The sequence below is a fragment of the Phyllobates terribilis genome, unplaced genomic scaffold, assembly GCF_046119375.1.
Source record: "Phyllobates terribilis strain yellow unplaced genomic scaffold, ASM4611937v1 Scaffold_12__6_contigs__length_324123572, whole genome shotgun sequence".
Lineage (NCBI taxonomy): Eukaryota > Metazoa > Chordata > Amphibia > Anura > Dendrobatidae > Phyllobates > Phyllobates terribilis.
The window spans coordinates 158226544-158370722 of record NW_027362772.1 but is presented as its reverse complement, the minus strand read 5'-3'; the positions used below and the strand labels follow the sequence as shown (position 1 = coordinate 158370722).

At 47.0% G+C, this 144179-nt stretch overlaps 3 protein-coding genes and 1 long non-coding RNA gene across 5 annotated transcripts; 3 read left to right on the top strand and 1 right to left on the bottom strand.

Moving 5' to 3' along the window:
- The first annotated feature begins 13588 nt into the window (after positions 1-13588).
- Positions 13589-15206, top strand: LOC141173157 (uncharacterized). The gene is made up of 3 exons (XR_012252598.1): positions 13589-13709; positions 14088-14270; positions 15187-15206. It is a non-coding gene; the product is annotated as an uncharacterized lncRNA (long non-coding RNA).
- A 45600-nt stretch (positions 15207-60806) lies between these two features.
- On the top strand, positions 60807-89700 carry LOC141171739 (uncharacterized). Its single transcript, XM_073655383.1, has 5 exons — positions 60807-61319; positions 79638-79708; positions 80020-80089; positions 83203-83448; positions 89299-89700. The coding sequence occupies exons 1-5, from the start codon at positions 60807-60809 to the stop codon at positions 89419-89421; spliced, it is 1023 nt and encodes a 340-aa protein (XP_073511484.1). The 3' UTR covers positions 89422-89700.
- A 2450-nt stretch (positions 89701-92150) lies between these two features.
- On the bottom strand, positions 92151-98874 carry LOC141172344 (NADH dehydrogenase [ubiquinone] 1 alpha subcomplex subunit 3-like). The gene is made up of 4 exons (XM_073656453.1): positions 98793-98874; positions 94473-94547; positions 93190-93267; positions 92151-92448 (listed from the first exon to the last, which is right to left on the bottom strand). Exons 1-4 carry the CDS (start codon positions 98806-98808, stop codon positions 92357-92359), a joined length of 261 nt encoding a protein of 86 aa, XP_073512554.1. The 5' UTR covers positions 98809-98874; the 3' UTR covers positions 92151-92356.
- Positions 98852-141701, top strand: LOC141172343 (carnitine O-palmitoyltransferase 1, liver isoform-like). 2 transcript variants are annotated; one of them, XM_073656452.1, is made up of 5 exons: positions 98852-99146; positions 115104-115172; positions 119448-119553; positions 123914-124006; positions 139127-141695. In XM_073656452.1, exons 1-5 carry the CDS (start codon positions 99080-99082, stop codon positions 139206-139208), a joined length of 417 nt encoding a protein of 138 aa, XP_073512553.1. In that variant the 5' UTR covers positions 98852-99079; the 3' UTR covers positions 139209-141695. The 2 variants fall into 2 exon arrangements, with proteins under 2 accessions (XP_073512553.1, XP_073512552.1); XM_073656451.1 differs by lacking the exons at positions 98852-99146; positions 115104-115172; positions 119448-119553 and adding exons at positions 119560-121898; positions 123247-123399; positions 123483-123596 and having other exon boundaries at positions 139127-141701.
- The last annotated feature ends 2478 nt before the right edge of the window (positions 141702-144179 follow it).

Genomic DNA, 144179 nt, shown 5'->3' with positions numbered 1-144179 from the left:
CAAAAGTACTTCATGCGGACACACCCTTTACTCCCACTACTTGTATACAATCTATAGGGGGGTACAAGTATCTGAATACATAACACGTCTGTCCCTTTCCCTGCCCTAGGTCAGTGCTGGACAATAAAGTCAGGAAGGGCTGCAGGAAATGGCTGCCAAGATGGACGCCGATATGTTCTGTCGTCGAGGAGAAGAGAAGTGGCTGGTTGTAGACGTCCATGTGCAATGAGCTGAATTTCAGAATAAAGGGCCCCTCATTGTTGAATTTGCGCCATGACAGGCATGGGTTTGTAGAAGACCCCCATGCCTGTCATTTTGAATCTCCTATGAACGCCGGCCTGTGGCTGACGTTCATAGGAGATCATGAATGCTGCTACACATCGCAGGTGCTATGTGTAGCTCAGGCGATCAGATGATCACAGCCTCTAGTCTCCTAAGAAGATTATTGAAGCAAGTAAATAGCTAAAAATAAATTAAAAAATTATATAAAAAAATAAAAAACACACAAAAATTCAAATCACCCCCTTGTGTTCCATTGAAAATATAACAATTAAAAAAAAATACACATATTTGGTATTGTTGCGTTCAGAATCGCTCGATCTATCGAAATATAAATTAAATTAATCCGATCGGTAAACGGTGTAACCAGAAAAAAATGGGAAAGCCAGATTAACTTTTTTTTTTGCCGCAATGAAATGCAATAACGGGTGATCAAAACATCGGATCTACCCCAAAATGGTATCAATAAAAACATCAGCTCGTCACGCAATAAATAAGCCCTCACCCGGCCCCAGATCACGAAAAATGGAGACGCTACAGGTCTCGGAAAATGACAATATAAGCTAATTCTTTTTTTTTTTTTTTTTACAAATGTCGGATTTTTTTTCACCACTTAAATAAAAAAGAACCAATACATGTTTGGTGTCTACGAACTCATAATGACCTGGAAAATCATAATGGCAGATTAATTTTAGCATTTAGTGAACATGGTAAAAAATAAAAAATAAAACAATTGTGGAATTGCACTTTTTTTGCAATTTCTCCGCACTTGGAATTTTTTTCCCATTTTCTAGTACACGATATGGTAAAATCAATGGTGTCGTTCAAAAGTACAACTCGTCCCACAAAAAATAAGAGCTCTCACGGCCATATTGACAGAAAATTAAAAAAGTTATGGCTCTTGGAAGAAGAGGAGCGCGACACGCTCATAGCCGTTGAGATCAAGGCAGTTGTGGAGAATCAGTGATGAACCTGGGGAGGGTGAGCAAAGCACGTGTTGTTGTTTTTTTGTTAACTAGTAATAGAGCTTATATGTATAGTATGAAAAATGTATTATTACATAATATCATTATTGCGCATTATCTGTCTCATTTTCTCACCATTTTCAAGATTTCCTCTTGCTCAGAAATGAAGAAATGTATTGTTTCCCTCACATTTCAGTTTGTTTCAATGTCTCAGTGCGGACCACCCCTGCGACCCCCTTTGATAGCTGTCCTGAATCCGTCACTGACTGACATTCTCACCCTCCTTGGGTCCACATTGAGTCTTCTCTGAACTCACTGATGGCACAAGCTCTCAAAGCCACTAAGTTCACTGATTGGCTGTCGTGACATCTGTGCTGCAGATAATAGGCGCAAGGAGCAGCGGCAGAGACTCTACACTGGACCTGGGGAGGATGAGTAAAGCGCTTTTTAATAAACTGCATGGGTTTTTCTGAAATGGGGTCTCATAGGTCCCAAGAAACACCCCATAAAAACGCAGCAGTGCTTTAACACCACCGCATCATTCATTCTCTATGGGACAGTCGGTGGGATAGGGGTGTACTTAGTTATCTCCCATACTGAATGAAGGTAGTGACCCACTTCCCAAGAGGCACTTTAGAGCCCCGTTCTTGGGACCACTCGGACCCCCACCGATCGGAAAGTTAATACTTAGCCAAGTGGGTGGGTGATAACTTTCAATGTTGGGAATAAATACATATAAGTAGCTGCAATATTCTGCAACGTCCTAAATAAAAAAAATAAACTCCACACTGGTTTCTTCTGGGGAAATCCTGCTGAATCACAGAAAAGTTTCCTAGGAACTCACAACTTCCCCAAGTCAGCAGATTCCAGCGGTGGTGGAGGGTGGAGGAGATGTAGACACAAATCTGTACAATACAGAAAATTATCATCAGGCTGTGTGCACACATCGTGTTTTTGACGCATTTTTTCTACAACACTCCCCAACACATTCCCTTAAATTCATCATCTTGGCAATCCTTAAGTGATTTTGCACCAAGAAAGGTACGTTTTCTTGTCTTTAAAGGAAATCCATCAGCATATTTTTGCTATATAATCTGAGAGCAGCATGATGTACGGGCAGAGACCCTGATTCCGGCGACGTATAACTTACTGGGCTGCTTGCTGTAGTTTTGATAAAATTCCTGTTTTATATGTAGCAGGGGTCAGTATTCTCAGTTGTGTATAACCCCGCCCACAGCACTGATTGGTAGCTTTCTGTGTACACTGTCAGCAAACTGCCAATCAGAAGAGGGGGCGTGGTTACACAGACTAGCTGGACTACTCTGCACCTGACACCTAGTCCTGCAGTGATAATCTCCTGCTGATAAAACACTGATTGTTTTGAAAAGAAAGCACACAGTCTAGTAAGTGACACATCGCTGGAATCAGGCTCTCTTGCTCTACATTATGCTGTTATCAGACCTTCCCTTTAAGAGTACTGTCATTTGCTAAATCCCTTTAACTATGTCACCTGGGCAGCAGCCTCCATACAGGGAGCTGAGCCCACTCTGGGCAGTGCAGGTGTCAAGTCTGTGCACCTATGAAGCCCTTCCCCCGTGGGGAAGTAATTTTGCAATACACAAGTGATCGCAGGTTCAAATCCTCACAGGGTGATCAATCAACTAAAAACATTCTGTACATAAGAAGACACCACTGGCTGCAAGTTAAGGGGGTTGTCCACCTCTGGGGACATTTTTTTTAACTTAAATACATGTATTTTTAGGTGAAACTAATTTTTGCAATTGGGCTTCATTAAAAATATTGCACCGTTTGCCTTTTATAGCCTCTGCATTGCACTGTTTATTTCTGGCTGCAGAATGGGCTACCTGAGATTCCATCAGTGAGCTCTGATGGGTGATTTATAACCACAGATGAATGTGCAGGGATAAAAAGACCAAATGGTGAAACATGTTTTAATGAAAGCCAGTTGTAAATATGCTATTTAGCCACAAATACATGTATTCAAGTAAGAAAAAAAAATCCCAAAAGTGGACAACCCCTTTAAGTAGAAAGGCGCATACTACATAGGGCGTGGCCTTATAAAAGCCCCTCCCTCCAGATGACGTGTCCTCCTATAAGAGCCAGCCAGTCAGACTGAATTAACCAATAGGATAGGAGCATGAGGCGCGTACGCTAATGAGCTAAGTTAGAAAAGTGACGTCATTACCCACTGACACACCCTTCTTCCCCTCCCTCTGCTGCTTCGCTGACTGACATTGGTTTCTTCCAATCAGCGAGAGGCTCCGTCAGTCACCGGCCAATGGGAGGTGGAGGAGGTCGGGACGAGCCCCTGCGGCGGATTTCCTGCTGTTCCCTGCTTCTCCCTCAGCCTGTAGCTCTCAGTGCAGATGCTTTCTGACGATGAGTCTGGTAACATCCCTCTTACTGAAGTGGATTCTAATGGAGCCCCTGACATGCGCAATAAGCGTAGTGTGAACCCAGACCTAAGGCCTAATAGCGGCGCAGTGGTAACTCGCTCCTCTGCCGCCAAGAGAGAGGGACCGTCTAGTCTGTGGCGCTGCAGCCAACCTAAAGCAATGAGCTGGAGTTGGTATACATGCAGCGTGTAGGCGCACGTTCACACTGGTCATAAGGCAAAACCTAACAGAAACAAAATGAGCCTATAACCTGCTGTAAGTAAAAGCAATAGTTCACACCATTTTTGATAAAAAAAAAAAGCATAAAAGCCATCCCACCACGACAAGGTGGGCGCCCATAAAAGTACCCAATCAGAACAGTTCTAATCTCTGGTATTAAAAAAAATTACCTCAATGTGAATGAGGGCCGAGCAGGAGCGGGGCCAACTATGCACACAGGGATAGGAAGCTGCATAAACCTAATACCCAGCTCACAGGAAGGAAGGCCGGGCCCTTGTGTGCACTGAGTGCTAGAAACAAATGCAATAAATATATTTGGAGGACTATGTGGGCCCATTATACTGTATGGAGGAGTATGTGGGCTCATTATACCGTATGGAGGACTATGTGGGGCCCATTATACTGTATGGAGGACTATGTGGGGCCCATTATACTGTATGGAGGACTATGTGGGGCCCATTATACTGTATGGAGGACTATGTGGGCCCATCATACTGTATGGAGGAGTATGTGGGACCCATCATACTGTATGGAGGACTATGTGGGGCCCATTATACTGTATGGAGGACTATGTGGGGCCCATTATACTGTATGGAGCACTATGTGGGGCCCATTATACTGTATGGAGGACTATGTGGGGCCCATTATACTGTATGGAGGAGTATGTAGGGCCCATTATTCTGTATGGAGCACTATGTGGGGCCCATTATACTGTATGGAGGACTATGTGGGGCCCATTATTCTGTATGGAGGACTATGTGGGGCCCATTATACTGTATGGAGGACTATGTGGGGCCCATTATACTGTATGGAGGACTATGTGGGCCCATTATACTGTATGGAGGACTATGTGGGGCCCATCATACTGTATGGAGGACTATGTGGGATCCATCATACTGTATGGAGGACTATGTGGGCCCATTATACTGTATGGAGGACTATGTGGGGCCCATTATACTGTATGGAGGACTATGTGGGGCCCATTATACTGTATGGAGGACTATGTGGGGCCCATTATACTGTATGGAGGACTATGTGGGGCCCATTATACTGTATGGAGGACTATGTGGGGCCCATTATACTGTATGGAGGACTATGTGGGCCCATTATACTGTATGGAGGACTATGTGGGCCCATTATACTGTATGGAGGGCTATGTGGGGCTCATTATACTGTATGGAGGGCTATGTGGGGCTCATTATACTGTATGGAGGGCTATGTGGGGCTCATTATACTGTATGGAGGACTATGTGGGGCCCATTATACTGTATGGAGGACTATGTGGGGCCATTATACTGTATGGAGGACTATATGGGGCCATTATACTGTATAGAGGACTATATGGGGCCATTATACTGTATGGAGGACTATATGGGGCCATTATACTGTATGAAGGACTATGTGGGCCCATTTTACTGTATGGAGGACTATGTGGGCCCATTATACTGTATGGAGGACTATGTGGGGCTCATTATACTGTATGGAGGACTATGTGGTGCCCATTATACTGTATGGAGGACTATGTGGTGCCCATTATACTGTATGGAGGACTATGTGGTGCCCATTATACTGTATGGAGGACTATGTGGTGCCCATTATACTGTATGGAGGACTATGTGGGGCTCATTATACTGTATGGAGGACTATGTGGGGCCCATTATACTGTATGGAGGACTATGTGGGCCCATTATACTGTATGGCAGACTATGTGGGGCCCATCATACTGTATGGAGGACTATGTGGGGCCCATTATACTGTATGGAGGACTATGTGGGGCCCATCATACAGTATGGAGGACTATGTGGGCCCATTATACTGTATGGAGGACTATGTGGGGACCATCATACTGTATGGAGGACTATGTGGGGACCATCATACTGTATGGAGGACTATGTGGGGACCATCATACTGTATGGAGGACTATGTGGGACCCATCATACTGTATGGAGGACTATGTGGGCCCATTATACTGTATGGAGGACTATGTGGGGCCCATTATACTGTATGGAGGACTATGTGGGGCCCATTATACTGTATGGAGGACTATGTGGGGCCCATTATACTGTATGGAGGACTATGTGGGCCCATTATACTGTATGGAGGACTATGTGGGGCTCATTATACTGTATGGAGGACTATGTGGGCCCCATCATACTGTATGGAGGACTATGTGGGCCCATTATACTGTATGGAGGACTATGTGGGGCCCATTATACTGTATGGAGGGCTATGTGGGGCTCATTATACTGCATGGAGGGCTATGTGGGGCTCATTATACTGTATGGAGGACTATGTGGGGCCCATTATACTGTATGGAGGACTATGTGGGCCCATTATACTGTATGGAGGGCTATGTGGGCCCATTATACTGTATGGAGGGCTATGTGGGGCTCATTATACTGTATGGAGGGCTATGTGGGGCTCATTATACTGTATGGAGGACTATGAGGGGCCTATTATACTGTATGGAGGACTATGTGGGGCCATTATACTGTATGGAGGACTATATGGGGCCATTATACTGTATGGAGGACTATATGGGGCCATTACACTGTATGAAGGACTATGTGGGCCCATTTTACTGTATGGAGGACTATGTGGGCACATTATACTGTATGGAGGACTATGTGGGGCTCATTATACTGTATGGAGGACTATGTGGTGCCCATTATACTGTATGGAGGACTATGTGGTGCCCATTATACTGTATGGAGGACTATGTGGTGCCCATTATACTGTATGGAGGACTATGTGGGGCTCATTATACTGTATGGAGGACTATGTGGGGCCCATTATACTGTATGGAGGACTATGTGGGCCCATTATACTGTACGGCGGACTATGTGGGGCCCATCATACTGTACGGAGGACTATGTGGGGCCCATTATACTGTACGGAGGACTATGTGGGGCCCATTATACTGTATGGAGGACTAAGTGGGGCCCATTATACTGTATGGAGGACTATGTGGGGCCCATCATACAGTATGGAGGACTATGTGGGGCCATTATACTGTATGGAGGACTATGTGGGGACCATCATACTGTATGGAGGACTATGTGGGGACCATCATACTGTATGGAGGACTATGTGGGGCCCATCATACTGTATGTAGGACTATGTGGGGCCCATCATACTGTATGGAGGACTATGTGGGGCCATTATACTGTATGGAGGACTATGTGGGGCCCATTATACTGTATGGATGATTATGTGGGCCCATTATACTGTATGGAGGACTATGTGGGGCTCATTATACTGTATGGAGGACTATGTGGGGCTCATTATACTGTATGGAGGACTATGTGGGGCTCATTATACTGTATGGAGGACTATGTGGGGCCCATTGTACTGAATGGAGGACTATGTGGGTCCCATTATGCTGTATAAAGTGTAGCATACCTTGCGGCATCCTTGCATAGTGGTCCATCTCCCACTGTGCAAGAGAGCGCACTTGATTTCCAGTCCAGACTGCCACTTTGGCTTCTTACCATACTGTCTGCTTTGCTCTGCTCTGGCTGCTTAAGGCGACGCCCGCCGAATTTCCTGTTTCTTGTAGCTGCCGCAGACACATCCTAATGCGTCCTCAGCCTATTGCTGTCTGTCACCTGGTATTTAAACCAGCTCCTCCTTGGAATCCATGCCTGAGCATCTTGTTCTGTCAGTTGGCTTCTAGTCACTGATGTGCCAGGTCCTGTCTATGTTTCGTGCCTTGCAGTATCAGTTCCCGTGTCTGAACTGTGTCCTGTCTGTGTACTCTAGCCAGCTGTCTTTCTGCCTTTCCTGGAGGCTGTATTTCCAGGTCCGTGTGAACACTCTCTTAGCCTGTTCCTTCTGCCCTCTAGGGGCCGCATACCTAGATCTGTTGTCTGTGTCTTTTCCCAGTGTCTGTTCCTGCCCTAACTATCTTCCAGCCTGTTTCCCGTCTCTCTCTACGCCCATATCTTTCCTTTTTCTGCAGAGTCTGAACTTGTACCTAACTCCTGCTCGTTGTCACTGTACTTCCTTTTGTGAGTTTGTGGTCCACTCGCTACTTCACTGCAAGTACCCTGTGGGTATCTGGTTCTGCCTTTCTCTTCCTGTCTGTTCCGTGTGAACAGAGCCCTGTCCCCTCTGCCCTGCCTTGCTCGCCGCTCCGGCAGTCTCGATCTGCTCTGACCCTTTGCTCGCCGCTCTGACCCTTTGCTCGCCGCTCCGGCAGTCTCGCTCTGCTCTGACCCTTTGCTCGCCGCTCCGGCAGTCTCGCTCTGCTCTGACCCTTTGCTCGCCGCTCCGGCAGTCTCGCTCTGCTCTGACCCTTTGCTCGCCGCTCCGGCAGTCTCGCTCTGCTCTGACCCTTTGCTCGCCGCTCCGGCAGTCTCGCTCTGCTCTGACCCTTTGCTCGCCGCTCCGGCAGTCTCGCTCTGCTCTGACCCTTTGCTCGCCGCTCCGGCAGTCTCGCTCTGCTCTGACCCTTTGCTCGCCGCTCCGGCAGTCTCGCTCTGCTCTGACCCTTTGCTCGCCGCTCCGGCAGTCTCGCTCTGCTCTGACACTTTGCTCGCCGCTCCGGCAGTCTCGCTCTGCTCTGACTGTCCACCGCATCTGCGGTTCTGTTCCTGAGTCCCAGTCTGTACTGGGACCTATCCACTCTGTGCTCCAACCTGTCGTACCTGCCAGTACCTCCCTGACTGCATACCAGTCGTACTTACCAGCATCCACCTGCCTGCATTCCGGCCGTACCTGTCAGTACCTCCCTGTTTGCATACCAGTCGTGCTTGCCAGCAGCCACCAGTCTGCGTACCAGCCTAACCTGCCTGTTCCTGTATTCCCCGGTGTGGGTCAACAGCCGTGTCCGGGGTCTGACCTGGAGTAGCCCCTGGTCCCTCTGCTCGGTTCCTCCTTGGTGCACTGGCATCGTATGCCGTCGTGCGACCTTGGTCGGATCGGGTGGATACTTAGTTACGCCCCTCCAGGCATTCACTCTCCGGTACGGTCCAGTGGAATCACTACATATACACGCACACGCCAGTCAGTCCGGGCATGTGCATTACATAAAGGACTATGTGGGGCCCATTATACTGTATGGGGGACTATGTGGGGCCCATTATTCTGTATGGGGGACTATGTGGGGCCCATTATACTGTATGGGGGACTATGTGGGGCCCATTATACTGTATGGAGGACTATATGGGGCCCATTATTCTGTATGGAGGACTATGTGGGGCCCATTATTCTGTATGGAGGGCTATGTGGGGCCCATTATTCTGTATGGAGGGCTATGTGGGGCCCATTATTCTGTATGGCGGGCTATGTGGGGCCCATTATTCTGTATGGCGGGCTATGTGGGGCCCATTATTCTGTATGGAGGGCTATGTGGGGCCCATTATTCTGTATGGAGGGCTATGTGGGGCCCATTATTCTGTATGGAGGGCTATGTGGGGCCCATTATTCTGTATGGAGGGCTATGTGGGGCCCATTATTCTGTATGGAGGGCTATGTGGGGCCCATTATTCTGTATGGAGGGCTATGTGGGCCCATTATTCTGTATGGAGGGCTATGTGGGGCCCATTATTCTGTATGGAGGGCTATGCGAGGCCCATTATTCTGTGTGGAGGGCTATGCGGGGCCATTATTCTGTATGGAGGGCTATGTGGGGCCCATTATTCTGTATGGAGGGCTATGTGGGGCCCATTATTCTGTATGGAGGGCTATGTGGGGCCCATTATTCTGTATGGAGGGCTATGTGGGGCCCATTATTCTGTATGGAGGGCAATGTGGGGCCCATTATTCTGTATGGAGGGCTATGTGGGGCCCATTATTCTGTATGGAGGGCTATGTGGGGCCCATTATTCTGTATGGAGGGCTATGTGGGGCCCATTATTCTGTATGGAGGGCTATGTGGGGCCCATTATTCTGTGTGGAGGGCTATGTGGGGCCCATTATTCTGTGTGGAGGACTCTGTGGGCCCAATATTCTGTGTGGAGGACTCTGTGGGCCCATTATTCTGTGTGGAGAACTGTGTGGGGCCCATTATTCTGTGTGGAGGACTGTGTGGGGCCCATTATTCTGTGTGGAGGACTGTGTGGGGCCCATTATTCTGTGTGGAGGACTGTGTGGGGCCCATTATTCTGTGTGGAGGACTGTGTGGGGCCCATTATTCTGTGTGGAGGACTGTGTGGGGCCCATTATTCTGTGTGGAGGACTGTGTGGGGCCCATTATTCTTTGTGGAGGACTGTGTGGGGCCCATTATTCTGTGTGGAGGACTGTGTGGAGCCCATTATTCTGTGTGGAGGACTGTGTGGGGCCCATTATTCTGTGTGGAGGACTGTGTGGGGCCCATTATTCTGTGTGGAGGACTGTGTGGGGCCCATTATTCTGTGCGGAGGACTGTGTGGGGCCCATTATTCTGTGTGGAGGACTGTGTGGGGCCCATTATTCTGTGTGGAGGACTGTGTGGGGCCCATTGTTCTGTGTGGAGGACTGTGTGGGGCCCATTATTCTGTGTGGAGGACTGTGTGGGGCCCATTATTCTGTGTGGAGGACTGTGTGGGGCCCATTATTCTGTGTGGAGGACTGTGTGGGGCCCATTATTCTGTGTGGAGGACTGTGTGGGGCCCATTATTCTGTGTGGAGGACTGTGTGGGGCCCATTATTCTGTGTGGAGGACTGTGTGGGGCCCATTATTCTGTGTGGAGGACTGTGTGGGGCCCATTATTCTGTGTGGAGGACTGTGTGGGGCCCATTATTCTGTGTGGAGGACTGTTTGGGGTCCATTATTCTGTGTGGAGGACTGTGTGGGGCCCATTATTCTGTGTGGAGGACTGTTTGGGGCCCATTATTCTGTGTGGAGGACTGTTTGGGGCCCATTATTCTGTGTGGAGGACTGTTCGGGGCCCATTATTCTGTGTGGAGGACTGTGTGGGGCCCATTATTCTGTGTGGAGGACTGTGTGGGGCCCATTATTCTGTGTGGAAGACTGTGTGGGGCCCATTATTCTGTGTGGAGGACTGTGTGGGGCCCATTATTCTGTGTGGGCCCCACACAGTCCTCCACACAGAATAATGGGCCCCACACAGTCCTCCTTTCTGCTGTGTGTGGCCCATTCTGTTGTGTGGGGCCCATTCTGCTGTGTGGGGCCCATTCTGCTGTGTGGGGCCCTTATGCCATTGGACACACTCCACAAGGTCCCAGAGTTCCAATTTTCATTTGGAAATCAAGGTCCCAGAGTCTGGAGGAAGAGTGGAGAGGCCACAATCCAAGCTGCTTGAAGTCTAGTGTGAAGTTTCCTCAATCAGTGATGGTTTGGGGGGCCATGTCATCTACTGGTGTAGGTCCACTGTGTTTTATCAACACCAAAGTCAGCGCAGCCGTCTACCAGGAAATTTTAGAGCACTTCATGCTTCCCTCTGCCGACAAGCTTTTTGGAGATGGAAATGTCATTCTCCAGCAGGACTTGGCACCTGTCCACACTGCCAAAAGTACCAATACCTGGTTTACACACAACAGTATCACTGTTCTTGATTGGCCAGAAAACTCGCCTGACCTTAACCCCATAGAGAATCTATGGGATATTGTCGAGAGGAAGATGAGAGACACCAGACCCAACAATGCAGACGAGCTGAAGGCTGCTATCAAAGCAACCTGGGCTTCCATAACACCTCAGCAGTGCCACAGGCTGATCGCCTCCATGCCACGCCGCATTGATGCAGTAATTGATGCAAAAGGAGCCTCGACCAAGTATTGAGGGCATTTACTGAACATACATTTCAGTAGGTCAACATTTCGGATTTTAAAATAATTTTTAAAGCTGTTATAAAGTATTCTAATTTACTGAGATAATAATTTTTGTGTTTTCATTGACTGTAAGCCATAATCATCAACATTAACCCCTTTACCCCCCAAAGTGGTTTGCACGTTAATGACCAGGCCAATTTTTACAATTCTGACCACTGTCACTTTATGAGGTATTTACTCTGAAGCGCTTCAACGGATTCCCCTGATTCGGAGATTATTTTTTCGTGACATATTGTACTTCATGATTATGGTAAAATTTATTCGATATCACTTGCGTTTGTGAAAAAAAACGGAAATTTGGCGAAAATTTTGAAAATTTTGCAATTTTCAAAATTTGAATTTTTATGCCCTTAAATCAGAGAGATATGTCACACAAAATAGTTAATAAATAACATTTCAAACATGTCTACTTTACATCAGCAAAATGTTTATTTTTTTTTTTAATTTTTATTAGGGAGCAATAAGGCTTAAAAGTTGACCAACGATTTCTAATTTTTCCAACAAAATTTACAAAACTATTTTTTTTTTTTTTTTAGGGACCACATCACATTTGAAGTGACTTTGAGGGGTCTTTATGACAGAAAATACCTAAAAGTGACACCATTCTAAAAACTGCTACCCTCAAGGTGCTCAAAACCACATTCAAGAACTTTATTAACCCTTCAGGTGCTTCACAGGAATTTTTGGAATGTGGAAAGCAAAAAATGAACATTTAACTTTTTTCACAAAAATGTTACTTTAGACCCAATTTTTTTAATTTTGCAGGGGTAACAGGAAAAAATGGACCCCAACATTTGATGTGCAATTTCTCCTGAGCATGCTGATACTCCATACGTGGGGAAAAAACACTGTTTGGGCGCACGGCAGGGCTCGGAAGGGAAGGAGCGCCATTGACTTTTTGATTGTAAAATTTGCTTGAATAATTAGCGGACGCCATGTTGCGTTTGGAGAGCCCCTGATGTGCCTAAACAGTGGAAACCCCCCACAAGTGATGCCGTTTTGAAAACTAGACCCCTCAGGGAACTTATCTAGATGTGTGGCGAGCACCCTGAACCCCCAAGTGCTTTACAGAAGTTAATAACATGAAGCCGTGAAAAAAAAATAAAAAATCAAACTTTTTCCACAAAAGGATGTTTTAACCCCAATTTTTGTTTCATTTTCACAAGGGTAAGAGGAGAAAATGGACCCCAAAAACTTTTGTGCAATTTCTCCTGAGTACGCCAATACCCCATATGTGGGGAAAATAGTGTTTGGGCGTACGGCAGAGTTCAGAAGGGAAGGAAGGAGCACTGTGTGACTTTTTGAACGCAAAATTGGCTGGAATCGAGAGCGGACGTTTGGAGAGCCCCTGATGTGCCTAAATAGTGGAAACCCCCCCACAAGTGACCCCATTTTGGAAACTACACCCCTCAAGGATTATATCAAGGCGTATAGTGAATATTTTGAACTCAGAGGTACAACACAGAATTTGATAACATTTTTACCTGTACAGATCAATGCGGAGAATCGTTATCATATACATCCTGTACGGATCTACCCTTACTCTCCAATTGCTACAATCCAAAAATACATATTTATGGGCTCACACATGCTGCACCAGTGTCAGATCTGTCTGCTTTTACACCGGGGAGAGCACTACTGCACAACCTGACACAAGTCCCTGCGATATAGACGAGCAGCCTCATAGGTAGAATCCACCTCCACACATTACCCTGACATCACAGGACAAGACCATGTCCTCCTCCTCCGCACCTACCTGTTCACATGGTCTGTCCTTCTTCCCAAGCGCAGCGTGATATAAACACTACGACTGGTGTATACAAATAAAGTTACACTATACAAAAAGGATAAAAAAACATCAGCTGATCGACCAATGAAATCATGCTTAGCGTTCGTGTGAGTACGAATGCGCATTTGCGGACCAATCGGAAAACCAGATAGCATTCCGGAAGCTGTCGCTGCAGTGACGTTGTATTTTCGCTCCACAACTTCCGGTTATAGTTGAAGAGAAGTGCGACAGCTTTCTGACACCTTTTTTCAGGCTTCTTGCACTTGGTAAATGCTGCGCTGATGTCTGCGGGTGGGATATGTGCCCGGAGTGTTAGCATGGCAGAATGTGGGGCGTACTTGGCTGGTGGTGTGCGGTGGTGCCGCGCTGGTTATAGGATGTGTGCGAGGGTGCCGCGCTGGTTATAGGACGTCTGCGGCGGTGCCGCGCTGGTTATAGGACGTGTGCGGCGGTGCCGCGCTGGTTATAGGACATGTGCGGCGGTGCCGCCGCCGTGCTGGTTATAGGGTTTCTATGTAACATAAAGCTGTATTATCTGGTGACTGATGTATTACTACATTTATGTTAATGAGGATATAGCGTTTTCTATGAGTGAATTACTTCTATAAAGCACAATCCTGCTATGAATTTGCCTTTTCCCGCAGGGATAAGACATGTCTCTGGCAGACGAGTTGCTGCCTGACCTGGAGGAGGCCGCAGAGGAAGAAGAGGACAGCTTAATAGACGAGGATGACTTGGAGACCATTGAGGAAGTGCAGGAGGAGATGCAGGTGGATGTTAACGCTGAGTCAGTGAAAAGTATAGCAAAGTTATGGGACAGCAGACAGGTGAGTGTCAGAAAACCCGAAAAACTCTTGTCACATCTCCCGGCACTCCACATCCTAATTTTTCTCCATTTTGCCCTTGGTCACCATCACAAACAATATTCAGACACTAAGTAGCCTCAGAACAATGGTCGGCGATTCTCTCGCTGGTGTTGGTCAGGGGGCGAGTGGGAACAGACGCTCCTGATTAATAGGCACACGCAATGGATCAGGCAAGGCGCGTTGTGGTCTGCACCTCTATGTGCTTGTGCTGGAATTAGATTTGTGGAGTAGACAAGAATTTGACCAGCTCCATCTTGCACCAGCTCTGCTCACTTTGTCCGATCTGGGGCATGAAAAATAGATGTCACCATGAATTACAGACTGCCTCGTCCCTCCAGTGGACATAACTGGGAAGTGGTAGATGAGATGCTGCTCTACGTTATGTTAAAGCACCACTCCAGCGTGTTTTTGTTGTTTTTATCACTGGAGTGGTGCTTCTGGTCTAAGGTCCCTGCCTTAGTCTTATATTTACCTGCTGACATCTCACCTATTTTCGCCTCTTCGGTCCGTCTCCTGCAGTTTGTGACTTGCCGGATCGCTCCAGTGTTTGCTGGGCGAGCCACGGGCCACTTTTCAAGTAAGTCTGAGAGCCTTCTTCTGGCTTTCATATTCTTACATTGACCCTTTGTTATCGTTACCTCTGACTTTTGGTTGGTCAGAAGTTGCAGTCACAATATCCACACCACGAGGCTGGAGCTGCACCGATAAAAGGTGAAGATGGCAGCTGGTAAGTATAAGACTAAGGTTGGGGATCTTAGACAGTTCATCTGTTCAACTGAGCATTGTGCAGAAAACCTATTTATTGAGCGCCAACTTCTACATCCGTTCACTGCATAACAAAAAAAAGAGTAATTTTATTAATATATATATTTTTTAGTTTTCAGACATTCTTGACAAGATCGATAGTATGTCAAAAAACAACCAAAAGCATCTGAAGGTATAGTTCAGCATCATCATAAGTGGCTACCATTGCAAAGCTCTTGTAAAAGCGAGCAAGTTTGCAACTTGCTTATTAAAGATGCTCTTAATTCTCAAGGACAGAGGAATTATTTTGGTTACTGGCCACTGCTGCAATGTCATTGGTGGCCGGTCTCAGACATGGTGTGCAGTACTTTCAAACTCTGTTCTATAGAGCCTGTAATCGCTCCTCTGAAGCTGGCCTGATTACTATACTCTGCCACCTTCAGTGACTACGCTTTCCTGAAGCTGCAGAGGTAAAGCTGCTTCTCCTTGCAGCATCTTGGCGCACACAGTTCGTGCATGCAGTGCGATGATATTGGCTCAAACTGTCATCAAGCAGGAGGCCGGGGAGCGGCCGTGATCCTGCAGAAGAAGCCGACAAAACTCGTTTATTCTTAGCCTGTGTTGTATTAGGAGGGGGATATAAGATTATACCGAAGTTTATTCCTCTCCAGATGTGATGGCATATTAAGACTTGCTGTCGCTTCCTGTTCAGATTGAATTACATTCTGATATAACGATTGTTTTATATCTTTGCATTATTGTGATTTATTTTCTGACTCCTAGTTATGGGACCTGTGGAAGCAGCACCCGAGTATAATGTGATTGTCGATGCAAACAATTTGACTGTGGAAATAGAAAATGAATTAAGTAAGTTTGTCAAGGTGGACTAAAATGGATTTAAGATATGAAGCCACAAATTTAAATACTAATTTATTTCCTCATAAATTAACAGTACTAGTGAAGATTAAAAAAGAAAAAACTTGGTAATATATACACTGATTTACTTGGAGTTATATTCTGTTGTTTAAGTGTTCCCTTTATTTTTTTTGAGCAAACTTCTGTGAAATCAAACTGTCCACTTAGGAAGCAACACTGATTGACAATCAATTCACATGCTGTTGTGCAAATGGAATAGACAATAGATGGAAATTATTGGCAATTATCAAGACACCCTCAATAAAGGAGTGGTTCTGCAGGTGGGGACCACAGACCACATCTCAGTACCAATGCTTTCTGGCTGATGTTTTGGTCACTTTTGAATGTTGGTTGTGCCTTCACACTCGTGGTAGCATAAGACGGACTCTATAACTAACAGAAGTTGCTCAGTTAGTGCGGCTCATCCAGGATGGCACATCAATGCGAGCTGTGGCAAGAAGGTTTGCTGTGTCTGTCAGCGTAGTGTCCAGAGGCTGGAGGCGCTACCAGGAGACAGGCCAGTACACCAGGACATGTGGAGGGGGCCGTAGGAGGGCAACAACCCAGCAGCAGGACCGCTACCTCCACCTTTGTGCAAGGAGGAACAGGAGGAACACTGCCAGAGCCCTGCAAAATGACCTCCAGCAGGCCACAGATGTACATGTGTCTGCACAAACTGTTAGAAACCGACTCCATGAGGGTGGTATGAGGGCCTGACGTCCACAGATGGGGGGTTGTGCTCACAGCCCAACACCGTGCAGGACGCTTGGCATTTGCCACAGAACACCAGGATTGGCAAAGTCGCCACTGGCGCCCTGTGCTCTTCACAGATGAAAGCAGGTTCACACTGAGCACGTGTGACAGACGTGACAGAGTCTGGAGACGCCGTGGAGAGCGATCTGCTGCCTGCAACATCCTTCAGCATAACCGGTTTGGCAGTGGGTCAGTAATGGTGTGGGGTGGCATTTCTTTGGAGGGCCGCACAGCCCTCCTTGTGCTCGCCAGAGGTAGACTGACCGCCATTAGGTACCGAGATGACATCCTCAGACCCCTTGTGAGACCATATGCTGGTTCGGTTGGCCCTGTGTTCCTCCAAATGTAGGACAATGCCAGACCTCATGTGGCTGGAGTGTGTCAGCAGTTCCTGCAAGATGAAGGCATTGAAGCTATGGACTGGCCCGCCCGTTCCCCAGACCTGAATCCGATTGAGCACATCTGGGACATCATGTCTCGCTCCATCCACCAACGTCACGTTGCACCACAGACTGTCCAGGAGTTGGCGGATGCTTTAGTCCAGGTCTGGGAGGAGATCCCACAGGAGACCATCCACAACCTCATCAGGAGCATGCCCAGGCGTTGTAGGGAGGTCATACATGCACGTGGAAGCCACACACAATACTGAGCCTCATTTTGACTTGTTTTAAGAACATTACATCAAAGTTGGATCAGCCTGTAGTGTTTTTCCACTTTAATTTTGGGGGTGACTCCAAATCCAGGCCTCCATTGGTTAATAAATTTGATTTCCATTGATGATTTTTGTGTGATTTTGTTGTCAGCACAATCAACTTTGTAAGAGCAAAGTATTCAATGAGAATATTTCATTCATTCAGATCTAGGATGTTATTTGTGTTCCCTTTATTTTTTTGAGCAGTGTATTATTACAGTGATATGCTTCTTTCACCCACTTAATAGTGACTTTCTGCCTGCTGCTTTGAGCATTCATTCTCAAAGTGCTCAAATACAGGTGCATCTCACTAAACTAGAATATCATCAAAAAGTTAATTTATTTCCGCTCTTCAATACAAAAAGTGGAACTCATATTTTATATAGAGTCATTACAAACAGTGATCTATTTCAGGTGTTTTATTTCTGTTAACCCATTTAAAGCTGGGTCACCAGACAGCAGAAAGATACTTTGGTCATGCGCAGTGCATGACCAAAGTATCTTCTGTCTCTGCAGTGCTGACTGCCTGTATAGCACAGGGATGGTGCTCCATCCCTATACTACACACGCGATCAGAATAAAAAAAGTGAAAGTTCCATAGTGGGACAAAGAATGGAAGTAAAAAAAGTGTTACAAAATGAAAAAAATGAAAAAAATGAAAAAAAAAATAAAAAAAATGTAAAAATAAAAATATAATGTACCCATCAATAAATATTCTGAAAAAAACAAAACAATAAAAGTACACATATTTGGTATCGCCACGTCCGTAACGACCTGACCTATAACTGTCCCACTAGTTAACCCCTTTATTGTAAAAAAATAAATAAAAAACGAAGCAAAAAAACAATGCTTTATCATCATACCGCCAAACAAAAAATGGTATAACACTCGATCAAAAAGACGAATATAAATAAAAATGGTACCGCTGAAAACATCATGTCCCGCAAAAAACAAGCCGCCATACAGCTGAAAAATTAAAAAGTTATAGCTCTCAGAATAAAGTGATGGAAAAAAATATTTTTTTGCATAAAATAGCTTTTATTGTGTAAAAACGCCAAAACATAGCAGAACGATATAAATGTGGTACCGCTGTAAACGTACTGACCCGAAGAATAACCTTATTAATTTTACCACACGTGGAGCACAATAAAAAAAAATAAATCCTGAATTGTTGGTTGTTTATTCTGCCTCCCAAAAATCGGAATAGAAAGCGATCAAAAAATGTCACGTGCCCGAAAATGGTACCAATAAAAACGTCAACTTGTCCCGCAAAAAAACAAGCCATCACATGATTGTCGGCCAAAATATGGAAAAATTATAGCTCTCAAAATATGGCGATGCAAAAACTAGATTTTACAAAAAAATGCGTCTTTTAGTGTGCGACAGCTGTCAATCATAAAAACCGATATGATTCTGGTTTCTCTGTAATCGCACTGACCTGAATAATAAAGTCGTCTAATCACTTGTACCGCACTAGGAACGGCGTAAAAACTAAACTCTAGGATTAGGGTTGGGTTTGGGATTTTTTTCAAAAGTAAAAAAAAGATGACGATATGGCGACTAGTGTTGAGCGCAAGTGCTCGCTATTTGAGTTTGCATCGGGTGCTTGGGTATGCATTGAGTATCGTGGGTGCTCGAGTCTCCGCCCCATATGCCTCGCCGCCAAAAAAACTTTGCAGGGATTGCCTGCCATGCACGAGCCATCCCCCGCATGTTTTTTTTTTGGGTGTCTAATAACCTTGAAACATGCAGGCGGGCACTCGAGCATGTCACTCGAGCACCTGCGATACATGGTGCATACCTGAGTACCCGATGCAAACTCAAGTAGCGAGCACTTGCACTCAAGACTAATGACAACTTATTCAATATGATGACCTAATGTTATCAAATTCTGTGTCGTACCTCTGGGTTCAAAATGTTCACTATACCCCTTGTCATAATCCTTGAGGGGTGTAGTTTCCAAAATGGGGTCACTTGTGGGGGGGTTTCCAATATTTAGGCACATCAGGGGCTCTCCAAACGTCCGCTCTCGATTCCAGACAATTTTGCATTCAAAAAGTCACACAGTGCTCCTTCCTTCCCTTCTGAACTCTGCCGTGCGCCCAAACATTATTTTCCCCACATATGGGGTATTGGCATACTCAGGAGAAATTGCACAAAAGTTTTTGGGGTCCATTTTCTCCTCTTACTCTCGTGAAAAAAAAAAATTGGGGTTAAAACATCTTTTAGTGGAAAAAGTTTGATTTTTTTTTTATTTTCACGGCTTCATGTTATAAACTTCTGTAAAACACTTGGGGGTTCAGGGTGCTCACCACACATCTAGATAAGTTCCCTGAGGGGTCTAGTTTTCAAAATGGCATCACTTGTGAGGGGTTTCCACTGTTTAGGCACATCAGGGGCTCTCCAAACGCAGCATGGCGTCCGCTAATTATTCAAGCAAATTTTACAATCAAAAAGTCAATGGCGCTCCTTCCCTTCCTAACCCTGCCGTGCGCCCAAACAGTGTTTTTTCCCCACTTATGGAGTATCAGCGTGCTCAGGAGAAATTGCACATCAAATTGTGGGGTCCATTTTTTCCTGTTACCCCTGCAAAATTAAAAAAATTGGGTTTAAATTAACATTTTTGTGAAAAAAGTTAAATGTTCATTTTTTGCTTCCACAGTCCAAAAATTCCTGCAAAGCACCTGAAGGGTTAATAAAGTTCTTGAATGTGGTTTTGAGCGCTTTGAGGGGAGCAGTTTTTAGAATGGTGTCACTTTTAGGTATTTTCTGTCATAAAGACCCCTCAAAGTCACTTCAAATGTGATGTGGTCCCTAAAAAAAAAAAATTGTTTTGTAAATTTTGTTGGAAAAATGAGAAATCGTTGGTCAACTTTTAACCCTTATAGCTCCCTAGTAAAAATTAAAAAAAAATAAAAATTTTGGTTCCAAAATTATGCTGATGTAAAGTAGACATGTTGGAAATGTTATTTATTAACTATTTTGTGTGACATATCGCTCTGATTTAAGGGCATAAAAATTCAAATTTTGAAAATTGCAAAATTTTCAAAATTTTCGCCAAATTTCCGTTTTTTTTTCACAAACGCAAGTGATATCGAAGAAATTTTACCACAATCATGAAGTACAATATGTCAAGAAAAAATAATCTCCGAATCACAGGGATCCGCTGAAGGGCTTCAGAGTAATTACCTCATAAAGTGACAGTAGTCAGAATTGTAAAAATTGGCCTGGTCATTAACGTGCAAACCACTTTGGGGGATAAAGGGGTTAATGTTGATGATTATGGCTTACAGTCAATGAAAACACAAAAATTATTATCTCAGTAAATTAGAATACTTTATAACAGCTTTAAAAATGATTTTAAAATCCAAAATGTTGACCTACTGAAATGTATGTTCAGTAAATGCCCTCAATACTTGGTCGAGGCTCCTTTTGCATCAATTACTGCATCAATGCGGCGTGGCATGGAGGCGATCAGCCTGTGGCACTGCTGAGGTGTTATGGAAGCCCAGGTTGCTATGATAGCAGCCTTCAGCTCGTCTGCATTGTTGGGTCTGGTGTCTCTCATCTTCCTCTCGACAATATCCCATAGATTCTCTATGGGGTTAAGGTCAGGCGAGTTTTCTGGCCAATCAAGCACAGTGATACTGTTGTGTGTAAACCAGGTATTGGTACTTTTGGCAGTGTGGACAGGTGCCAAGTCCTGCTGGAGAATGACATTTCCATCTCCAAAAAGCTTGTCGGCAGAGGGAAGCATGAAGTGCTCTAAAATTTCCTGGTAGATGGCTGCGCTGACTTTGGTGTTGATAAAACACAGTGAACCTACACCAGTAGATGACATGGCCCCCCAAACCATCACTGATTGAGGAAACTTCACACTAGACTTCAAGCAGCTTGGATTGTGGCCTCTCCACTCTTCCTCCAGACTCTGGGACCTTGATTTCCAAATGAAAATTGGAACTCTGGGACCTTGTGGAGTGTGTCCAATGGCATAAGGGCCCCACACAGTCCTCCACACAGTAGAATGGGCCCCACACAGTAGAATGGGCCCCACACAGTAGAATGGGCCCCACACAGTCCTCCATACAGTAGAATGGGCCCCACACAGTCCTCCACACAGTAGAATGGGCCCCACACAGTCCTCCACACAGTAGAATGGGCCCCACACAGTCCTCCACACAGTAGAATGGGTCCCACACAGTCCTCCACACAGTAGAATGGGCCCCACACAGTCCTCCACACAGTAGAATGGGCCCCACACAGTCCTCCACACAGTAGAATGGGCCCCACACAGTCCTCCACACAGTAGAATGCGCCCCACACAGTCCCCCACACAGTCCTCCACACAGTAGAATGGGCCCCACACAGTCATCCATACAGTAGAATGGGCCCCAAATAGTCCTCCATACAGTAGAATGGGCCCCAAATAGTCCTCCATACAGTAGAATGGGCCCCAAATAGTCCTCCATACAGTAGAATGGGCCCCAAATAGTCCTCCATACAGTAGAATGGGCCCCACATAGTCCTCCATACAGTTGAATGGGCCCACATAATCCTCCATACAGTATAATGGGCCCCACAAGGTCCTCCATATAGAATAATGGTCCCACATAGTCCTCCATACAGAATAATGGCCCCACATAGTTCTCCATACAGAATAATGGACTCCACATAGTCCTCCATACAGAATAATGAGCCCCACATAATATAATGGGCCCACAGAGTCCTCCCTACAGTATAATGGGCCAAACATAGACCTCCATACAGAATAATGGGCCCCACAGTCCTCCATACAGAATAATGGGCCCCACATAGTCCTCCATACAGAACAATGGGCCCCACATAGTCCTCCATACAGAACAATGGGTCCCATATAGTCCTCCATACAAAATAATGGGTCCGACCTATTCCTCCATACAGTATAATGGTCCCCACATACTACTCCAAACAGAGTCATGGGCCCCACATAGTCCTCCATACCGAATAATGGGCCCCACATAGTCCTCCATACAGAATGGATCCCACATAGTCCTCCATACAGTATAATGGGCGCCAAATAGTCCTCCATACAGTATAATTGTCCCCACATACTACTCCATACAGAGTAATGGGCCCCACATAGTCCTCCATACAGAATAATGGGCCCACATAGTCCTCTATACAGAATAATAGGCCCCACATAGTCCTCCATACAGTATAATTGTCCCCACATACTACTCCATACAGAATAATGGGCCCCACATAGACCTCGATACAGTATAATAGGGCCTACATAGTCCCCTATACAGAATAATGAGCCCCACATAGTCCCCTATACAGTATAATGGGCCCCACATTGTCCTCCATTCAGAATAGGCTATACATAGTCCTCCATACAGAATAATGAGCCCCACATAGTCCTCCATACAGAATAATGGGCCCCACATAGTCCTCCATACAGTATAATGGGCCCCACATAGCCCTCCATACAGAAAATTGGGTCCCACATAGTCCTCCATACAGTATAATAATAATAATTTTTATTTATATAGCGCCAATGTAGCACCCTGAGGATTCGGCTGCTACAGGGGTATTGCACCTCAACCCAGAGGTGTGATATTCCACTCCCGGGTAAGGATGGAGTGTGGAACTGAGCTCGGTAGGCTGCATGCACTACACACATCCCATTTCCGAGGAGCAGACCAACGGTACTCCCACTTAGAAATGTGCAGGTACGACCGAGTCTGTTCCTGGCTGGAGTGGGAGGGGGGTGGTACATCCCAAGTAGTGTAGGGGCAGATAGGGGGAGCAGCCTGGGTAAAGATAGGAGCTCATTGGGTGCTGGTCACCTGAGCTCACACATAGAGGGAGTATATAAGGTGGGCACCATCAAAGATCAGGGTCAGTCAGTCAGTCCTTGCAGAGGAGTCAGTCTGTCAGAGTCGGTAAGGAGAGCAGAGGAGCAGAGCGGCCTGAGCCAGAGTGAGAGAGGAGAAGAAAGAGAGACCCAGAGGGGGTGAAAAGAAAGGACTCTGAGAACCCAAATTCAATCCCCGGGTGAAGAGTCGGCAGTAGGGTACCGGATCCCAAACTGGTGGGGGCAAAAGCACACCCTAGCCAGAGACCGGAGGCCGTGGGCAGCGTCTGCCACGGCCACCCACCACATCCACCCCGAAGGCAGACCACGTGGAGGGTCAGGGAACCCAAGGCCAAGGGTCTCCCAACAAAAGGCCCGAGGGAGCTGGACCTAGGTGGATCACTAGTGGGGACGGCCAGAGGAAAGGACGGAAGGAGAGCTCAGGGTCACGCTCCGGACTTGTTTGGGGGTTTGCTGAATCCAGGACCTGGTGGACGCAGCACGGCTCGGGTGGTCACTTGAAGCTAGAGTGACCGGAACATCAGCAGTGAGTAAATACCCTAAACTGCACAACCCGACTCTGTCTTCATTTAACATCTATGCTGTACCACCACAACCCCCATCCTCTGCACCTGACCCCCTGAGGCTATACCCCACCCGTTGGGGGTTATACCATCTAAAGCTGCACCAACACCATCAGCCTCAGCGGACCCTGCTGCAGCGGCGGCCCTAGTGACCGCAATACAACGGGTGGCGTAGTCGACATTAAGAACTTTATAACATCTGTAGGACTGCCACATACTCTGAGCTTGACACCCTGGGCACGGACCGGGTCACAGCCACTCGGAAGACTACAACCCCCATCTGATCCGGCTCCGGGTATTCCCCTAAAGAATATGGCCCAGGGGGCGCGTCACCAACATATTCCGCAGCACTTTACAATTAAGTGGGGACATGTACAAACAATAAATTCAATACAAGATGAGACAGTTTAAACAGTTACATTAGGAGTGAGGTCCCTGCTTGCAAGCTTACATTCTACAAGGAAATGGGGGGACACAATAGGTGGAAAGTGCTTGTTATTTCAGGTCTGGCAATTATAATAAGTCGGGTTTATCATATAAAGCTGTATGATCCGGTCATCAGCCTGTATGTTCAAGTGCAATACTCAATTACCGAGCGCAGTTATCGTGTTCATGGAGGGTGTAGAGACAGATGAACAGTAGGGAGCAGATTCTGAATAGTATTTAGGACGGAACAGGAAAAAGTTAGTTTACTGGGTATTTGAGATGGTAGGCTTGTTTAAAAAGATGGGTTTTTAAAGCGCGCTTGAAGACATAGGGGCTAGGCATCAATCGGATCGTCTGGGGTAGAGCATTCCAGAGAACTGGCAGAGCACGAGAGAAGTCTTGGAGACGGAGGTGCGAGGTTCGGATTATGGGGGATGTTAGTCTTAGGTCATTTGTGGAACGGAGGGCACGTGTAGGACGATAGACTGAGATGAGAGAGGAGATATAAGGTGGTGCAGAACTGTGGAGAGCTTTGTGGGTGAGAGCAATGAGTTTATATTGGACCCTATAGCGAATGGGTAACCAGTGTAATGACTGGCACAAGGTGGAGGCATCGGTGAAGCGGCTGGACAGAAATACGACCCTGGCTGCCGCATTCAGGACAGATTGGAGAGGGGAAATTTTGGTAAGAGGGAGACCGATCAGAAGAGAATTGCAGTAGTCCAGACGAGAGTGAATAAGAGCGACAGTAAGAGTTTTAGCAGTTTCAATAGTGAGAAAAGATCGGATTCCGGAGATGTTTTAAGATGCAGGTGACAAGAGCGAGTGAGTGATCGGATATAGGTAGTAAAGGAAAGGTTAGTGTCGAATATGACCCCAAGGCAGCGGGCGTGCTGCTTGGGAGTTATGGTTGAACCTTCCAAGGTAATTTCGATGTTAGGTAGAGTTAGGTTAGTAGAGGGGGGAAACACAAGAAGTTCAGTTTTGGAGAGATTCAGTTTAAGATAGAGGGAGGACATGATGTTAGACACAGCAGACAAACAATCCTTGGTATTTTGTATTAGGGTAGGGGTGATGTCAGGGGAAGAAGTGTATAATTGGGTGTCGTCAGCATAGAGATGATACTGGAACCCAAATCTGCTGATTGCTTGCCCCACATAGCCTCCATACCGAAAATTGGGCCCCACATAGACCTCCATACAGCAAAATGGGCCCCCCATAGTCCTCCATACAGCAAAATGGGCCCCACATAGTCCTCCATACAGCAGAATGGGCCCCACATAGTCCTCCATACAGCAGAATGGGCCCCACATAGTCCTCCATACAGCAGAATGGGCCCCACATAGTCCTCCATACAGCAGAATGGGCCCCACATAGTCCTCCATACAGCAGAATGGGCCCCACATAGTCCTCCATACAGCAGAATGGGCCCCACATAGTCCTCCATACAGCAGAATGGGCCCCACATAGTCCTCCATACAGCAGAATGGGCCCCACATAGTCCTCCATACAGCAGAATGGGCCCCACATAGTCCTCCATACAGCAGAATGGGCCCCACATAGTCCTCCATACAGCAGAATGGGCCCCACATAGTCCTCCATACAGCAGAATGGGCCCCACATAGTCCTCCATACAGCAGAATGGGCCCCACATAGTCCTCCATACAGCAGAATGGGCCCCACATAGTCCTCCATACAGCAGAATGGGCCCCACATAGTCCTCCATACAGCAGAATGGGCCCCACATAGTCCTCCATACAGCAGAATGGGCCCCACATAGTCCTCCATACAGCAGAATGGGCCCCACATAGTCCTCCATACAGCAGAATGGGCCCCACATAGTCCTCCATACAGCAGAATGGGCCCCACATAGTCCTCCATACAGCAGAATGGGCCCCACATAGTCCTCCATACAGCAGAATGGGCCCCACATAGTCCTCCATACAGCAGAATGGGCCCCACATAGTCCTCCATACAGCAGAATGGGCCCCACATAGTCCTCCATACAGCAGAATGGGCCCCACATAGTCCTCCATACAGCAGAATGGGCCCCACATAGTCCTCCATACAGCAGAATGGGCCCCACATAGTCCTCCATACAGCAGAATGGGCCCCACATAGTCCTCCATACAGCAGAATGGGCCCCACATAGTCCTCCATACAGCAGAATGGGCCCCACATAGTCCTCCATACAGCAGAATGGGCCCCACATAGTCCTCCATACAGCAGAATGGGCCCCACATAGTCCTCCATACAGCAGAATGGGCCCCACATAGTCCTCCATACAGCAGAATGGGCCCCACATAGTCCTCCATACAGCAGAATGGGCCCCACATAGTCCTCCATACAGCAGAATGGGCCCCACATAGTCCTCCATACAGCAGAATGGGCCCCACATAGTCCTCCATACAGCAGAATGGGCCCCACATAGTCCTCCATACAGCAGAATGGGCCCCACATAGTCCTCCATACAGCAGAATGGGCCCCACATAGTCCTCCATACAGCAGAATGGGCCCCACATAGTCCTCCATACAGCAGAATGGGCCCCACATAGTCCTCCATACAGCAGAATGGGCCCCACATAGTCCTCCATACAGCAGAATGGGCCCCACATAGTCCTCCATACAGCAGAATGGGCCCCACATAGTCCTCCATACAGCAGAATGGGCCCCACATAGTCCTCCATACAGCAGAATGGGCCCCACATAGTCCTCCATACAGTAGAATGGGCCCCACATAGTCCTCCATACAGTAGAATGGGCCCCACATAGTCCTCCATACAGTAGAATGGGCCCCACTTAGTCCTCCATACAGTAGAATGGGCCCCACTTAGTCCTCCATACAGTAGAATGGGCCCCACTTAGTCCTCCATACAGTAGAATGGGCCCCACTTAGTCCTCCATACAGTAGAATGGGCCCCACTTAGTCCTCCATACAGTAGAATGGGCCCCACTTAGTCCTCCATACAGTAGAATGGGCCCCACTTAGTCCTCCATACAGTAGAATGGGCCCCACTTAGTCCTCCATACAGTAGAATGGGCCCCACTTAGTCCTCCATACAGTAGAATGGGCCCCACTTAGTCCTCCATACAGTAGAATGGGCCCCACTTAGTCCTCCATACAGTAGAATGGGCCCCACTTAGTCCTCCATACAGTAGAATGGGCCCCACTTAGTCCTCCATACAGTAGAATGGGCCCCACTTAGTCCTCCATACAGTAGAATGGGCCCCACTTAGTCCTCCATACAGTAGAATGGGCCCCACATAGTCCTCCATACAGTAGAATGGGCCCCACATAGTCCTCCATACAGAATAATAGGCCCCACATAGCCCTCCATACGTAATAATAGGCCCCAATATTTTCCACGTTCAGTTTAAATTTCTGGATTTTTATCGCTGAAACATGGAACAGATCTGGCTTTATTCTGCAGTGAGAACAAGCAAATGGAGCAGAAAAATGGTGTACTGTGGATTACTTTTTAAGCAAATAACGAGAATTAAGATAACATTTTTTTCCCTGCCCCTGATACTTTGGGCTATGTCTTCAAATATCTGTAAGAACAGCAGCAACAGGAACATTCAATGGACCCTCTTGCATTATATGCACTGCAGTCTGCCACATACACTGCCTGCCTGCCTAACTCCTGCTATCACCACTGAATATATGCAGCTGGATTAGTCCTCAGAAGGACTGTTAGTCCAGATGGATATATATATCTGTTGTGGAATACCTATACTAACTATAAACAAGCAAATCTCTCCCTAGCTCAGCAGCACCTCTTCCTACTCTGCCTGATTCCAGAGTGACTGGGATGAGCATGGCGGTGCCAGGTCTTATATACACCTGATGACGCTGAGCAGCCAGCCAAACACTGTAATGCCACAACCAACATGGCTACGGCATCACAGTGCGTGGCAGGCAATCCCTGCATGTTTATTGGCTCTCTAAATAGCGCCAAACATGCAGGGAGAGGACCCGAGCTCCCACCAAGCAACCCCGGAAATACTCGCCAAGCGCTGAGCTTGTCGAGCACAGTGATGCTCGGGCGAGCACAGAGCAGTGGCGAGCACGTTCGCTCATCAATAATTGTCAATGCTCATGAAAAGGGACAAAACTGGTTTCATCTTCTGAGCCACATTGTCTAACTGTTCAGCTAATCATGCTATTATTATATGTAGATCTAAATGTGGGAAACAGAGCGCACAATAGGGTGATACCCTATGGGGGGAGAGTAGGAGAGTCCTGGTTACACTCACCTGATGGAGTTGTGACAGGCACAACTCCTATGAAGGCATGAAGAAAACCAGCTGCTGCTGCCCCGTGGCTGGAAGATGAATCCTCCAGGAGATATTGGATCCAGTTGGATAAACACGTAGGTGGGCTGCGCTGCTGAAGTGAATCAATTCTTCAGAGATGATGATGATGATGATGATGATGATGAGGCTTTTTATTAACAACGCGTTTCAACGCCGTACCGGCGTCTTTTTCAAGTAAAAAAAAACAAATGTGTACAGCATGAGAATGGATGGGTTTTTAAAGGCCCAAAATGGATGACAGTTACATAGGGAACACCCACAGGAACACTTAAACCAATAGGAAAATTAGGAAGGGGAGGGATGTTCAACTTGTAATTTTGAATAAATTAAAGTTGGGGGAACAAAAAAAAAAAAGGACCATCCTTAATACTGATAAAATGTAAACAGTTAAATAATTACAATGTGGGAGAAGTGGGATAAGAACCCAGGATGGGGCAGTGAATAGACGCCAGTGAGTGAATATTTAACAGGTGAACCACCCAGGCAAATGTGGGAAAGGGGGCAAAGGAAAGAGGGGAAATGCACATATAAATGGCACCACATACATAAAAGACAAATTGTGGAGGAGAAGCGATTGGAGTGTAGGAGAAATGTGATCAGATCCTGGGATTTGGCAGTGTATGGACATCAGAAGGGCAACATTTAACAGAGGAGCCATCTGGTGGATGAGGTGAAGGTGATACAGAAAAGGGAACTATACTTATAAATGAATAAAAAGGACAAAAATGTTGTAAAGGCTACGGTTTGGAGTGCAGGAGAGTTAAAAAAGGGGGATGAAAAATGAAACGGGGATAATAATTTTCATAAATACAAGGAGGGAATAACTAAAAAAAAAAAATCAAAATGAATTTTCAAGAATGGATAAATTGAATCCAAGATCATGTGTATATTGATTATTTAGGATAAAACACATTGTGATATAGAATTAAAAATGGGGATATTAATAGAAATTATATTAAAATAACAATCAGAAAAAGTACCAAAGAAAATACATAAAAAAAGGATCTGTGGCCCTATGCAACCACTGTGCAGAGATAAAAATAGAATAAAATAAATAATGAAATAAAAATCTCAGTAATTTCATTGAGTCCATAGGGTTTAAGGGTGCTGATCCCGTATATCCAATATATTTCTTTCCTCTTCAAGGTTTCCATAGGGTTTGGGAGATCAAGGGAAATGGATTCAATTGGTGTGATAGAAATGCCTGTGGCATTCTTACCGTGCACCAATGCGCAATGCCGGGATAAACCATGCTTCATGAAACCTTTTACAATATTGGACCGATGAGAGTTAAGCCTTCGGTGTAGTGTCTGGGCGGTCCTGCCCACGTACTGCAGGCCACATTGGCATTCTATGAGGTATATAATGAAACGAGATTGACAGCTCATATTTGACTTGATAGTAAAAACTTCACCTGTATGGTTAGATTTAAAAGTTTGGGTATTATGTTTAATGCTGTTGCAACAAAAGCATTGTCTCGAAAAGCATTTGAAACTCCCATTTCTTTGTGAACGCTTATTGATGCATGTACCACTGGGGGTAGTGTGTTTCAGGCAGTTGGGGGCTAGGATGTTTCTCAGCATAGGGGCTTGCCTGAAGGTAACCTTAGGCTGTTTAGGAATGAGAGAACACAGAATCGGATCTTTTAGAAGAATGTGCCAATGTTTGTGCAGTGAGTTCCGAATGGACTCATGTGCTGAATTAAAAGTTGTGATAAAATTACAATTAAAATCATCACATGCACTAGCCTGTGGGACAGTTTTGGGCTGGATGCACTGTTTTTGTGATACGTTCCTAGTTTTCTGATAAGCGCGCTTGATAAGCCCTTTGGGGTAACTTTGCCTATGAAAACGCTCACGCAGGATATTGGCTTGTGATTCAAAATCAACCTCATTACTGCAGTTACGTTTTATCCGTTGAAACTGGTTAAAAGGGACATTTTCAAGCAACTTTTTATAGTGACCGCTGGAAAAATGGATATAACTATTGGCATCCACATCTTTAAAAAAAGTTTTAGTAATTACATGTTGTCCCTGATGAGAGATGGTGATATCTAAAAAGTTAATAAAATCTTTCCCTATTGTAGGAGTAAAAGTAATCTCCCAATCATTAGAATTAATATAAGATATTCTAATGATTGGGGGATTACTTTTACGTCCTGGTTGGATATAGTCAGAGGTGAGACTATAGGGGTGTAGTCCCATTAAGGGTCTGATATTGATAACTTTTAAAACAATACCACCTCGGATTGACAAGTGAATATTGTATGAATCTTCCTTAACTTCTGACAAAGATCCTTAGGAGACTGAACACTGTTAGGTTCAGTTGCGGCAGGTGATCGAAGATTGGGTAGGACACACACACAGATATAACTATATCTAGTGTCCGGAGAACAGTGGACGAGAGCTCTCCTCCTTTCATCTGGGCCGTATGTGACTCCCACAACGGGAGGGATGAAGTCAGTGAAACAGCAGCTGAGGCCGGCCGAACTCGTACTGTGCACAAATCAAGGATCTTTTGTCAGTTGAAAGGCAGCAATGCAATGATTAATCAATGTTTCCGTGGAGCAGAAAGAGAGTGTCTCTCCCGCAGGAGGGAGAGGATGTGATGACCATCATGGTCGGACGAGAGGGGAAAAGGTCATTTAAGAATGCACCAAAAGTTTTTAAGGTGTTAAACTTTCCCGTGGAAGGGAAACTTCATCCTACATTGTGGGATGAAGGCATCTGGCAGAAAAGGGGTAGATTAGTTGACTGTGGATTATTGGAAGATGCTGAAAAGTTTAAGAAAGTTGCACATGAGATTTGTGATGAAGGATATGTTGAAATAGAGGAGGAGATGAAGCCTGGTTATTTCAATTATCTTTATGTAAAGAAGGGAAAATTATCTAGCACTGTAACGATGACTGGCTGTTTTGTGCTACAAAATGAAGCTGATGGGGACAAGATAGAGGAGGAAATAGGTTCCCCTTCCCGACTTATGTGTCCACAAACCGAATCTGAAGCCCCTAAAGAAGCATCCCATACCCCCACAAATGTAGCCGTCTCCCAGCCCCTCAATCCGGAAACTGAGCAATTTTTAACTAAGGAGATTAAATACCCTGCACTTCCCACTGGTGACCAGCCACCATCATATAACCCAGATGGCTGGCTTTGTAATGTGTGTTGGGCCACTAATCCAGGATGGCGCGAGACGTGCTATAATTGTGGAGCACGCAGACCCGATGCTGCAGCACCAGCCTTCCCATTACTTAACGCTGACGGTGGGTATTATAAACCATTGCCCCCACCTGCCCCCGCCATGGTCCACACTTCATTCTGGGAGACCCAGGGTCCTCCGAATTCTACCCTATTCACCCTCTCCCAAACTGGGGAAATAGAACATGGACACAAGTACCAGGAGTTGGCGTCTGTTTTACTGAATGGTCCTTCGGAATTCTCCACTATACTGAGAATAGGCATAGGGAGCATACCACAACAGCAAGTTGGGATCATTGTAAATGCAGCAAATATGAGACTACAGCGTGGGGGGGGGCTAGCTGCAGAAATATGTCGTCTTGGGGGACCTGCAATACAGATTGCATCCAATGATCACATCCGTGACAGCGGTCCGTTAAGAGAAGGAAAGGTGATGGCTACAAGAGCCGGACAGCTATCATGTCAGTATGTTATACATGCGGTGGGACCAAGATATGATCCCCTAGATGTACCCAGGTCACTACATCTGCTTACAGAAACAGTTCAGAACACCATAGCATACGCATCACAGCTTCATGCGGTCCAAACCCTAGCCCTGCCATTTATTTCCACCGGTATCTTTGGATATCCAAAACAGGATGCGGCCAAAATAATAGTCGAGACTATAAAGCAATACATTGCCACGCATCCAACTAAATTGAGAGAGATAAGACTCTTGGCCATCGACAGGGATCTAGTCGATTATGCCGCTCAACTAATCAAACCCACGACCAGATCAGATATCTGGTCTCCCCCAGCGCTTCCCTACCTCCGAGATCTCCCATCAATCAGTACTCATGCTGATCTCCCCCCTCCCCCTGATTTCCCTCCACCTCCACCCCCTCTCACAAAGTTGGAGGAAATGGAGGAAGCGGACCAGAATACCAGCCCACCCAAATATACCCCGTTTACCCCAGCACAGACGGATACTCTGTGTAATCGTCTCCCGGATCCCGAACATTCCCCCGTGGCTTTTTACTGGGGCATGGCCACAAATAGAGAGATATATTCAACAACAAGGCAAGATCTTTTACACCTGCTTCGTGTAAAAGCCGGTGAAGGATATTATCCGATGATAGAGACTGCTATCCCATATAACAGAGCATTAGACTCCAATACGTATGAGAGTGGGATTGACTTCTGTCGAGCCCTTAAAATATGGGCTCAGGATAAGCTGGCTGATCAATCCACCACCCTCATAGATGTCACTCAAGAGAAGGGAGAGTCGGTTGAGAAGTTTTATGAGCGTCTTTTGCAGGTCTATAAGGACCTTGGGTTCTCCTTACATACTAAAACTCATTGCCAGCTGTTAGTGTCCGCCTTTATCCAGGGTTTACGTACTGAAATCAAGGACGCGATATTGGCTCTACGGCCAGATGTTGAGTCAGCCACCCCAGGAGATGCCCTAAAAGTAGCAAAAAGCTTCCAGAAGAGTGTCGCCCGGACCACTTCTGCGGTTAAGCCTAAATCCAAACCCGCTGCAGTGGCTATTGCGGCACCCACAGTGCCCGTAGCACAGTATCCCCCCTTGTCCCCCCAGTATCCTCCCTTACAGCCCCACTATTACCCCATGACAGTACCTGATCAGCGAGTAATGTATCCCGGGAGAAGACCAGTAACGAATTCCCGTCTTCTGTGTTGGAGGTGTGACCGGGCAGGACACTTCCAAAGGGACTGTCACACCCCTGCCAGCCAGTGCACCACCCAAGCCCCCCTATCTAGAAATAGGACGCCCGGCCCATGAGACTCACGAGAAAATGTCCCCCAGGACCGTCCATTCTGAAATGGAGGGCAACCAGAGTCTGCCATCGTGATGCCCGTAACCACCCCCGGGCTCTGTTCATCTGTAGTTCTCCCAGTAGGAGGGAATCCGGTGAAGTTCATGGTAGACACTGGGGGGGGGCAACTCCATTTTAAAATCCACTGAACTGCCACAAGGTCTCCCAGTCCAATTTTCTAATGACAATCTAATATTGATCGGTGTAGATGGCAGACCTAACAAACACACTCTTACCAAACCTATTCCGATTGGCCCATTTCCAGAAGTAATGGCACAATTTGTCATATCCCCGACCTGCCCGGTAAATCTTTTAGGGGCAGACCTCTTGTCTAAATTCCGATCCCGAATCCAATACCAGGACAATGGTCAGATGATCCTTACTTTAAAGGATCCAAACTCTGATGCACACATAGAGGAGGTCTGCATCTTATGGGCACTACCCACGGTTATGATTAACAGATACGAGTGGAATTCTCCCAAAAGATCCCAGGTTAGCTCCATACATAGAGGAAATCCCTTCTCATCTGTGGTCACAAGGCCCAGATGACATTGGGAGATTGCCGGTAGAACCAATACAGGTGTACCTCAAGCCTGAAGCGCCCTTTCCCAAGGTTCGCCAGTACCCGCTCACACATGCACAAGAACAAGGTCTACACCAGCAAATTCAGACCTTGTTAGAGAAAAGGGCACTAGTCCCCTGCGTCTCCCCGTACAATACGCCAGAACTGCTGCAACAAGCCTTTGAGCAACTTAAATCAAGGATGACAGCTCCTGCCCTTGGAAATCCGGACTATACTCAACCTTTCCATTTGTATGTCTCTGAGACGGGAGGGCATGCAGCCGGGGTGCTCACGCAGAGACACTGTACAAACCAGTGCCCGGTCTGTTATTACTCAGCACATCTGGACCTGGTAGCCAGGGCCTCCCTCAGCTGTTTACCAGCGGTTCACGGCACACAGCAGTTACTTGAGAAGACGGCGGACATCATCCTTGGACATGAGACTCACATTTATGCTCCACATGATATTGCGGCTGTTTTGGCTTTACAGCAACCTAAACATCTGTCCACACAGAGACACCTGCGGCTGCAGTGTTCGTTGATTTTGCCAGAAAATGTGAAGTTACACCGGTGCACCACCATCAACCCGGCCACCCTGCTACCAGCACCTGAAGGAGAGGGTAAAGAGTCAACTCCACTTGTTTTAGTGGAGGAAGTACCCTTGGATGATCCAGAACTTACGTTATATACGGATGGATCCAGATATGTTGACACCTCTGGCAGGCTTCATACTGGATATGCTGTCACAACTGAAGATACATTGGTAGAGGCTGCAGCCTTACCACCGCCAAGAAGCTGGTCTCTGAAGTTGTTTGCCGGTATGGAGTCCCAGAAGTTATCGAAAGTGATCAGGGACCAGCCTTTTCCTCATGCGTATATCAAGAAATACTTACCATGATCGGATCAACAGTGGCGTTACATACTCCTTACCATCCACAGTCAAGTGGCAAGGTGGAGAGATTGAATGGCACACTGAAAAGGCAATTGACCAAAATGATGCAGGAGACTACGGCCCAGTGGCCTGAGCTCCTTCCCATTGCACTATATCACATACGCACCACCCCCATAGGGGGAGATACTATTTAGGTCGCAACCAGCTATAGCTCGATTTACTCCACAACAATTATCAGAAGAAACAGATCATGTTGTGCAATATGTGATTCAGCTTGCCAAAGCCTTAACTAACACCCATGTGTTAGTATCATCTTCTATTCCAGATCCAGCTAATGCAGAAGGTTGTCATACCCTCAAACCCGGAGATTACGTGTATGTGAAGAAGCATGTTCGGAAACACGGACTAGAACCATTGTATGATGGATCATGCCAAATGCTCCTTACAACCCCAACAGCAGTAAAACTTGAAGGGAAGTCAGCATGGATCCATGCTTCACACTGCAAACGCCAACCATCCTGAGATGTTTTATGATAATATGTATGGTTAGATTAGTCAATACCTGGAATAGCCTACAACAGAATACTGACCCTTTTAATAATAAGTTCATTACTCACCACCAGATTTTCGTACAAGAATTGAGTCAATTAGAGAACAACCACATCAGTGACTGTTGGATATGTACTCACTCACCAGTTTCAGCCACTAGTATGCCTTTTCTGGCGGTCCCAGTCACTCTGGAGGAATTACTAAACTGGCCCAATTGTAGCGATGCCCTTGCTAATAACGCTACTAAGTTTAGTAGATTATGGAACACCACTGTAGGTATACCAGTAGTTGGGTGGGTGGATCTCCCTTGGTGGCAAGGAATTCTTACTGCCACTAGTAAACACCTACAATTTCTTGCCCTTAACGGAAACAAGTGGGTGCCCAGAAACAAGTCTTCCTTGACTAATTTAGGCTTCATACCAACTGAAGGTCTACAAATCAGTTTTAATGCTACCTCTAGTACGGCAGATGCTTTTAAACCGTCATTGTTGGAAAGATACATTCATAATCATCATGGGTACATGCAAATCTGTTTATAAAAGATACCAATGACACATGTTATAAAATATCTGGTAAAATCCCTTGCAATGAATTTTCTGAATACAAGCCTAGTGATCCAACATGTAGCAATCTGGATGTTGAATATTGTAGCCCCCTGGGACAAATGCCTTCATGGTGTATGTGTAGCATCGGCGTCTCTGCCCCCTGCCAGGCAGAGACGCCGTCCCTCTCACCTCCCTGCTCCCCGCGCGGTTTCCTCCTGCGCTCCTCTTCCTGCTGCTGCAGGTGCACGCAGCTTCCCGGGCACTGTGCTTAGGGCGCACGTGCGCTCCCTCTCTCTTAAAGGGGCCGTGCGCGCTGTCCTAAGGAGTCCCCGGCCAATAGCCGGAGGACCTCCAATATATAAGGCACCTCCTCCAAAATGGAGGTGCCCGAGCAATAGTTGATGCACAGCATACTTACCTCTGCTTCAGCCCTCAGGTCCAGTTGCCAGCCTGACTACTGTTCCAGTCCGCCAGTCAGACTACTCTCCAGCCCGACAGTCTGTCTTCCGTTCATCCGCCAGTCTGTCTTTGGGCAAGTCCGCCTGCTTACCAGGAAGCACCTGCCAGTTACCTGCCTGCTACCTGCCGTGCCCGCTAGTCCACTCACCTGGGAGCACTCGCCTGTTACCTGCCTGTTACCTGCTAGCCTACCTGGAGGCTCCTGCAGTCACTTGCCGTGATCACCTGCCTGCTAACCTAGAGACTTCAGCCTGCTTGGCCGTCACTTGCCGTGACCACTTGATAGCCTACCTGGAGGCTCCTGCTGTTACCTGCCGTGATTACCTGTCTGCTAACCTAGAGACTTCAGCCTGCTCTGCCGTCACCTGCCGTGACCACCCGTCAACTAACCCAGAGACTTCTGCCTGCTTGTTGTGCCCATCCGCTATACCGGTCAGTCCCAGTCTTCTGACCCGTGGGAGCCACCTGCTCTCTTACAAGGTCGTCCCCAGAGTAGCACCTGGTCCCTCTGCTCGGTCCCTCCCTGGTCACGGGGTCGTTAGCCGCCGTACGACCAGGGTCGGTCTGAGTTGATACTTAGTTACGCCCCTCTGGGTCCCTCCTTGCACCGCGGCACAGAGGTTCCACCACCCGGATCCGTAACAGTTTGCTCGGGCCATGGAATCCAGTGGCTCCCAGGCCCCTTCGCTTGCTGACCTGTACCAGGAGGTTTCTCGTCAGAGATCCCAACAGGAAACCATCCTGACCTACCTGTGGTCTGTCAACACTCGCCTAGACACGCTGTCCGTACCACCTGTGTCCGCCCCAAGTCGAGCAACACCCGCTTCGGCAGCGCCGCTACCCACCAATACCACGGCATCCAACCCAGGCCCCCGGCTTTCTGCACCTCCTCGTTTTGGAGGCGACCCCGCTCTAGCTGGGGGTTTCATAAACCAGTGCACTCTGCACTTTGAACTCTAGGCACATCAGTTCATCTCCGACCGGGCCAAGGTGGCATTCATCATGTCCCATCTCACTGGGGAAGCACTGGCATGGCTAAATCCCCTGTGGGAGAGAGGGGATCCCCTGGTGTCCGACCTATCGTCTTTCCTCGCTGCTTTCCGGAAAGTCTTCGATGAGCCAGGACGAAAATCCTCTTCAGCCTCCTCTCTGCTACGTCTCCGCCAGGAGAACCTCACCGTGGGCCAATATGCCATACGGTTCTGTACCCTCGCTTCTGAGCTTGCCTGGGATAACGAGGCTCTGGTGTCCGTCTTCTGGGAGGGCCTTTCCGGCCGGATTAAGGACGAGTTAGCCGGTCGGGACATTCCTACCACCCTGGATGACCTGGTGTCACTGGCTACCTGGATTGACATCCGGTTCCAAGAACGTACCAAAGAGACTACCCGGGAGAGAAAGTTTCCTCGCCTTGCCCCTATTTTCCAGAGACCTGCCTCTCAACCAGTCACTCCCTGGGCGCACTCGCCCTAACCTATGCAGATCGACCAGACCAAGATGGTCAAATCTCGCCAAGAGTCACGTCGAGCCGAGGGGAGCTGTTTCTATTGTGGCAGTAAAGAGCACCTGATCCGTTCCTGCCCGGAGAGGCCGGGAAACTTCAGTGTCTAGGACCGCTCGGAGAGGTCGCCCTAGGCAAAAGTAAGCCCTCTCCATCCCTGACTTTGTCTGTCTCTATCTCCTGGGGAGAGAACCGTCTCTTTGAAATTGCTCATCTGGATTCTGGAGCTGCTGGAAACCTCATTTCCCAGTCCCTGGTAGAGAGATACCGAATCCCCACCAAAACTCTGGCTGAACCATTGTCCGTCGCCTCCGTGGATGGAAGACTCCTTCCGGTGACCATCCTGCTCGTCACTGAGCCCCTAACCCTGCAGGTGGGAATGTTGCACTCGGACAAAATCTCCTTCCATGTGCTGTCCGGGCTCTCTCACTCCCTATTGCTAGGTCTACCCTGGCTCCAGACACATGAACCCGTGCTGAACTGGCAATCCGGTGAAGTACTCCGCTGGGGGCAGGACTGCCATAGGGCCTGCCTGGTTCCGGTTCGCCGACTTGTCCACCACCTACCCCAGCTAATTTACCTGGTCTACCGGCTCCTTACTGGTCCTACGCGGATGTCTTCGGTAAAAAGGAAGCAGAGACACTGCCACCTCATAGGCCATATGATTGCCCGATCGACCTGGTACCTGGCGCCACTCCACCCCGTGGGCGTATTTACCTGTTGTTGGCGGCCAAAACCCAGGCCATGTCTGAGTACATTGAGGAGAATCTGGCTAGGGGATTCAGCCGGATTCTTCTTTGTCAAGAAGAAGGATGGCTCGCTACGCTCCTGTATTGATTATAAAGGACTCAATCAGATCACGGTAAAAAACAAATATCCCCTGCCGCTTATCTCCGAGTTGTTTGATCGCCTTAAGGGCGCCAAGATCTTTTCCAAGCCGGATCTACGTGGAGCGTATAACCTGGTTCGAATCCGTCAAGGAGATGAGTGGAAGACGGCATTCAATACCAGGGACGGTCACTATGAATACCGTGTGATGCCCTTCGGTCTCTGCAATGCTCCCGCTGTCTTCCAAGAATTGGTCAACGACATCTTCCGTGATCTTCTTTACTCCTGCGTGGTGGTATACCTGGACGATATCTTGGTCTTCTCTCCGGATCTTCACACACACACCGGAGGGATGTTCGTCAGGTCCTGCTTAGGCTCAGGCAGAACCACCTCTATGCAAAATATGAGAAGTGCCTCTTCGAGCAGACCTCTCTTCCATTCCTGGGCTACGTTATCTCCCAGACAGGCCTACGAATGGATCCCGAGAAACTCTCCGCTGTCCTAAAGTGGCCCCGTCCGGAGGGGTTGAAGGCGATTCAGCGATTCCTGGGCTTCGCCAACTACTATCGTCTCTTCATTCCGCACTTCTCTTCCCGGACTGCTCCCATATCTGCGCTCACCCGTAAGGGAGAAAATCCTAAGGTATGGTTGCCCGAAGCGGAGGAGGCCTTCCTCTCCTTAAAGCAAGCCTTCTACTCTGCCCCAGTGCTGCACCGTCCGTATAGCAATAAACAGTTCTACCTGGAGGTTGATGCTTCCTCCTCCAGAGCCGGAGCGGTGCTCACCCAAAAGTCTTCATCCGGGAGAATGGTAACCTGCGGCTTCTTCTCCAAACTCTTCTCCTCGTCTGAGCACAACTACTCCATTGGAGACCAAGAATTTTTAGCCGTTAAATTGGCGCTGGAGGAGTGGCGCTACCTGCTTGAGGGGGCTCTATACCCGGTGATCATCTATACGGTTCACAAAAATCTGGCATATCTCCAAAATGCCCAAAGACTCAATCCGTGTCAGGCCCGATGGTCTTTGTTCTTCGCCCGCTTCGACTTCGTCCTTCATTTCCGCCCGGCGGACAAGAATGTCAAAGCCGACGCCTTGTCCCGATCCTTCCTGTCCTCCGATCAAGAGGAGGAGCCTATGCACATCATCAACCCCTCCAAGGTGATGATGGTGGCCCCCTTGGATCTGACTCGTCTTCCACCCGGACAGGCACAGCGGTCTTCTGCTGACTCCATGCTATCATGACAACACATCAGCACCCCACGAGCACGTGACAGGGGAGCCGATAGGTGGGATTTATGATGCCCTTCCAGCCTGCGCGTGTTGAATCCCTTGTTAGAGATTAACAGTAGGATTTAACTGGTTAACAACCGCGGGTGGAGCTCCATTCCATTTGCGGCTGTTAAAGGCACAGGATGACTGATTAAATCAGCCATCATGTGCAGCGAAAGATGCAGGATCAGCGTGTGAGCCCGCATCAAAGGCAAAGTAAATATAAGTCATGGGTCGGGAAGGGGTTAAAATCTACATGCAATACAAAGACCTGATGAAACAATTAGGTGATTTTCTGACACATTCCCTTTAAGGGAAACACCTATATTCTGCATTGCTTTACCTGCGCTAAAAGTGGCTGTGATGGCAGAAGTGATGGACTTATTTTTTTTCCATGGTCTTTCTCCTCTTTGAACTTTCTCCTTCTTTTAGCTGGTGGTCCTTCTACAAGAGATGGGCTTTCTAGACTGGTAGCCTCTAAGCCAAGGGGAGGTCCGCCGCTTAGACACTTGGATAAGTCCTCATTATCTGGGAGTTCGTTTTCAGAGTTTATCGGGGTGGGTGTATTGCAAGCTTGGGTGCCTTCATCCTGTAAAAAAAAAATCAAGAGAACTTAGAAAATGTATAGAAATCGATTACAAATTAGTTCATAATTGAAAACGCGCCTGTCGTTTCAGGTAACTTTTCAGAATAATCTGTCGTCTGTACATGAAGAGAAACAGTTTCTGGCCGTGAGGTCACTTGCACCCTCTCTGCGGGCTCTAGCTCTAATTTTCTCTCTGAGCTATTGGATGGACTAGCTGTTATGATATTTCATATGTACAGCACACACAGAGATGATGGATTCCTGCTTCTTTCTCTGTAGTACAGACCGAAAGGAGCAGCAGCATTTAGGACATTTTACAGCAGTACTAAGCAGTGTAGCTGTGAATCCAGCATTGGAGTGAAGTAGTCTCCTATGCACAGCACAAGCAGAGAGAGGGATTCCTGCTTTTGTAGTACAGACCAAGAGGAACAGCAGCATTTAGGTAGGGCAGTATTAAGCAGTGTAGCTGTGAATCCAGCATTGGAGTGAATTAGTCTCCTATACAGAGCACACAGAGAGAGGGATTCCTACTTTTGTAGTACAGATTGAGAGGAACAGCAGCATTGAGGTAGGGCATTGTACAGCTGTGAATCCAGCATTGGAGTGAAGTAGTCTCCTATGCACAGCACACGCAGAGGGATTCCTGCTTCTGTAGTACAGACCAAAAGGAGCAGCAGCATTTAAGACATTATACAGGACTACTGAGCAGTGTAGCTGTGAATCCAGCATTGGGGTGAGAAAAACCAGTCTCACCGTGTGCAGAGATGACAGGGAGGAGGAGCAGGTATACATTAGGACAGGCGGCAGCCTGATGAAAGGCTACTCAAAACGGGTGTCTTACTTGTCAGGCTGAGGAGCAGCATTGTGACCAAACATAACTGATCTGCTCGCTCCACCTGACAGGTTTACAATGGGGACACGGACAGAAGCGGGGAAAAATAAGCCATTCTGCTCAGTGAGCCTCCAGGCTTTCTTCCTCCTGGTCTATGTCCTATTCAGGTGGGGTGAGCAGATCAGCTTGCAATGCTGCTCCTCGGCCTGGCATGTTGAGACTAGTGTTGAGCGAACATGCTCGACACTGATCGGTACTCGCCCGAGCATCACGCTACTCGGGATGTTCGTCGAGCACCGAGCATTTCTGGGTTACTCGGGCGGGAGCTCGGGTCTCCACCCTGCATGTTTGGCGCTCTTTACAGAGCCAATGAACATGCAGGGATTGCCAGCCAGTCACTGTAATGCCGCAGCCATGTTGGTTGTGGGCATTACAGTGATTGGCTGGCCGCACAGCGTCACCTCGAGTATTTAAAACCAGGCGCCGCCATCTTGGACACAGTCGCTCCGGATCAGACAGTGTAGGGACAGCGCTGCTGATTTAGGAAGAGATATAAACTGCGAAATAGTTAGTGTAGGGTCTGTAAAGGCTGCCAGATCAAACAAACAGTCCTTCTCAGGACTAATATCCATCCCAGATATCAGGCAGGCAGGCTGTAGAGGAGACGCAGTGGTTATACCAGCAAACGCTGCATTATAGTCCTGTGTGCTGCTCCTGTTGCTGAAATTGCTGGACTTAGCTCCAGGTCTCAGGGGACAGGAAAAATCCTTTTTTTTTCATCTAAATCCTCTTTTTTTTCCCTCCTTCACACTGTACAAATACCCGTCTTATTAACCTTTTGGTGCCCCCCCCCCCCCCCCAAAAAAAAAGCGTGTCTCTGATTTTTCAGACACAAATATATCTGTTGAAAATAGTCAGGTGCAGGCTAGAGAAACAGAAGTGTTGTTTTGCACTTCTACGGTTCAAACCTCTGTATTATCCACTTTTGGGCCATTTGTATCTAAAAAAAAACAGTTTGAGTGTGTCGCTCACTGTTCAGCCGCAAATCTATATATTTAAAAAAGTCTGGAATACCCCAGTAAACAATAACTGTGGTTTTGCCATCCCACGGTAAAAAATCTCTATTATTCAGGTTTTGGTATATTTTCCGTAAAGAAAAACCGTAGTGTCTCCTGACTGTTGTGACACAAAAATATATCTGTTGAAAATAGTCTGGTGTAGGCCCGACAAATCCCAGTGTGGTTCTGCAGTTCCACGGGTCAAATCTCTGTACTATCCAGTTTTGGGCCTTTGGTAACTAAAAAAACACAGTTTGAGTGTGTCGCTCACTCTTCAGCCGCAAATCTATATATTTAAAAAAGTCTGGTATACCCCAGTAAACAATAACTGTGGTTTTGCCATCCCTCGGTAAAAAATCTCTATTATTCAGGTTTTGGTATTTTTTATGTAAAGAAAAACAGTAATAGTTTCTCCCTGATTGTTCAGATTGTTTAAAAGAGTCGGGTGTAGGCCAGAGAAATAGAACTGTGGTTTTCCTCTTCCACGGTTCTAATCTACTTTTTATTACCCTTTTTCCATTGATAGTGCAAGTGTAAGCTATTTTACTTCCTTTACAATGGGCAAGGCGTGTGGCAAGGGACGTGGAACTGGACGTTCTGGTGATGGTTCGTGCAGAGGACGGGGCCGTGGCCAAGGTGAAAATGTGCCACAACCAACAGACACATCTTCTCGCTCCCACTTCTTGACCGAATTACTAGGGAAGCACAGAACAACACCAGTATTGAGAACTGATCAGTGTGAACAGGTTATTAATTGGATAGCAGATAATACTTCCAGTTACCTGGGCACCACCACCTCCTGTCTGTCTTCCACACGGTCAACTCTTAGTAGCCGTGAGTCTCGACCGCATACTCCTCCTCACCCTGATGCTCCTTCCTCCCACCATGCTGAGTGTCGTGAGACAGCAATTGATCCCACACTTGGACACTCTGAAGAGATGTTTACTGGTCCATTTCCATATTTGTGCCCCTCGCCTGATACGCTTGAAGTGGTGGAAGAGGAGATCCCATGTAGCGATGCCCAAATATTTGAACAGCCAAAGTCGACTTCCACAGGAAGTCGACGCTGGCAATTTGTCACAAGAGGTGGACGATGACGAGACACAATTGCCAGGAAGTGAGGAGGAGCATCGTGGTGCGCAAGTGGAAGAGGAGGAGGTGGTGGATGATCTAGTAACTGACCCAACGTGGCAAGAGGACATGCAGGGTGAGGCCAGCAGCACACAGGGGGAGGGAGGCAGAGTACCCCAACAGGCAGGAAGAAGCAGTGTGGTGGCCGCAGACAGAAGGCGGGCAACCGTTCCCCGTAACACCAACACGAGGGACGTTGCCAGTACAAGCGGTAGGTTTTCCAGAGTCTGGAATTTTTTTAAAGACTCTGCTGATAACCCCAAAAAGGCCATATGTTCCACCTGCCATGCCAGCATCAGCAGGGGTGACAAAACTACCAGCCTGACCACCACTAGCATGATCAGGCACATGGCAGCAAAGCACCCGACTTTGTGGGGCGAAACCCAGGGTCCACGACCAGTGTCAGCGGGTGTCACGACTGCTTCTTCCACTGTTGTGCGTGCAATAGAGCCCCCTGTTGTGTGTGCAAGGCAATCCCCTGTCCATACTGCATGTAAAGATGCCCCCTCCTCTCAGTCTTCACTTGTTATGGCAGTTTCTCAAGAAACAGCATCAACGTCCACGTCCACGTCCCACCGCAGCGTTCAATTGTCCATATCCCAGACCTTTGAACGAAAGCGGAAATTCGCAGCTAACGCCCCACAGGCCACAGTCCGAAATTCGCACATTTCACGACTGCTTGCATTGGAAATGCTGCCTTTTAGGCTGGTGGAGACGGAATCCTTCCGCAATCTTATGGCGGTGGCCGTCCCTCGGTACTCGGTCCCCAGCCAACACTATTTTGCCCGGTGTGCCATCCCCGCACTACACAAGCACGTGTCCCAAAGCATCTGCCGTGCCCTCAACAACGCAGTTACTGGGAGAGTCCACCTGACAACGGACACGTGGACAAGTGCTTGTGGCCAGGGACGGTACATCTCTCTGACGGCACACTGGGTAAACATAGTGGAAGCCGGGACCAAGTCGGAACACGTCCTCCCCACACCGAGGATTGCGGGCCCTATGTCAGTCATAGTTGTCCCCACAGTGTATAGCTCCTGCGCATCATCCTCCTCCTCCTCATGTTCAGCCTCCATCTCAGATATCACCACATCAGTTACAAGCTGGAAGCATTGCAGTACTGCCTCCGCCAAGCGGCAACAGGCTGTGCTGAAACTCATAAGCTTAGGTGATAAACCTCACACTGCTTGTGAGTTGTGGACAGCTGTGAAAGAGCAGGCAGATCTGTGGCTGAGACCGCTGAACCTACATCCAGGCATGGTCGTGTGTGACAATGGCCGTAACCTGGTGGCGGCTCTGAGGCGAGGTGAGATCACACACGTACCATGCCTGGCTCATGTGCTTAACCTCGTGGTTCAGCGGTTTCTTAAATCGTACCCCGAGTTGCCAGATCTGCTCGTGAAAGTACGCCGCCTGTCAGCTCATTTTCGCAAGTCGGCTACAGCTTCCGCAGCCCTTGCTGTGTTGCAGCAGCGTTTGCAGCTTCCGGCACACCGACTGGTGTGTGATGTCCCCACACGTTGGAACTCTACCCTCCACATGTTGCAAAGGATTTGTGAGCAGAAGAGAGCAGTTGTGGAGTACCAGATGCAACAAGGCCGTCGATATTCAGGTCAGACTCCACACATAAGACCTCAGGAGTGGACCTGGATGTCTGACATATGTACCATCCTGACAAACTTTGAGGAGGCCACCAAGATGGTGAGTGGCGATGACGCCATCATTAGTGTCAGCATCCCACTTGTCTGTCTTTTGCAACGCTCTCTGCAGAGAATTAAAGAGGAGGCATTGCAGCCAGAGTATGATGAGATGGATCAAGAAGCCGTAGTGGGTGATTACACACAGCCCAGCCTCATCTCATCCCAACGTGCATTGGGGGACAAAGAGGGAGAGGAGGAGGAGGAGGAAGAACAGGAACTGCTATCATGCGCTGTAGACGGTAGTACCTGTACAAGTGTCATACCGTCGGTTCAGCGTGGGTGGCCTGAGGACAGGGAGGAGGAGGAGGAGGAGAGCATGGTCAGTCGTCATCTTGGTGAGGACACGGAAATCTTGCCCGTTACCAGTCTGGCACGCATGGCTGACTTTATGTTACGCTGCCTTAACCGTGACCCTCGCGTTGTCAAAATGTTGGGTGACAGTCATTACTGGTTGGTGACACTTTTAGATCCCCGCTACAAGGAGAACTTTCACTCTCTTATTCCTGAGGTGGAGAGGTCTACAAAAATGGGGCAGTACCAGAAGGCCCTTGCTGCAGAACTCTTAAAAAAATTCCCATCTGAACACGCTAGCGGCAGAGGTCACAGTTCGTTGCCCAACCAAGGCGTACAGGCGAGAGAGATGCAACTCCAATCCAGCAGAGGCAGGGGACCACTGTCAACATTCTGGGACAGATTTCTGACACCCGCCCAGCTTACAGGCCCTGAGACGCGGGGTACTCTCACAAGGAGTGGAAAGTTTCAAAAGATGGTGAGGGAGTACCTTGCCGACCGTACCAGCGTCCTCCGTGACTCCTCTGTGCCTTTTAATTATTGGGTATCCAAGCTGGACACTTGGAATGAACTCGCTCTGTATGCCTTGGAGGTCCTGGCCTGCCCTGCCGCTAGCGTGTTATTGGAGCGTGTTTTTAGTGCCACTGGGGGAATTATAACTGATAAGCGCACTCGCCTGTCAACTGACAATGCTGACAAGCTGACCCTTATCAAAATGAACAAGGGCTGGATTGGGCCAGACTTCTCATCACCACCAAATGACAGCAGAGTAACATAAAGTCAAATCCACTGTGTCATTTCGGGAGGTGTATTCACATGCACCACTTCACACCCACACATGGGTATACGCTTCCTCATTTCGGCTGTTTAATCTTCTTCTCCTTATCCTCAGCCTCCACCACCACTATACCACCAGGGTGCCAGCATTGCAAGTTCCTCCGTCCTTATTTTTTTGTCAGCTTTTGCTTGGAAGGCATAAGCAAAGACTGTGGGAGACCCACTCCCCAATAATGGGACTTATGTTTGTAATATGCTGTACTGCATGGCTCTTGTAAGGGGCATTGCAAGTTGCTCCGTCCTAATTTTTGGAAGCTTTTGCTTGGAAGGCATAAGCAAATCCTATGGGAGACCCACTCCTCAATAATGGGACTTATGTTTGTAATATGCTGTACTGCATGGTTCTTGTAAGGGGCATTGCAAGTTGCTCTGTCCTAATTTTTGGAAGCTTTTGCTTGGAAGGCATAAGCAAATCCTATGGGAGACCCACTCCCCAATAATGGGACTTATGTTTGTAATATGCTGTACTGCATGGCTCTTGTAAGGGGCATTGCAAGTTGCTCCGTCAAAATTTTTGGAAGCTTTTGCTTGGAAGGCATAAGCAAATCCTATGGGAGACCCACTCCCCAATAATGGGACTTATGTTTGTAATATGCTGTACTGCATGGTTCTTGTAAGGGGCATTGCAAGTTGCTCCGTCCTAATTTTTGGAAGTTTTTGCTTGGAAGGCATAAGCAAATCCTATGGGAGACCTACTCCCCAATAATGGGACTTATATTTGTAATATGCTGTACTGCATGGCTCTTGTAAGGGGCATTGCAGTTCCTCATAATTTTTGGAAAGCCTTCCATTCACTGCTTAGGCCAACAGTGCACAGGAGACCCAGTTGCTATAAATGGAAAAAAAGGTTTAGTTAAGGCCCTCTGACCTCCATGTCATTTCAAAGGGGCATTGGAGTGCCTCGAAATTTTTGGTAGGCATTGCACTCACTGTATGCCCTATAACTGTGTAGCCGAACCGCTCCTTTTGTTACAGAAACATATCCTACAAGACATATCTGGTTGACTGGCCTGATATTGATGTGAATGGTCCCTGTTCCTCCTGCTCTTTCTCCTTTGCCACTACCTCATCCATCATTTATCACCTGAAGCTTTGTTTTAACGGGAGTCATAGAACTTGGATAGTAGCAGGAAAACATCCAGCAATCCTCGGAGGAGGTAGGATATGCGCCAAAACGCTGACCACCTCAGGCCTAGCCGCTACTACATACATGCGCTTGCATTCCAACAAAACAAAGCAGATGCTAACTTCTATCATCCTCATCATGCTCCTCACCTTGGCACTCTCAACTCCCCTGATGGAGAAGCCAGGGCCCACCGGAGGAGTCTGGTTGTCTGGTGGGCTCGGCCAATGCTGCCCAAAAGCAGGCCAGGCTAAGAAAAGTGTGGGAAAGGTTACCGGGACGAATTGGGGTGGCTGGGGACCGAGTATGGACACCCGGCCGCCCCCTGGAGGCTGGGGAGCAAGCGGGGACATCCGGCCACCGGGCGGCTGGGGACTGAGTATGGATACCAGGCCGCCGACGCAGCCATGGCGTGGTGGCCAGATTCCGCCTCCACATGCCTAAAAGGCCCAATTTAAAGTGCAAGCAAGCAAGCAGTATGGTATTGCAGCTTGGGGGTGGGTGGGTGGCAGGCTGCATACTTGCGCTTGCATTGCAAGGAATGGGAGAGGTACAATTGAACACTGCCCTGGGACAAGGACTTGAATGGGGATAGTTGCAAGTCTGCAACGACAGGTACAGAGTGGGAGGCATCTTCGCATGTACCATGAACAGGGGTTTGGCATGCACACACTACAGCGGATTAGGCTCTCCTTCCCACTAAATGCACTGGGGAGGGCACAGGTAATGTTTTGGTATACGCGCTTAATCTTATGTATAAGGCGCACTGGGACAAATAGGGGCGGCTGGGGACTGAGTATGGATACCTCGCTGCCGAAGCAGCCATGAGGTAGTGGCCAGCTTCGGCCTCCTCCAAACTAAAAGGCCCGATTTCAAGTGCAAGCTAGCAGTATGGCATTGCAGTCTGGGGGTGGGTGGGTGGCAGGCTGCACACTTACACTTGCATTAAAAGAAAACATAGGAGATGCTAACTTCTGTCATTATCATCATGCTCCTCACCTTGGCACTCTCAACTCCCCTGATGGAGAAGCCAGGGCCCACCGGAGGAGTCTGGTTCTCTGGTGGGCTCGTCCAATGCTGCCTAAAGCAGGCCGGGCTAAGAAAAGTGTGTGGGGGGATGTTCCAAGGAGAAATAGGGGCGGCTGGGGACCGTTTATGGACACCCGGCTGCCCCCAGGCAGCTGGGAACCGTGTGTGGACACCCGGCCGCGGGGCGGCTGGGGACCGAGCATTGACACCCGGCCGCCGGGCGGCTGGGGACTGAGTATGGATTCCAGGCCGCCAACGCAGCCATGACGTGGTGGGCAGATTCCACCTCCACATGCCTAAAAGGCCCAATTTAAAGTGCAAGCAAGCAAGCAGTATGGTATTGCAGCTTGGGGGTGGGTGGGTGGCAGGCTGCATACTTGCGCTTGCATTGCAAGGAATGGGAGAGGTACAATTGAACACTGCCCTGGGACAAGGACTTGAATGGGGATAGTTGCAAGTCTGCAACGACAGGTAGAGAGTGGGAGGCATCTTCGCATGTACCATGAACAGGGGTTTGGCATGCACACACTACAGCGGATTAGGCTCTCCTTCCCACTAAATGCACTGGGGAGGGCACAGGTAATGTTTTGGTATACGCGCTTAATCTTATGTATAAGGCGCACTGGGACAAATAGGGGCGGCTGGGGACTGAGTATGGATACCTCGCTGCCGAAGCAGCCATGAGGTAGTGGCCAGCTTCGGCCTCCTCCAAACTAAAAGGCCCGATTTCAAGTGCAAGCTAGCAGTATGGCATTGCAGTCTGGGGGTGGGTGGGTGGCAGGCTGCACACTTACACTTGCATTAAAAGAAAACATAGGAGATGCTAACTTCTGTCATTATCATCATGCTCCTCACCTTGGCACTCTCAACTCCCCTGATGGAGAAGCTAGGGCCCACCGGAGGAGTCTGGTTCTCTGGTGGGCTCGTCCAATGCTGCCTAAAGCAGGCCGGGCTAAGAAAAGTGTGTGGGGGGATGTTCCAAGGAGAAATAGGGGCGGCTGGGGACCGTTTATGGACACCCGGCTGCCCCCAGGCAGCTGGGAACCGTGTGTGGACACCCGGCCGCGGGGCGGCTGGGGACCGAGCATTGACACCCGGCCGCCGGGCGGCTGGGGACTGAGTATGGATTCCAGGCCGCCAACGCAGCCATGACGTGGTGGGCAGATTCCACCTCCACATGCCTAAAAGGCCCAATTTAAAGTGCAAGCAAGCAAGCAGTATAGTATTGCAGCCTGGGGGTGGGTGGGTGGCAGGCCGCATACTTGCACTTGTATTGCAAGGAATGGGGGAGGTACAATTGAACACTGCCCTGGGACTAGAACTTGCACGGGGATAGTAGCAAGTCTGCATCTTCTGATGCGGCAAGGATCACTTCTGATGGGCACACTTTTAGGCAGTGACCTGGGTGTCAGAGATGCTTCCAGGGGTCTTCCCCATGCTGTTCCCATGTCTTTTCAGCACTGTATGCATGTGTCACACAGCACATGTCCAGATAAGGTTGTAAAATGTTAAAATGACATTTCCTGGTGAAAGCATTTGTCACAGTTGAAAGCAATACAAAAGTGCAAAAACGCATAAAAAATGCTTCTTGTGAACATAGCCCAAGGTGTGGAGGAGTATTTTTGTTTTTGGTTATTTATTTTACCTTATACACAATTCTTTACCCTGGAAAAGAAATTCCTTAACATATTTCACAGGAAAAAAGTTTCAGTTTCGTTTTCGAACGTTTTATTGTGAGCCCGTAAAAGTGGCTTAATACCTCTGACCACGTTGTTGACAGCAGCGACCTGGGGGTCAGAAATGCTTCCTGGGGCGATCCCCATGCTGTCCCCATGTCATTTGAGCACTGTCACTATCGTTTTGGGCACTTGTTAGGCTTTTAAAAGACTGCCGGGGGTGCCACCGCAAAAATGCTCGGGTCTCCCATAGACTAACATTGGGCTTGTTGCTCGGGTCGAGCACCCGAGTATCACGGCGAGCTCGGCCCGAGCTTCGAGCACCCAAGCATTTTAGTGCTCGATCAACACTAGTTGGGACACATCAGGAGCAGCGTTTCTTCAGGCTGCAGCCAGTCTTTTATCAACAGAAAGCTTACCAGGTGACAGGTTTCGCCCGATAAAACTAGAAGAGACTCGAGGTGAAAATATCAAAACATATGTTTTATTGACAAAATAATAAAAACATTTTTAAAAGACAGGATAACGGTGTTAATAATCACAACAAAATCGTAGAGCTCACTGCTAACAGTGGCTGTACTCGTGGTATCGTATACACAGTTATGCTTTCCTATTTTGGAACAGCTCCAACGAATAATAAATACAGTGCTTTTCCCAACAACGGGACACAACGTCCTAATCAATTTTGTCAAATGCTGACAGTGCAAATCAGCCAGATCGTTGGCACACACAAAATTAGGCTCCAAGTAAATGTAAGTATTTGATCTAAGAATGTACACATAATGTCACGCCAGGTGAGTGAAGGAACAAGTGTACAATGACGGGAAGGGGGGAAAAGGGAGCCCAACAACTAGGGAAAGGGGAAGTGGAGAACCCTTGGCAGATCTAATATCACCTGGCCTACCCTATCATCCCTATATAGGTTCCGCACCTGTTGCCAAGCAGGACTCTAAACCCTGAATGTCCCTAGAGATAGGCACTAGATATGGAGGGGATGGGGTGCACACTAGTCAGTCCCCACTATAAACTAAAGACAACAGGGTAAGACAAACAAAGGGGATACACTTAGCTTGAGCAGACACCAGAGAGATAACGCCAACTGTCCTACAAGCGCACCAAAGCAGAAACTAGCCGACTGCTAGTACTCCAAGCCTGCACAGAGGTACATAGAAGTATCACCAGCGACTCTCTGGAGACAGTTTTCAACTACCAAGCAAGGGTGTGTCAATTAGCAGAAGAAGGTGGATGTCGCTGCTGGGTCCTAAAGGGAGAAGGATATCCCTACACTACAGAAATGAGAGGATCAAAAAGGCGTCTGCAATGCCAAGCGCAGCAACCTTCTACAGCCGGATCCCGAGCGACTGTCTGACACACCCAGCCAAATAAGGTAGGTTGGTATTAAGACTGGATTAACCGTAGTAATAAAGTGCTTTAGTGCATATAATGCTGAGACAATACGTTTACGGTATGTGTCAAAATCATCTAACTGAAATATGAGTATTTTTGAAAGCCTGGCCCTTTAAGGGAAGGGAATGGTAGAAAAAATATCCAAACAGTGCTCAATAATGCTTTTCACTTCCCATGGAATGTACAAGTGACTAAATCACATATGCCGTGAAACAAGCATAGTTGTTTGCTAGACCCAGGGCTTCAATACCGCTCACCACAAGTATATACAATTAGAATGAACTGGCCCTTTGTGAGGATATCACTTCCTGAGGAGGTGCTCACATATTCAATCAATAGGAACCATGTGGGGCAAGGGATAGACCCCAAGGTGTCATAGGCAATGTTAGATAGAGCGGCACATGTAAACAGCAGAAACAGATTGGAGCTATAACATCTTGTAAATCATGAGAGTTTTTACCTGTAAGACTGAGAGTTGTAAGTTACCGTTACAATTGAAAAAAGCCTTGGACAGGCTGAAACGTCTTGTGAGTTGTGGAATAAACAAATTAATCATCAACACGTGAGTGCCGGGATTTGCTTTTCCTAGTAAGTTACTGTGGGGCTGGCTGGCTTGACATCTGTCAAGTCAGCAGTCTTCCCCATGATTGTGGAGCCTACTGAAACAAACTAAGGGACCTTTTTAAACGGTTCGAAGCCTTTGCAGGTGTTACTTGTTAATTAGTCTAATTTACTGAGATAATGACTTTTGTGTTTTCATTGGCTGTAAGACATAATCATCAACACTAACAGAAATAAACACTTGAAATAGATCACTCTGCTTGTAATGACTCTATATAATATATGAGTTTCACTTTTTGTATTGAACTGAAATAAATTGACTTTTTGATGATATTCTAATTTAGTGAGATGCACCTGTATGCTTTTATATTTTATATTTTACTATTTTATAGTTTTAATCGGGCGAAACCTGTCACCTTGAAAGCTTTCTGTTGATATACAGTACAGACCAAAAGTTTGGACACACCTTCTCATTTAAAGATTTTTCTGTTTTTTCTTGACTATGAAAATTATACCTTCACACTGAAGGCATCAAAACTATGAATTAACACATGTGGAATTATATATGTAACAAAAAAGTGTGAAACTACTGAAAATACGTCTTATATTCTAGGTTCTTCAAAGTAGCCACCTTTTGCTTTGATGACTGCTTTGCACACTCTTGGCATTCTCTTGATGAGCTTCAAGAGGTAGTCACCGTAAATGGTCTTCCAACAATCTTGAAGGAGTTCCCAGAGATGCTTAGCACTTGTTGGCCCTTTTGCCTTCACTCTGCGGTCCAGCTCACCCCAAACCATCTCGATTGGGTTCAGGTCTGGTGACTGTGGAGGCCAGGTCATCTGGCGTAGCACCCCATCACTCTTCCTCTTGGTCAAATAGCCCTTACACAGCCTGGTGGTGTGTTTGGGGTCATTGTCCTGTTGAAAAATAAATGATGGTCCAACTATACGCAAACCGGATGGAATAGCATGCCGCTGCAAGATGCTGTGATAGCCATCCTTTTTCATTATGTCTTCAATTTTGAATAAATCCCCAACAGTATCACCAGCAAAGCACCCCCACACCATCACACCTCCTCCTCCATGCTTCACGGTGGGAACAAGGCATGTAGAGTCCATCCGTTCACCTTTTCTGCGTCGCAAAAAGACACGGTGGTTGGAACCAAAGATCTCAAATTGGGACTCATCAGACCAAAGCACAGATTTCCACTGGTCTAATGTCCATTCCTTGTGTTCTTTAGCCCAAACAAGTCTCTTCGGCTTGTTGCCTGTCCTTAGCAGTGGTTTCCTAGCAGCTATTTTACCATGAAGGCCGGCTGCACAAAGTCTCCTCTTAACAGTGGTTGAAGAGATGTGTCTGCTGCTAGAACTCTGTGTGGCATTGACCTGGTCTCTAATCTGAACTGCTGTTAACCTGCGATTTCTGAGGCTGGTGACTCGGATAAACTTATCCTCAGAAGCAGAGGTGACTCTTGGTCTTCCTTTCCTGGGGCGGTCCTCATGTGAGCCAGTTTCTTTGTAGCACTTGATGGTTTTTGCAACTGCACTTGGGGACACTTTCAAAGTTTTCCCAATTTTTCGCACTGACTGACCTTCATTTCTTAAAGTAATGATGGCCACTCGTTTTTCTTTACTTAGCTGCTTTTTTCTTGCCATAATACAAATTCTAACAGTCTATTCAGTAGGACTATCAGCTGTGTATCCACCTGACTTCTGCACAACACAACTGATGGTCCCAACCCCCTTTATAAGGCAAGAAATCCCACTTATTAAACCTGACAGGGCACACGTGTGAAGTGAAAACCATTTCCGGTGACTACCTCTTGAAGCTCATCAAGAGAATGCCAAGAGTGTGCAAAGCAGTCATTAAAGCAAAAAGTGGCTACTTTGAAGAACCTATAATATAAGACATAGTTTCAGTTGTTTCACACTTTTTTGTTAAGTATATAATTCCACATGTGTTAATTCATAGTTTTGATGCCTTCAGTGTGAATGTACAATTTTCATAGTTATGAAAATACAAAAAATCTTTAAATGAGAAGGTGTGTCCAAACTTTTGGTCTGTACTGTATGTTCATCTGGAAAAGTCAATTATATAAGATTTCTAAGGACGATTTTTGATACTATATGCAGCCAGTCTTCGTTTATGCCTAGGGAGGGTTGCAGGTAAGGGTGGCCGTCTTGGATGACTTCAGATAACCCCTTTAACAGATGGTGTTATGTTTGCCTCAAGAATTTGTTGAAATTTCATTGAATTCATTCTTCCCTCTACCTGTGAAATGTTCCCCGTGCCATTGGTTGCAACACAACCCCAAAGCATGATTGATCCACCCCCATGCTTAATGGTTGGCAAGATGTTCTTTTCCTGAAATTCTGTGCCCTTTTTTCGCCACACATACCTTTGATTATTGTGGCCAAAGAGTTCTATTTTAATCTCTTCGGTCCACAGGACTTGTTTCCAAAATGCATCACACTTGTTTAGATGTTCTTTTGCATACTTTTGCATACTGACTTTTATTGTGAGGACACAGAAGAGGTTTTCTTCTGATGACTCTTCCATGAAGGCCATATTTGTGCAGGTGTCTCTAAACAAAAGAACAATGTACCACAACTCCAGAGTCTGCTAAATCTTTCTGAAGGTCTTTTGCAGTCAAGCGGGGGTTCTGATTTGCCTCTCTAGCAATCCTACGAGCAACTCTCACTGAAATTTTGCTTGGTCTTCCAGACCTTATCTTGACCTCCACTGTTCCTGGTAATTGCCATTTCTTAATTACATTTCGAACTGAGGAAAGGGCAACTTGAAAATGTTTTGCTATCTTCTTATAGCCTTCTACTGCTTTGTGGGCCTCCACTATTTTCATTTTTAGAGTGCTAGGCAGCAGCTTAGAAGAACCCACGGCTGCTGTTTTTTGGCACAAGGTTAGAGGAGGCTGGGTTTTATAAAGCTGGGAAATTTGCATCACCTGACCTTTCCTAATGATGATAGTGAACAAGCCATAACCCTAACAGGCCAATTAAGGTCTGAAACCTTTGTCAAAGTTATCTGAGCACACAGATCTCCAAGGGTGCCCAAACTTTTGCATCAACACATTTCCCTTTTTGTAATTTTTAAAATGAAAAAAATTACAATATATATATATATATATATATATATATATATATATACAGTGCCTACAAGTAGTATTCAACCCCCTGCAGATTTAGCTGGTTTGATAAGATGCAAATAAGTTAGAGCCTTCAAACTGCAAACGAGAGTAGGTTTTATGAACAGAAGCATAAATCTTACAAACCTAAAAGTTATTTTGCTCAGTTGAATTTTATTAAATTTTAAACATAAAAGTGTGGGTCAATTATTATTCAACCCCTATGTTTAATATTTTGTGGAATAACCCTTGTTTGCAATTACAGCTAATAATCGTCTTTTATAAGACCTGATCAGGCCGGCACAGGTCTGTGGAGTTATCTTGGCCCACTCCTCCATGCACATCTTCTCCAAGTTATCTAGGTTCTTTGGGTGTCTCATGTGGACTTTATTCTTGAGCTCCTTCCACAAGTTTTCAATTGGGTTAAGGTCAGGAGACTGACTAGGCCACTCCAACACCTTGACTTTTTCCCTCTTGAACCAGGCCTTGGTTTTCTTGGCTGTGTGCTTTGGGTCGTTGTCTTGTTGGAAGATGAAATTACGACCCATCTTAAGATCCTTGATGGAGGAGCGGAGGTTCTTGGCCAAAATCTCCAGGTAGGCCGTGCTATCCATCTTCCCATGGATGCGGACCAGATGGCCAGGCCCCTTGGCTGAGAAACAGCCCCACAGCATGATGCTGCCACCACCATGCTTGACTGTAGGGATGGTATTCTTGGGGTCGTATGCAGTGCCATCCAGTCTCCAAACGTCACGTGTGTGGTTGGCACCAAAGGTCTCGATCTTGGTCTCATCAAACCATAGAACCTTGAACCAGTCTGTCTCAGAGTCCTCCAAGTGATCATGAGCGAACTGTAGACGAGCCTTGACATGACGCTTTGAAAGTAAAGGTACCATACAGGCTCGTCTGGAACGGAGACCATTGCGGTGGAGTACGTTACTTATGGTATTAACTGAAACCAATGTCCCCACTGCCATGAGATCTTCCCGGAGCTCCTTCCTTGTTGTTCTTGGGTTAGCCTTGACTCTTCGGACAAGCCTGGCCTCGGCACGGGAGGACACTTTCAAAGGCTGTCCAGGCCGTGGAAGGCTAACAGTAGTTCCATAAGCCTTCCACTTACGGATGATGCTCCCAACAGTGGAGACAGGTAGGCCCAACTCTTTGGAAAGGGTTTTGTACCCCTTGCCAGCCTTGTGACCCTCCACGATCTTGTCTCTGATGGCCTTGGAATGCTCCTTTGTCTTTCCCATGTTGACCATGTCTGAGTGCTGTTCACAAGTTTGGGGAGGGTCTTAAATAGTCAGAAAAGGCTGGCAAAAGAGATCTTTAATCCACACATGTGAAGCTCATTATTCTTGGTGCCTGAACTACTTCTTAATACTTTAGGGGGACCAAACAGAATTCTTGTGGTTTGAGGGGTTGAATAATAAATGACACTCTGAATTACCTTTTAACGTTTTTAAAAAAAAAAAAAAAAAGCAAAAACAAAATTTGCTGCAGTGCATTTCCCACTTCCAGGCTGATCTACAGTGCAAATGTCACAATGCCAAGTTAATTCCGCATGTGTCAACCAGCTAAATCTGCAGGGGGTTGAATACTACTTGTAGGCACTGTATATATATATATATATATATATATATATATATATATATATATATATATATATATATAGCCAAAAATGCAAAGGAAATGTGTCATCTTTAACTTTTGTTTTTTTTTTTAGACCATTTCATCTTCAACTTACTTAACTATTAGACAATTTGTATTTTTGATGATTAATTTAATTCAACAACTGCAGGGCTGTTGGTCAGTGCAAAAGGTTACTAAACCTAAAACCTGAATATTTAAGAATGTAAAAGTGAGGGTTTTGTCTTAGGAGAATAACAATGTGTGCAGAATTATTGGGCAACTAAATAAAAATATATATTTTCCATCTTATTTTTTTTTCATCTGTTAAAGTAAGAATAATAACCAAACAACTCAAAATGTACAACATATATTTGACATTTCAAAAATGATATCAGTAGCCTATATAGTAATATAGCTGTAATTTTTAGCAATAAGAGCCATAAGATCCGTCCTTGGAGTCAGTCAGTTTCTTAATCTGTTGCCGATCAACTTCATGGGCGGTACCAACCTCCCAGACGCTTATAAGACAGGGGAGAGTTTTTCCTTCCTGTACATCTCCCAGACGGGCCCACAAGTTCTTAATAGGGTTTAGGTCAGGTGAAGAAGGGGCCGTGTCATTATTCTTTAAGGCATTTAGTGGCACCAAGCAAAGGAGACTTCAGTGCTGTGATGGAGCATTGTCCTGTAGAAGAATTATGATTTTCTTGAAAGATGCAGACTTTTTCCTGTACCACTGCTTGAAGAAAGTGTCTTCTAAAAACTGAGAGATTATTTTGAGTCTATCTTCTACCTGGAAAGGTTTAACTAGCTCCTCTTTAATAATACCAGCCCAGATCAGTGCCCACCTCCTCCTCGCTGGCACCTGAGTTAAAGTGGAGGTCTGTGTCCATTATTAATCCAGCCATGGGTTCATCCATCTGGTCCATCAAGAGTCCCTCTCATCTCATTAGTCCATAAAACCTTTGAACAATCCGTCTTCAGATATTTCTCGGCCCAGTCTTGATGTTTCCCTTTCTGTGTCTTGTTCAGTGGTGGTCGGGTTTCAGCTTCCTTACCTCGGCCATGTCTCTAAACACCGAGCACTTTGTACTTCTTGGCCTTCAGGAGACTGCAGATCTGGAATACGACAGCACTGGAGGATAATGGGGCCCTGGACGATTCACGTTTGATTATTCTCAAATCTTTAACAGTTAATGTGAGTCTTTTTTTCTCAACATCTTTTTTGTGATCCCGTCGACTATTTGCACCAAAACTTTTGCTGGTTCTGTGATCGCGCCCCAATATCTTAGCAATTTCAGGAGTGCTGCATCCTCTGTAAGTCTCTTTTTTGGCCATTTTGTCTGAGGAAAACAAGCGCCTAATAATTCTTCACATCTTGGTAAAGAGCCTCACATCCTTAGTCCGCACCCCCCTCATTACACAAATACACATCACCTGAGCAATGGTTCTTCTTATTTTGATGCAGGGTAAACCTGTATTTATTACCATTTTTTGGATGTTTTTTCTAAATATTCCAATACTTGCAAATGTTCCTATCGGAGAGAGGCTTCCTGATCATTCCTTGCAAATGGCATCATGAGATGTTGCTACAAGAGCTTGGTATGTAATTTGTGAATTAATAGTTCACATCTATCAATCTTTGTATGGTCACCTTCATCCCTCCTAGGAAACAGATATAACAGCGAGTGAATGGCCAAACACCATTGATCCTTTCCCACCATTGGATGTAGTGGTGCCATATGTTGGGAGCGGGCTCAGGAGCTGCAGGTGTCGTCTGTGTTATACAGTCAGCGCCTGTGCGAAGAGCAGCAATCAGAGCTAGCTTAGATTGCTGCTGATTTAACCATCTAAATGCCGCTGGCACTCTCACACAGCTAAAATATAACTTTCATGGCACAATCACTTTTGCACCCCAGCCCAAATGATCACAGGTTCAGGTACTGAGGGGGCAACGAAAATAACGTAAATTTAATAAAAAGTGTAAGAAAAATCCCAAAGAACAATTTTTTTATCATTTTTTTTTATTATCATGTCCCAAAAAGAAGCAAAATCAAAATCTAAGGCTACTCGACCCATACATTCAATTTTAGAATTGATGTTTTTTGTCTCCACCCCAAAAGAAAGTGATCAAGAGAGTGTGAAACTACAGGAGTGCACAAGAAAATAAGCGGTCACATGGCTCTGACGGAAAAAAAAAAATTGCAACACAAACCAATTAATTTTTACAAAGTTCTAATTTTTTCTTATTTTTCCAGTAAAATCCTTACAGTATTGGTGTAATCGTACTGACCTGGAGAAACATATTGTCGGGTCATTATTACACACAATAAACGCCGCAAAAACTAAACTCGAAATGCAGTCATGAATTTGCTTAATGACCATCAATACGCATTGTAATGGCAGCCGTAAAGGGGCCCTATTCCAAACCGCCGTTTTAAAACAGCAATGAGGACAATCCGGCTGACAGCTGTATATGACAGCTGTATATGACCCTGCGGCATCGGCCACGACCGGTTTTGGAACTAACCGGGGCCGATTGAAGCAGAGTCTAACGGGCTGAGTCAGTGAGACACTGACAGGTCTCAGGGCCTGCAGTACACAAGTATCACAATGTATGAGACCAGTGATCAAAGTACAAAATATACATGTCCCACAGTGGGACGAAGTGAAAAAGTAAAAAAAAAGTTAAATAAAATGCAGAAAAAATAAAAAAACCATACAAAAGAGATCACACAAATTACAAAATTCATTTTCACTACTAGAAACGCAGCCTTTGTGTTAAAACGAAACTAAACAATTGGCGTACACATAATTGGTATCACCGCGTCCGGAACGACCCGAATTATAAAACTGTCACATTATTTATTCTATACGGAGAATACTATAACAAAAGAATAATAAAAAACACGCCAAAAATGTCACGTTTTTATCATACTGACAAAAAATTGAATAAAAAGTGATAAAAAAGTTATATGTAAAATAAGGGTATAAATGAAAACGCCAAATAGTCCTGCAAAAAACAAGCAAATAAATAAAAAAAGTTACACAAGCTGCACAAGCCTCATTACTCCATTCATTGACTCCATTCATTGCCCTATTCATTTATTGGTACTGCTGGAGATATAGGGCCCGATTCATCAAATTTTTTGACAGTTTTCTAGTGTTAAACACTTTGAAAAGTTACAAAATTTTGGCGCAATTCGAAGTAGCACAAAAATGTTGTGACTTTTAGCATTTTTACTCCACTCCTGACTAGATCCACCAAAAGCTGCAAAGCTAAGGCACTACTGGGCTTGTGGAAGCTTGTGGAAGCCCGGGGGGGAAAATTCATAAAGGATTATGCCACTTTAGGCGCATAGATAATCTATGCATAGAAATGACTAAGACAATTATTTTAATCATTTTGTGAGCGCTTTCTCAGTCACCAGTCTTAATGAAAAGCATGCATGAATAAGATTCGCTGATTTCTTTAAGAGGCGCACAGCACCTAATGATGTATCTGATCAGTGGTGTGCGTCTCCATCTGCCTCTTCAGAAATGTTACTCCAGTCAGGGACTACAGGAACTGGAGTCATATTTCTGGAGAAGAAATTGTTCCTATTTTGAAGAATTTGATGACGGGCACAGCATCGCCCCGTCCTACAGCACTGCCCCGTCCTACAGCACCGCTCCGTCCTACAGCACCGCTCCATTCTACAGCACCGCCCGGTCCTACAGCACCGCTCCGTCCTACAGCACAGCTCCGTCCTAGAGCACTACCCAATCCTACAGCACCGCCCCGTCCTACAGCACCGCTCCGTCCTACAGCATCGCCCCGTCCCACAGCACCGCTCCGTCCTAAAGCACTGCCCAATCCTACAGCACCGCCCCGTCCTACAGCACCGTGCCGTCCTACAGCACCGTTCCGTCCTACAGCACCGCCCAGTCCTACAGCACCGCCCAGTCCTACAGCACCGACCCGTTCTACAGCACCGCCCCGTCCTACACTGGCTCTTTCCCAACTCCTCCTATTTTGGCGGAGCTACCTGAAAGTGTTGTGGAAACGCAAAAAAATCCCAATTGTTTGGCGCATCTTTGCCTTGAGCAATAATTTGAAACTTTTGAAAGTGTTTTATGCCAGTTTTCTGGTAATGACACTTTCATAAATTGGGATCTAAAAGTTTTTGAGATTCAAGAAATAAAGGGCAAACTTTGGAGATGCTGTAAAGATGCATGAGACATGAGCGTGAGACTGATAGGCTATAAAGAATGAAATATATTGATTGTGCTAAAATAATTCAGCTCAAAATGTTGAAACAAATGACAAAATTACGCTAAAATGTGGACATTTACAACATGATACTGAATATTACCCCAGTACTAAAAAAACAACATTTTCAATATCAGAAATCTAAAAATAGTCATAAAAGTTGCCAAAACATAAAGAAATCAAGAATCACTATTAACCCTTTCGCAACCTTGGGTTTTGTCGTTTTTGCTTTTTCGTTTTTTGCTCCCCTTGTTCCCAGAGCCATAGCGTTTTTATTGTTTGGTCAACATGGCCATGTGAGGGCTTATTTTTTGCGGGACGAGTTGTACTTTTCAACGCCATTACTAGTTTTACCATATCATGTACGGGAAAACGGGAAAAAAATTCCAAGTGCGGTAAAATTGCAAAAAAAAGTGCAATACCACAGTTGTTTTTTATTTGTTTTTTTTACCACGTTCACTGAATTCTAAAACTGACCTGCCATTCTTATTCTCCAGGTCATTACAAGTTCATAGACACCAAACATGTATGGGTTCTTTTATATTTAAGTGGTGAAAAAAAAATCCAAAATTTGGTAAAAAAATATATAAAAAATAGCGCCATTTTCCGAGACCTGTAGCGTCTCCATTTTTCGTGATCCGGGGCTGGGTGAGGGCTTATTTTTTGCGCGCCGGGCTGATGTTTTTATTGATAACATTTTGGGGGAGATACGATGTTTTGATCCCCCTTTATTGCATTTTATTGCAATTTTGCGGCGACCAAAAAACGTAATTCTGGCGTTTAGAATTTTTTTATCGTTATGCCGTTTACTGATCGGATTAATTCTTTTTTTATATTGATAGATCGGGCGATTCTGAACGCGGCGATACCAAATATGTGTATGTGGGGTTTATTTTTTAGTATTTTATTTTGAATGGGGCAAAAGGGGGGTGATTTAAACTTTTATATATATATATTTTTTTTATTCTTTTAATAACTTTTTTTTTTCACTTACTGCATGCTTCAATAGTCTCCATAGGAGACTAGAAGCAGCAGTTGTCTGATCGGCTCTGCTACATACAGGGGACCAGCAGGTCCCCTGTATGCAGCAGAAATGGTCCTGTGCTATGAGCGCCGACCACAAGGTGGCGCTCATAGCGACCAGATCATGACAACCACAGGCGACTGCTGCAGACCCTGGGTTGTCATGCACGCCCATCGGCGACCCGCGATCACGTGACGGGGTCGCCGGTGGGCGGGGCTTAGGACGCGCTTCCAGGAAGCGCGCGTTAAATGCCGCTGTCGGAGATTGACAGCGGCATTTAACAGGTTAACAGCCGCGGGTGGATCGCGATTCCACCCGCGGCTGTTGCGGGCACATGTCAGCTGTAAGAATCAGCTGACATGTGCTCGGTTCAGTGAGGGCTCAGCGCAGCAGCCCTCACTGAACGGGCAGTATGCAAATGAACCTACTAAGACGTCATGGGCTCTAAAGTGGTTAAACAGCTGAGACAAAGAGGGCTGTATGGTGGAGACATAGAGGGCTGTACGGTGGAGACAGAGGGCTGTATGGCGGAGACATAGACGTCTGTACGACGGAGACAGAGTACTGTACGGAGGAGACATAGAGGGCTGTACGGAGGAGACATAGAGGGCAGTATGGTGGAGACAGAGGGCTGTATGGCGGAGACATAGAGGGCTGTACGGAGGAGACATAGAGGGCTGTACGGAGGAGACATAGAGGGCTGTACGGAGGAGACATAGGGCTGTACGGAGGAGACATAGAGGGCTGTACGGAGGAGACATAGAGGGCTGTACGGAGGAGACATAGACGGCTGTATGGTGGAGACATAGACGGCTGTACGGTGGAGACATAGACGGCTGTACGATGGAGACATAGAGGGCTGTACGGTGGAGACATAGAGGGCTGTATGGCGGAGACATAGAGGGTGGTATGGAGGAGACATAGAGGGCTGTACGGTGGAGACATAGAAGACTATACGGAGGAGACATAGAGGGCTGTACGGTGGAGACATAGAGGGCTGTACGGCGGAGACATAGAGGGCGGTATGGAGGAGACATAGAGGGCGGTATGGAGGAGACATAGAGGGCTGTACAGCGGAGACATAGAGGGCTGTACGGAGGAGACAAAGAGGGCTGTATGGCGAAGACATAGAGGGCGGTATGGAGGAGACATAGAGGACTGTACAGTGGAGACATAGAGGGCTGTATGGCGGAGACATAGAGGGCTGTATGGAGGAGACAGAGGGCTGTACGGAGGAGACATAGAGGGCTGTACGGTGGAGATGTGAAGCCCAGCTGTGCTTGGTATCACAAATCCCAGAAGGGTGTAGTGAAGGATTCCTCCACAAGAGGCCCCCATAACCATTCACACATCTCCACCTTCCACCTCAGACCACCAGAGGGAGCTCCTTAGGGAGATATAAAAGGGAAGGTGGAGCCATGCAGCAGTTAGTCTGTTGATGAGTTCCTGCAGAGCGAGACACAGAAACAGGTCAGTCTGCAGTGGAGCTCAGTGACTCAGCAATTCCTCTGAGAGTTCAGTTGGTGCAAGCCTGAATACAGAGTGGAGTCCAGACTCCGTGTAGCTCAGAGAGGTGAGCTTTGGGTGTGCCGGCGCGATAAGATCGGTGAAAAGCGGCACGCTGCCGTTAGTTTGAGTAGCCTATTGAGGGTCCGAGTAGGCTGAAGGCGAAGGAGTAGAGAGTTAGTTCATAGGGGGCAGAGGAGCTTAACTAGCTCACCCCGAAGAAGTAGTTACCGGACACCGGGTTCGAAGCTTGCCGGGATCTCCACGACCCAGTAAGATAAACCGGAATCCCTGGAGAACTACAAGTCCCAGGATCGCTAAAGTGCTGATACGTACCAGAGCCAGGAGACACATAGGCCCCGTAGGTCGGGAGCGTGCACTCCAAGAGAAGGCCCTACCACAAGGTCAGCCAGCGCAGGACAGAGACAAAGTTAGGCCTAGCTCCAGGCAGGTCAGAAACTTATTAAGCAGCAGCAAGAACCAGGAGGCCCAAAACCTGCTCATTGGGGAAGATCCGGACATACACCCTTCACCCTACAGTGCTCCGGGGAGTGCCTGAATTTCCATCAGTAAAAGGTACTGAAGTGACTATTGTGTCCGTCCCTGTTCTTGCTCCGACTCGGCTGAGTCTCCTTGTCCTGTATCCCCGTTCTTATACTGCCCTGAGGCCCAGCTCCACCTGTGGGGAGCTATACCATCTAGCTGCCTTATCACCGGCCTCAGTAGACTGCGCAGCACTGGTGAATATCATCAGAAACCATAGGTGGCGTCACGAACTTTTATAAACTTAATAAATCACCAACCCCTTTTTAAAGGAGAGGCCCAGGGTACGGGCCCGGGAGCCGACCACCGCGACATCCGTAAAGGCCAGGCTAAAGGCCCGGGTAACGAGTCATCCCCATCTCCCCCTGGGCTAGTCAGAGACATAGAGGGCTGTACGGCGGAGACATAGAGGGCTGTGCGGAGGAGACATAGAGGACTGTGCGGAGGAGACATAGAGGACTGTACGGAGGAGACATAGAGGACTGTACGGCGGAGACATAGAGGACTGTAAGGAGGAGACATAGAGGGCTGTATGGCGAAGACATAGAGGGTGGTATGGAGGAGACATAGAGGACTGTACAGCGGAGACATAGAGGGCGGTATGAAGGAGACATAGAGGGCTGTACGGAGGAGACATAGAGGGCTGTACGGCGGAGACATAGAGGGCCGTGCGGAGGAGACATAGAGGGCTGAACAGTGGAGACATAGAGGGCTGTACGGTGGAGACAGAGGGCTGTACGGCGGAGACATAGAGGGCTGTGCGGAGGAGACAGAGGGCTGTACAGTGGAGACATAGAGGGCTGTACGGTGGAGACGTAGAGGGCTGTACGGCGGAGGCATAGAGTGCGGTATGGATGAGACATTGAGGGCTGTACGGAGGAGACATAGAGGGCTGTACAGTGGAAACATAGAGGACTGTACGGAGGAGACATAGAGGGCTGTACGGAGGAGACATAGAGGGCTGTACAGCGGAGACATAGAGGACTGTACGGAGGAGACATAGAGGGCTGTATGGCGGAGACATAGAGGGTGGTATGGAGGAGACATAGAGGACTGTACAGCGGAGATATAGAGGGCGGTATGGCGGAGACATAGAGGGCTGTACAGCGGAGACATAGAGGACTGTACGGAGGAGACATAGAGGGCTGTATGGCGGAGACATAGAGGGCGGTATGGAGGAGACATAGAGGGCTGTACGGTGGAGACATAGAGGGCGGTATGGAGGAGACATAGAGTGCTGTATGGCGGAGACATAGAGGGCTGTACGGTGGAGACATAGAGGGCGGTATGGAGGAGACATAGAGGGCGGTATGGAGGAGACATAGAGGAGTGTGCGAAGGAGACATAGAGGGCTGTACGGAGGAGACAGAGGGCTGTACAGCAGAGACATAGAGGACTGTACGGAGGAGACATAGAGGGCTGTATGGCGGAGACATAGAGGGTGGTATGGAGGAGACATAGAGGGCTGTACGGAGGAGACATAGAGGACTGTACGGTGGAGACATAGAGGGCTGTGCGGAGGAGACAGAGGGCTGTGCGGAGGAGACATAGAGGGCTGTGTGGAGGAGACATAGAGGACTGTGCGGAGGAGACAAAGAGGGCTGTACGGTGGAGACATAGAGGGCTGTACGGTGGAGACATAGAGGGCTGTACGATGGAGACATAGAGGGCTGTACGGAGGAGACATAGAGGGTGGTATGGAGGAGACATAGAGGGCTGTACGGAGGAGACATAGAGGGCTGAACGGCGGAGACATAGAGGGCTGTGCGGAGGAGACATAGAGGGCTGTACGGTGGAGACAGAGGGCGGTATGGAGGAGACATAGAGGGCTGTATGGTGGAGACATAGAGGACTGTACAGAGGAGACATAGAGGGCTGTACGGAGGAGACAGAGGACTGTACGGTGGAGACATAGAGGACTGTACGGAAGAGACATAGAGGGCTGTACAGCGGAGACATAGAGGACTGTACGGAGGAGACATAGAGGGCTGTATGGCGGAGACATAGAGGGTGGTATGGAGGAGATATAGAGGACTGTACAGCGGAGACATAGAGGGCAGTATGAAGGAGACATAGAGGGCTGTACGGAGGAGACATAGAGGGCTGTACGGTGGAGACAGGGGGCGGTATGGAGGAGACATAGAGGGCTGTACGGCGGAGACATAGAGGGCTGTACGGAGGAGACATGGAGGGCTGTACGGAGGAGACATAGAGGGCTGTACGGAGGAGACATAGAGGGCTGTACAGAGGAGACATAGAGGGCTGTACGGTGGAGACATAGAGGGCTGTACAGAGGAGACATAGAGGGCTGTACGGAGGAGACATAGAGGGCTGTACAGCGGAGACATAGAGGGCTGTACGGCGGAGACATAGAGGGCTGTACTGCAGAGTCTTTTCATCACACTTGATTTATGAATAATGATGTAATAAAGAACTTTCGATGTCACTTTAGCCAGACGTCCCAAGACTGAAAATCAAAAGATAATTGATTATAATATTATAATTTTCTTCATCAAGTTCATCAACCATTTGTAGGTTGTTTTAGTTACATATGTGAACAAATGATCAATAAATGATTCCTAAAAAAACAAGTAATATTGTTGCCCAACAGGTATGAAAGAGTGAGGAAAGTATATTGTGGATATAGGCGTTCTGCATTTTGTGAAAAATGTGACAAAAATATTTAAATGCCCTTTGAAGTGTCCATCTCACATGTCACTTCAGAGAGTTTCTCCTCCATCATCTACCAGGATCCTTGTATCATTCAGGTTGGTCCTGTAAATTACTATTCTGCAGTTTTACCACTGATTGTGTCGGGCACTTCTCCCCAATCTACGGCTCTTTATGCCATTCTGGGAGTTGTAGTTCTGACACCAGCATAGAGCTGCCGGCTGGGAACATTGGTATAAGGCAATGTAACAGCGTTGTATCAGTAAGGACTTACCTGGGGAACATCTGCTTCTTCTTGCAAAACTTTCTCTTTATAAAGCGACGCCAGAAAGAAGCCAATCGGGTTTGAAGAACTTAAAAAAAATAATAATTAACATTTCTATTAGATTTGTTTTAACAATTACTTCTTTTGCTGTTTATCTTCCCATTTTCTGCCTATGATATCTTTTGTTTGTGCATTTTGATATTTATAGGACTTTTTCAGAATGGATTTTGAAGTAGAGAATAATAACAAATGATGTTATAGAAATGTTTACTGTGGCACCCCAGGGGTCTGGTTTTCCACAGTAATGTAATGTTATGTCTGAGAGCAGGTGGGAGGTCCTTTGGTCAGGGATCCTGTGCATGCCACACCTCCTGCCCAGTCTTGGGAGGGGAAGAACTTCCCCTGTATAAACCCGGGGCTGAGGCAGGGTGAGTCAGACAAGGAGAGTGGAGACAAGAAGCAGCATAGGAAACAGCAGAGTTACAAGGAGTCAGGGGCTGGCAGCTGCAGAGCTCGCCCTGACTAAGAAGATTCTTTACCGGATCCGGAGTCCGAGGCTGTGGGGACTAACTCCTTCCCAGCAGCAGAATCCGTCAGGCAGGGGATTTCAGGTCCTCTGGCCCAGAAGCCCGAAGGCACGGTCACACGCGTGGGACCAGCACCGCCATCGTGGAGCGGAAGCCATTAGAAGGCCCCGAGTCACCGGCCATACGGGTGAGCACCACACGGTACACTCAGGGACGTGGGCTACTTACAACAGCTTCTAGCAAGGTAGCCAGAAGAGTACAGTCAGTTTGGGAGGCCTACAACTACGCCTGGCCAGGGGAGATCCCATCTGCTCAAAGACTGACCAGGCCCCGTTTGCTAGCAAGTACTCCGGGAGGGTCTGTCGTTGTTACCAGTAAAGACCCTGAACTACACCGTACCGTCTCTGAGTGGTTCCTGCTACCCCCATCATCCACGTCGGCTGCCCTGAGGCCATACCCCTCCCGTTGGGGGTTATACTATCACGCTGCACAATCCTACCACCGGCCTCAGCGGTCTGCCCTGCAGCAGCAGCTTCCTGGCTGCACTCAACGGGTGGCGTAGTCATCAACTATTTACTACTAATAGACTGCCGTCTAGTTTGACTCCCTGGGCACGGACCGGGTCACCGCCACGAGACTACAACCCTCCACTGATCCGGCTCCGGGTAGGCTCCCGCGTGCGCAACGCAGCGCGACACAGGCCCAGGGGCGCGTCAACTTTGGCGTAGTCGGCAGGATTTCGTGCCCGCAACCACCGGGTACTGCGTGCCTGAAAAGCAAAGACTGTTCAAACTTACCAGTGGTGAAGGTTTCCCGCCATCCGGCGCCATTTTCTACCTTCTTCCCGCCATCCGTGGAGTTTTCCCGCCATTGGACGCCATCTTGAGGACGCCGCGCGGGAAGAAGAGGGGCGTGGACTCCGAAAGCGCGCGAGAACTGAAGCCCCGCCTCACGTCCGGACGTTGCGTAAGGTCCTGGAAGGAGCCCAGCAGACGCCGACGTCACAGGAGCGCGACGGAAGGTCCTCAACCCTGACGATCCACTGCGGAGCCGCGGCCTACGGAAGAGGATCATCGCAAGGTAGGCCACGGTCCACTAGGGGGGAGGAAGATGTCGGATACGGAGGAGAGCTTCACTGCCTCAACCCCCGCCAGCGCTACCGCTGCTGCAGTTATGCCCTTCACCATGCCCTATATCCCGGGAGCAGCTTGGCTACCCCAGTACTCAGGGGAGTCACATACCCTGCATGACTTTAGAGAAAAGCTGGATAGCCTCTTCCAGGTGTACCCCCTCACAGAAGAGCAAAAAGTGAGCATCCTGGTGGCCCAACTAACCGGGGCAGCCAAAAGGGAAGTAAAATCCTGGCCACCTGGGAGGAAGACTGTCGCAGGGATACTAACCCGGCTGAAGGACACCTTTGATACCCGCACCTCAGCCGAGATTAAGCTTAGATTCTACGGGTGCAAGCAGCGAGCGCATGAGAGTATAAGGGACTATGCACTAAACCTACAAGAGGCCCTGAGGGCCATAAAGCAGATCGACCCTGATGGGGTGGGAAACGAGGACAGGCTATTGACTGAACAATTTATAGAGGGTTTATATTGCAATGCCCACCGAACCCAGTTGCGGGCAATGGCCTTACAGGATCCCCATCTGGACTTTGCACAGTTCAAGGATAGAGCTATCCGGGTGCTCCGAGAACCAGCACCGGGTGGCGTTGTTACCCACAGGCGCCCAGCTATCACTTACCACCAGGAGGCGGCGCCCTTGTTGGCAGGGCCTGTGGGAGCTGATGCGCAGGCTTTGGACAATGACCCGGCTCCAGACCTACACCATCAGGTCCAAGAGCTAGCTAAGAGCGTTGCTGCGCTAACCCGAACTGTGCAGTCTTTACAGGTTTCCACCCCAGGGAAGATCCAGCTGGCATCCGGACCGGAGGACATCCCGTGGCGTCGACCAAGGAGGACCCCACCGGCCAGAGGAAGACCCAGTGACCGATACAGCGAGGACGGACGACCCATCTGCCGCCGCTGCAATCAACCCGGACATATGGAAAGGTACTGTTCTTTAAACGGGCACAACCTGGGGTAGAGGGCCAACCCCCAGGAAAAAGATCACCAGGCCCATCGAACTGGCGCGACAGATATGTGGGAGGACGTCCAGTCTTGCCTGTGGTACTGGATGGCATTCCCATGAGTGCCCTACTGGATACCGGGTCACAGGTCACCACCATCCCGTACGTGCTCTTCAAGCAGTACTGGAATGACTCGGATATTACCCGCTACCCCGACGACGACTTGAGTATCATCGCCAGCAATGGTCAGCCCGTGCCACAGATCGGATTTAAAGAGGTGACCATCAAAATTGGTAGAGTCGAACTGGCCGCACAGGGACTGATCATTGTAGATATTGATAAACATGAGAGTCACCCAAAAATAACTCTAGGAACTAATGTAATTGAAAATTGTCTTGCAGAGGTGATTTTCCTTTTACAGCAGGTTGCCAAGAATGCCAGCTCCGGCGAGTAGCGGGTGCTCCAGAAAGAGATCCGGGCACTGATGCAACGGCAACAAGTGGAACTCTCCGGCGGTGAGATTGGTAGCGTAAGAATGTGTGAACCTTTTCCTATTGCCATGCCCCCAAAAAGTGAAATGATGATTTGGTGCCGGGCAGCTATTGGTCTGAGAGGTAGAGATTACCAGGCAATGGTAGAACCAGTTTACTCAGACAGTAGGCCCACCATTTTGACAGCACGGGGGGTCGTCAATGTACGCCATGGGAGGGTGCCCGTTCGCATAATAAATATCGGGGAGAGGGAAGTGTACCTGCCCCGGTATGCCACGCTAGCCAAATTATATATCACTAATCAAAATTCTATACAATCTGTGGAACCCTTGCCTCCATCTCACCCGGAGGAAGGTAACGGCTCTAAGAAAGACATGGAGGACTGGTGTCAGCAACTACATCTGGGTACTGACTCCACTCCCTCACATCAGAAACAAGGAGTCTATCGGGTGGTTCAAGAGTATGAGAGAGTGTTTAGTAAACACCCGTTAGACTTCGGGCGAGTCAAGGGGGTAGAACATCGCATCCCCACGGGAGATCATCCTCCCATAAAAGAGAGGTATCGACCCGTACCCCCTGCACATTACCAACACGCCAAGGGGATGCTTAGAGACATGAAGGAGGCTGGGGTAATCCGGGATAGTTGTAGCCCCTGGGCAGCCCCATTAGTTTTAGTCAAAAAGAAAGACAACACCATGAGGATGTGTGTAGATTACCGGAAAATCAACCGTATCACACACAAGGATGCGTACCCCTTACCAAGGATAGAGGAGTCATTGGCTGCGTTAAGATCTGCTAACTTCTTCTCTACCTTGGATCTCACTAGCGGGTACTGGCAGGTTCCTGTAGCAGAGGCAGACCGGGAGAAGACCGCATTCACCACCCCGATGGGACTTAGCGAGTTCACCTGCATGCCGTTCGGACTCTGCAACGCACCAGGAACCTTCCAACGCCTAATGGAGTGTTGTCTGGGCCACAGAAACTTCGAGACGGTCCTGTTGTACCTGGACGATGTCATCGTATATTCCAAGACGTATGAGGACCACCTGAAACACCTGGCGGAAGTGTTCGAGGCTCTGGCGAGTTACGGCCTAAAGGTGAAACCCTCCAAGTGTCACCTCCTGAAACCAAAGGTGCAGTACCTGGGACACGTAGTGAGCGCTGACGGAGTGGCTCCCGACCCTGATAAAATCACCGCAATTAAGGAATGGCCAAGCCCCTCCAGCGTAAAAGAAGTGCGGCAGTTCCTCGGGTTGGTAGGCTACTACCGAAGGTTTATTCCCGGTTTCACCAAAAAGGCAGCACCTATGCAGGACCTCCTGATAGGCCAGTCCCGGAAGGCCAAGAACCAGAAGCCGCCCTTCAAATGGGAAGAGCTGGAAGAAGAGTCCTTCCGCCAGCTGAAGATGGCCCTCACGGGGGACGAAATCCTGGCGTACCCGGATTATAGCCAGCCCTTTATCCTCTACACCGACGCCAGTAACATCGGGCTAGGAGCCGTACTGTCCCAGATCCAGCAGGGGAAGGAACGAGTAATCGCCTACGCCAGCCGAAAACTGCGACCCACCGAAAGGAACCCCGAGAATTACAGCTCATTTAAGTTAGAGTTCCTGGCTGTAGTATGGGCAATCACTGAGCGCTTTAAGCATTACCTTACTTCTTCCCGGTTCACCGTGTACACGGATAACAACCCGCTGACACACCTGGACACGGCAAGACTCGGTGCCCTGGAGCAGAGGTGGATGGCCCGTCTGTCCAACTACGAGTTCACAATTAAATACCGGGCAGGACGCTCCAATACCAACGCGGACGCCCTGTCCAGGATGCCCAACCTGCCGGACGGAGGAGAAGATCCGGAGGGACTGGAAGAAGTTGAACTCCCTGCGTTCCACCGTCATGGGACTATTCAGTATTCCCACCGGGTAAGGAGTAAGCAGGCTGCTACGTTGAACCCCTTACCCCACTACAACTGGGCGGAAACGCAAGACAGCGACCCTGCCGTCCGACTGGTGAAGGAGATGCTGACTCGGCCGGAGGCTCGCCTTGAACCAGATGCTCCGGAGGAAGCCAAACAACTATGGGCAGAGAAGAGTCAACTGTTCCTTTACAAGGGGAAGTTGTGCCGCAGAATGGTTAACTCCCGGACGCATGAATTACTCTGGCAAGTAGTGGTGCCACGAAGAGACGCAGCCATGGTGATGGAGGCATACCACGACGGAGCTGGACACTTTGGGTGGAAAAAGCTGGAGTTCCTGCTGCGCGAGCGGTTCCACTGGGTAGGCATGAGGGGAACCATCGAGAAGTGGTGCAGAGATTGTGGCCCGTGCAATCTGAGAAGGAAGGACCGGGCCAGCCAGAAGACTCCCCTGCAGTCCATCGTCACCCGGCAACCGTTGGAACTGGTAGCCTTGGATCATGTAAAACTGACCCCAAGCAGAAGTGGCTACGTCTACGCGTTAACCATCGTGGATCATTACTCCCGGTTCTTGGTTGTCGTCCCCGTCAAGGACTTAACGGCTCAAACAGCAGCTAGAGCCTTCCAGCAGCACTTCTGCCGTCCACACGGGTACCCGGACCAAGTGCTGACGGACCAGGGACCTGCCTTTGAAGCGGAGGTCTTCCAGGAATTCTGCAATCTGTATGGCTGCCGGAAGATAAGGACGACACCCTACCATCCGCAAACTAATGGACTTTGTGAAAAAATGAACCAGGTGGTAATGGATCTTCTAAAAACATTGCCCCTGGAAGAACGCAGTCTGTGGCCTGAGAAGTTGCCCGATCTGGTGGACCTATACAACCACATCCCGGTAGGTTCCACCAACTGTACCCCGGCTTACCTAATGAGGGCGAGACCTGGTAAGTTACCTGTTGACCTGGAAATGGGAGTCCTGACACCTGAGGACACTTCACCAGAAACAGACTGGGACACAGAGAGGCAGCAGCAGTACCGGAGAGTACAAGAGAGCGTGGAGCGAAGTCTCTGTCAGGCTAGGGAGAGACAAGAGAAGACTTACAACCAGTATGCTCCCGCTGTTCCCCTGGAACCCGGAGAGCAGGTCTTGAAGAGGAAAAGACGGCTCCACAAGTTGGATGACCAGTGGGAGAAGGACCCGTACACCGTACTGCCCTCAAGCCACGAGAACCCGAAGGTCTGTACCATCAGTAAAGACGGAGGGGAAACCACAGCCATTGTATCCCGGGACCACCTGAAGAAGTGTCCCGAACAACTGAGGAACCCTGAAGAAGAACAAGAAGACCATCGACCCGTAGAGGAAAGGGAAGATATGGTTAGTACCATGCTCGGGGACTTCCCTCGGTCTTGGACTCAAGTCAATGGTGCAGTTGTGGTACCCGTACTCACCTTCCTCCAACCATCATCCCAAGAACCTACGGAGCAACGGGTAGAGCTGGAAGAACAGCCGGTCCAGGAGGCAGAAGACTCCACACGAGTAGAACAGGAGAATCAACCCTCTGCTTATAGTGAGCCTGCCGTACCCCTAGTGAGACAAAGAGCCGGTAGACAGCTGCCCAGTTTACCCTTGACAGCTCCTACACCCTGTAGTTCAGGGCCAGACAGTCAGCTCCGTAGGTCCACTAGGGCCACTAGAGGCCAGTTACCCGCACGCTGGAGAATTTGAAGTGTAAAAATAGTTTTATTTATGTTTATCTGTGTATTGTTGCTTGTGTATAATTTTGTGTTTCCAGTTGTTTTTAGGAAACCTTGGTGGATTTACCGGGAATCCTTGTATATAGTTGGAGCGTAACCCAGGATGGACTAGAGACTGTTAAGGACTCGGGGTAGGACAGACCCCTACCTGGTTACGTCTCCCTGTGTTGGTGAAATGGACACCTTTGCTTTTCTTCAAAGACTGCATCCGGTTGCGGACACGCCGTAACCATCTTATGTGTTTTTCTTATAGTATTGTTATTGTTATACTTTGTTATGTTTTTCTAAATGTGTTTAGTCCCGGAGTACTAAATTTCACTAGGGGGGAATGTGGCACCCCAGGGGTCTGGTTTTCCACAGTAATGTAATGTTATGTCTGAGAGCAGGTGGGAGGTCCTTTGGTCAGGGATCCTGTGCATGCCACACCTCCTGCCCAGTCTTGGGAGGGGAAGAACTTCCCCTGTATAAACCCGGGGCTGAGGCAGGGTGAGTCAGACAAGGAGAGTGGAGACAAGAAGCAGCATAGGAAACAGCAGAGTTACAAGGAGTCAGGGGCTGGCAGCTGCAGAGCTCGCCCTGACTAAGAAGATTCTTTACCGGATCCGGAGTCTGAGGCTGTGGGGACTAACTCCTTCCCAGCAGCAGAATCCGTCAGGCAGGGGATTTCAGGTCCTCTGGCCCAGAAGCCCGAAGGCACGGTCACACGCGTGGGACCAGCACCGCCATCGTGGAGCGGAAGCCATTAGAAGGCCCCGAGTCACCGGCCATACGGGTGAGCACCACACGGTACACTCAGGGACGTGGGCTACTTACAACAGCTTCTAGCAAGGTAGCCAGAAGAGTACAGTCAGTTTGGGAGGCCTACAACTACGCCTGGCCAGGGGAGATCCCATCTGCTCAAAGACTGACCAGGCCCCGTTTGCTAGCAAGTACTCCGGGAGGGTCTGTCGTTGTTACCAGTAAAGACCCTGAACTACACCGTACCGTCTCTGAGTGGTTCCTGCTACCCCCATCATCCACGTCGGCTGCCCTGAGGCCATACCCCTCCCGTTGGGGGTTATACTATCACGCTGCACAATCCTACCACCGGCCTTAGCGGTCTGCCCTGCAGCAGCAGCTTCCTGGCTGCACTCAACGGGTGGCGTAGTCATCAACTATTTACTACTAATAGACTGCCGTCTAGTTTGACTCCCTGGGCACGGACCGGGTCACCGCCACGAGACTACAACCCTCCACTGATCCGGCTCCGGGTAGGCTCCCGCGTGCGCAACGCAGCGCGACACAGGCCCAGGGGCGCGTCATTTACAGTGAGGTGAAAGATAAATGTCTGGCCCCACGTGTCTGTAGCCTCCTGACAATGTCTGGGCATGCTCCTGATGAGATAATGGGTGGTATTCTGAGGTATCGGGGCATCGGTGAGCTCCTGCACAGCCTGTTACTTGGCGGCGTTGGATGCGCTGATGCTTTACAAACCTGAGGTTTTCAATAGGATTCAGGTCTGGGAAACATGAGAACCAGTTAGTGGCATAAATGCCTTCATCATCCAGGAGCTGTCCACACACTCAGGTCACATGAGGATGGACGTTGTCTTGTTTTGTTTTCAATGTTTTATTTATTGAGAATAAGAGATAACAAATAACAAATCATTTTCATGTTGAATCAAATCTTAAAGAAGTGGTAAACAGCTTTAAACATGAGATTGAGGTAAACAGACTGAGGGTATGTGCACACGATGCAGAAATGAAGCAGAAAATTTCTGCATCATTTCTGCATCTCCCTGGCAGAAAAAACGCATGCAGATTGTGCATGCGTTTTTCCTGCAGAATACATGCGGATCCACATGCAGATTGACATGCGTTTCCGCATGCAGATTGACAAGCGCTTTCCAGGCGATTTTAGCATCACCTGGAAAGTGCTTGACAACTAGGTCACACTATATAAATCCATGCAAACAGCATGGATTTATATAGTGTGACCCGAGAGAGTGTATATACTTACCTCTGATGGCCCGCGCTGTCCTGCTTTACAAAGTTCCCGGCTGCCGGCAACTTTGAATTGAAAGACCTGCCGACGTCAGCGTCACGTGACCCGTCACATGACTCTGACGTCACCGCAGGTCCTACAACTCACTGCAAGTGTCGGGAACCAAGCGGGAGCGCTGCGCGGGCCGACAGAAGGTAAGAATACATTTATTTTTTATTTTATTCTTTTTTTACAGCTTTTTTAATGGTACCTGGGTGTGGATGAGACTCTCCTCTCCTCCACACCCGGGTACCATCCACATATTAGAACGCGCCAATAACGCAAGTACAAATGCTGTCTTGCGGAATTGGCGCGTTCTAATGCAAGTCAATGGCGGCGAAATCGCCGCGTTTCCGCAAAATTAATTGACATGCTGCGGATTTTTGACCGCAGCGTTAACGCTGCGGAAAAATCCGCATCATGGGCACAGCACATGCGGATTTCCATTGGGGAACATTGCTTCCCTTCTACCATGCGTTTTTCATGCGTTTCCGCAACTGCAAAAACGCAGCGGAAATGCATGAAATACGCATCGTGTGAACTCAGCCTTATAAGTAATTACAAGTAATCCACACAGGGCCGGCGTCAGCACCCGGCGCACCCGGGCAAGTGCCGGGGCCCTGAGCAAGCGGGGGGGCCCAACCACGTTCGGGTACCCCGCCGGGCTATGGGCGGAGGAGAGCGGAGCCAGCGCCCGTCCTTCTCCCCCACTTGCTCAGGGCCCCGGCAGCCGGATACTTACCTCTCCCCGTGCCTCCACAGATCCGCTGTCTTCCTGCTGTGCGCTCCCTGTGACGTCTCAGGTCAGAGGGTGGGGTGACTTCTTTCCACTGCGCTCTCCCCTGAGCCACCACAGGCAGTGCAGAGCGGGACAATGCCGGCGACGCTGGAGTCCGGACCTGAGCAGCGGCAGCAGGTGAGGAGGAGTCAGGTGAGTATTTGATTTTTTTTTAATGTATGGAGGCATGGGGCATTATCAGGGGGGTGACATCCTGCATGGGGCATTATATAGGGGGGGTGACATCCTGAATGGGGCATTATATAGGGGGGGTGACATACTGAATGGGGCATTATATGGGGGGGGGAAGACATCCAGCATGGGGCATTATATGGGGGTGTGACATCCTGCATGGGGCATTATTTGGGGGGTGACATCCTGCGTGGGGCATTATATGGGGGGTGACATCCTGCGTGGGGCATTATATGAGGGGTGACATCCTGCATGGGGCATTTTATGGGGGGAGTGACATCCTGCATGGGGCATTATATGGGTGGGAGGTGACATCCTGCATGGGGCATTATATGGGGGGTGACATCCTGCATGGGGCATTATATTGGGGGGTGACATACTGCATGGGGCATTATATGGGGGGAGGTGACATCCTGCATGGGGCATTATATGGGTGGGAGGTGACATCCTGCATGGGGCATTATATGGGGGGTGACATCCTGCATGGGGCATTTTCAAGAGAGCGGGGTGATATCCTGAATGGCACATTACATAGTGGGGGAAAGGGACATCCTGCATGGGGCATTATATGGGGGGGAGAGGTGACATCCTGCATGGTGCATTATATGGGGGGGAAAGGGACATCCTGCATGGGGCATTATATGGGGGGAAAGGGACAGCACAAACTATCCATCCACATTTGAATGAAATTAAATGCTATGGCATGAGACCCAGGAGGACCTCACTGCTGACACAGAGACATAAAAAGCTAGACTGCAGTTTGCTAAAATGTACGTGAGTAAGCTAAATCCTTCTGGAAAAGCATCTTGTGGACAGATGAGACCAAAATAGAGCTTTTTGGTAAAGCACATCATTTTGATGTTTGCTGAAAAGGGAATGAGATCTAGAAAGAAAAGAACACAATACCTACAGTCAAATATGGTGGAGGTTCAAAGATATTTAGGGGGTGTTTTGCTGCCTCTGGCACTGGGTGCCTTCACTGAGGCATTATAAAACCTGAAGATTACCAAAAGATTTTGGGTTGCAATGTAGTGCCCAGTGTCAGAAAGCTGGGTTTGTGTTCTAAGTCATGGGTCATCCAGCAGGACAATTACCCCAAACATACTTCAAGAAGAACCCAGAAGTGGTTGGAAACAAAGCACTGGAGAGTTCTGAAGTGGCAGCAATGAGCCCGGATCTAAATCCCATTGATCACCTGTGGAGAGATCTTACAATTTCTGTTGGGAGGAGACGCCTTCACATATGAGAGACCTGGAGCAGTTTGCAAAAGAAGAGGGGTCCAAAATTCCAGTTGAGAGATGTAAGAAGCTTGTTGATGGTTATAGGAAGCGATTGATTGCAGTATTTATTCCAAAGGGTGTGCAACCAAATAAGTTGTGGGTGTCAACAATTTTGTTCCTGCCCATTTTTGGGATTTTGTCTGAAATTATGTCCAATTTGCCCTTTTTTCTCTCTTTTGTGTTGTTCCAATACACACAGACTCAAAAGAAATAAACATATGTAATTGCAATAATTTTCTGTGAGAAATACTTCATTTTCTTGAACAATTTCAAGGGTGCCAACACTTTCAGCCATGACTTTATGTAGGATAATAAAAATTTGAGCTTGACATTGCGATATTGCAGAACGATCTGGGTAACATGACTGAATGGGCAAACACTTGGCAGATGAGGTTTAATGTAGATAAATGTAGAATAATGCACCTAGGATGGAGTAATCCTGTTGCTGCATACACATTAAATGGGAGTATACTCAGGACTACAGAACAGGAGAAGGACTTGGTTATTCTGGTTACAAGTAAGCTGAGCAGCAGTACTCAATGTCAGACAGCAGCTGCAAAAGCAAACAAGATTTTAGGATGTATAAAATGAGAAATAAAATCCCACGATCCCAAGGTACTGTTACCCCTTTATAAATCACTGGGGGGGGGGCACATCTGGAATATGGGATCCAGTTTTGGGTTCCACATTTTAAAAAGGATATTCAGAAGTTAGAGTCAGTTCAAATGCGGCAACTAGATTACTACAAGGGATGGAAGGCCTCTCATATGATGAGAGGTTGGGCTTGTTTAGCATAGAAAAAGGAGATCTCATTTATATGTGTGGTCAGTATAAAGGACTAGCACATGATTTATTCCTTCCAAAGACCATACTAAGGACCAGGAGGCACTCATTACGGGTGGAAGAAAGGCGATTCTGGCAGCTAAATAGGAAAGGGTTCTTTACAGTCAGAGAAGTCAGACTGTGGAATGCCGACCACAAGAGGTAGTAATGGCTGACACTATAACAGCTTTATACAACGGCTGGAGGACATTTCATAACAAATGGTATTATGGGTTATAAGTAATGTGTAAGTGGTGGAGAAGGGTCTTTTTTCGACCTAGAATTTCCACAGCGATCCCCCTGATTTTATAATAAGACGATGTTTGGTTTTATAGGTCAATGAGAGAATCCTTAACAGACTTCACCAAGTTCAGAAGATCACACGAAAGCTGAAACAAGAGAGAAGGTTGGTACTTTGCCATCCCACCGATAGAGTAGACCCCGTACACACCGCTCTGTATTCATCTGTCCAAGAATAGAAGACGTCCGAAGGGTGAAGGTCCCGCACACAAGCGCAGGGGTCAGCCCTGGCCCAGGTCATGTGAGGCAGATCTCGGATCACTCCGGTCTTTCCATATCCTCCTTCCATACAGCAAGTCTGTATTGTTTCCCAAGTATGCTGAATTATTGATCCCGACCACCCACAGAGGAGGAGGCACATTAGTGGAGGGCCGTATTGCACAGATCTCATTCTCTCTTACTTTGTACATATTTCAGATGTCTCATGAAAATCTTGGACTCCTATGGGGATGATTACAGACGGAGCCAGCTCACCTTCCTACTTGAGGTATAACTTATTATGAAATGCATTCTTTATTCAAGCCATTCTTTAAAGGGGTTATCTGAAGTCATCCAAGATGGCCACCCTTACCTGCAACCCGCCCTAGGCATAAACGAAGACTGGCTGCATATAGTATCAAAATCTTCCTTAGAAATCTTATATAATTGACGTTTCCAGATGAACATATATCAACAGAAAGCTTTCAAGGTGACAGGTTTCGCCCGATTAAAACTAGAAGTGACTCGAGGTGAAAATATAAAAGCATACAGGTGCATCTCACTAAATTAGAATATCATCAAAAAGTCAATTTATTTCAGTTCAATACAAAAAGTGAAACTCATATTATATAGAGTCATTACAAGCAGAGTGATCTATTTCAAGTGTTTATTTCTGTTAGTGTTGATGATTATGTCTTACAGCCAATGAAAACACAAAAGTCATTATCTCAGTAAATTAGACTAACAAGAAACACCTGCAAAGGCTTCCAAAGTGTTTAAAAAGGTCCCTTAGTCGGTTTCAGTAGGCTCCACAATCATGGGGAAGACTGCTGACTTGACAGATGTCAAGCCAGCCAGCCCCACAGTAACTTACTAGGAAAAGCAAATCCCGGCACTCACGTGTTGATGATTAATTCGTTTATTCCACAACTCACAAGACGTTTCAGCCTGTCCAAGGCTTTTTTCAATTGTAACGGTAACTTACAACACGCAGTCTTACAGGTAAAAACTCTTATGATTTACAAGATGTTATAGCTCCAATCTGTTTCTGCTGTTTACATGTGCCGCTCTATCTAACATTGCCTATGACACCTTGGGATCTATCCCTTGCCCCACATGGTTCCTATTGATTGAATATGTGAGCACCTCCTCAGGAAGTGATATCCTCACAAAGGGCCTGTTCATTCTAATTGTATATACTTGTGGTGAGCGGTATTGAAGCCCTGGGTCTAGCAAACAACTATGCTTGTTTCACGGCATATGTTATTTAGTCACTTGTACATTCCATGGGAAGTGAAAAGCATTATTGAGCACTGTTTGGATATTATTTCTACCATTCCCTTCCCTTAAAGGGCCAGGCTTTCAAAAATACTCATATTTCAGTTAGATGATTTTGACACATACCGTAAACGTATTGTCTCAGCATTATATGCACTAAAGCACTTTATTACTACGGTTAATCCAGTCTTAATACCAACCTACCTTTTTTGGCTGGGTGTGTCAGAGAGTCGCTCGGGATCCGGCTGTAGAAGGTTGCTGCGCTTGGCATTGCAGACGCCTTTTTGATCCTCTCATTTCTGTAGTGTAGTGATATCCTTCTCCCTTTAGGACCCAGCAGCGACCTCCACCTTCTTCTGCTAATTGACACACCCTTGCTTGGTAGTTGAAAACTGTCTCCAGAGAGTCGCTGGTGATACTTCTATGTACCTCTGTGCAGGCTTGGAGTACTAGCAGTCGGCTAGTTTCTTCTTTGGTGCGCTTGGAGGACAGTTGGCGTTATCTCTCTGGTGTCTGCTCAAGCTAAATGTATCCCCTTTGTTAGTCTACCCTGTTGTCTTTAGTTTATAGTGGGGACTGACTAGTGTGCACCCCATCCCCTCCATATCTAGTGCCTATCTCTAGGGACATTCAGGGTTTAGGGTCCTGCTTGGCAACAGGTGCGGAACCTATATAGGGAGGATAGGGTAGGCCAGGTGATATTAGATCTGCCAAGGGTTCTCCACTTCCCCTTTCCCTAGTTGTTGGGCTCCCTCCCCCCCTCTTCTCGTCATTGTACACTTGTTCCTTCACTCACCTGGCGTGACATTATGTGTACATTCTTAGATCAAATACTTACATTTACTTGGAGCCTAATTTTGCACTGTCAGCATTTGACAAAATTGATTAGGACGTTGTGTCCCGTTGTTGGGAAAAGCACTGTATTTATTATTCATTGGAGCTGTTCCAAAATAGGAAAGCATAGCTGTGTATACGATACCACGAGTACAGCCACTATTAGCAGTGAGCTCTACGATTTTGTTGTGATTATTAATACCGTTATCCTGTCTTTTAAAATTTTTTTTATTATTTTGTCAATAAAACATATGTTTTGATATTTTCACCTCGAGTCTCTTCTAGTTTTATCGGGCGAAACCTGTCACCTGGTAAGCTTTCTGTTGATAAAAGATTGGCTGCAGCCTGAAGAAACGCTGCTCCAGATGTGTCTCAACATGCCAGGCCGAGGAGCAGCATTACAAACTGATCTGCTCACCCCACCTGAATAGGACATAGACCAGGAGGAAGAAAGCCTGGAGGCTCACTGAGCAGAATGGCTTATTTCTCTCCGCTTCTGTCCGTGTCCCCATTGTAAACCTGTCAGGTGGAGCGAGCAGATCAGTTATGCTTGGTCATAATGCTGCTCCTCAGCCTGACAAGTTAGACACCCGTTTTGAGTAGCCTTTCATCAGGCTGCCGCCTGTCCTAATGTATACCTGCTCCTCCTCCCTGTCATCTCTGCACACGGTGAGACTGGTTTTTCTCACCCCAATGCTGGATTCACAGCTACACTGCTCAGTAGTCCTGTATAATGTCTTAAATGCTGCTGCTCCTTTTGGTCTGTACTACAGAAGCAGGAATCCCTCTGCGTGTGCTGTGCATAGGAGACTACTTCACTCCAATGCTGGATTCACAGCTGTACAATGCCCTACCTCAATGCTGCTGTTCCTCTCAATCTGTACTACAAAAGTAGGAATCCCTCTCTCTGTGTGCTCTGTATAGGAGACTAATTCACTCCAATGCTGGATTCACAGCTACACTGCTTAGTACTGCTGTATAATGTTCTAAATGCTGCTGCTGCTTTCAGTCTGTACTACAGAGAAAGAAGCAGGAATCCATCATCTCTGTGTGTGCTGTACATATGAAATATCATAGCAGCTAGTCCATCCAATAGCTCAGAGAGAAAATTAGAGCTAGAGCCCGCAGAGAGGGTGCAAGTGACCTCACGGCCAGAAACGGTTTCTCTTCATGTACAGACGACAAATTATTCTGAAAAGTTACCTGAAACGACAGGCGCGTTTTCAATTATGAACTAATTTGTAATCGATTTCTATACATTTTCTAAGTTCTCTTGATTTTTTTTTACAGGATGAAGGCACCCAAGCTTGCAATACACCCACCCCGATAAACTCTGAAAACGAACTCCCAGATAATGAGGACTTATCCAAGTGTCTAAGCGGCGGACCTCCCCTTGGCTTAGAGGCTACCAGTCCAGAAAGCCCATCTCTTGTAGAAGGACCACCAGCTAAAAGAAGGAGAAAGTTCAAAGAGGAGAAAGACCATGGAAAAAAAATAAGTCCATCACTTCTGCCATCAGAGCCACTTTTAGCGCAGGTAAAGCAATGCAGAATATAGGTGTTTCCCTTAAAGGGAATGTGTCAGAAAATCACCTAATTGTTTCATCAGGTCTTTGTATTGCATGTAGATTTTAACCCCTTCCCGACCCATGACTTATATTTACTTTGCCTTTGATGCGGGCTCACACGCTGATCCTGCATCTTTCGCTGCACATGATGGCTGATTTAATCAGTCATCCTGTGTCTTTAACAGCCGCAAATGGAATGGAGCTCCACCCGCGGTTGTTAACCAGTTAAATCCTACTGTCAATCTCTAACAAGGGATTTAACACGCGCAGGCTGGAAGGGCATCATAAATCCCACCCATCGGCTCCCCTGTCACGTGCTCGTGGGGTGCTGATGTGTTGTCATGATAGCATGGAGTCAGCAGAAGACCGCTGTGCCTGTCATTGTGAATCTCATGTGAACACCGACTCGTGGCCAGTGTTCATAGGAGATAGTGATTTCTGCTATACACAGCAGTGCTGAAGCCCTGCTATGTATAGCACAGGTGATCAAACGATTGCAGCTACAAGTCTCCAAAGAGGACAATTAAATAAAGTGGGGGGAAAAAATTAAAAATGAAGAAAAAAAAGTATATATATATCTATATATATATAGATATATATATCTATATACAGTACAGACCAAAAGTTTGGACACACCTTATTATTTAAAGATTTTTCTGTATTTTCATGACTTTGAAAATTGTACATTCACACTGAAGGCATCAAAACTATGAATTAACACATGTAGAATTAGATACTTAACAAAAAAAGTGTGAAACAACTGAAAATATGTCTTATATTCTAGGTTCTTCAAAGTAGCCACCTTTTGCTTTGATGACTGCTTTGCACACTCTTGGCATTCTCTTGATGAGCTTCAAGAGGTAGTAACCGGAAATGGTCTTCCAACAATCTTGAAGGAGTTCCCAGAGATGCTTAGCACTTGTTGGCCCTTTTGCCTTCACTCTGCGGTCCAGCTCACCCCAAACCATCTCGATTGGGTTCAGGTCTGGTGACTGTGGAGGCCAGGTCATCTGGCGTAGCACCCCATCAATCTCCTTCTTCGTCAAATAGCTCTTACACAGCCTGGAGGTGTGTTTGGGGTCATTGTCCTGTTGAAAAATAAATGATGGTCCAACTAAACACAAACCGGATGGAATAGCATGCCGCTGCAAGATGCTGTGGTAGCCATGCTGGTTCAGTATACCTTCAATTTTGAATAAATCCCCAACAGTGTCACCAGCAAAGCACCATCACACCTCCTCCGCCATGCTTCACGGTGGGAACCAGGCATGTAGAGTCCATCCATTCACCTTTTCTGCGTCGCACAAAGACACGGTGGTTGGAACCAAAGATCTCAAATTTGGACTCATTAGACCAAAGCACAGATTTCCACTAGTCTAATGTCCATTCCTTGTGTTCTTTAGCCCAAACAAGTCTCTTCTGCTTGCTGCCTGTCCTTAGCAGTGGTTTCCTAGCAGCTATTTTACCATGAAGGCCTGCTGCACAAAGTCTCCTCTTAACAGTTGTTGAAGAGATGTGTCTGCTGCTAGAACTCTGTGTGGCATTGACCTGGTCTCTAATCTGAGCTGCTGTTAACCTGCGATTTCTGAGGCTGGTGACTCGGATAAACTTATCCTCAGAAGCAGAGGTGACTCTTGGTCTTCCTTTCCTGGGGCGGTCCTCATGTGAGCCAGTTTCTTTGTAGCGCTTGATGGTTTTTGCAACTGCACTTGGGGACACTTTCAAAGTTTGCCCAATTTTTCGCACTGACTGACCTTCATTTCTTAAAGTAATGATGGCCACTCGTTTTTCTTTACTTAGTTGCTTTTTTTATTGCCATAATACAAATTCTAACAGTCTATTCAGTAGGACTATCAGCTGTGTATCCACCAGACTTCTGCACAACACAACTGATGGTCCCAACCCCATTTATAAGGCAAGAAATCCCACTTATTAAACCTGACAGGGCACACCTGTGAAGTGAAAACCATTTCCGGTGACTACCTCTTGCAGCTCATCAAGAGAATGCCAAGAGTGTGCAAAGCAGTCATCAAAGCAAAAGGTGGCTACTTTGAAGAACCTAGAATATAAGACATATTTTTAGTTGTTTCACACTTTTTTGTTAAGTATATAATTCCACATGTGTTAATTCATACTTTTGATGCCTTCAGTGTGAATGTACAATTTTCAAAGTCATGAAAATACAGAAAAATCATTAAATGAGAAGGTGTGTCCAAACTTTTGGTCTGTACTGTATATATATATAGATATATATATATATATATATATATATATATTACACACACACACACGTTCAAATTACCCCCATTTTGCCCCATTCAAAATAAAACAATTATACACATATTTGGTATCCCTGCGTTCAGAAGTGTCCAATCAAAATCTAACAGTGTAACAAGAAAAAAAATCTAAACTCAGGAATTAAATTTTTTTTTGCCGCCGCAACATTGCAATAAGAGGTGTTCAAAACATCGTATCTACCCCAAAATGGTATCAATAAAAACGTCAGTTCAGGGCGCAAAAAATAAGAGCTCACCCGGCCCCAGATCCCAAAAATCGAGACGCTACAGATCTCGGAAAATGCTGACAAACACAATAAAAAATTTTCTACAAATTTTGAAAATAAAAATTAAACTATACTTGTTTGGTATCTGCATACTCGTAATGATGGGAGAAGTTCTATTGGGCAGTACGGTGGCTAAGTGGTTAGCACTGCAGCTTTGCAGCGCTGGGGTCCTGGGTTCAAATCCCACCAAGGACAACATCTGCAAGGAGTTTGTATGTTCTCCCCATGTATGCGTGGGTTTTCTGGATTCTCTGGTTTCCTCCCACACTCCAAAGACATACTGATAGGCAATGTAGATTGTGAGCCCCAATGGGGACAGTGATGATAATGTCTGTAAAGCGCTGCAGAATATATTAGCGCCATAGGTGGATTATAATGAGGGCAATCCGGGCTACCGCCCGGGACCCCGAGCCTGCAGGGGGCCCGCGGCTCTGGGCAGGGTGTCTAATGCCGGATTGCCCTCATTATATGTGCCCTCTGCTGTGTATAGATGGTGTCATGCAGCCTCCTGCTGTGTATAGATGGCTACGTGCGGCCTCCCGCTGTGTATAGATGGCTACGTGCGGCCTCCCGCTGTGTATAGATGGCTACGTGCGGCCTCCTGCTGTCTCTGGGGGGGTGCCGTGCAGCCTCCCGCTGTGTATAGATGGCTACGTGTGGCCTCCCACTGTGTATAGATGGCTACATGCAGCCTCCTGCTGTGTATAGATGGTTACATGTGCTCAATATTGAGTCATACAATTAATGTAAGGCTATGTGCCCACGATACAGAAATGTTCCAGATTTTTTTTTGAGCATTTCTGCATCTCCCTGGCAGAAAAAACGCATGCGGATTGTACATGCGGATTTTACATGCGTTTTCCTGCCAGGGACATGCGGATGTGAAGCGTTCTTCACTTGCATTTCCGCATGCGGGTTGACAAGCGCTTTCCAAGCGATTTTAGCATCACTTGGAAAGTGCTTGACAACTTGGTTACACTATATAAATGCAAGCAACCAGCATGAATTTATATAGTGTGACCGTAAAAGAATGGTAAAAAATAAAAAATATATACTTACCTTCTGATGGCCTGCCAACGTCAGCGATCGCGTGACCCGTCACATGACTAAATGACGTCACAGCAGGTCCTTTTCAGACCATCGCGAGCTGCCGGCAAGCCAGGACACATCGGATAAAGACACCGGGGGCCATCAGAAGGTAAGTATAATATTTTTTTTTTTATTTTATTCTTTTTTTACAGGTTCTCGGTACCCGGGTGTGGAGGAGAGTCTCCTGTCCTCCAGACCCGGGTACCATCCGCACATTGAAACGTTTGGATTCCGCATCTACAGACGCAGGGATGCGGATTTCATGCGTTCTAGTGCAAGTCAATAGCGGCGAAAACGCTGAGCTTCTGCAAAATAATTGGTAGTGCTGCGGATTTTTCTGCAATGATAATCCGCAGCGGAAATTTCCGCAGCATATGCACAGCACATGCGGATTATCATTGGGGAACATGGCAGACCTTCTACCAAGCGTTTTTTAAGCGTTTCTGCAGCGGAATTGCTGCTGTGGAAACGCTTAAAAAACGCATAGTGGGCACACAGCCTAAAAAAAAAATATTATAATTAATATTGTGGCAAATTAATTTCACGTGAACTATCACATGATCTATCACAGGGGATCATGTGACATGTGATACATCAGGTGTGTGTTTGTGTTTGTGTGTGTGTGTGGGGGGGGGGGGCCGCGCCTTCTAAACTGCCCGGCGCCCTTGCTACTCTTAATCCACCCCTGGTTAGCGCTATATAAAAATAAAGATTTATTATTGCTAGGTCAGTTTTACCATATAGTGAACATGGTAAATGAAAACAAAAACAGTTGTGGAATTGCACTTTTTTTTGCAATTTCATTGAACTTAGATTTTTTTCCCTCATTGTCCAGTACTCTATATGGTAAAATCAATGGTGATGTTCAAAAGTACAACTTGTCCCGCAGAACACAAGCCCCACATGGCCATATTGATGGAAAAATAAAGTTATGGCTCTTGCTTGGAAGAAGGGGAGGGGAAAAAACAAACAAAAACGTAAAAATGACCTTGGCGTGAAGGGGGTTACGTTATGGAAAAAAAACAAAACAAATCACAACCTGTATTAAAATAAGAAATTGCAGTTTTCACACCGACCACTAGGACTATAAGGCCACGGTCCCACTATCAGTATTTGGTCAGTATTTTTTCTCAGGAGCGGGTGGTAAATGCAGAATTGGTGACTTGTTTCTATTCTACCTTTTCTCTGATTGTTCCTCACCTGGTTTGGGGGCTCCCACTCCTGAAAAAAAATACTGATAGTGGTGCCCTGGCCTTAGACTTTTACTGAAATGTTATATCAGACATTAGTCACCTTCCAGTCTCAACAACAGTGTCCAACCTCACTTTCAACTATAAAGATCTTTGGGATTAACTTTCTTCTTGCACTTTCATTTTTTTCTTCCCTTCTTCCAAGAGCCATAACTTTTTATATCGTTCCCACAACAGAGCTGTACAAGGGCTTGTTTATTTTCAAAGTGACCATCTGACTTTGGTTGATTCATTGACCAGACCTTCAATATTGATTTCAAAGTTGTAGTTTTGAATGACTTTTTAACATCCCACAAAAATTCCAAATGTTACAAAAATTGTGAACAAGAACCCAAAACTTTACTTTTTGGGGTATTGTTTTCACATTTCATTGTAACTTGTAACATGATACTCCAGGCGAGGACAATGACGTTGATTGAAATTTTTTTTTTTTTTTATGTAAAACGGGTTGTCCCGTTTAGAAAACTTTTCCCTTATGTGCACAGTTCTTACCATCCCTAAGCCCAGCGCTGAATCCCCGCCGCTACCCCAGTCTCCATTGTTCGGAGACCCAATAATGGATGTACCAGTCAGCGGAGGGATATTTTGAATGATCATCACTTCGATCAAGAAGAATATATCCAGCAGTGCCGCCATCACACGATAAAAGGATGGACGTGGTGTAGGATCTATGTCAATGTCATGAGATTATTCAATTGCAAAAATTTGGACGCCCGACTACCGCTTCCTTCATTCTCTTTGGTTCCACCAGAAAAAGCCAAGCACATTCCATAGGGAACGAATAACGCAGTGGTTGGACGTCCAACTGTTCTGCCGATCGGTGGTTGTACACCCACCAAGCAGAATCAATAGGGCACATTAATGTAACTCCTGCATTTCATCCCGCCATCACTCACATCTTTGTCGCTCTGTTCCAGGTTAAGATTGAAGAGGATTATTTGTGTGACGGAGACGAGGAGCTTAATCTGAGCTGGCGTCCTCTCAGCCCACGAGACAAGATCCTACAGTACACAATGTTTTCCAGCCCGGATTTTGATTGATACATAATACTAAAAATGCGATTACTGAAGACGCTGTGCCTTTAATGGAAGAATGCGGCCGGCGTCTCTGCACCCGGATTGTGTGCGGATGGTGCGCCTCGCTGTGACGTGTATGCTGCATTCCATGATTGGTCTCCTGCTGCCCCCCACTGGTTTGTCTGAGACATTTCACCTCTGATGTGCCCCGTTATTTCAGCCATTTATCTGTCCGCTATTTCAATACTATGAGAAAGGATCAGATCCTGGTTTTATACTTTTCTATGTGGATGCAATGTTTTTCTGTGCAGTAAACGTACAGCGTCCGTGTGTCTGCGCATTTCATGGAGTCCATCTAATCTTCTGTATATTGCGACTCCTTTATGATCATTTCTAACCTTCCTCCTGATGGCTATACATCACTATAAAGAACACTTGATTTTTCTGTAAAAAAAGTTATAAATACACTGCTCAAAAAAATAATGGGAACACTGAAATAACACATCCTAGATCTGAATGAATGAAATATTCTCATTGAATACTTTGTTCTGTACAAAGTTGAATGTGCTGACAACAAAATCACACAAAAATCATCAATGGAAATCAAATTTATTAACCAATGGAGGCCTGGATATGGAGTCACCCCCAAAATTAAAGTGGAAAAACACTACAGGCTGATCCAACTTTGATGTAATGTCCTTAAAACAAGTCAAAAGGAGGCTCAGTATTGTGTGTGGCCTCCACGTGCCTGTATGACCTCCCTACAACGCCTGGGCATGCTCCTGATGAGGTTGCGGATGGTCTCCTGTGGGATCTCCTCCAGGATGGCACATCAATGCGACCTGTGGCAAGAAGGTTTGCTGTGTCTGTCAGCGTAGTGTCCAGAGGCTGGAGGTGCTACCAGGAGACAGGCCAGTACACCAGGAGACGTGGAGGGGGCCATAGGAGGGAAACAACCCAGCAACAGGATCGCTACCTCCACCTTTGTGCAAGGAGGAACAGGAGCACTACCAGAGCCCTGCAAAATGACCTCCAGCAGGCCACAAATGTGCATGTGTCTGCACAAACGGTTAGAAACCGACTCAATGAGGGTGGTATGAGGACCCGACGTCCACAGATGGGGGTTGTGCTCACAGCCCAACACCGTGCAGGACGCTTGGCATTTGCCACAGAACACCAGGATTGGCAGTCGCCACTGGCGCCCTGTGCTCTTCACAGATGAAAGCACGTTCACACTGAGCACATGTGACAGACGTGACAGAGTCTGGAGACGCCACGGAGAGCGATCTGCTGCCTGCAACATCCTTCAGAATGACCGGTTTGGCAGTGGGTCAGTAATGGTGTGGGATGGCATTTCTATGGAGGGCCACACAGCCCTCCATGTGCTCGCCAGAGGTAGCCTGACTGCCATTAGGTACCAAGATGAGATCCTCAGACCCCTTGTGAGACCATATGCTGGTGCGGTTGGCCCTGGGTTCCTCCTAATGCAGGACAATACCAGACCTCATGTGGCTGGAGTGTGTCAGCAGTTCCTGCAAGATGAAGGCATTGAAGCTATGGACTGGCCCGCCCGTTCCCCAGACCTGAATCTGATTGAGCACATCTGGGACATCATGTCTCGCTCCATCCACCAACGTCACGTTGCACCACAGACTGTCCAGGAGTTGGCGGATGCTTTAGTCCAGGTCTGTGAGGAGATCCCACAGGAGACCATCCGCAACCTCATCAGGAGCATGCCCAGGCGTTGTAGGGAGGTCATACAGGCACGTGGAGACCACACACACAATACTGAGCCTCATTTTGACTTGTTTTAAGGACATTACATCATGGTTGGATCAGCCTGTAGTGTGTTTTTCCACTTTCATTTTGGGGGTGACTCCAAATCCAGGCCTCCATTGGTTAATAAATTTGATTTCCATTGATGATTTTTTTTGTGATTTTGTTGTCAGCACATTCAGCTTTGTACAGAACAAAGTATTCAATGAGAATATTTCATTCATTCAGATCTAGGATGTGTTATTTCAGTGTTCCCTTTATTTGAATCCATCAGTGAGCTCATTCTGGTAGTCCACAGAGAATTTTTTTGCTTTTTTTTTTTTTTTTACATTCTTTACTTTGATGTGGTCATAAATTAGTTAAGTGTGCAAAGAGCCTATAAAAGCCAAATAGGGCAAGATTTTTAGTAAAACTCAATTGAAAAAATTATTTTTAGCCCCGAGTATAAATAAAGTGAGGAAGAAAAAAAAAAAGTTCCCAGAGATTAAAAAAAAAAAGCCACTTTAAAATCCACTATTGCACAGAGCAGATCATTCACATATCTATTTATTACAGCAAATATTGGACCCTGTGATGGGGTGTGCCACCCGCAGGGTTTGCAGCAAGAAGAACGGCGCCATCTTGTGAGCGCAGCTTCTGATTGGCTGGAAGTAATGGTCACAAGCTCTGAATACAAGTCTATGAGAGCCAGAATGAGGTTTTCATAGACTCGGCGCCGCTCCATGAAACCCTGGAGCAACGGGCAGGTCACAAACTGCAGGAGAGGCAGCGAAAACAGATAGAAGACAGGGGACTTGGATTTTAAGCACCACCCCAGCAATGAAATAAAGAAAACTCTGGAGTGGTGCTTTAACCTTTTGGAGGCAATGGCCCGTTTTCTCTAATGGAGGGATATGCAGAAAGTTTCCAAAGAGCTTCTGTGGAACAATCTCTGCCCTCCACTAGCTCAAAAGGGGGACAGAAAAACGTAGAGCGCGTTCTATTGGGAAAGTAGATTTATTGTGTTAATGATACAATACTAGGCGGTAATTCTGGAGAAGCAGACGTCCTTTACACATCGCTCTTCCAGAAGAATAATTTACTCCTATTTCGGCATTCCTGGCTGACGCGGTGCAATGTGTGACCATCAGACCTAACAAGTCCATAGAAGGTTGCTAAGGAGACACAGACGGGGTCTTCACAATTACAGGTTCTTCAGCCAATCCAAGTTAGGCCCAACTTTGTCGCAGGGATGGCTGGGGATATCCGGCATGTTCCCGTCATCCCGAACAGGAACTGATAGAAAAACACATTAATGAAACAATTAAGTACGTTGGAATCTTACTGCATCCCAGCCTGCAAAGAGGGAATCTCATCTTGTATGGTGTATGATACGTGCAGCACATTAAAGGGCATCAGTCAGTAGGATCTGGGCATCTATATGGCCATGTAGGTCATAGGAAGCTGAATAAAATGATACCTTGATATCTGTGATCCGATGTATTATTCCAGAGAAATACACATTATTCTTTATATGTAAATGAGCTGTTAAGATCTAGGGGCCGGACATAGATCTCCATGAGAATCTGCCTCCTGAGATTATTGTAAATGAAAGGGGGGTTACCAGTGTGAGACATGTAGATCAGGAGACCAGACTGTCAGTCATTACATGTCTCATGCTGGTAAACTAAGCTCTGGAGGCAGATTCTCAGGGAGAGCTATGTCCCTCCCATAGATCTTAACAGCTCATTTACATATTAAGAAAAAAAGTGGGTTTCTCTGGAATAACACATCGGATCGCAGATATCAAGGTATCATTTTATTCAGCCGTCTACGACCTACACTTCTTCCGGTATTTTCTGAGCTGACCTGCTTTAAAAATAAAGAAAAGTGAGAAAATTCTGTATTTGCCAGAATTTTTTTTACATTTTTTTTCAGGAGCTAGCAAAGGTTCTTGCCCATAGACGTACACTCCCATTCTTGGGTGATTGTGCCTTTAATATGGTCCATCAGTCAGAGACATGAAACCTCTCTCACCTGGGTAACTGTAGGGTACAGCTTTGTTGTACATGGCGGCGTATTTTGTATAAGGACTGACGAAAGGAGCAATAGCGGCTGCAACGAGAAAGGTGACAAATTATTGTCTCATCAGAACACGGCACACTCATGTACAAGGGCTGTATGGGAAATGCTGGAGATCTGACAAACCCCCATATCTGAAATTAAAAGGAACCATCTACCTTTGGGGACCAATTTTTTTTATATTAAATGCATATTATTGGAGCGAATAATCATTTATGCAATTGGGTTGCATTCAACATTTTGCACCATTTGCCTCTGGACTGCACTGTCTGACAGGCTGCAGAAAGAGTTAACTGAGAATCTGTCGGTGAACTCACTATGATGGTCTGCAGGCAGTGTGTTTGTGAGCCGATTTATCAACACAAAGTGTAGCAGAGATCAATGTGTGGTGAAAAAAAAGAGCCTGTTAGGAGGACGGTGGAAAATTTTTAATCAAATCCAAAATGACTTAACCTTAAATACATGAATTTAGGTAAAAAAAATAAAATAAATTGGCCCCATAAGTGGAAAAAAACCTTTAAATCAAGAGGATAGGTTATCATTGCTATTGTTGGTAATCTATGGTAGAAAAGCCAGGGACGCTCACAGAGGTCAGCCCCACCAGTGATATCTTAGCAATAAGACATTTAAAAAACCCTTAAAGGGAATCTGTCAGTTAGATGAACCTCCCACCCCCTCCAAACTGTATACATGAGCATGCAGGTCTTTGAAATGTAAATACATTGACACCTTTATATCTTCTATCTGTTGCTGCATTCCCAAATAACTCATTTTTTCATTCATATGAAAATGAGTCTTTAAGTGCTCAGGGTGTGACAGAGCACTTCCCGAGCCTCAGCCTTTAGAGGTTGTTCCCCCCCCCCCCAGCATAAAACCCCTAATCTTGACTGACAGCTGTCTGTGTGATATCAAACAGTAAGCCAGCAATCAATCTAAAGGTTCTGGTGCTGGATGGGAAAACAACCTCGGAGTGCTATGTCACTCCCAGAACACTTAAAGCTTCATTTGCATTTGAATGCTGATTTCTCAGGAATACAGCAACAGATAGAAGATATAAAGGTGTTGATGGATTTATATTTCAAAGCCCTGCACGTCCATAGTCCATATGTGCGAGTACCAGTCCTTTGTGGGTGGGATGAGTCCTTAGACACTGTCAGCACAGTTTGGACCGTACCTGGGCTATCTAGAGCAAGTCCCTATACACTCAGCCTTTTTAATTCTATGCCAGGAGATCTTACCCAAAATCCCGATGCCGACGGACACAGTTACAACGGGTTCTTTATTCCAGGCATTTTTGAGGAACGCTCCCACTTCTTTAAGAAACAAAACAAAGAAGAAAATAAGATGATGAAGCAATTTACAGCCTATAGCTTGTAAAAGGATGAGGCACCAAAATTCAACATGCCCAATCCATCTCTATGACGGCCCTCACACTTGAGATGAGTGATCGATTCCCTCCGACAGGTTTTGGTCCAGTGGACGGTCCTATCAGTGACTGACAGCTACCTCTGTATGCATTCATATATGGAAGGCTGTCGCTCACCGACAGGACCACCCCACCGACAGGACAGCCCACTGGACCAAAACCCCAGAAAGAGCCGAAGATTAAATGATGAAAACACGGGTTAAAGTGAATATTTCCTCACAAAACTATATATCCATCTGCTCAGCCCCTCCTGCTCTATAACATGCTGCCCGCAGATTAGACTGCATCTTCATGGTGACAGGTTCCCTTCAAAATGTAAAAAAAAAAAAAGTTTTAATCACCTCTCTTATCCCCCAAAAACAAAAAAACAAACTGACTTAAAGCGAACAAGTGGCGGACGCTAACGACACAAAACGAAATTATTTGTTTAACCACATACCGGTATATTTTTCCTGTATAGTTTGGACGCACCATCTCATTTAAAGATTTTTCTACATTCACACTGAAGGCATCAAAACTATGAATTAACACATGTGGAATTATATACTTAACAAAAAAGTGTGAAACAACTGAAAATATGTCTTATATTCTAGGTTCTTCAAAGTAGCCACCTTTTGCTTTGATGATTGCTTTGCACACTCTTGGCATTCTCTTGATGAGCTTCAAGAGGTAGTCACTGGAAATGGTCTTCACTTCACAGGTGTGCCCTGTCAGGTTTAATAAGTGGGATTTCTTGCCTTATAAATGGGGTTGGGACCATCAGTTGTGTTGTGCAGAAGTCTGGTGGATACACAGCTGATAGTCCTACTGAATAGACTGTTAGAATTTGTATTATGTCAAGAAAAAAGCAGCAAAGTAAAGAAAAACGAATGGCCATCATTACTTTAAGAAATGAAGGTCAGTCAGTGCGAAAAATTGGGAAAACTTTGAATGTGTCCCCAAGTGCAGTTGCAAAAACCATCAAGCGCTACAAAGAAACTGGCTCACATGAGGACCGCCTCAGGAAAGGAAGACCAAGAGTTAGCTCTGCTTCTGAGGATAAGTTTATCCGAGTCACCAGCCTCAGAAATCGCAGGTTAACAGCAGCTCAGATTAGAGACCAGGTCAATGCCACACAGAGTTCTAGCAGCAGACACATCTCTTCAACAACTGTTAAGAGGAGACTTTGTGCAGCAGGCCTTCATGGTAAAATAGCTGCTAGGAAACCACTGCTAAGGACAGGCAACAAGCAGAAGAGGCTTGTTTGGGCTAAAGAACACAAGGAATGGACATTAGACCAGTGGAAATCTGTGCTTTGGTCTGATAAGTCTAAATTTGAGATCTTTGGTTCCAACCATTGTGTCTTTGTGCGACACAGAAAAGGTGAACGGATGAACCCTACATGCCTGGTTCCCACCGTAAAGCATGGAGGAGGAGGTGTGATGGTGTGGGGGTGCTTTGCTGGTGACACTGTTGGGGATTTATTCAAAATTGAAGGCATACTGAACCAGCATGGCTACCACAGCATCTTGCAGCGGCATGCTATGCCATCCGGTTTGCGTTTAGTTGGACCATCATTTCTTTTTCAACAGGACAATGACCCCAAACACACCTCCAGAATGTGTAAGGGCTATTTGACCAAGGAGGACAGTGATGGGGTGCTACGCCAGATGACCTGGCCTCCACAGTCGCCAGACCTGAACCCAATCGAGATGGTTTGGGGTGAGCTGGACCGCAAAGTGAAGGCAAAAGGGCCAACAAGTGCTAAGCATCTCTGGGAACTCCTTCAAGATTGTTGGAAGACCATTTCTGCTGACTACCTCTTGAAGCTCATCAAGAGAATGCCAAGAGTGTGCAAAGCAGTCATCAAAGCAAAAGGTGGCTACTTTGAAGAACCTAGAATATAAGACATATTTTCAGTTGTTTCACACTTTTTTGTTAAGTATATAATTCCACATGTGTTAATTCATAGTTTTGATGCCTTCAGTGTGAATGTACAATTTTCATAGTCATGAAAATACAGAAAAATCTTTAAATGAGAAGGTGTGTCCAAACTTTGTCTGTACTAATATATATATATATATATATATATATATATATATATATATATATATATATATATACACACACACACACACATATGATTATTATTTCTCAACCATATATTTTCTGATATCTATCTATCTATCTATATATATATATATATAGATATCAGAAAATATATGGTTGAGAAATAATAATCTTATATAATGTGTGCGTGTGATAGAGATATATATATATATATATATAAATAATACACATATCTATATATATATATATGTGTATTATTTATATGTGTGTATATTATCTATATATACAAGTGTGTGTATTATTTTTCTAGATATATGTATAATATATATCATATATATGCATATTATTATGAACAACAAAAGACAGAAATGGAGCTTAACAGAATACAATTAGAAAAGAAATTTTATTGATATAAATACATTAAGGTACATATAAAGTCCATAAGAGGGAATATAATTCCTGATGTGTGCAAAAGAGAGCAGAAAATCCCCCCACAAACAGACCTCAGGTAGGCATCATTAAAATGCAAAATATGATGTGCAGCAAAGAGTAAACACTATGCATACCCAACCACAGGGGAGCAAAAAATGTTGCTACAATACCCCATAATCTGTACAAAAGCTAAAAGCAATATTGAGTAATAGGAAATGCAAGTGGATACACATAGAGCTGAGTGATAAAACATCAAAGAGCTGGTCAAGGCACTAACCCAAGGGCTGAAAACTCCCCAAAAGGGGAAAAAGGGGAGTGCAGAAGATACAAAAAACACCTACCCAACGCGCGTTTCGCGTGGACAATGCGTTGCTTTCTCAAGGGATGTATATATGTGTATATATATTACACACATAAGAAAAATAAATGTAAATATATAGGATTAAAAAATAACTCTGTACACACATAAAATCACTTTTCCTTGTTCTTTTTGTATAATATATATATATATACTAGATGGTGGCCCGATTCTAATGCATCGGGTATTCTAGAATACGTATGCGGCCGACCGGGCGCGACTAATCATCGAAGCAGTGTTTAAATGGGTTGTGCACTACTTTAAATTAACCCCCTAATGTATCCCCCCGGGGCCCCTAATGAATTTTGCAATTATGTCATGTTGTCAATACTGCTTGTGACAACATCGCTGACGACGCACAGCCAGCACGTAATTCCCCCGGCTGCAGCTGGCTCCTGCTTCCGCTTACATCACGACTATTTGCGGCTGCAGCCAGGGGTCTACTGTTCCGTGTACCACGGTGAATGATGGGCTGTGGGCAGCGTTATCCCCCATCGTGTCACACCCGGCATCCACCGCGCGCTCTGTCAATGAATGCGCGTGCGGTGGATGCTGGGTGTGACATGATGGGGGATAACCCTGCCCACAGCCCATCATTCACCGTGGAACGTGAAACAGGAGACCCCTTGGCTGCAGCCGCAAATAGCAAACCGTGTTAGTGAGGACCGGGGAGCGGCGCTGCCTGTGCGGGTACTTCCGCTGCGAGCAGCTGGGAGATGACCGGCGCTAAGCCAGGAGATTGCCGCTGACCTCCATGCGGCTACCGTCGGGAGATCAGCGGCTAGGGCCCGCTGATCTCCCGACGGCAAGTGTGAAGGGAGGACCGGGGAGCGAGGCCGCCAGTCGGGGTACTTCTGCTGCTAGCGCCAGTCATCTCCCGGCTGCATCGCCGCTGACCTCCATGCGGCAGATGAGCCGCTAGCGGCCGCCATCTTGTTCTGAAATCTCGCGTCGCTGATTGGCCGCGGCTGGACCAATCAGCGATGCGGGATTTCCTGGACGGACAGACGGGATAAGCCAATTATATAGTAGAAATTTTGCATATACAGATATATTCTTTTTAACTATATATCATAGTAGTGTTATAATTCACTGCCAATAAACATATTACAAAAAAAAATGCTATTGGGATGAGCGAGTCCCGGCTGCTGCCAGTGTGGACGGGGCAATGACATGACGTCACGGAGCCCTCTCACCCGACCGTCATTGCCCGGCCCTGCACGAGCCCACACCTGTCAGCACCGTAACGCCCAGCACCTGCGAATCCCAGGAGTCTCCTTGACCGACACTTACTGGAGAACACCGCCATCTTTCCCTCTGACCTGCGAGCGGAAGCGGAAGTGCGGCACGCTATGACTGCCGGGAATTGTAGTCTTCTAATGTCAGAGGGCGGGACTTATTTTCCGGGATCAGCCCGCAGCCCTGCTAGAGCCTCTCACATTCCCCCGCTGTAGTCTGATAGTGAGCCGGGGCCGAGTACCGGAGCCAGGCGCCCGCTGTCACAGCCCGAAGCCGCCGCTGTCACCGCTCCCGCCTTCCTCAGTGCAGTCGCCCCCGCCCAGGCCTGGTCTGCAGGAACCATGCCGGCCGTGTCTAAAGGGGACGGGATGCGGGGACTGGCCGTGTTCATCTCCGACATCAGGAACTGTAAGTGGGGCTCCGTGTGCAGGAGAGACTGGGGGCCCGGGCTGCGGCCTGGAGGTGGCGGGGGCTGGCACTGAGGAGGGAGTATGAATGGGGAGCAGGGGCCCCGTGTGTATGGAGGGGGGGGAGCAGGGGCCCCGTGTGTATGGAGGGGGGGTGGGGGGGAGCAGGGGCCCCGTGTGTATGGAGGGGGGGTGGGGGGGAGCAGGGGCCCCGTGTGTATGGAGGGGGGGTGGGGGGGAGCAGGGGCCCCGTGTGTATGGAGGGGGGGTGGGGGGGGGCAGGGGCCCCGTGTGTATGGAGGGGGGGTGGGGGGGAGCAGGGGCCCCGTGTGTATGGAGGGGGGGTGGGGGGGAGCAGGGGCCCCGTGTGTATGGAGGGGGGGTGGGGGGGAGCAGGGGCCCCGTGTGTATGGAGGGGGGGGGGAGCAGGGGCCCCGTGTGTATGGAGGGGGGGGGGAGCAGGGGCCCCGTGTGTATGGAGGGGGGGGGGAGCAGGGGCCCCGTGTGTATGGAGGGGGGGGGGAGCAGGGGCCCCGTGTGTATGGAGGGGGGGGGGGAGCAGGGGCCCCGTGTGTATGGAGGGGGGGGGGAGCAGGGGCCCCGTGTGTATGGAGGGGGGGGGGGAGCAGGGGCCCCGTGTGTATGGAGGGGGGGGGGAGCAGGGGCCCCGTGTGTATGGAGGGGGGAGGGAGCAGGGGCCCCGTGTGTATGGAGGGGGGAGGGAGCAGGGGCCCCGTGTGTATGGAGGGGGGAGGGAGCAGGGGCCCCGTGTGTATGGAGGGGGGAGGGAGCAGGGGCCCCGTGTGTATGGAGGGGGGAGGGAGCAGGGGCCTCGTGTGTATGGAGGGGGGAGCAGGGGCCCCGTGTGTATGGTGGGGGGGAGCAGGGGCCCCGTGTGTATGGAGGGGGGGAGCAGGGGCCCCGTGTGTATGGAGGGGGGGGGCAGGGGCCCCGTGTGTATGGAGGGGGGGGGCAGGGGCCCCGTGTGTATGGAGGAGGAGGGGGGAGGGAGCAGGGGCCCCGTGTGTATGGAGGGGGGAGCAGGGGCCCTGTGTGTATGGAGGGGGGGGGAGCAGGGGCCCCGTGTGTATGGAGGAGGAGGGGGGAGGGAGCAGGGGCCCCGTGTGTATGGAGGGGGGGGTGGGGAGCAGGGGCCCGTGTGTATGGAGGGGGGGTGGGGAGCAGGGGCCCCGTGTGTATGGAGGGGGGGGAGCAGGGGCCCCGTGTGTATGGAGGAGGGGGGAGGGAGCAGGGGCCCCGTGTGTATGGAGGAGGAGGGGGGAGGGAGCAGGGGCCCCGTGTGTATGGAGGGGGGAGCAGGGGCCCCGTGTGTATGGAGGGGGGAGCAGGGGCCCCGTGTGTATGGAGGGGGGGGGAGCAGGGGCCCCGTGTGTATGGGGGGGGGGGGGGGGGAGCGAGCAGGGGCCCCGTGTGTATGGGGGGGGAGGGAGCGAGCAGGGGCCCCGTGTGTATGGGGGGGGAAGGAGCGAGCAGGGGCCCCGTGTGTATGGGGGGGGAGGGAGCGAGCAGGGGCCCCGTGTGTATGGGGGGGGAGGGAGCGAGCAGGGGCCCCGTGTGTATGGGGGGGGAGGGAGCGAGCAGGGGCCCCGTGTGTATGGGGGGGGAGGGAGCGAGCAGGGGCCCCGTGTGTATGGAGGGGGGGGGGAGCAGGGGCCCCGTGTGTATGGGGGGGGAGGGAGCGAGCAGGGGCCCCGTGTGTATGGAGGGGGGGGGAGCAGGGGCCCCGTGTGTATGGGGGGGGGAGGGAGCAGGGGCCCCGTGTGTATGGGGGGGGGAGGGAGCAGGGGCCCCGTGTGTATGGGGGGGGGAGGGAGCAGGGGCCCCGTGTGTATGGGGGGGGGAGGGAGCAGGGGCCCCGTGTGTATGGGGGGGGGAGGGAGCAGGGGCCCCGTGTGTATGGGGGGGGGGAGGGAGCAGGGGCCCCGTGTGTATGGAGGGGGGGGGAGCAGGGGCCCCGTGTGTATGGAGGGGGGGGGGAGCAGGGGCCCCGTGTGTATGGAGGGGGGGGGAGCAGGGGCCCCGTGTGTATGGAGGGGGGGGGGGAGCAGGGGCCCCGTGTGTATGGAGGGGGGGGGGAGCAGGGGCCCCTTGTGTATGGAGGGGGGGGGAGCAGGGGCCCCGTGTGTATGGAGGGGGGGGGGGGGGAGCAGGGGCCCCGTGTGTATGGGGAGGGAGGGAGCAGGGGCCCCGTGTGTATGGGGAGGGAGGGAGCAGGGGCCCCGTGTGTATGGAGGGGGGGGGAGCAGGGGCCCCGTGTGTATGGGGGGGAGGGAGGGAGCAGTGGCCCCGTGTGTATGGGGGGGGAGGGAGGGAGCAGGGGCCCCGTGTGTATGGGGGGGGAGGGAGGGAGCAGGGGCCCCGTGTGTATGGGGGGGGAGGGAGGGAGCAGGGGCCCCGTGTGTATGGGGGGGGAGGGAGCGAGCAGGGGCCCCGTGTGTATGGAGGGGGGGGGGAGCAAGGGCCCCGTGTGTATGGGGGGGGGGGAGCAAGGGCCCCGTGTGTATGGGGGGGGGGGAGCAAGGGCCCCGTGTGTATGGGGGGGGGGGGAGCGAGCAGGGGCCCCGTGTGTATGGGAGGGGGGAGCGAGCAGGGGGCTGTGTGTGTGTGTGTGTGTGTGGGTGGAGAGGATGTGTAATAATGTGACATGTACTTGTATATTGCTGGTGAATGAATACTGTATTTGGTTCTCCCCTATAATCAGTATTATGGAAATTCCCTTCTGTTATTCTAGAGGGTTCTTAATAAAGATGGTTTCTTGTTTCTTCTGCCTATTTTGTATATACAGTACAGACCAAAAGTTTGGACACACCTTCTCATTTAAAGATTTTTCTGTATTTTCATGACTTTGAAAATTGTACATTCACACTGAAGGCATCAAAACTATGAATTAACACATGTGGAATTATATACTTAACAAAAAAGTGTAAAACTGAAAATATGTCTTATATTCTAGGTTCTTCAAAGTAGCCACCTTTTGCTTTGATGACTGCTTTGCACACTCTTGGCATTCTCTTGATGAGCTTCAAGAGGTAGTCACCGGAAATGGTCTTCCAACAATCTTGAAGGAGATCCCAGAGATGTTTAGCACTTGTTGGCCCTTTTGCCTTCACTCTGCGGTCCAGCTCACCCCAAACCATCTCGATTGGGTTCAGGTCTGGTGACTGTGGAGGCCAGGTCATCTGGCGTAGCACTCCATCACTCTCCCTCTTGGTCAAATAGCCCTTACACAGCCTGGAGGTGTGTTTGGGGTCATTGTCCTGTTGAAAAATAAATGATGGTCCAACTAAACGCAAACCGGATGGAATAGCATGCCGCTGCAAGATGCTGTGGTAGCCATGCTGGTTCAGTATGCCTTCAATTTTGAATAAATCCCCAACAGTGTCACCAGAAAAGCACCATCACACCTCCTCCTCCATGCTTCACGGTGGGAACCAGGCATGTAGAGTCCATCCATTCACCTTTTCTGCATTGCACAAAGACACGGTGGTTGGAACCAAAGATCTCAAATTTGGACTCATCAGTAGTGTTGAGCATTCCGATACTGAAATATCGGGTATCGGCCGATATTCGCGGTATCGGAATTCCGATACTTAATTCCGATACTTTTACAATATCGAATACCGGAATCGGAAGTTCCCATAATGCCTGCGCTCTGCAGTGTCTGTGAAGGATGACAAGCTGGATGGCAGCGCTCAGCTGTTATCCATCCTGTCATCAGAATGCCATCCCAGCTGGGGAGAATTCTCCTGATTGTTTAAAAGCCGGCGCGCGGTAAAAAGCCGCCGGCTTTTAAACAATCACACAGCCCCATACTGCTTCCCCGCAGCCTCCCACCCCGATCCTCCGCTCCCCTCGCCACCTCCAATCCCAATCGTAAGTTAGGACCGGGCTGGGAGCGCAGCACCAAGGAGCGAAGGACCCGGGCAGGGAAGCCGGCAGTGAAAAGACTTCACCGCCGGCTTTCCCGTTCTGTGCTGCGCTTTCCCGCTGGTTATTTCAAATGAACAGCTGAGGTATCAGCTGATGCCGATCAGCTGTTCATTTGAAGTAGCCCCGGTGCCCTCAGAGGGTTCATGTGAGTTCATGCTTGACTGCATGAACTCACATGAACTTTCCCACGGCCGCACAGGTCAGCCTCACCTCCCAGACCATCAGACCGGTCATGATTAGTGTGTGTGCGGGGTGTCTGTGCGATGTCTGCGTGTGTGTGCGGGGTGTCTGTGCGATGTTTGTGGGTGTGTGCGGGTGTGCGCGGTGTCTGTGCGTGCAGGCAGACATAGGCCGATGTGACACTACTACTCCCATCGGCCTATGTCTATCCCCCGTCCACTCGTGCCAGCAGGATCAGCTCGATGGGAGCAGTAGTTCCCATCAGCCTGATCCTGCTATTTAAATTGCCCTACTGTGCCCCAATAAATTTTAAATACATGTCATTGGTGGCCAGTGGTTACCTACAATAAATTAGTTCATACATTACCTGTCCCCGCCGATCGCCACCTAAAATAAAGTAAAAAATAAAAAACTACACCTATACTCACCTAGACACCTAATTCCCCGAAGCCATCGATCTCCTGTAATAAAATATAAAATAATAAACCACAACCTTATCCTTACCCCTCCGTAGTAGTCCACGAGTGTCCCACGATGATCTCCAGTTTAGAGCAGCCACATAGAAGGTGACCGCTCTGAACCGCTCTCGCCGCTAGAATGATGGGAACCGCTCTCGCCCCGTCATTGCATAAGCGGGTTCACCGGAGTTCAGGCAGCGCTGCTCCGGTCAACTCCTTTACGGCCCCGCTGTATCGTGAGAAATTCCCACGGTACAGCACTGCCATAAAGGAGGTCTCCGGAGCTGCGCTGACTGAATGCACTCCGGTGACCTCAGTCAGTGGCTCCCGCTGCTGGGAGCGGACGTGTTCCCGGCAGCGTGAGCTTACAGCAGCCATGCACAGCTGTCACATCTCCAGATGTGACAGCTGTGCATGGGAGATCAGCGCAGGAACGTGGACAGGTAACTATTATTTTTAGTAAACTAAGAATTAAATAAAATGGTGTGTTTTATTTCAAATAAATTATTTTTTTCTGTGTAGTGTGTTTTTTCTTTTTAACACTTTGTAGGTTAGTAATGGGGGTGTCTTATAGACGCCCATCATTACTAACCTGGGCTTCATGGCAGCTGGCGCTGACATGAACCCCAACCCTATTACCCCCTGCCACCGCACCAGGGCAGCGTGGAAGAGCGAGGCTAAGTGCCAGAATTGGCGCATCATATGGATGCGCCATTTCTGGGGCGGCTGACGGCTGGTGTTTCTAGCCTGGGAGGGGGCCATTATTCATGGCACCCTTCCTGGGCTATTAATATCAGCCCCCAGCTGTCTGCCTAGCCTTTGCTAGCTATTAAAATAGGGGGGACCCCACGTCATTTTTTTGGGGGGGGTCCCCCATTTTAATAGCTAGTAAAGGCTAGGTATTCAGCTGGGGGCTGATATTAGTAGCCTGGGAAGCTCCGTGGGTTTTACCCCCTTCCCAGGCTTCAAACATCTGCCCCAGCCGTCTGCTTAACCTCCGCTAGAGCCTAAAATTATGGGGGATCCCACGCCATTTTTTTTTTAAAATAAATTGTTTATTTTAACACTAAATGACATTTGAGTTAATAAAGATGCAGTCCCTAAATTATTATTTATTTTTTAATTAATTTTTCCCAAAACTTTTGATGTGGGCTTCGCCATATTTTTGTATGCCAGCCAGGTACAGCATCCAGCTTCTATGAATGCGCCATTTTCCGGGGCGGCTGCGGACTGCAATTTTCAGCGGGGGGGGGGGGGGGGGGTGGCAGAAAGCTTGGGACTCCCTGCGCTGCAGATTCCATCCCCCAGCTGCCTAGTTGTACCTGGCTGGACACAAAAGTAGGGAGAAGCTCCACGTTTTTTTTTTTTTTAATTATTTCAGGAAATTCATGAAATAATTAAAAAAAAATTGATGTGGGGCTTCGCCCTATATTTGTGTCCAGTCAGGTACAGCAGGCAGGAACGGGCTGCCCCCAACCAACAGCTGCCTATTTGTACCTGGTTGGACACACCAATATAGGGAAGCCCTTTTTTTCTTAATTATTCCATGAATTTCATGAAATAATTTTAAAAAAAAAATACGTGGGGCTTCGCCGTATTTTTGTGTCCAGCCAGGTACAACTAGGCAGCTGGGGGCTGGAATCTGCAGCGCAGGGAGGCCCAAGCTTTCTGGGCCCCACCCTCTGCAAATTGCAGTCTGCAGCCGCCCCGGAAAATGGCGCGTTCATAGAAGCGCCATCTTCTGGCGCTGTACCCAACTCATCCAGGGCCCTGGTGCGGTGGCTCACTGGGTAATAAAGGGGTTAAGGCCAGCTTGGCATTATCAGCTGGCCCTAAGCCCGAAATTCATGGGGTCACGCCAATATTAGACATGACCACCATGAATTTCTAGTAAAGTATTTAAAAAAAACACAAACACCCAGAAAAAAGTCCTTTAATTGAAATAAAGACACAATTCTTTATTGTTCTAAATTAAACCATACTTACCATCACGCCCATTCCAGCTGAAGCCAACGATCTCCTGCAATAAAAGAAAAATAATAAAGCAACCTCATCCTTACCTTTCCATGGTTCCCACGACAGCTTCAGCTCTGCTACATCGAGATGACAGGCCGGACCGCAGCAGAACGCTGCCATCCAGCCTGTCATCCCGCAGACACTGAGAAGTGCAGGGTTGCTTGCGCTCCTCAGTGTCAGGCTGTGACGGCATCCAGATGAGCCGAGGTCATGTCCAATGAACTCAGCTCACCTCATGCACGTCACTGACAGCGTGGGAAAATTCTCCTGCACTCAGCGTGAGAATTCTCCCACGCTGTCAGTGACATACATGAGGTGAGGTCATGTCCAATGAACTCCGCTCACCTCATGCACGTCACTGACAGCGTGGGAAAATTCTCCTGCACTCAGCGCTTCAGCGTGAGAATTTTCCCACGCTGTCAGTGACGTGCATGAGGTGCGCCGAGTTCATTGGACATGACCTCGGCTCATCTGGATGCCGTCACAGCCAGACACTGAGTAGCGCAAGCATGCCTGCGCTTCTCAGTGTCTGCGGGATGACAGGCTGGATGGCAGCGTTCTGCTGCGGTCCAGCCTGTCATCTCAATGTAGCAGAGCTGAAGCTGTCCTGGGAACCATGGAAGGGTAAGGATGAGGTTGCTTTATTATTTTACTTTTATTGCAGGAGATCGTTGGCTTCAGCTGGAATGGGCGTGACGGTAAGTATGGTTTAATTTAGAACAATAAAGAATTGTGTGTTTATTTCAATTAAAGGACTTTTTTCTGGGTGTTTGTGTTTTTTTTAAATACTTTACTAGAAATTCATGGTGGTCATGTCTAATATTGGCGTGACCCCATGAATTTCGGGCTTAGGGCCAGCTGATAATGCCAAGCTGGCCTTAACCCCTTTATTACCCAGTGAGCCACCGCACCAGGGCCCTGGATGAGTTGGGTACAGCGCCAGAAGATGGCGCTTCTATGAACGCGCCATTTTCCGGGGCGGCTGCGGACTGCAATTTGCAGCGGGTGGGGCCCAGAAAGCTTGGGCCTCCCTGCGCTGCAGATTCCATCCCCCAGCTGCCTAGTTGTACCTGGCTGGACACAAAAATAGGGCGAAGCTCCACGTATTTTTTTTTTAAATTCATGAAATTCATGGAATAATTAAGAAAAAAAGGGCTTCCCTATATTGTTGTGTCCGGCCAGGTACAAATAGGCAGCTCGTGGTTGGGGGCAGCCCGTTCCTGCCTGCTGTACCTGGCTGGACCCAAATATAGTGCGAAGCCCCACATCAATTTTTTTTAATTATTTCATGAATTTCCTGAAATAATTTTAAAAAAAATTGACGTGGGGCTTCGCACTATATTTGTGTCCAGCCAGGTACAGCAGGCAGGAACGGGCTGCCCCCAACCACGAGCTGCCTATTTGTACCTGGTTGGACACAACAATATAGGGAAGCCCTTTTTTCTTAATTATTTCATGAATTTCATGAAATAATTAAAAAAAAAAAAATACGTGAAGCTTCTCTCTATTTTTGTGTCCAGCCAGGTACAACTAGGCAGCTGGGGGATGGAATCTGCAGCGCAGGGAGGCCCAAGCTTTCTGCCACCCCCGCTGAAAATTGCAGTCCGCAGCCACCCCGGAAAATGACGCGTTCATAGAAGCTGGATGCTGTACCTGGCTGGCATACAAAAATATGGCGAAGCCCACGTCAAAAGTTTTGGGAAAAATTAATTAAAAAATAAATAATAATTTAGGGACTGCATCTTTATTAACTCCTCAAATGTCATTTAGTGTTAAAATAAAGGATTTATTTAAAAAAAAATTGATGTGGGGCTTCGCCCTATATTTGTGTCCAGCCAGGTACAGCAGGCAGGAACGGGCTGCCCCCAACCACCAGCTGCCTATTTGTACCTGGTTGGACACAACAATATAGGGAAGCCCTTTTTTTCTTAATTATTCCATGAATTTCATGAAATAATTAAAAAAAAAATGCGTGGGGCTTCGCCCTATTTTTGTGCCCAGCCAGGTACAACTAGGCAGCTGGGAGCTGGAATCCGCAGCCCTGGGAGGCCCAAGCTTTCTGGGCCCCACCCGCTGCAAATTGCAGTCCGCAGCCGCCCCAGAAAATGGCGCGTTCATCGAAGCGCCATCTTCTGGCGCTGTACCCAACTCATCCAGGGCCCTGGGGCGGTGGCTCACTGGGTAATAAAGGGGTTAAGGCCAGCTTGGCATTATCAGCTGGCCCTAAGCCCGAAATTCATGGGGTCACGCCAATATTAGACATGACCACCATGAATTTCTAGTAAAGTATTTAAAAAAACACAACACCCAGAATAAAGTCCTTTAATTGAAATAAACACACAATTCTTTATTGTTCTAAATTAAACTATACTTACCATCACGCCCATTCCAGCTGAAGCCAACGATCTCCTGCAATAAAAGTAAAATAATAAAGCAACCTCATCCTTACCTTTCCATGGTTCCCACGACAGCTTCAGCTCTGCTACATCGAGATGACAGGCTGGACTGCAGCAGAACGCTGCCATTCAGCCTGTCATCCCGCAGACACTGAGAAGCGCAGGCATGCTTGCGCTCCTCAGTGTCTCTCTGTGACGTCATCCAGATGAGCCGAGGTCATGTCCAATGAACTCAGCTCACCTCATGCACGTCACTGACAGCGTGGGAAAATTCTCACGCTGAAGCGCTGAGTGCAGGAGAATCTTCCCACGCTGTCAGTGACGTGCATGAGGTGAGGTCATGTCCAATGAACTCAGCTCACCTCATGCACGTCACTGACAGCGTGGGAAAATTCTCCTGCACTCAGCGCTTCAGCGTGAGAATTTTCCCACGCTGTCAGTGACGTGCATGAGGTGAGCTGAGTTCATTGGACATGACCTCACCTCATGTATGTCACTGACAGCGTGGGAGAATTCTCACGCTGAAGCGCTGAGTGCAGGAGAATTTTCCCACGCTGTCAGTGACGTGCATGAGGTGAGCTGAGTTCATTAGACATGAGCTCACCTCATGCACGTCACTGACAGCGTGGGAAAATTCTCCTGCACTCAGCGCTTCAGCGTGAGAATTTTCCCACGCTGTCAGTGACGTGCATGAGGTGAGCTGAGTTCATTGGACATGACCTCGGCTCATCTTTATGCCGTCACAGCCAGACACTGAGGAGCGCAAGCATGCCTGTGCTTCTCAGTGTCTGCGGGATGACAGGCTGGATGACAGCTTTCTGCTGCGGTCCAGCCTGTCGTCTCGATGTAGCATAGCTGGAGCCGTCGTGGGAACCATGGAAAGGTAAGGATGAGGTTGCTTTATTATTTTTCTTTTATTGCAGGAGATCGTTGGCTTCAGCTGGAATGGGCGTGACTGTAAGTATGGTTTAATTTAGAAGAATAAAGAATTGTGTCTTTATTTCAATTAAAGGACTTTATTCTGGGTGTTTGTGTTTTTTTTTAACTTTGACAATGGGGTTAGTAATGGGGGTGTCTTATAGACGCCTCTCCATTACTAACCTGGGCTTGCTGTCAGCTGGCATTATAAGCTGACATCAACCCCAGCCCTATTACCCCACTGCCACCGCTACAGGGCAGTGGGAAGAGCGAGGCTAAGTGCCAGAATTGGCGCATCCTATGGATGCGCCATTTCTGGGGGAGCTGACGGCTGGTGTTTCTGGCCAGGGAGGGGGCCAATATTCATGGCACCCTTCGTGGGCTATTAAAATCAGCCCCCAGCTGTCTGCCTAGCCTTTGCTAGCTATTAAATTAGGGGGGACCCCACGTTATTTTTTTTGGGGGGTTCCCCCATTTTAATAGCTAGTAAAGGCTAGGTATTCAGCTGGGGGCTGATATTAGTAGCCTGGGAAGCTCCGTGGGTATTACCCCCTTCCCAGGCTTCAAACATTTGCCCCAGCTGTCTGCTTAACCTCCGCTAGAGCCTAAAATTAAGGGGAACCCCACGCCAATTTTTTTTTAAATAAATCCTTTATTTTAACACTAAATGACAAGTACAGTAATCAACACTGTCACTGTACTTCATATATATCTGACTGACATGTTTCTATCTATCTAATCTATGTGTGATTCTCTATTCTTTCTATTCTAAATTGTCGGGTACCGGTGTATGCCGCTGCTGAATTGCCGGCCGGCTTTTTTAAAGAGACGGTGCATGAAAACACTATTATTTTTTTAAATAAATCCTTTACACTAAATGACAAGTTCTGTAAGCAACACTGTCACTGTACTTCATATATATGTGACTGACATGTTTCTATCTATCTAATCTATGTGTGAAGCTCTATTCTGTCTGTTATAAATTGTCGGGTACAGATGCTGAATTGCCGGCCGGCTTTTTTAAAGAGACGGTGCATGAAAACACTATTATTTTTTTAAATAAATCCTTTACACTAAATGACAAGTTCTGTAAGCAACACTGTCACTGTACTTCATATATATGTGACTGACATGTTTCTATCTATCTAATCTATGTGTGAAGCTCTATTCTGTCTGTTATAAATTGTCGGGTACAGTACAGATGCTGAATTGCCGGCCGGCTTTTTTAAAGAGACGGTGCACGAAAACACTAATATTTTTTTAAATAAATCCTTTATACTAAATGACAAGTTCTGTAAGCAACACTGTCACTGTACTTCATATATGTGTTACTGACATGTTTCTATCTATCTAATCTATGTGTGAAGCTCTATTCTTTCTGTTGTAAATTGTCGGGTACCGGTGAATGCCGCTGATGAATTGCCGGCTTTTCATGTCATTCTACATTATTCTTAGTTGTTTTACTTCATGTAGAATTAACCTACAAGGAAAGAAAGGGTTTATTTTCATTCCGATATTTGTGTCCCATTGACTTGCATTGGTTTCCGGTATCGGAATCGGCGATATCCGATACTTTTTGGGTATCGGCCCGATCCAATCCGATACGATATTTCCTGATATCGGAAGGTATCGCTCAACATCAGACCAAAGCACAGATTTCCACTGGTCTAATGTCCATTCCTTGTGTTCTTTAGCCCAAACAAGTCTCTCCTGCTTGCTGCCTGTCCTTAGCAGTGGTTTCCTAGCAGCTATTTTACCATGAAGGCCTGCTGCACAAAGTCTCCTCTTAACAGTTGTAGAGATGTCTGCTGCTAGAACTCTGTGTGGCATTGACCTGGTCTCTAATCTGAGATGCTGCTAACCTGCGATTTCTGAGGCTGGTGACTCGGATAAACCTATCCTCAGAAGCAGAGGTGACTCTTGGTCTTCCTTTCCTGGGGCGGTCCTCATGTGAGCCAGCTTCTTTGTAGTGCTTGATGGTTTTTGCAACTGCACTTGGGGACACTTTCAAAGTTTGCCAAATTTTTCAGACTGACTGACCTTCATTTCTTAAAGTAATGATAGCCACTAGTTTTTCTTTACTTAGCTGCTTTTTTCTTGCCATAATATAAATTCTAACAGTCTATTCCGTAGGACTATCAGCTGTGTATCCACCTGACTTCTCCACAACACAACTGATGGTCCCAACCCCATTTATAAGGCAAGAAATCCCACTTATTAAACCTGACAGGGCACACCTGTGAAGTGAAAACCATTTCCGGTGACTACCTCTTGAAGCTCATCAAGAGAATGCCAAGAGTGTGCAAAGCAGTCATCATAGCAAAAGGTGGCTACTTTAAAGAACCTAGAATATAATAAGACATATTTTCAGTTGTTTCACACTTTTTTGTTAAGTATATAATTCCACATGTGTTAATTCATAGTTTTGATGCCTTCAGTGTGACTGTACAATTTTCAAAGTCATGAAAATACAGAAAAATCTTTAAATGAGAAGGTGTGTCCAAACTTTTGGTCTGTACTGTATGTGACATGGTTCCCCCGTACTCATGCACACCCAACTGTTCTTTGGTGCTCTATGGTGAGAAGGGAGTGAGCCGCTGCCAGACAGCTCTGATCGGAGTTATCTTCCATGAGAATGGGCTAGTGCACATGGGGACCCCTGCCTACTTGTTAGATGTTTGTGTACAATCCGTATGTTCAGAGCCCCTTCCTATAAAGTGTACAGATGTTTTTTCGTTTGTCTGTTTTTATTAGTTTTCAAGGCAATAAAACTTGGCTAGGAATCCACAAGACAAAGCGGTAATAAACTAGAACATCAATAGTGATAAAAGGAGACAAATTACAAAGTTATTATCGGATTATTTGTCACAAAGCACAGTACATACATGCTTATTGTTAATATACAGACTAGGCCCAACTTAATGTTTCTTTTTTCATCTCCATCTGCACTTTTGGCCTTCCCATTCAGTTATGTGCACCATTCTTACACCACTAAAACTACATTTCCCAGCAGTACTTGTTTGTGTTCAGTGCTACAGACCCCTTACTCCTCCTCCTCTCCTGTGTGCTCTTGACTAGTCTCATCTGAATTATCAAGCTAATCTAAAATGTAGAGTTCCCCTTATGCTCCTGTGCGCCCGATTGTATCTTCTGCCACCTACATCAGTATAGCTGCAGTTGGGTTTTACATCATCGATAGCTCAACTCCTGTGCTCCCCTCACAATGGAGGAGCTTGTAAAAAGTAGGCAGTGCCGAGCGGAGTTATGTTTATTTCTTGCAGCAGCGGACTGATCAGTGATGTGAAAATGCAAATTCTGCTGTATTGATGCATATGGCAAAAGATAATCCTCTGCCATGTGCATCAAATACCGCAGCAACAAGCACAGCTCTGCACTGCCATTATTGAAGTGTGGGAGTTGAGCTCTGCTAGAAACCAGCTAACAATGATGAGAAAACATGCGTGCAGCTATACTGATGTAGACAGCAGGAGATAAAATCTGTCTAACTGATTTCAGCGCCTGTATCAAATCTCCTTCAAGGACGCAGGATGACTTGAGTCATTAGACTTCACATCCTAAAAGCTGTTCTAGAGTACACACGTGTGCATGGGGGAAAATGGAAATTGTGGGGCTTTATTTATTTATTTTTTTACATGTCAGTTTTTTGGAAAAATTAAGTATGTGGAAAATGGCCCAAAGAACCCTCGTGGTCTGGAAATAATGGGAAAATCTGCCCTTTTTTACTCACATGTACGCTATAGTTTTTTTGCCTTGCATTTTTTGAAAATCTAATGAATGGTGAAAAAAAAAAGCATATTTAATGCAACAGCTTTTCTGCCAACTTTTTTTTTTTTTGCCATGTGTGAACAGACCTTTACCGATCTGTACCATTCTGAGGTTGTGTGCATTAGTGCTGGGATATATAAAGACACAGCTAAATATCAGTATACCTGCGCTCCAATACTACCCATGTTATGCCGGTTACCTGGACACATGGCTGTAGCACTTCATTAGGACCCTCCGCAGTGTACAGAGTGGGGTGAGTTCTTGTATTTCCTGCCATTGTGTCTCTATCCCTCAAATTGCTTTTTTTTCTCGTTTCCCTTTTTTGTCTTCGCTTCGGATGTCAAAAAGTTGCATCATTTAATGTTTACGAAGTTAGAGGGAATAAATCCGCTCACAAAATGAGTTAATTTGCTTCAATTCTATACGACAAGTTCGCTCACGCTCCAGGTCAACGCAGAATGAGTCTTGGTGTTGGAGCGGGCACGCTGTACATTACCCTCTTTCAGGCCCATGAGTTCTGGAGGATTTGAGCGACACATACTCTGCCCCTTTCTTCCACATATCTGCTGTGTGTGAACATGCACTAAATCTGCTACCGAATATTAGGGTAAGGGCTCAATTACACATCAGTTTTTCCCAGATAGCACTGTACCTATGACAGTCTGTGGAGCTGTTCACACGGAAGATTTTTTTTCTCAGACCTAACAGTCCGTGCAAAATAGGCGAGACCTGTGCGATACTGATCTGAGTGCAGGATCAAAATCTGCAATGCGAGTCAGTGTGCCCGGGGAAAAAATCAGACAGCACTAGGAAGCCATGTGTGTGCTGTCCGTTTTTCAGTGACGGATAGTTAGAAGGGGGAGGGAAGACCGGACCCGACTCCCGGACCCATGAGCTCTGTATAACCACCACTGATTGGCAACTGTCTGTGTGCACTGTGCATAGGCAGAAAGCAGCCAATCAGAGGTGTGGGCAGGGTTATGCAGACCTCAGCATTCTGAGCACTGCTAGATCTGCAGCAGAGAAAACAGGGATTTTATCAACACTACAGCAAGCAGCCCAGTAAGTGACACATCACTGGAATCGGGGTCTCAGCCCCTACATCATGCTGCTCTCAGATTGGGAAGCAATAACCTGGTGACAGATTCCCTTTAAAAAAAATAAATAATTTTTGAGTCTCCTTAGGGAACTTGAGGCAGTGATTATTTGAACGTTTTTACTATATACTGCAATACTTTAGCAGACCCCTCCTGTCTACCAGTGCAAGCTATTGCCACCCTGCAGGTTGGGGCAGTGAGCACCAGAATGGATGTCCATCATCAGGAATGCGTCATTTAAATGCCTCTGTCAGACTAACAGCGGTGATCAGAGCTGGCTCCCATCACTGCTGTTACAGGCAATTGCTAGCTGTATAAGACAGCTGGCATCTGCCCGCTTCATACTCCCGCACCTGATACTTCTATGTCCTGGGAAAGTGTAAAAGTCTGCAGGGGATATACTCAGATCTTGAAGGGCTTAAGTGATCTCCCATCTTCTTATTGGACTGGCTTCAGTGGACATTGATTATTTTTTACCTCTAATGCTATTGTTTAATATTTTTATTGTGATGAAAATTAGGAAAGCCTTTTAAAAAAACAAAAAAAAAAAACAAACTTACCTTGCACATATCAGTTGCCAGAGGGGGAAGGAATTGTCTCTGAGATTAACAGCTCTAAGGGGGAAAGGCACAGAAACAAAATGATACTAGAACCATTGTATATTATTTTAAATCCATTTTACTCCGATTTATATAAGATGTAAGGTTGTATAAGAGGGGACTTTATTATCGGCTGCCAGAGGGGGAAGGAGACTAGTCTTTCGAGATCTAACTGGCAACAGATTAACCGCTCCAAAGGGGGAAAACATTTAGACAAAATGATTCTAGAACCATTGTATATTGTTTTGAAAAAGTTTACACCTGTATATAAGATGTAAGAGGGTACTTTATTTCCAGCTGCCAGAGGGGGAAGGAGACTAATTCTCTCTTGAGCACTCGCTGGTAATAGATTAACCGCTCCAAAAGGGGACCACATATAGGCAAAATGATACTAGAACCATTGTATATTATTGTGTAACAGTTTACAACCGTATATACCCATCTTACACCAGTGTATATACCCTGTATACTAGGTAGTGTGGATTTCCATCTGGAAAAAAAAATTCTTATTGAATATTCTTTCAATATCCTGTATATCATTTTTTTTCCCCCCCAAGGTAAGAGCAAAGAAGCCGAAATTAAAAGAATCAACAAGGAGCTGGCCAATATCAGGTCGAAATTTAAAGGTGAGGGAGCCACCATGTAGGTTATTTTGGGGAGCGCTGCATTTACTGTATGCTAAATGTATAGTAGTCTAAGCTTGGGCCAAAACTTGCAAGTCTTATTTCTCTATCGCTTCATTGGGGGACACAGGACCATGGGTGTTTGCTGCTGTCGCTAGGAGGTTGACACTATGCTAAAAAAGGAAAATGGCTCCTCCGCAGTATGCACCCACCTACAGGCACCAAGCTCACCAGTTTAAGCTTAGTGTCTGTAGGAGGTAGACCTGGATCTTTACTGATCCAACCCTGTTGTGTTTTATTAATGTTTGTTTTTTCTCTTTCAGATACAGCTCTTCAGACTAACAGGGCACATTGCGTCCCCTGTTAACCCACTAGCGACCGAGAGAGCAATGTGGCTACCCCCACATCGACCACTCTCGGACCCGCTGGGCAGGACTTATCCCCTGTCTTCTTAGGGTGTCTCAGGGTGATTTCGGTGGCCAGTCCTAGCCTGTTCCCCACCCCAGCCCCCTCCTCGGAGCGGCCTGGGAGGGAGACGGTGGTCCCTGCGGGTGACCTTCCCCCAGTTTTCTGGGGTTGACACCGTCTCCTGCATTGTCCAGGACCGGACAGTGCGGGAAGGAGGAAAAGCCAGGATCCCCCCCCCCCCTATCCAGGAAGGGGGGAGACCATCCTCAGGAGGTGAAAGGAACGGACGATTACCGGACCCTGCCTTTCAGCTGCAGGTACCAGCCCCCTGGTCCTCTCCCCTCCCCCTCTCACCAAACATGGCGCTTAACAGCGCTTCCCTGGGTCACTTTCTCCTTCTTCTCCCTTATGCTTTTCTCCGACGGGGGGGGCGTGTCCCGTGGGCGGTCCCGCTCCGACGCCCATACGCCCCCTCCTATTCGACCAATCAGGGCCGAGGGTCATAGTGACGCTTCCGTCACGCCCTCGTGCCTTCCGCGGACCTATCATCGGGGGGCCTCTCAGGCCCGTCCCCCTTCCCATCTGCCTATCGGAGCCTCGCGCGCTCCGTCATCAACGAGCGTCCTCTACACCGACGCCATCACTGGGCCGCACGCAGCTCCCTACTCCGGCGGCACCTACTACGACCCGCTCCAACCTCACCTTCAGAGCCTTCAGGGGGACACGGGACCGCTTCTCTGCAGGATCGGGTAGGCTCTGTCCTAACACAAGGCCCCCATCCCTCCCTGCTCACAGCGCTCCCCTCTGCAGTATCCCTGCTCAGGCACATATGCCCAAACCCAGGGAGCCCTCAGTCCGTCCCTCTCACATAGTCACATACTACGCCTGTGCTCTTTGCGGTACTAAGTGGCCCGCGGGTCTCACTACGGCCTTCTGCTCGACCTGCAAATCTCCCGCCATGCTGGCACCCCAAGATCTCCCCGCCGCTCAGGACGTGGTAACCCCCCTCCCCTCCGGAGTGGGCTGTTGCTATGTCACAGTCTGTCTCTGACCTCACCAAGGTTTCTCAATCTCTGGTGCAGGTCTTAGGCAAACGTTCTGGCAAGCGTTCTATGTTATCCACTGCCACCAGCGCTCCGAATGTCCCCACAGACTATTCGCAGGCACCCCTGCCCCCTCCTCACAGGGGCAGACTGTCAGCACGTTCTCAGAAACGGATTCACGCAAGGTCATCCTCCAGCTCTCCAGACTCCAAGATGCTCCCTGCGTCTCACACCTCCTCCCCGGAGGTCGCCCCGGGATCTAACTCTGCTTCAGATTCAGACTCCGGTTCTGACTCTGACCAGTATTCCAAGGTCCAGGACATGATAGACAGCCTTATAATGGCTGTCAATCAGACTCTGCACGTTACAGAAGACGAGAGCCCGTCCCGGGACTACTCAGTTTCCTTCAAAAAGATTAAGCGTCCCGCACGCACTTTTTCTAACCATGCAGAATTTGACAGCGTTTTTCAAAAGCAGTGGGAGCATCCAGAAAAGCGCTTTACAGGAAAGAAACAGTTAAACGTCCTATACCCGTTTAACCACGACCTTTTCAGCAAATGGACGGAGTCCCCATCTGTGGATCCTCCCGTCTCTCGCCTTTCCGCCAAGACGGTACTGTCTCTTCCGGATGGTTCCTCCCTTAAGGATACCACGGATAGACATGTTGAGGCCCTCTCTAAGTCAGCCTTTGAGGCTGCGGGCACCTCTCTTTGCCCTTCCTTCGCCTCAACTTGGGTATCAAAGGCGGTGTCCGCATGGGCCAGACAGGGCATCCTAGCAGGGGCCTCCCCGGACGATCTGGCCGACTTAGCTGATCAAATTGGCCACGCCGGGAAATATCTGCTTACGGCGTCCCTCGACTCCGCTGCTTGCTCAGCCCGGGTTTCCAGTAATCTCGTTGCCTAACGTAGAATTCTTTGGCTTAAAGCCTGGAACGCCGACCCAGCTTCCAAAAGATCTCTAACTAATCTTCCTTTTCAAGGTTCCAGGCTGGGGGTAAGAGCACCTCCCTCCCCCAGCCCAGACCCAAACGCCCTTTTCCTAGGAGACGCCCCCTTCAGTTCCGGTCCTTTCGTCAGTTCGCTCAACCGAACCCCTCCTCTCAACAGGACCGTACTCCAGCACAGCGGGACAACAGTAAACCCTCCTTTAGGCCCACACCTAACTGGCGCCCAAAGAGTCGCTCCTCCAAGTCCTCTGGATCACGATCTCGATCCAACAGGTTTTCCTCAACATGATGGGTCACTCCCACCTGGGACTTCTCCCAGGGTGGGCGGCCGTCTCCTTCTGTTCACAGATTCTTGGCTCCCGGCAATAGAGGATGCCTGGGTCAAAGAAATTGTGACTTCCGGCTACAAAATAGAGTTCGATTCCAGCCCACGATCACGTTTTCTCAGGTCCCGCCCCCCACAACCATCTCTGCTTCCCGGTTTCCTCCAACTTTCACTTCCCTTCTACTCTAAGGAGTCATAGTCCTGGTTCCCGTGGTCTTCTCTTCACACCTTTTCAAGGTTTTACAAGGTCCATACTTATTCTTCGGCTGACGCCAGTCTTGGACGGAAGGTCCTGCAGGCTGCAGTTGCCGAAGTCTGACCTAGTCTGTGACTATCTTCGGTTCTCCCACCCAAGGGACTGCTTTGGGACGTCCCATGGTCCTGAGTCCCCCAATGAAGCGATAGAGAAAGAGGGATTTTTGGTACTCACCGTAAAATCTTTCTTGGAGCCTTCATTGGGGGACACAGCACCCTCCCTGTGTTTGGACATATGTCCTGTTGGCCCTGTTGGGCATCTCATTTAGTTTTTTCACGGTTGTGCCCCGTTGGGCATTACATAGTTGATTAACTTGTGCTTCTCCTACTGCTCTAGCCACTAACTGGTGAGCTTGGTGCCTGTAGGTGGGTGCATACTCCGGAGGAGGAGCCATTTTCCTTTTTTTTTTGCATAGTGTCAACCTCCTAGCGACAGCAGCATACACCCATGGTCCTGTGTCCCCCAGTGAAGGCTCCTAGAAAGAGATTTTACGGTGAGTACCAAAAATCCCTGCAAGCTCTGCAGGATTTGGGAATGTTTAGCTTGCAAAAAAGAAGACTGAGAGGAGACTTAATAGCTGTCTACAAATATGTCAAGGGCTGTCACATTGTAGAAGGATCATCTTTATTCTCATTTGCACAAGGAAAGACTAGAAGCAATGGGATGAAACTAAATGGGAGGAGACACAGATTAGATATTAGAAAAAACTTTTTGACAGTTAGGGTGATTAATGAGTGGAACAGGCTGCCACGAGAGGTGGTGAGTTCCCCTTCAATGGACGTCTTCAAACAGAGGCTGGACAGACATCTGTCTGAGATGATCTAGTGAATCCTGCTTTGAGCAGGGGGTTGGACCAGATGACCCAGGAGGTCCCTTCCAACTCTACCATTCTATGATTCTATGATTCTATGATCTGGTGGAGAAAGCGGCTTTCTTTCTGACTTTAGATGACAGCGAGCAGGGACTCCGCACAGATGACCCAGTAAACTCCCTGGACGCCTATGCCAAATCTCTACTGCACGGGAAATGTTACGACAGGTCGGAAATCAACTTTTAACTCTAATCCTTGGGTGCGAGAGGAGGGACAACCTTCTCCCGGGTCCTCTAGACTCTGCCTGACCGGGCATATATGAAGCGATTTGCTTGGGTCAGGAGACTCGGTGGTCGGATGGAGTCTTCTGATCTGAGGATGGTCCATGTTTCTTAGGCTTCTGAGCTATTTCAAGCAGGCTATAGACGCACTAAAAATGTTAGATGGCAATTTTTTTGATCTGTTCTCCTCTTGTACCCCTGTTAGGTGGTTTGACAAGTCCTTCTCCTTTATCATATTCCAAAATGGAAAAGTGGGACCAAACGCTGAACATTCATGGGCGGATGCCCCCATCATTGGACACATGTGGGAGGTAAGGTTAAAAAATGAATACCTAATCATTAATCCCATACTCCAGTTAGTGTCACCAGACTTCACAAGGCAAGCTGTGTACATTGTTAAATAGGCCTTATGAGGCTGGTGTATTTATTATGAAAATCCTTGTCTGAATGGCAGTATAATGCTTTTTTTGAAAATTTAAAGCACCACTCCGGCGTTTGTTTTTTTAATTTCATCCTCAAAGTGGTATCACTAATGTCTGATCTTTGCCTGTAGTAAAATACGTATTTACTTCAAATATCGGAGAAGTCTCTTAACAGCATTCCAGTCTCTTTGGCGCGGTTTTTCCACATATCTACAAAGGATTCCAACTGTTGTTGTGATATCCGGTCTGGTCATAGTTGATATGTATAGAAGTGCCCCCACTACCTGACGATATTTCTCATTGTTAGGCAACAGGTCATCTTCTCCTTCCAGCTTCAGGTAGGATGGTTCCATTGGGGTTGATATACCTTTGGCCTCTGACATTTTAAACTGATTCAGAATCAAATTAATTTTTGCACTTTGGTTTAGAAGAAAACTTCCATCTTCCTCTCTCTGGATTTGGATTCCTAGATAATATGTCACACTTCCAAGGTCTTTTGTTTCAAAGTGCTGATTCAGAATTTCAGTCATTTTTCCAATTTCTGCGTCGTCTTGATGAACAACAATCACGTCATCCACATATAAGAGAATATACATCCACTTTCCATCTGTATATTTTGTGTATAAGCACGAATCTGCTTGACCTCTTTTAAATCCTTCTTCCAACAAGACTTTATTCATCTTGGTGTTCCATGCTCTTGCTGATTGCTTAAGACCATAGAGAGATTTTTGTAGTTTGCAAACAAGATTCTCTTCACCTCTTTTTACATAACCTTCAGGTTGAGTCATGTATAAGTCCTCCTCAATGTCACCATTTAAAAAGGCAGTTTTTATATCCAAATGCCTGACATACATCTTTTGTACAGCAGCTACAGCTAACAAAGCTCTGAACGTGGTCTGTTTAGCGACTGGAGCAAATGTAGCATCATAATCTTCGCCATACTTTTGAGAATATCCTTTTGCGACCAACCTTGCTTTGAATCTGTGGACTTCATATTTGGTTTTGAAGACCCACTTGCACTTGATTGCCTTTTTGCCCTGTGGTAGCTTGGTGAGTTACCAAGTTTGGAGTTGATGAAGCGATTTGATTTCCTCATTAGCGGCATCGATCCACTTTGTTCTTTCATGGACAGGTAGTGCTTGCATTTCATCCCATGACTGCGGCTCTGACTCAGGTAGTGTCTTGACAATGTAGGATAGACGTTTAGCTGGTATACCTTTATTTGATCTTGACGATCTCCTGATTTCAGATTCACCTGATTTTTCTGTTGTTCCTTCATTAGTTGAAGAATCCAGCCAGACCTCTACATCCTCCTTGTTGCTGTCTTGTAATTGTGACTTCAGCTGGACTACTGGCGTGATGTCACAAAACTTGGGTGATGCAAAGTTCTCATCAATCACTACATCTCTACTTATTGTGATCTTGTTTGTTTCTGGGTGTAGAATCCTATAACCTTTCTGGGTTTCGCTGTAGCCTACCAGGATACCTTCTTTAGCGTGAGATTCCCACTTAGTTCGCTTTTGGGGATCTGTGACTCTGGGACTCAGGTACATCTGGGCCCATAACCTGTTAGCAGAGGATTAATCCGCGTGACATCCAGAGTTTAGAACACAGAATGTAGGTTTATTCATATCCAGCATAGGCACAGCATGGAGTCTGGTGTTACTGCAGCATGAGGAAATCAAAATACATATATAACAACAACACAGGAAGAGAAGGAGGGGGCATCCAGTCTGTGGGAGTTTTTTTTTTTTTAACTAAACTTTGTTAACAACCTCACAATATGCACAACATATGAAACAGCACAGTAGTTGTTGCAATACACATATAGATTAATATGTATTATTCCAACACAAGGTCTTCGCTAGACTAGTCCTGAGACATTAGCATAATGCAAAAATAGCAATGCGTAGAGACATGCAGTTATAGGGGGCTACGGCAGCTGACAGATTCCCTTTAAGGAACTTAGTAAGGTCTCATTCACAAGTGCTAATGGCAGCTATATCCTGTAGATTTTTGTCAGTATTTGCCGTGATTTGAGAAGTTGGAAGTTGAGGATTCCTATGTATACAATGCATGACTTGTATAACAAACTTTTTATTATAACAAAATTCTGTCTGACCTATGAAGCTTCCATGACGAGACTTTTCAGAGAAGGAAGAACAGAAACCGTGCTTTCTTGTACTATAGAGTCCTCAAACTTCGTCAAGACCATGATGGAGCCATCTAAAACTGTGAGTATCCAAAAAAGCACTGGAGACCTCCCTGTACATAAGCCAAAAGTGTTCTTATGTCACCTTTCATCCATTGGAGGCCGGAAGAGCCTCCTTTTTGCCTCCTTTGGTAGACTTTTCTTTTTTTCCACCTATATGGAATAATGTAATCAGCAAAGTAAGTGACTGATACATTCACCTCGCTGTCGAAGAGGAGAACCAGGAATTTTTGTCCAGGAGCAGCAAAATGACTAGAAGCGTCTGACAGCCACAATGGTGTTGTGCCCAAAGCCCAACAATATCAATACTTACCTCCTGCAAGTACTGCCGTTCCTGAGATGTTGGCACTGCTATTCCCAACAAATATTGATGAGCTGAAGCCAAACAGCAGGTGCTGATTAGCTGCAGTGGTCACCAATGTAACCTGCCCGGAAGAGCTGCATCAACATTGCAGAGGTGCTGGGGGCTCTTAACTTATGACTACTACATAATATTATGGTATCATGGAGCAGGAATACAATTACATTTCAAGGGGTTGTCCACTACCTTTATATTGAGGGCCAATTCTTGGGAAAAGTGGGATTCTGACACCCCGGAGCTCCACCCGATCAGTTATCGTCTCCAGCAGTGGATGGATGTGAACAGTGCATAGAGCAGAAGACCACAGCTTCACATACTGTGGCTGCTGCCGGGTACCACGGATCAGCTCCCACTGATCTGCAGAACCTGTACACTGTTTAGATTCGGCCACTTCTGGAGGTCAAAGCAGGTGATCGGTGGGTGTGACAGGTGTCAGACCCATACTGATCTTATATTAATGATTATGCCTAAGGAATAGTGCACAGCCTGCTTTATTGGATCCACATTCGCCTTGCTCTTAGTATATGTTGCTCTAGTTAGCCATCAACTGACCGTAAAAGGGGTAAATATTTATCCACAAGAGTTGGTGCTAATTGATTCACACATCCCAGTAGATCGTTCACGACAGAGGTCAATGGCTGGTGGACGGAGCAGAAGAGCGGCCTTATCCTGACGTGCGCCGCTGCTCTTCTTTCGATTAACTGGCCACAATGATGATGCCAGGATGGCTACTAAAAGAAGAGCCGGTGATGCCGGGAGGTATGAGGCTGTCCTCTCGCTCCCATCCAGCAGCAACTGACCTCTGTCTTGGCCGATGGACTAGGATGTACAAATCGATTTGCACCGATCAAATGGACCTGACTATTTGAAATCCATCCAGATGGGACAGAGTCCCAGTTACCATGGTCTGTGGGACATCTGGTCGTATTTGAGCACTTGGCATCGACAGCTTGACCCGCTGCTATGGATCTCACAGCCATTCTCTATTCTACATCCCTCCCGCTAATAGAACGAAGAGAGACTGAAACTTTTCAGATCGGCCGCAGAGAAGCACCAGTTGCTCTACAGAGACGCAATGACCGGGGCTGGGATCGATCTTCACCTCTTCTGTCTCTATGTAGTTTCTAAGTACCTTGGCGTGGACTCCCCTTTCCTGAAGGAGGTATGTGATACTGATAGGTGGAGACTAACCTCTCAGTAGACTCACGGTCTTATTAAGTGATTTGTGACGTCAATGACTCCTAGGTTCTCTCTGAGCCCTGGCGCCTCTCCACCAGCCAGACGCCTATTCAGCAAGTGGAGCTGTTTGACTTGGTCAATCACCCAGAATACGTCTCTTGTGGCGGCGGCTTTGGACCTGTAAGTAAATTTAAATTATACATATCTATAGATTCCTGGGTTTTAGGGCCTTAAACCCTTGCACCCACTATGGTACAGAGCTGTCGACTGTCAATGTAGCCCACCTCCAGTGAGAAGACGGTGATTCTAGTAACCCTTCCCCTTCTACACCGCACTCGCTGGAAATAAAAGACCACCTAAGCCAGGACATGTCTGTTGTTAGTGGCCAAAGTAGAAACTGCAATATGGTCATTTTCCAGGCTCTTGTGTATCGAATAGTAGCAGGAAATAATGCTTCTAGTGTCCGCTGTCTCTGAGTCCATTTCCTGTTTTTCCAGGTGGCCGATGTTGGATACGGGGTCTCCTACATCATTGTTGGTGAAAATCTTATCAACTTCCATTTGTCCTGCAAATTCTTCAGCCACGAGACAGTGAGTTATTTGGGTTGTCCGCCATAGAGTGTCCTCCTTCTGAACCATCCCACATGTTCCAGCTTCAGGCGTCCAGTGCTGACATCCATTTTTACTCCGAGATTTCCAAATGTCTCCACTCTGATTTCTAACTAAAGACCCTAATAAAACATAACTTTTAATCCATATGATTTAATAACGGAAAAGACCCTATTTGTTAAAAACACATATTGCTGCGATAAGGAGCTGAATTTAAGCAGGTATATCCTGAAATGTTTCACCACAAAGGGGTCATCAGGGGAATGAGGCTTTCATTACAGCCTATTTCCCTGATGACGCCTGTGTGGTGAAACATTTTGAGGAGGCTAGCAGCTGTTCTGCAGTTCTGTCTTATTCCTTATAGTCATTGTTTTATACCTACTATATTGAACCATTCCTCATCAGTTGCATTTTCTAGGTTTCGCCACACCTCTGGGGTTTCGTCCATTATTTTCAATAGGCTTTATATTTTTGGCTTGTAACGTTACAGGAGTGTTTGATTGGCTGTGTTTTGTTTTCTAACCTTTTTTTCCTACCTTTTATTCTATTAACATAACCAAACTATTTTCTAATCTACTGATACACAATTTCCTGCTTAACTTAAAGGGAACGCCATTTTTACCTATCTTTTTGAAGTTCATAAGGGTTTTGGTTTGCGAGGTCAGGTTGAAGGTCCCGCACTGTTTAGCAGGACCGTGATGTTTCGCACAGCACCCAACACCTCTGGGGTGATTTGGTAATTTTTTTATAATTTCTGAAACCGACCTAACCGGTGACCGTATTCACTGGCTCCTAATAGCACATACACAATATAGGCCTATTACATGAATGGTGATCCTGTAGGCCACTCTCAGACTGTGCAATATACTCCATATAATGGCTGTATTGACCTCTCGGACCATGGGAAGTCCAGATGTTGCAGCCATCATACAGGCACTAAAATGTGCCCATATTATGACTCAAAAAGCAGACAGGCACATTTACAACCAATGCACAATCAGGTTTAAGAGCTTTACCATGGAGCCGCTTACTAATATTTCTATCTGCAGCACATCTGTGAAATTCATCTAAAGTTGGCCAACCCCTTTAAGATTGAATTCCCCTTTTAATTTTGTAAGAAATCTTTTCTCTTGCTTATTATACAGATTTGTTTTGCTGGATAAAGGGAATGTTTCATCAGAGAAAGACCTACTGTTTAAATCAGATTTTTATCTTAAATGTAGATTATTATTTTTTTTTAAATCTTTTTTTCTGTTTTTTTTTTTGTTTCACAATCTGTATTTTTTTTTTTTTTTTTTTTAAATCTTTTAATTTTCACAATGCATTGAAGCATGTAATTAACATGGGCAAAGGTCACTGTGAAGAGAGGGGGAGGAGGTGAGCTGTGACATCACCTATTGTGAATATTGGATCCTGTGTTATTAGCTGTGTATTGAGGTGTTACTTGTCATTTTATTCCTGCCTGTGATGATAATGAGACTTCTGAAAGTCTTCTGTAAAGATCAGGAAGTATGAGTCTAGAATAGCCCCGGTGGCCAATATGAAAATTGCAAGGTTTCTAATTTTTTTTTTAATACAGATGTTAAATGGGAGAAAAAGATGCATTAATAATGTGATTGAAATATATAGGTAATTTTCTAATACATTTCCTTTAGCAGCCATTGAGCATTTGCTTTATTACAACGGAAGATGTAAAAATACAAACAACTGTTTCCGAACTTCGGCAGCATTGGCCATAGGACCGGAATCTGTGATTTGACGTTTTTCCAAATACACCAAATCTTCTATCCAACATTCACTGTCTGAATGCGGACTGTGGTGCCGCGGGTCAGTAGACTCACAGCCGGTCTTATCATCGCGGTCTTTCCCCCACTGTGAATGTTAGAAAAGTGAAAGCGGCCTAATGATGCCATTTCAGAACTTTTTCTAGGCAATCAGTAATGTAAAATACATAGTAATTAATTTTCTCTATTTTTTATGTATTTTAGACTCTTTAAAATTAATTTCCTTGAAGGATTTTTCCATCTTTTACTATCTTAGACCCATTTTTTGTCTATAGGGGCTGCCATCCACTTTAATGTCTTTGTTTCCTATGGGGATAAGCGGAGCCGGGGTGTCTGATGGCTGCTTATCCTTCACCGTCGGCGTGGAGGCTAATAGCTGACAATCACTTTGCTGACAGTTGTTGCATAGTTACAGTAGGATTGGTCAGAAAAAATGTGGCTGACTATATTTATTGGAAGACTCTGCCTTTCTCTTTTTGACAAATTTTCCAAAATTGGGGCCAATTGCAGTTTATACACCGGAATCAGGGTGTCTAATCAGGATAAGAAACTGGAGACGTCGTAGGGTTAATGTCGTAGTTATACTAAATATTTTTCTTTATTGCGAAATATTAAGAAATGATTTATACTTGATCCAAAGCCAAAAAACGGGTAAAAGAAGAAAGTAACAGTCTGGTTTTTGCTGTGTTTTTTTTGTGGCCTAGTCCCTATCTATGATTTCTACTGCTGATATTTTAGGTTTCTCTTAATTTCTACCTTATTTTATTATCTCTTACTTGAGCGTTGAACCTTTCGTTCCCGTCTTACTGAGTTGAGATACCGTTTTTGCTGTCCGTAATTTCTCTCTTGCACCATATGACGTTAGATTGTACCCTGTACAGAGCATATATGCTATATCCCACGCCAGGACAATGTGACACCAGTGGTGGTGCAGATAGTGCTTTCACCAGTGACACCAGCAATGGGCATCCAATCATGTCATTATAGACTAGTGAGGGGGTAGCCCATCGTTTCATTAGTGACATCAGTCAGTGGGCACCCAATCATTTCACTAGTGCCACCATTGAGAGGACAGCTTATCACTTTATATGACACTAGTCAAGAGACAGCTTATTACTTTACTAGTGACATGATGCGGCCTATCCTTTCACTAGTGACACCGGTGAGGGGGCGCCTATCATTTCCCTAGTGACACCGGTGAGGGGGCGCCTATCATTTCCCTAGTGACACCGGTGAGGGGGCGCCTATCATTTCTCTAGTGACACCGGTGAGGGGGCGCCTATCATTTCTCTAGTGACACCGGTGAGGGGGCGCCTATCATTTCCCTAGTGATACCGGTGAGGGGGCGCCTATCATTTCTCTAGTGACACCGGTGAGGGGGCGCCTATCATTTCTCTAGTGACACCGGTGAGGGGGCGCCTATCATTTCCCTAGTGATACCGGTGAGGGGGCGCCTATCATTTCTCTAGTGACACCGGTGAGGGGGCGCCTATCATTTCTCTAGTGACACCGGTGAGGTAGCGCCTATCATTTCCCTAGTGACACCGGTGAGGGGGCGCCTATCATTTCTCTAGTGACACCGGTGAGGGGGCGCCTGTCATTTCTCTAGTGACACCGGTGAGGGGGCGCCTATCATTTCTCTAGTGACACCGGTGAGGGGGCGCCTATCATTTCTCTAGTGACACCGGTGAGGGGGCGCCTATCATTTCTCTAGTGACACCGGTGAGGGGGCGCCTATCATTTCTCTAGTGACACTGGTGATGTGGCAGCCTATCCTTCCACTAGTGACACTGGTGAGGGGGCGCCTATCATTTCTCTAGTGACACCGGTGAGGGGGCGCCTATCATTTCTCTATTGACACCGGTGAGGGGGCGCCTATCATTTCTGTAGTGACACAGGTGAGGGGGTGCCTATCATTTCTGTAGTGACACTGTTGAGGGGGCGACTTATCCTTTTACTATTGACACCGGTGACGGGGCATCCTATCATTTCACTAGTGAAACAAGTAAGGAAGCAGGCTATTCTTTCACTAGTAACAATGGTGAGGAGGCATCCTATTTGTTTCTCGAGTCACACCGGTGAAGAGGCGGCCTATCCTTTCTCTAGTGACCCTGGTGAGGAGGCGGCCTATCCTTTCTCTAGTGACCCTGGTGAGGAGGCAACCTGTCCTTTTATTATTGACCCCGGTGACGGGGCATCCTGTCCTTTTCACTAATGAAACCAGTGAGGAGGCAGGTCTATCCTTTCGCTAGTGACAGTGGTCAGAGGGCGACTACCATTTCTGTAGTGACACCAATAAATGGGCAGGTTCTCATTTCACTAGTGACACCGGTGAGAGGGCAGCTATTATTTCACTAGTGAAGGATGACCCATCATTCCACCAGTGATGATAATGTGTATGGGGTCCTGTTGGCTTTATTACAGTGCTCACTTGTATTTCATTCAGAGCTGTATAGGATCTTACATTTCCTCCAGTTATTTAGTACTGCCATCCACAATGTACGGCATTACTAACTCATGTCACTCCACTCATCCACTTCTCATTTGCTGCCATATTATATAGGACGACTTTACGGTAAAAGATATTTAATGTCATCGTGCTATATTTGATTGCACTCTGGAGAAACCTATGGAAAGGTTTTAGCATTAGTTTAAATATGTTTCTTTATATATTTTACGCTTTTTTTTTTAATTACATTCAATTTGCTTATCGGTGTACTTTGCATTTTGTTCTTGTTGAGAAAACATTTGTATATTTTTGTTTTTGCCATTATCAATGCAATTTCAATTTGGGAAGGACTTGAGGGCAATAAAAAGCCAACGTTTAGCGTGTCGTGTCCTATAAGTGTATAAAAGGGTGTAATGTGCCCTCTACTGTGAATAATACGGAGAATACAAGTCCCCTGACCATATAACACCAAGTTCTGGAAATACACTGAGCAAAAATATAAACTTAACACACTTTTGTTTCTGCTCCCATTTTTGATAAGCTGAACTCAAAGATCTAAGACTTCTTCTATGGACACAAAAGGCCTTTTTCTCCCAACTATTGTTCTCAAATGTGTCTAGATCTGTGTTAGCGAGATCTTCTCCTTTGCTGAGATAATCCATCCACCTCACAGGGGTGGCATATACAGATGCTGATTCGAAAGCAGGATTACTGCACAGGTGCAGGGTGGACACAATAAAAGGCCACCCGAAAATGTGAAATTTTACAGTTTTGGAGGACCTGGGAGGAGGTCAGAAAACAAGTCAGTATCTGGTGTGACCACCATTTCCCTCACGTACCTCAACACATCTCCTTCACATAGAGTTGATCAGGTGGATGATCGTGGCCTGTGTTGGTCCACTCCTCTTCAATGGCTGCAAAGTTGATGGATAGTGGCAGGAACTTGAACACGCTGTCGTATATGCCGATCCAGAGCATCCCAAACATGCTCAATGGGTGACATGTCCGGTGAGTGCATCTCTGTGCATTCACCAATAAAATGTACCAGTGTCCATAACAAACGCCTGCCCATACCATAACCCCACCGACAACATGGGCCACTCGATTCACAACGTTGACATCAGCAAACTACTCAACTCCACCATGCCATACTCGCAGTCTGCCATCTGCCCTTTACAGTGAAAACTGGGATTCACCCGTGAAGAGAACACTTCTCCAACTTGCCAGACGCCATCCAATGTGAGCATTTGCCCACTCAAGTCTGTTACGACGACGAGCTGCAGTCAGGTGGAGACCCCGATGAGGACGACGAGCTGCAGTCAGGTGGAGACCCCGATGAGGACGACGAGCTGCAGTCAGGTGGAGACCCCGATGAGAATGACGAGCTGCTGACAGGTGGACACCCCGATGAGAATGGCGATCTGCAGTCAGGTGGAGACACCAGTGAGGATGACGAGCTGCAGTCAGGTGGAGACCCCGATGAGGATAAGGATCTGCAGTCAGGTGAAGACTCCGATGAGGATGACGATCTGCAGTCAGGTGAAGACCCCGATGAGGATGACTATCTGCAGTCAGGTGGAGACCCCGATGAGGATAAGGATCTGCAGTCAGGTGGAGACCCCGATGAGGACGGCGAGCTGCAGTCAGGTGGAGACCCCGATGAGGATAAGCAGCTGCAGTCAGGTGGAGACCCCAATGAGGACGACGAGCTGCAGTCAGGTGGAGACCCCGGTGAAGATGGCAATCTGCAGTCAGGTGAAGACCCCGATGAGGATGACGATCTGCAGTCAGGTGGAGACCCGATGAGGATAAGGATCTGCAGTCAGGTGGAGACCCCGATGAGGACGACGAGCTGCAGTCAGGGGGAGACCCTGATGAGGACGAGCTGCAGATGAGCTTCCCAGAGAGTGTTTCTGACAGTTTGTGCAGAAATCCTTTGGTTGCGCAAACCAATTGTTGCAGTGGCTGGTCTCAGACGATCTTGGAGGTGAAGATGCTGGATGTTGAGGTCCTGGGCTTGTGTGGTTACGCGTGGTCTGAGGTTGTGAGGCCGGTTGGATGTACTGCCAAATTCTCTGAAACACCTTTGCAGACGACTTATGGAAGAGAAATTAATATTCAATTCACGGCAACAGCTCTGGTGGACATTTCTGCTGTCAGCACACCAATAGCACGCTCCCTCAAAACTTGCAACATCTGTGCCATTGTGCTGTGTGATAAAACTGCACATTATAGAGCGGCCTTTTATTGTGTCCAGCCTAATGCACATATATAATAATCATGTGTCTAATCAGCATCTGGATATGCTACATCTGTGAGGTGGACAAAAGCAATTCATCACCTATCCACTGGATAAATGCCTAATCGCTGGAATGCCCATCATTCACGAGAATGAGGGTTCTGACCCCCTTATTCTTCCTCCTTTTATTGGATGGAATGAAGCGCCATGGTCATGTATCATTGCTGCGGTCTCAGTTGTTAGAATGCCCCTTTATTTTTATGGGAGATGAGTGGTCAGTGACACAGCTGACCTTTTATCTAACCTCATATTGAGACAAAATGCCTTTTAAGGGTCTCCCAACCGGAACCCAATAATCTTATTGTTAGAACCTTGCTCTTAGGTTTTTTTTCCTTTGCTGGTCACATGACCTTGTTGGCCTATTTAATCCTGCTCCGCCCTTCTGGCTTTGCTGGACTTCATTGTATATCTACTTTCTAGCTAGCCTGTGCTCTGTGTCTTGCTCTGTTAGTTTGCTTGGTCTACTGACCTCTATGTTCTATATATTTTGTTTGTTCGTCTGTCTGCTACTATTTCTGTTAGGAGGTGTCCCATATTCCTCCCAGTCCTTAGTACTTGTAGGGATTCCTTCCCCACATCTATAGTTTTCTTTGCAACCTAGTGATACATGCTTCAGATCAGTGGATAGTTTTTTTTCTGCTTTGGGACTATTATATGATGATCCTGACCGTGTCGCATCAGCTGAGACTGAGTTGAGACGTTTAAAACAGGGATCAGGTAATGTGGAAAAATATTGTACTCATTTCCGTCGTTGGTCTACTCAAACAGGGTGGAACGATTCTGCTCTGAAAAGTCTATTTCTTGCTGGGCTCAGTGAAAGGGTTAAAGACCTGCTAATTGCTTATCCTACACCTGAAGATTTGCAACAGGCTATGCAATTAGCTATACGGGTGGATAGGCGACTGCGTGCTAGGGTTAATGAGAGCAAATCCTCTGCTATGTCAGTTTCTGGTTATGAGAATGTGTGTACTAACGGTGGCACCTCACTCTCAAGAAAAAGACCGTCGATTTTCTGAAGGCTTGTGTTTCTATTGCGGAAAATCTGGTCATTTGATTAAAGGCTGTGAGCTTCGTATGAAGAAAGAAAAAAAAATGGTCAGTCACGCCCGTATTGCCTGTTTAAATTCCAAGGGTATATTTTCAGCTGCTTCCACGATTGCTCAGAAAAAATTAATGGAATTTCGGGTGTTTGTTGATTGCGGGTCTACTCTGAATGTAATTGATGGGGGATTCGTGGAAAAACTCAATTTAGAACCTGAACCTTTATCATCCCCCATTGCTGTGGTTTCTGTGGATGGTTCCCCTTTGAAGAATATTACTCTCAAGGTCTGTGAATTTCCTCTCACTATTAATGGTGTTCACCATGAGAAATTGGATTTGGTAGTGTTGAATAACTTGCCTTCTCCAGTAATATTGGGATTGCCCTGGTTAAAATTTCACAATCCTGTACTGGATTGGTCTACCAGTGAAATTAAATCCTGGAGCCATAAATGTTATGACAAGTGTTGTAACGGGCGTATTGCAGCTTTGGATAGGGGAGAATTGCCTGTTCCTATTCAGGATTTTTGGAGAGTTTTTTCTGAGAAGGAATCGCAGGTTTTGCCTCCCCATAGAGACTATGATTGTTCTATTGAATTTGTCCCTGGAGCGACTCTTCCTAAAAGTCGTTTATTTAACCTTACTATTCCTGAGAGGAAGGCTTTGGAGGAATACATACAGACAAGTTTGGCCGCCGGTCACATTAGGCCCTCTAAGTCTCCTGTGGCGGTTGGATTTTTTTTTGTAAAAAAAAAGGATGGCGGTTTACGTCCTTGTCTGGATTTTCGTGAGATTAACAAAATTACTGTACGCAATCCTTACCCACTGCCATTGATTCCTGATCTGTTTAACCAGTTAATGGGGGCCAAGTGGTTCTCTAAAATTGACCTTAAGGGGGCATACAATCTGTTGCGCATGAAGGAGGGTGACGAATGGAAGACTGCTTTTAACACTCCTGTGGGTCATTTTGAGAATCTGGTTATGCCTTTTGGTCTTACTAATGCTCCTGCATTTTTTCAGAATCTGATTAATGACATCCTTAGACCTTTGATCGGCAAAAATGTGGTTGTGTATTTGGATGACATTTTGATTTATTCGCCGGATCTGGAGTCTCATTGGCGGAGCGTGCGTGAGGTATTACAGTTATTAATGGACAATTCGCTTTTTGCTAAGCTGGAGAAATGTGAGTTCGCTGTACAGAGAATTAGTTTTTTGGGCTAAAATTATCTCCAGCAAAGGTTTTGAGATGGATCCGGTTAAGGTTCAGGCTGTGCAGGAATGGCCTAGGCCTATTGGTTTGAAATCGATACAGAGGTTTTTGGGTTTCGCCAATTACTACAGAAAATTCATAAAAAATTTTTCTAGTATTGTCAAACCTCTGACTGATCTCACCAGGAAAGGTGCTGATGCGGTTCAGTGGTCTTCTGAGGCCATTGAAGCTTTTGTGTATCTCAAGGAGAGGTTCACCTCTGCTCCCATCCTTATGCAGCCTGATGTGACTAGGCCGTTTTTGGTTGAGGTTGATGCTTCCTCTGTGGGGGTTGGCGCAGTATTGTCTCAGGATAACGGGGATGGATTACATCCCTGTGCCTTTTTTTCAAAAAAATTTTCGGAGACTGAACTGAATTACGATATTGGTAATCGGGAATTATTGGCTATTAAACTCGCATTTGAACACTGGCGCCACTTCTTGGAAGGTGCGGAATTTCCCGTTCAGGTTCTTACGGATCATAAAAATCTGATATATCTTGATGCTGCCAAGCGCCTGAATGCCCGTCAGGCTAGGTGGGCACTGTTTTTCTCGCGGTTTAATTTCTCCGTTACTTACATCCCTGGTACTAAGAATGTTAAGGCGGATGCCTTGTCTCGCAGTTTTTCTCCCATAGTCGGTGCTGAGAAAGAGGAGAACATTTTACAAGAAGGTGTTGTGATAGCTGCTTTGGACTCCGTTTTGGAAAATGAGATTCTTAAAGCACAGGAGAATGCCCCTTCTAACACTCCTCATGGGAGGTTGTTTGTGCCTGGGACCTTTAGGAGAGATTTGTTTGTTGAGTGTCACGAATCTCGGTTGGCAGGTCATCCCGGAATCTCTGAGACCAAGAGACTGGTGGGTCGCAGTTTTTGGTGGCCTGGATGGCAGAAGGAAGTCATTAAGTGGGTGCGTCAATGTACTATATGTGCTAGATCTAAGTCCTCACATACTCCTGCTGCGGGGTTGCTTTGTCCTTTGGAGGTTCCCAGTGCTCCTTGGACACATTTGGCTATGGACTTTATAACTGACCTTCCCCCCTCTGAGGGTTTTACTGTCATCTGGGTGGTCGTGGACCGTTTTAGCAAGATGTGTCACTTGATTCCTTTCGTCAAACTGCCCTGCGCTAAAACTCTCGCTAAGGCCTTTGTCAAGGAAATTGTCAGACTTCATGGCGTTCCTACTGACATTGTTTCTGATAGGGGTCCTCAGTTCGTGGCTCGTTTTTGGCGTGCCTTTTGTGATAGGTTGGGAGTTCATTTGTCGTTCTCGTCCGGATATCATCCTGAATCTAATGGCCAGACAGAAAGGAAAAACCAGGATGTTGAGCAGTTCTTGCGTTGTTTTGTGGCAGACAATCAAGAGGGGTGGTCTGAGTTTCTGCCACTTGCTGAATTTGCTCTGAACAATCATACATCTTCTTCTGCTGGTTGTTCGCCTTTTTTTTGTTGTTCTGGGAGACATCCGTCGTTTGGGTCGTTCTCCAAGTTGGGATCTGCCGTGCCTGAGGAGGAGAATTTTTCCGGTGATTTGGAGAGAGTTTGGACGGATGTGCGTGGTAATCTTCAGGAGGCCAACAGAAAATCTAAAGACTACTTTGATAGGAAACGACAGGAGGTTTTGTTCGCTGTTGGTGACATGGTTTGGTTGTCCTCTAGGAATCTGCGGTTGAGGATTCCTTCTAAGAAATTGGGTCCCAAGTTTGTAGGGCCCTTTAAGGTGCTTCAGGTTGTCAACCAATCTGCTGTTAGGTTGGAGGTTCCTACCTCCTGGAGAATTAATCCGGTATTTCATGTCTCTCTGTTGAAAAAAGCTGTTGTATCGGATTGTGACGCCTCTGCCTCTGTTCCTCCGGTGGTGGAGGACGGGGAATATGAAATTTCTCGCATCCTTAACTCTAGACGGTATAGAGGTAGTTTGCAGTATCTTGTGGCCTGGAAAGGTTTCGGTCCCGAGGATAACTCTTGGGTGAGGTCAGATGATGTTTCCGCGTCCAGACTTATCAGAGCGTTTCACAGGAGATTTCCTGATAAGCCTGGTCCTAGGGGATCCGGAGGATCCTCTTAGAAGGGGGGGGTACTGTTAGAACCTTGCTCTTAGGTTTTTTTTCCTTTGCTGGTCACATGACCTTGTTGGCCTATTTAATCCTGCTCCGCCCTTCTGGCTTTGCTGGACTTCATTGTATATCTACTTTCTAGCTAGCCTGTGCTCTGTGTCTTGCTCTGTTAGTTTGCTTGGTCTACTGACCTCTATGTTCTATATATTTTGTTTGTTCGTCTGTCTGCTACTATTTCTGTTAGGAGGTGTCCCATATTCCTCCCAGTCCTTAGTACTTGTAGGGATTCCTTCCCCACATCTATAGGTCTCCGTACAGACTAGCTTAGGACTTTAGCAGGTCTGATCGCAGGATCAGGTTCCCTGTTACATCGTAGGGATTAAGCTGAGTTCTATCGTAGGGACAGATCTCCTCTCTTTCCTTAGCTCTGGTAGCAGAACATAACACTTATAGACATATGTAAGGCTGTTGACTTAGGGCCATGTTCACATTAATCGGATTCAACACCGATTTTTATGGATACGGCACAGAAAATCAGACATGACAATAGGGTTAAAGGCAGCCATATATATTACGTTGTCTGGATGCGTCACCCATCTAATGTGTATGGGTGGGCTCATGATTCTCCCCTTATAGGTGATGTTGGTGGAGAGAAGGATCCAGCGTGTTGAATATCAACAGTTGATCCTTTCGATTAGTGGGGAGGTAAATCGTGGGCAAAAATTTCTTTATGAGGGAGATGGCTGTTGGTCTAACGCTATCTAATGTGTATAGGGGGCTATAAATTGCACATCTGCCAAAGATATCCATGGGTCGGTTTGGATTTATCCATCCTATGTGCACAAACCCGTAAATGTGCATATTCGGTCTAGGGCTACACACTCTTTGTGGTGAGGTTTTCCAACTTTATTTGGAGGAGAGCACTGCGCTGGACTGATCTTTCATACTCCCTCATCAAGCAGATGTTAAAGGGGGTTTCCACTACTGTGATATCGATTATCTATCCTGGGAATAGATCGTCATATCAGAGGAGGTCCGTCACCAGTTAGCGTTATCGGCTCTAAAAGCGGCTGGACCTTGACAGTGTATAGAGCTGGTAACAGCTGATCGGTGGGGGTGTCTGACCCCACTAATCTGATATCCTGAGAATAGGTCATCAGTATCATAGTTGTGGAAACCCTTTAACGAATGGTCACATCTCCATTAGAATTAGGGTGCGTCCAATTTGGACGATGGTCCCATACTTACCCCCAGCCCGCGCCTCATTACGTGTGACATGACAGAGTGTGGATGTACTTTAACATAACATATGGTGAAGAGACCACCCATACTGTGTGACTGACAGTTTATTGGATGTAGAACAGGGATGAGATAGCAGAAGTTACGGTTTCGGGGGAAGGTTGCACGATGGCTCTCTGCTCCTGGATGTTCTCAGGTAGACGTTCTTGCTGCTCCTTAGCACAACTCCCCTGAGATAGAAATGATTCAATCCTCGTGTCGATGTGGAAGACCGTTTTCTGCACACTCATCAGTAAACTGCTCACGGTCTCGAAGTGCATAACAATTTGGGCTGTGCTTTTCCTGTAAAAAGTACAAGATGTTGTCATAAGGTGGATAGGACCAGAAGATCTCACTACAAGAAGATGCAAAATAAAACAGGGAAACATTGAAAAGACTTCTGCAAAGTTATCCAACCAAAACCAGTGGTGCACTGTATCCTCATGACAACACTTATTCTCCTTGATTTAGTTGGCCTTATAATAAGGTCATTATTATATGTATGTATGATGACTAGATCCGATCCAGTGGCCAGGTCAATATCCCGTGGCAGCTGGACAGGAGTCCTGTGGATCACCTCCTATCTGACTGCATCTTTGGCTCTCTTGATTAAGCGGTCTGGTGCGACATCATTTTTGGAGTGTGGTGTCGTGCCAGGCCGGCTAATCTAAAAAAGATCCGTAGTTGCCTACAGGTAAGAGGTAGTCACAGAATACTAACCTGATCGCCTGGACCAGGGTCCTGCAAATTTATTTGCTCTTCTCTAGTCCCTAAGGTTAATAAAAGAAAAAAACACCAGAGTGCCGAACAGGAAGTGCTGCCTTGTGGACATTGGAAAAGAAGCTTCACAAGGCTCCAAGGTCCCCCAATATACGTTAGATGAAGTTCAGATGGGCTCGACAATTTTGGAGGAACTGAAAGACCTGACAGATGAGATAGAGAAGGATCGAGCGGTTGGAATGTCAATCCCCCCGTCCTGTCATTTTCACAGGCGATAAGCGGCCGCCAAAAGTGTCTTGCAGTTCTTTTCTCCTCTTGAGCGCTCACGAGTGTGAGGGAGTCCAGAGCGATAGATATAGACCCAACTACCATTCGTCCAAAGTTATTTCAAGTGTATGGCCAGCCTTAGTCTCGTGAAGAGATTGTCCCATAGGGTAGGTGATAAATATAGGATCACTGGAGGTCCAATAGCAAGAGCTCAGATCCTAAAGTCTACTGTGTGATTGGAGCTGAAGTACAAGTTGATGTCCACTGCTCTACTCACTGTCTATGGGAACGGTGGTCGCCCATGATTCTACTGCTCTAAAAGACCCATGCAAGTGAATAGAAAGTGGTAGTCACACAATTTTGGGACTTCCATTCTCCTAATCGCTCGGTGTCCTCAGAGGTTGGCCTCCTACAAATTATATCATTTATCACTTTTTTTTTTTATAGAGAGGTGATAAATGTTTTTGGGACAACTCCTGTAGTTAGGATTGGCTATCAATGGGTGGAGGTCTAACCTCTGAGACCCTTGCTATTCGGTACGATAAAAGGTGCAGTGGCAACCAAATACTTCATCCTTACCGTGAAAGGTAAAATCACATTTTAAGACCTAGTTGAATAGGAATCTGGCTGGTACACAGCCCTAGATGTGTGGCCTTATGTGACCAGTCCACTGAGATCACCTTGAGTTGTCACGTACCTTATCTCCTCTATCGTAGCCATCAGTTTGGTCATGTCCTGCTTCTCCACATCTCTGCTGGGCTCTGCTGTTTGCTCGACGGTTTCCAGGCTACGCTGCTGATCTTTTAAACCGAGGCACAAGGAGACCATATTTTGGCTCATATCTCTCAACAGAGCGGTCTTGTTAATGGATTCTACAGTCTGTAGCAAGCCTTGCAGAGAAGACATGTCCTTCAGGATTTCATATTTCAGGTTCTTCAGGTTATCTCTTTTCCCATCGACGTCTCTTAGCTTTTTAGTGATGCAACTTAGTTTATCCTTTAAGAAAATGTATGAAATACCCATTAATACTGCGAATAAAAGTAAAATCGTTCCACCTCCTTAAAGGGAACCTGACAGTAAAGTCATGATGCCTGAACCATGGACAGCATGAATCAGAGTTTGGCTGCGTGATTGCAGCCATGTATGCTTACAGTATTTTGTCTTTTTTAAAAACACATACTTTGAGAAGCTGGACAAGGACTATGGGAGCCATTCATCAAAGTGTTTTCTGCAGAATACTGGCATAAAACACTTTGAAAAGTTGCAAAATGTGCGATTTTTGTCATTTTCACACCAGTTTGAAGCAGCTCCGCCAACATGGGCAAAGGTGGGAAGGCAGCGGGGCTACACCAGATTCTGTGCCAAATTTATCAGTGTCATAAAATGTTTACTAAGTCTGTCGCATCATAAAAAATAGGATGGTGGCAAATTTCGCAACCTTTTGGCACAAAAGCCATCATATGTTCCACCCACATTGTTTTTTCTATAATGCTAGCGAGAAATCATCATGTAAGACATGTTTTTCTGCAATAGCCATAATAGAAATACAGGTTTTCCTTTTCTAAATATATAAAATTCCATTAGGCTCTGCTCATATGTCCATGATTTATGTCCGTTTTTGGCATCATAAAAACGTAAACTTAATGATACAAGATCCTTTCATTTGAAAGAGAATGCAAGGGTCATAAAATGTCTTCCCTTCGCCTCCTTTCCATCTGCTATCTGTTTTTAGCCGGATCAAAAAAAACGTAGTCTGTAGTTTTTAAACTGATCTGTTTTTCTTTTAAAGATTAATCCGTTCAAAACCGGGAAAGTTGGTTTTCATGTATCGCATTTTGCATCTGTTTTTGCTCCATTCGTAACAGATCCAATTTTTTTAATATTTGGATCTGTCACAAATGGATGACAACTGGACATGTGAACACAGCCTAAAACTGAACATCCTCTCATCTCCGCCTACAGGAACAGACATTACCTCCAACTGATTGCAGATGTTATCCAGATCCTCCACATCTTGTTGTCCCTGCTCCATGTTCTTGCATAGTTCTGCACTTTTAGTCTATAACCACAAAGCAGGAAAATAAGTTTTGAGAGAACCATAAAACTTTAAAAGTATGCCACAGAGTATGTCTTGAGTTTAAGGAACCATATAAGAAGCAATGAAGGGTGGTAGGGCCTAGTACCCCTATATATAATTGAAGACAGTCTGAGAGGTCCCCATTGGCCCTTACTCTAGCCGTTGGGGCCTTATACAATAGCATGATCCACTTAATAAATTTCTTTTAGTACAGTTCAGATATATACAGTGAGGAAAATAAGTATTTGATACACTGCTGCTTTTGCAAGTTTTCCCACCTACAAAGAATGAAGAGGTCTGTAATTTTTACTATAGGTACACTTCAAAAAAAATCCAGAAAATCAGATTGTAGGAATTTTACATAATTAATTTGCATTTTATTGCATGAAATAAGTATTTGATACAACAGAAAAACAGAATTTAATATTTGGTACAGAAACCTTTGTTTGCAATTCCAGAGGTCAGACGTTTCCTGTATCTCTTGACCAGGTTTGCACACACTGCAGCAGGGATTTTGGCCCACTCCTCCATACAGATCTTCTCCAAATCTTTCAGGTTTCGGGGCTGTCGCTGGGCAACATTGAGTTTCAGTTCCCTCCAAAGATTTTCTATTGGGTTCATGTCTGGAGACTGGCTAGGCCACTCCAGGACCTTGAAATGCTTCTTATGGAGCCACTCCTTATTTGCCCTGGCTGTGTGTTTCGGGGCATTGTCATGCTGAACGACCCAGCCATGACCCATCTTCAATGCTCTTACTGAGGGAAGGAGGTTGTTGGCCAGAATCTTGCAATACATGACACCATCCAACCTCCCTTCAATACGGTGCAGTCGTCCTGTCCCCTTTGCAGAAAAGTACCCCAAAGTATGATGTATCCACCACCATGCTTCAGGGTTGGGACGGTGTTCTTGGGGTTTTAGTCATCCTTCTTCTTTCTCCAAACACTTAGAATGGAGTTGATACCAAAAAGTTCTATTTTGGTCTCATTTGACCACATGACCTTCTCCCATGCCTCCTCTGGATCATCCAGATGGTCATTGGCGAACTACAAATGGGCTTGGACATGTGCTGGCGTGAGCAGGGAGACCTTGCGTGTCCTGCAGGATTTTAATCCATGACGGCGTAGTGCGTTACTAACGATAATGTTTGAGACTGTGGTCCCAGCTCTCTTCAGGTCATTAACCAGGTCCTCCTGTGTAGTTCTGGGCTGATTCCTGACCTTTTTCATAATCATCCTTAACCCTCGAGGCAAGACCTTGCGTGGAAGGAAGATTGACAGTCATCTTGTGTTTCTTCCATCTTCTAATAATTGTGCCAACAGTTGTTGCCTTCTCACCAAGCTGCTTGCCTATTGTCCTGTAACCCATCCCGGCCATGTGCAGGTCTACAATTTTTCCCTGGTGTCCTTAGACAGCTCTTTGGTCTTGGCCATGGTGGAGAGGTTGGAGTGTAATTGAGTTTGTGGACGTGTCTTTTATACAGGTAATTAGTTCAAACAGGTACAATTACTACAGGTAATGAGTGCAGAGTAAGAGGGCTTCTTAAAGAAAAACTAGTCTGTGAGAGCCAGAATTCTTGCTGGTTGGTAGGTGATCAAATACTTATTTCATGTAATAAAATGCTATTTAATTATGTAAAGATCATACAATGTGATTTGCTTTTTTTTTTTATCACAGGTGAAGTGACCTACGTTAAAAATTAATATATACACACACACACACTCCACACTATTGAAGGCCTTAGTAGCATCCAGAGAGAGAATAGCTTTATTTCTCACGTCTGCCTGGGACGTTTGCAGATTTAGGAATAACCTACGTAGATTAATGGCTGTTGATTTCGAGGGCATGAAACCAACCTGACCAAGGTGAATTACCGATGTGATTATCGTACTTGGACATCCGCCGAGAAATCTGGAAACAATGAACTCTTTTTCCCATCAAGACTAATCTCCGGTCTCTTCCCTGGTTTCCGTAATATAATATCTCGGTCTTTATAATGAAGGTTTTTAATCAAGGTAGGCCGAAGAAGTCTGCCCACTAGTCCCAGCCTCGTAAAGACCCTGAGCGCCCTCTCTACCGCAAACAGATGAGTGAGTGATTCCTTGCCAAAGGTGACTAGAAGACATTTCTCAAAGAAACTGTCTGGATCTCCCCCTTCCACCTTGTCCGGTTCCCCAATCAGTCTAATTTAATTACATCTTTGGTGATTTTCCATATCATCCACCTTGGCGAACAGTGCCGACACAGCCTGTGTATGATTTTGGAGGAAGAAGAGAAGACATTTGTTGATGTAAAAAAATATATATACCTTTATTAAACATATCTTAATTAAAAACCAATTCAATCGCAAAAGGAGTATTTGACACCAATGGCCGTGTACAGAGAAAAACGGACGTATCAAACATCCAGCCCTTTTGGTATACCAATACAGTCGATGATTAAATTTACATGCTCCAATCCATACTACCACTCAAGTATTCCCACCAGTCTAGGGCAGTTTGTAAGCCATATATGATTAAATATGTTGTGTATAGAGTATATAGCTACCTTAATGCAGGGAGCCGGGAGCGTACCAACGGCTGGATGGTGTAAATCCACCCCAACGCGCGATTTTGAATATCTCTACAGATAGGAGGAGCAGCATCCTCCAGCGTGAGGCGCTCCGCCACCTTATGGACATCATGCCGTATTATGGAGATAGTTTCCTGAATGTGGCCTATCTGGCCTGTCAGTGTAGTAAGTGTGGAGTTGCCTACATTAACAGCATTAAGGACAAAAAGCAAAGAAGGTGATTACCCCTCGGGGTACACTCTTTTCCCTTGGGGGGGGGGGGGGAGGTCTTCTCCCCTCCGGGGGCTCTTTTTGGGGCAGAAGGGGGAATGTAGCCTAAGCATTATGTTTTTTTGCAGCATTTCCACAACACTGTCACTGCGGATTTCTGTGGCCGGAATTCTGCCTGTGGGACAAGCCCTTAAAGGGGTTGTCCGGCCTTAGGGTTCAAGTCTGCAGTCACTCTATGTGACTGTTGACTTGGGAATCCTCATAGCACACACAGTGCTCACTGTAAGGATTCTCCAGTGCCGGTAGCAGGAGGTCATGTGACCACAAGTATGAGATTTCGAGAATCCTGACAGCGAGCACTGTGCGCACTCTAAGGATTCCCAAGTCTGCAGTCACAGAGACAACCCCTTTAATCTGCAGTTTGTTAATTTACACTGCAGCTTTTCACAGTGGATTACGCAGTTTTCACACCTGCCGCAAATCTACATCAAAATCTGTGACAAACCCTTTTGTAACACATCCACGGCAAAATCAGCAGCAGAAAATTTGTACATGTGAGTAAACAATTGAAAGGCATTTTTAACAACTTCATGGATGATGAAGATTTAAGAAAACCTACACACTTATTGCCAATTTTATATAGATAGGTACAGGGGTGTAACGATTGTGGTCACGACCAAAACCGGGCGTGTTGGTGGGGGGCCAGCCGACGCTGGCGAATATTTCAGGTAGAAGTGTGTCCTCGGCCGCACACTCAGCTGAACTGTAGGCCGGGTCCATGCGATGCAGAGGCCAGCAGCTGACATCGGCGTGCATGTGACTGGGAGCGAATGGCAGTGATGTCATACGCTCCCATCGCTTGCACGTTGAAGTCAAGTGCCGGTGTGGCACCCTGCTGTTCACAGGTACCACAGTACCCAAAAGGGTGCATGGATGGACTTCTCCACAAGAGGCCCTCACTACAAACAGACACCTCCACCCTTCCACCTCATTCCACCAGAGGGAGCCCGGATAGGGATATATATATATGGAGGGTGGAGCCAGGCAGTCAGTTTAGTTTCAGTCAGAGAGCGTGCTGACGTTGAGAGCAGCGAAGACGCAGCACGTCTGCTGCTGTGTTCTGAGGGCCCCGAGTGTGGCCGGAGGCAAAGAGGAGTTGAGGGGGCAGAGGAGCATCATAGGCTCACCCCAGAACACAAACCGGGTACTGTGTCCGCGCCTACAGGGTTCCTTTATACCCAGTAGGAATCACCGGCATACCAGGAGGACAACAAGTCTCTGGCCGACCTGAAGCTAGACCCATCACAGGACCAGGAACCACGAAGGCCCCGGCGCCCAGAGATAGTGGTTGCCAGCGGTCCTACTACCAAACGTCAGGTGAAGGAACAGCACGACACATAAGCTAGGCCCAGTTGCAGGCTGGCCAGGAGCTTAGAGAGAGGGAAACACGGACCAGGAGGCTCTATACCCGCTCACTGGGGAGAAGTCCTGAAGTGCACCCTTCTTACCGAGTACCCTGGACCGTACCTGACATCCGCACCGGTAAAAGTATTGAAGCAAATCCCCTGTCTCTGTCAGTTACTCCTGCTGCGCCATCCCGACTGCACTACAAGCCCCAGCATCACCACCCACCATCAATCTCTACACTGCCCTGAGGCCCGCTCCACCTGTGGGGAGCTGTTCCATCCTAGCTGCCTATCAACTGCCTCAGAGGTCTGCAGCAGCGCTGGTACAAATTACCAGAAACCACAGGCATCACGATCAAACTACAAATCCCATATAAACAATCCCCTTTTTGTTGACCGCCCTGGGCCACTGACCGGGCCAGCCACTGTGACATATTCCCCCCAGCATCCATAGGCCCGGACACCGAGTACCCCACTGCCCTGGGGGCGTGTCACAGGCTGCAGAAAAGGACGTCGCACAGCATGGGAGCGGATGGAACGTGAGTAGAATCGAAAACAAAAATTCTATGTATTAAAGAACAGCAGCAGAACGGGGGACACATACCAGAATGGGGGATATATATATTGGGATGGGGGACATATATACCAGGATGGGGGACATATATACCAGGATGGGGGACATATATACCAAGATGGGGGATATATATACCAGGATGGGGGATATATACCAGGATGGGGGACAGATACAGCTCTG

Bases quoted from the DNA above. Each gene is read 5' to 3' on its own strand.
- LOC141172343 (XM_073656451.1), top strand. From the start codon at position 121,728: ATGTATACAATGCATGACTTGTATAACAAACTTTTTATTATAACAAAA. The intron at 121,899-123,246 runs GTGAGTATCCAA...TCCCGCTAATAG, and splicing joins TGATGGAGCCATCTAAAACT to AACGAAGAGAGACTGAAACT. The intron at 124,007-139,126 runs GTGAGTTATTTG...CTCCGCCTACAG, and splicing joins AATTCTTCAGCCACGAGACA to GAACAGACATTACCTCCAAC.
- LOC141171739 (XM_073655383.1), top strand. From the start codon at position 60,807: ATGACGGGCACAGCATCGCCCCGTCCTACAGCACTGCCCCGTCCTACA. The intron at 61,320-79,637 runs GTAATGACACTT...TTGGTTTTATAG, and splicing joins TGTTTTATGCCAGTTTTCTG to GTCAATGAGAGAATCCTTAA. The intron at 79,709-80,019 runs GTTGGTACTTTG...TACATATTTCAG, and splicing joins AAGCTGAAACAAGAGAGAAG to ATGTCTCATGAAAATCTTGG.
- LOC141172344 (XM_073656453.1), bottom strand. The intron at 93,268-94,472 runs GTAAGATCTCCT...TTCTCGTTGCAG, and splicing joins CGTCGGCATCGGGATTTTGG to CCGCTATTGCTCCTTTCGTC. The intron at 92,449-93,189 runs GTGAGAGAGGTT...TTTTTCTATCAG, and splicing joins TGTACCCTACAGTTACCCAG to TTCCTGTTCGGGATGACGGG.